The sequence below is a fragment of the Meles meles genome, chromosome 21 (assembly GCF_922984935.1).
Source record: "Meles meles chromosome 21, mMelMel3.1 paternal haplotype, whole genome shotgun sequence".
In the NCBI taxonomy this organism is placed as follows: domain Eukaryota; kingdom Metazoa; phylum Chordata; class Mammalia; order Carnivora; family Mustelidae; genus Meles; species Meles meles.
Genome location: NC_060086.1, coordinates 20,213,994 through 20,326,458, shown reverse-complemented (window position 1 = coordinate 20,326,458; position 112,465 = coordinate 20,213,994). Strand labels below are relative to the sequence as shown.

The 112,465-nt window shown below is 48.7% G+C and overlaps 9 protein-coding genes across 21 annotated transcripts; 4 read left to right on the top strand and 5 right to left on the bottom strand.

Annotated features, from left to right (window-relative positions):
* Nucleotides 1–33,855: 33,855 nt before the first annotated feature.
* Nucleotides 33,856–36,797, bottom strand: CD2BP2 (CD2 cytoplasmic tail binding protein 2). 5 transcript variants are annotated; one of them, XM_045993048.1, is made up of 8 exons: nt 36,295–36,398; nt 35,841–35,957; nt 35,652–35,755; nt 35,283–35,418; nt 35,002–35,159; nt 34,445–34,886; nt 34,256–34,362; nt 33,856–34,160 (listed from the first exon to the last, which is right to left on the bottom strand). In XM_045993048.1, exons 3-8 carry the CDS (start codon nt 35,727–35,729, stop codon nt 34,050–34,052), a joined length of 1,032 nt encoding a protein of 343 aa, XP_045849004.1. In that variant the 5' UTR covers nt 35,730–35,755; nt 35,841–35,957; nt 36,295–36,398; the 3' UTR covers nt 33,856–34,049. The 5 variants fall into 5 exon arrangements, with proteins under 5 accessions (XP_045849004.1, XP_045849006.1, XP_045849003.1 ...); XM_045993050.1 differs by lacking the exons at nt 35,841–35,957; nt 36,295–36,398 and adding an exon at nt 36,773–36,797; XM_045993047.1 differs by lacking the exon at nt 35,841–35,957 and having other exon boundaries at nt 36,295–36,419.
* On the top strand, nt 36,471–37,954 carry LOC123933658 (sesquipedalian-1-like). Of its 3 annotated transcripts, none has more exons than XM_045993052.1 (2): nt 36,471–36,505; nt 37,266–37,954. In XM_045993052.1, exon 2 carries the CDS (start codon nt 37,290–37,292, stop codon nt 37,905–37,907), a length of 618 nt encoding a protein of 205 aa, XP_045849008.1. In that variant the 5' UTR covers nt 36,471–36,505; nt 37,266–37,289; the 3' UTR covers nt 37,908–37,954. The 3 variants fall into 3 exon arrangements, with proteins under 3 accessions (XP_045849008.1, XP_045849009.1, XP_045849007.1); XM_045993053.1 differs by lacking the exon at nt 36,471–36,505 and adding an exon at nt 36,705–36,833; XM_045993051.1 differs by lacking the exon at nt 36,471–36,505 and adding an exon at nt 36,911–37,044.
* Nucleotides 37,955–38,066: 112 nt separating this feature from the next.
* On the bottom strand, nt 38,067–48,770 carry TBC1D10B (TBC1 domain family member 10B). The gene is made up of 9 exons (XM_045993045.1): nt 47,554–48,770; nt 44,341–44,440; nt 43,939–44,046; nt 43,743–43,849; nt 40,661–40,775; nt 40,468–40,533; nt 40,111–40,300; nt 39,612–39,766; nt 38,067–39,510 (listed from the first exon to the last, which is right to left on the bottom strand). The coding sequence occupies exons 1-9, from the start codon at nt 48,504–48,506 to the stop codon at nt 38,812–38,814; spliced, it is 2,493 nt and encodes an 830-aa protein (XP_045849001.1). The 5' UTR covers nt 48,507–48,770; the 3' UTR covers nt 38,067–38,811.
* An 80-nt stretch (nt 48,771–48,850) lies between these two features.
* Nucleotides 48,851–55,041, top strand: MYLPF (myosin light chain, phosphorylatable, fast skeletal muscle). Of its 5 annotated transcripts, none has more exons than XM_045993056.1 (8): nt 48,987–49,184; nt 52,404–52,442; nt 53,325–53,420; nt 53,670–53,745; nt 53,927–54,031; nt 54,138–54,216; nt 54,739–54,787; nt 54,878–55,041. In XM_045993056.1, exons 2-8 carry the CDS (start codon nt 52,440–52,442, stop codon nt 54,980–54,982), a joined length of 513 nt encoding a protein of 170 aa, XP_045849012.1. In that variant the 5' UTR covers nt 48,987–49,184; nt 52,404–52,439; the 3' UTR covers nt 54,983–55,041. The 5 variants fall into 5 exon arrangements, with proteins under 5 accessions (XP_045849011.1, XP_045849012.1, XP_045849015.1 ...); XM_045993058.1 differs by lacking the exon at nt 48,987–49,184 and adding an exon at nt 49,271–49,318 and having other exon boundaries at nt 52,408–52,442; XM_045993057.1 differs by lacking the exon at nt 48,987–49,184 and adding an exon at nt 49,271–49,318.
* A 331-nt stretch (nt 55,042–55,372) lies between these two features.
* On the bottom strand, nt 55,373–68,191 carry SEPTIN1 (septin 1). The gene is made up of 12 exons (XM_045992939.1): nt 68,119–68,191; nt 59,318–59,427; nt 59,049–59,139; nt 58,850–58,936; nt 58,499–58,622; nt 58,055–58,189; nt 57,842–57,959; nt 56,868–56,969; nt 56,628–56,727; nt 56,244–56,409; nt 55,912–56,002; nt 55,373–55,807 (listed from the first exon to the last, which is right to left on the bottom strand). Exons 1-12 carry the CDS (start codon nt 68,189–68,191, stop codon nt 55,721–55,723), a joined length of 1,284 nt encoding a protein of 427 aa, XP_045848895.1. The 3' UTR covers nt 55,373–55,720.
* Nucleotides 67,867–72,110, top strand: ZNF48 (zinc finger protein 48). Its single transcript, XM_045994253.1, has 3 exons — nt 67,867–68,064; nt 68,232–68,325; nt 69,487–72,110. Exons 2-3 carry the CDS (start codon nt 68,247–68,249, stop codon nt 71,286–71,288), a joined length of 1,881 nt encoding a protein of 626 aa, XP_045850209.1. The 5' UTR covers nt 67,867–68,064; nt 68,232–68,246; the 3' UTR covers nt 71,289–72,110.
* Nucleotides 72,111–76,956: 4,846 nt separating this feature from the next.
* On the top strand, nt 76,957–85,574 carry ZNF771 (zinc finger protein 771). 2 transcript variants are annotated; one of them, XM_045994319.1, is made up of 3 exons: nt 76,957–77,177; nt 77,822–77,971; nt 84,494–85,574. In XM_045994319.1, the coding sequence occupies exons 2-3, from the start codon at nt 77,831–77,833 to the stop codon at nt 85,307–85,309; spliced, it is 957 nt and encodes a 318-aa protein (XP_045850275.1). In that variant the 5' UTR covers nt 76,957–77,177; nt 77,822–77,830; the 3' UTR covers nt 85,310–85,574. The 2 variants fall into 2 exon arrangements, with proteins under 2 accessions (XP_045850275.1, XP_045850274.1); XM_045994318.1 differs by lacking the exon at nt 76,957–77,177 and adding an exon at nt 77,406–77,477.
* Nucleotides 85,575–87,403: 1,829 nt separating this feature from the next.
* On the bottom strand, nt 87,404–91,240 carry DCTPP1 (dCTP pyrophosphatase 1). Of its 2 annotated transcripts, none has more exons than XM_045992452.1 (3): nt 91,086–91,240; nt 90,247–90,357; nt 87,404–87,896 (listed from the first exon to the last, which is right to left on the bottom strand). In XM_045992452.1, exons 1-3 carry the CDS (start codon nt 91,184–91,186, stop codon nt 87,596–87,598), a joined length of 513 nt encoding a protein of 170 aa, XP_045848408.1. In that variant the 5' UTR covers nt 91,187–91,240; the 3' UTR covers nt 87,404–87,595. The 2 variants fall into 2 exon arrangements, with proteins under 2 accessions (XP_045848408.1, XP_045848410.1); XM_045992454.1 differs by lacking the exon at nt 91,086–91,240 and adding an exon at nt 90,882–91,079.
* Nucleotides 91,241–99,635: 8,395 nt separating this feature from the next.
* Nucleotides 99,636–101,912, bottom strand: SEPHS2 (selenophosphate synthetase 2). The gene has a single exon (XM_045994298.1). The coding sequence runs from the start codon at nt 101,743–101,745 to the stop codon at nt 100,396–100,398; it is 1,350 nt and encodes a 449-aa protein (XP_045850254.1). The 5' UTR covers nt 101,746–101,912; the 3' UTR covers nt 99,636–100,395.
* Nucleotides 101,913–112,465: the final 10,553 nt, after the last annotated feature.

Below are 112,465 nucleotides of genomic sequence, written 5' to 3'. Positions count from 1 at the left end.
GGGTGAAGCGGGATAGGGATGAGGGTCAGAGCTGGGGTGATGCGGAGGCATGCTTGACAACAACGGGGTGCGGAGGAGGAGATGGGAGGGGAGGGTGGTTTCCTTTGCATCTGTGGTCCCCAAGCTGTCAGGCCCAAAGCCAGGGTAGCACCGTTTCCTGCCCCGAGAGTTCCCAGGAAGTACCAGGGTGGGGGGCAGCGAAAGCCTTTGTAGACTGGCAATCCCTGATGGGCTCAAGAAGCTGGTGGGGGGGATGTCACTACCATGGCCCCCAGTCTGTGGGGTGCTTAGCTAGACCAAGGTGGTTACTAAGCTCTCATTAGGTTACAATTTTATTTTTATGGAAGACTAATAAAGATATAGGACTCTATATGGAAAACAGTCTGGAAAAATATCTATTGGGGCATTAATCTAGTTTCTTTTGATAAGTGTGAATAGGCTTCTTTATTTTCTTCTTTGGATGGCTGCTGTTTTCTGAATTTCCTTTAAATTTTTTTCTCCTCCTCTTTTTTTTTTGGGTATGTATGTATATATATATGTGTGTGTGTATATATATATTTCTTTTTTCTTTCTTTTTATTTTTAAAAAATATTTTATTTATAGGTGGCTGGGTGGTTCAGCTGGTTAAGCGTCTGTCTTCGGCTCAGGTGATCCCAAGGTTCTGGGATCAAGTCCCACATTGGCTCCCTGCTCTGCAGAATGTCTGCTTCTCCCTCTGTCCCTCCCCCAACTCGTTTTCTCAATCCCTCTTTCTCTCACTCTTTCTCTCGCAGAAATAATTAAAATCTATAAAAAATATACACATCTTATTTATTTATTTGAGAGAGAGAATGTGCATGTGCGTGCAAGAGGAGGAACAGAGGGTGAGGGAGAGAATCCCAAGCAGACTCCATGCTGAGCACAGTGCCTAATGCAGGGCTTGGTCTTACCACCTTGAGATCATGACCTGAGCCAAAGTCAAAATTCTGATGTTCAACCAACTGTGCCACCCGGGTAGCCCTCTTTTTAATTTAATTTAATTTAATTTTTTTCTCTTCTGACTTTTAAATGATTTTTTTTAAAGATTCTATTTATTTATTTATTTATTTATTTATTTATTTATTTATTTATTTGAAAGAGAGAGAGAGAGTGAGCATAAGCAGGGGAAGAAACAGAGGGAGAGGGAGCTCCCTGCTGAGCCTGATGCTGGGCTCCATTCCAGGACCCTGGGATCTTGACCTGAGCTGAAGGCAGACCTTTAACCAACTGAGCCACCCAGGCGCCCCTACTCTCTTCTGTTGTGCAAGCTTTGACTTTCTGTGTATGTCTGGTTTTGCTTTGTTTTGTTTTGTTTTGCCTTTCCTCTTAAAAAACCAAAACCAATTTTCGTATTCTAAAGGCGATAGTATATGTATGTGATAAATGATTGAACAGGCTCCTCTCAGGGCCCGGGGTTATACCCTGCTCTCAAGCTAAAGAGTTAGTCTGACGCAGATACATGAGATCCCTGGGTCTGGGACAGAGGAATCTATTACTCACAGCAGAGCAAACAGCAGGGGCATAATATTTGCATCAGTTCTCCTTTCCCTCAAGTCCCAAGGGGGTGACACAGAGAAGCTTGCCCTGCAGCTGAGGAACATGGAGCTGGGGGCATTTGCCTCTACCTGAGCAGGTGGAAAGTTAGCCTTCATCCCTCAGAGTTACTCACCACAAACACAGCCCTGAGAAGTTGCTGGGAGGTAGATTGGCCGGACCTGGTGGTCTGGGCGTGCTCTCGGGAGGGCACAGGGGTGCTCAGGGCTGCAGGGGATTGCCTCTCCTGACAGTCAGGATGGAATAAGAGGAAAACCTCCAAACTCTGCCGCGGGAGGAGCCTTCATAACAAAGTCGTGTTTTGTGCCTGTGTTTACGCAAACATATATGCTTGTCATCTGTCATAGTAAATCTTTGGTACATCCTGTTCTGTACTTACTGAACAAAAGAAAGAAGAAAAGAAGAAAGAAAGAGAAAAAGGAAGGAAAGAAACCATTCCATTGTCAGACACTTAGGTTATTTCGACATCTTGCTGTGGTGAACAGAAAAGTACAAATAATTGGCTGGAAAGTAATTGAAGGTTAGATTTTTTTTTTAAATTCTAAAAAGTCAACAAAATTATTTGTAAGACTACACAAAGATTCTCAATTTCCCAATCTTCAAAAAATTACTAAGGTTGGGGGTGGGGAACCTGGCTGGTTCACAGAGGGGTATGGGGCTCTTGATCCCGGGGTTGGGGGTTCGAGCTCTGCATTGAGCATAGAGATTACTTAAATAAATAAAATAAAATAAAAAGAAAGAAAGGGGAAAAAACCAAAAAGCTCAGTGGAAAAGACATTTAAAAATCATTTAAAAATAAGAAAATTACTGAAGCCAAAGGCATTAAAAAAAATTTTTTTTTTAAAGATTTCATTTATTTGGGGCATCTGGTTGGCTCAGTGGGTTAAAGCCTCTCCTTCAGCTCAGGTCATGATCCCAGGGTCCTGGGATCGAGCCCCTTGTCAGGCTCTCTGCTCAGCGGGGAGCCTGCTTCCTCCTCTCTCTCTGCCTGCCTCTCTGCCTACTTGTGATCTCTGTCTGTCAAATAAATAAATAAAATCTTAAAAAAAAACAAAACAGTTAAAAAAAAAGATTTCATTTATTTATTTGAGAGAGTGAGAGAGAGGTGAGAGGAGAGAAGGTCAGAGGGAGAAGCAGACTCTCCGCAGAGCTGGGAGCCCGATGTGGGACTCCGTCCCAGGATTCTGGGATCATGACTTGAGCCGAAGGCAGTGACGCAACCAACTGAGCCACCCAGGCGCCCTAAAGCGAAAAGTATTTTCGGCAAAATGTCATTCCAGCCAGATTACCACTGACAAAGTTGTGTGGGGCTCCATGTGGGGTGGCGGTTCTGGGCAGAGCAGAAAGGAGGATGGATCCAGGCTCCAGCCTGAATGCTCAAGAAATAGGGCCTATCCCCACAAGCAGTAGACAGTGGGGTGGAGGGAGAGACAATGGGAATCCGAACATGTCATGTTCACGGCCCTCAAGACATCCCAGGAGAGCAATACTGAGCAAACAGGGAGCAGCTGTTGGCCGGGGACAGAACCAAAGGTCCTCTGGGCAGGGTTCTAGCTGCTCCTCACCGCAAGCCCATTTTACAAATGAGGGGCCACGGACAGAGAGATTATATAGCCTGACCCAGAACAGGCCCAGCTCAGTGTCAAGCACTTCCTATTGACAGAAACTTCACTCCTCACAACCTCTCTGTAAGGTACATATCATTACCCTCACCTCCCAGGTGAAGAAAGTGAGAAACAAAACAGCTCAGAGACTTTTCAAGGCTCAGACAACCAGCAAGTGCTAGAGGTGAGCTTCAAAGCCAGGTTAGGGCACCTGGGTGGCTCAGTTGGTTAAGCGTCTGCCTTGGCAAAGGTCACGATCCTGGGATCCTGGGATGGAGCCCCGCATCAGGTTCCAGACTCCTCAAGGAGCCTGCTTCTCCCTCTCCTTCTGCTGCTCCCCCTGCTCATGATCTCTCTCAAATAAATGAATAAAATCTTAAAAAAAAAAAAAAACATAAACAGGTTGGTCTAAGGGCTCAAGGCCCAAGATAAAGATCACCCAGGTAATACCAGGGTCGGGTACTTAATTACTACGCTGCATTTAGAGACATGAACTCAATTAATGGAAGGAACATGAACTTTAAAAAGGACCAGGGGCACCTGGGTGGCTCAGGGGGTTAAAGCCTCTGCTTTTGGCTCAGGTCGTGGTCCAGGGGTCCTGGGATTGAGCCCTGCATCTCATTGCATCACATCGGGCTCTCTGCTCAGCAGGGAGCCTGCTTCCTCCTCTCTCTGCCTGCCTCTCTGCCTACTTGTGATCTCTGTCTGTCAAATAAATAAATAAAATCTTAAAAAATAATAATAATAATTAGGGGCCTTTAACAAAAGTGCTGGGTGGGGTCATCACGGGTCCCTGAATTCAAGAACAAAGAAGACCCAGAAGGGGCTTCTGAGAACCACAAAGTTTTAAAGATGTACCCAAATGCCATACTGAAAATTCCATCACCAAACTGTCATTTGCTTAGGCATACAGCAGGGGACATGTTAAAAAATAAAATAAAATATAAAATAAACCGGTAGTAAAGCCATGCAGAAGGCAGATGGGTGTTCACTGTTTTATCCTTGCAGCTTTTCTGAGTTTGAACGTTTTCAAAATAAAACAACTTAGAAAGATCCAGAATCTGGCTACTCTTGCTCACCTGCCCTGCTGCCTCCCTGGGCCAATCTCGTCGCTGCTTCAAACCCTGAGACCGCTCCCACCCGACTCCAGTCCTCAGAATGGTCAACGAGACCACTGCCTCCCTCTCCGGCCAGGATTCCCTCTGCCCCTGCCACCCATTCTTGCTTCTGAAGAATGTCCGCCTTGGGGTCTTGGGACAGTAGTGGCCCCGCTTGGAAGGCTCTTTACTCAGGTAGCTGGACGGCTCCCTTTCTCACAAGTTTTGGCTCAAATGTTACCTTCTCCGGATGGCTTCACCCTGTTTAAAATTCCACACCCTCCCTCCATCCCACCCCTCCTTTCTCTCTGCCACACTCCACACCTTGTCATTTGCTCTATCTACTTTCTTTCTTTTTTTTTTTTTTGAAGATTTTATTTATTTATTTGACAGACAGAGATCACAAGTAGGCAGAGAGCAGGCAGAGAGAGGGGGTGGGGAGGCAGGCTCCCCGCTGAGCAGAGAGCCTGAATCGGGGCTTGACCGTGGGATCATGACCTGAGCCAAAGGCAAAGGCTTCATGGAAGGCAGAGGTGCCCCGCTGTATCTACCTTCTTATCTTGTTTCTGCCTTTCTGCCCCCAGGACGTAAGCTTCGTGACTGGACAAGCCTGTCCTGTACCAGGGGCCCCTGGAAAGTGCTTCCTACACAGCAGGTGCTCCGGGATAGGGGATGGGCAGTTGCCTGGTTAAGAGAAAGAGAGGGCATCCAGCAGGCCAGAGAGAGCTGGGCGAGGAAGGGGTGGAGGGGTGGGAGCTCCGGGAACCCCAGCACCCACCCGGACTTCCTGGAGGCCATCCCGGGTGGTCGAAGGCTTTGGAACTTTGGAGCACTGCAAGCCACTTGTGTTCTATGAAGATATCTGCACCCCACCCCCACCTCCACCCACCGTTCCTCACCAGGGTCTGGACTTGCAGCTCTGACCTTGAGCAGGTCCTTGAAGAGCCATTTCCTGCCAGACACCGCAGCAGATAGGAGTTGGCGCAGGGCAGCCTCTCCTCCCCTGCTTTGACGTGGGGTGCCAGGAAAGCCACAGGAGAGGGGACCGGGGCACCTGAGCTGTGTCACCTCCTCTCTGTGTGGCCTAGGCTCAGTCAATTCATCCCTCTGCCTCAGTTTCCTCATCTGTAAAATAGGGATAATAATGCTATTTTTCCAAAATTTGGGGGCGGATTAGATTAAGTTAGTGAGAACTTAGTGTCTAATAGCTCATGTAATAAGAACCGAATTGATAAGTCCGATTCTGATCTTCCAGGTGGGCGGGGTCCAGGGAGCCAGGATGTGGTCTTGTTTTGGGGCCCTGAGGCCCTTTTTTTGCATCCATAACCCTGTCCAGGGACAGGACAGGCAGGCAGCCCTTGTTCTCCGGGGAATTTCCATCTGGCCAGAGATGTCTATGTACTAATTTATTCACTGGACAAAATTGGTTGGTATTTTTAAATCAAAGTAATGATATTATAAATACAGAGGATTTATCACCAATGATCAGTCTCCTCCCCAAGTCACGGTCAGGGAAAAAAAATTTTTTTTTTTAATGTTTTTAACTTATTCTAGTCTCAGTTCTTCCAATGGATCCATATCCCTAAACAGGCTGCTAATTCAGCTAGTTCTTACCATACCCCCATTCTGCCTGCCATAATCTACCAGCTTCCAGCTCAGTGGCTGAACATTTGACCCACTGGCCCTGGCCCACTTCCCAGGTCAACTACATCCTTTTTTCAGGCCCTTTGCATCTGTAACTAAAGTTGTGTTATTTTATTTTATTATTTTTAAATATTTTATTTATTTATTTGACAGAGAGACACAGCAAGAGGGAACACAAGCAGGGGGAGTGGGAGAAGGAGAAGAAGGCTTCTCATGGAGCAGGGAGCCTGATGCGGGGCTCGATCCCAGGACCCTGGGACCATGACCTGAGATGAAGGCAGACACTTAACGACTGAGCCACCAGGTGCCTCTAAAGTTGTGTTATTTTAGATAGTAGCGCTGTCTGTGGCCATCTAGTTAAGCTCCACTGCACAGTGGTTAAGGAAGTGGACTCTGGGGCCAGAGTTTCTGAGCCAGACCCAGGCTCAGGCACCAGCTGAGAGTGTGTGATCCTGGGCATCGATGTGGCCTTCCTGTGTCTGCCGTGCTCATTCATGAGAAGAGGTTGCCCGGGGCAGTATCTGCCAGGCAGCCCTGTCCTGTGGGCTGTCCACGTGGGCAGTGGCTGGAACAGTGCCAGTGCTATACACGTGGGCTGTAATGAAGCCGCCATCGTCACTTCGCAGCTTCCCTTCCCTTAGCTCTCTTCCGTCCAAGATCTGTTATGTGTACGTTTGCTTTTATAGGGCTCAGGATAGACCGTACTCGGGTTCTCTTCTGGCATTGTCTGGAGCTGTCCTACCCAAAACGGCAGTGACTAGCCACATGGGGCTATTTTAATTTAGATCAGTGAAAATTAAATAAGATCTTAAAATTCAGTTCCTCTGTTGCAAGTAACTTGCTACATTTCAAGTACTTGAAAACCACATGTGGCCAGTGGTTACCTGACTGGATACAACCCAGTAACTTATTTACAACCCAGTAACATATTTGCTGCATCTCACTGGCTGGTCCAGAATTGCAGTCTAACAATAAAAAAACCATTAATTGTCTTTCCTTTTAAAGGTTATATGATTTGGGAAGCATCTGAGTGGCTCAGTCGGTTAAGCATCTGCCTTTGGCTCAGGTCATGATCTCAGGGTCCTGGGATCGAGCCCCGCATCGGGCTCTCTGCTCAGCAGGGAGCCTGCTTCCCCCTCTCTCTGCCTGCCTCTCTGCCCACTTGTGATCTCTATTTGTCAAATAAATAAATAAAATCTTTAAAAAAATTATTTATTTTCTAGTAGGATCTGAACACTTGATTTTACTGAGGAATAGTTTGGTGCTAATCCAAGAGTTTTTCTCAAAAATAAAAAGGGTGGGGGCACCCTTTTTATTATTTTTAAATTATTTATTATTATATTATTTATATATTTATTATTTATAATATATAATATAATATTTTTAAAATTATTTCTCACAAATAAAAAGGGCGGGTGGCTCAGTGGGTTAAAGCCTCTGCCTTCGGCTCAGGTCATGATCCCAGGGTCCTGGGATTGAGCCCCGAGTCGTCATCCGGCTCTCTGCTCAGTGGGGAGCCTGCCTCCCTCTCTCTCTGCCTGCCTCTCTGCCTACGTTGTGATCTCTCTCTCTGTCAAGTAAATGAGTAAAATCTTAAAAAAAAATAAAAAAGGGTGGGGAGGGGGACTTGAAAATCCAGTCTCTAAGTTAGAATGCCCCACTCCAGTTCTGAAAGCCCCAGTTAGTGTTTTAGTGGCTCACTCTGAAGGATGAAAGGACTTTGAAGAAATACCAGACATTCAAAGAAGCCTGGCAAAGTGGAAAGAAAGCACCAAAATGAAACTATACCATCAACCATTCTGTCTCTCTCTCAGCTAAAGAACCCCAATTTGTTCAAAGATGTACCCTCCATGCATATCGAGAATAGTGAGCCCTCCTTCAGCCCCCGGGAAAGCCTGGTTAGGGGCACCTAGCTGGCTCGGTCAGTGGAGTGTGTCACTCTTGATCTTGGGGTTGTAGGATTGATCTTCATGTTGGGTGTAGAGATTACTAACAGAGAGAGAGAGAGAGAGAGAGAGAGAGGAAGAAAGAAGGAAGGAAAAGAAAGAAAGAAAGAAAGTTTGCTTAATTTAAAGGAACTACCTTAACCCTTGCCCATGATTAGAAAGGGAAATGTGACCCAGTTATAGCCAGTGAAATGAAGAAAGGGAGGCTTCTTGGAAAGTTCTTTACTTTTATTATTTTTATTTTTTAAAAGATTTTATTTGTTTATTTGAGAGAGAGACAGAGAGAGAGAGAGAGCATGAATGGGGGAGTGGGAGAAGGAGAAGCCGACTCCGAACTGAGCAGGGATCCCGATGCAGGGCTCTATCCCGGGACCCTGGGATCATGACCAGAGCCGAAGGAAGATGTTTAACAGACTGAGCCACCCAGGCACCCCAGTTCTTTGCTTTTAAAAGAAAACAAGGGCCACTGATTTCCCTCTCCCACTAGAGATGATTAAAGACACACCCAACAACTCTGGAAAGAACCAGCCCTTAGATGGTGATGTGAGTGGCAGAGTAGGGAGACAAAGAGCATGGGATCCCCGAGGCATTGTAAAAGCTGGATCGGCAGGCCCTGAATACCACCTGTGCCCTTCTGTGGTCTTCCTCGAAGCTAGTTCTTTAGTTACTCGTAGTTAAGAGCACTGAGGCACCTGGGTGGCTCATTTGGCTGGGTGTCTCACTCCTGATCTCGGCTCGGGCCTTGATCCACAGTCATTGTAAGTTTAAGCCCCATATTGGGCTCCACACTGGGTGTGGAACCTACTTAAAAAAACAAAAAAGGATGTAGTAAAGATTTATTAAACGTATATAACAAACTGAAAAATAATCATTGAGGAAACAGTAGGAGTTATATAAAGAAAATGGAAGGAAGGAAGGTCTCATATTCTTGGAGAAATTGAGAAGATATTGCTTCCTTAAAATAAGAACAGGATGCTATTAAAGAGAAAGAGCATGCAAGATTGAATTCTTAGAAATTAAAACTGTGATACTGAATTAATAAAAGTATTAGAATATAAAATCAAGAAACTATCCCCCCAAATAGGACCCTTCAAAGGTGGAAAGTGGGGGAGAAAATATGAAAGACAATATATAAGACAAAATTATTTCAGACAAAGCTATGTGTTATAACAAAGAGGTGGCCAAAAGAACAAAGTAGATTGTTTGTCTTTAATGTAAACAAGTCCAAGTTAAGTGGTGGTGCTGGTGAGGCAGCTCTGTATCTCACATCACTCAGGGACCAGATCACTTCCTCCTCACTTTTGTGCCATCCACTGGTGCTTAGATAAATCTACTGTCTTGAGTTTTAACTGGCAGGAAGAAAAGAGAGTATGCAGGAGGCATGCCTTGCCCACCTTCTTAGATGTATGCCTAGAAGTCTTTCTTTCTTTCTTTCTTTTTTAAGATTTTATTTATTTATTTGACAGAGAGAGATCACAAGTAGGCAGAGAGAGGAAGGGAAGCAGGCTCCCAGCGGAGCAGAGAGCCCGATGCGGGGCTCGATCCCAGGAACCTGGGATCATGACCTGAGCCGAAGGCAGAGGCTTTAACCCACTGAGCCACCCAGGCGCCCCAGCTAGAAGTCTTTCTTTTTTAAGATTTATTTATTTAAGTAATCTCTATACCCAACATGGGGCTTGAACTCATGACCCTGAGATCAAGAGTCACATGCTCTACTAAGCCAGCCAGGTGCCCCTGTTTGCCTGAAAGTCTCAAACATCAATTTCAAAACATTCTGTTGTTGAAAACGTAGTCAGATGATCATGCCTAACTTCAAGAAAGGCTGAGAAATGAGGTATAGCCACGTTAGCAGTGGGAGAGGGGATGATTGGATTTTGGTAGAAAATGAGTAGTGCTCACCACAGAGAGACAGAAGATCAGTTCAAGAGGCTAGAAGGCTAGAGCTAACCACACCAGGAGGAGACCACCAAAAAAAAAAAAAAAAAAAAAAAAAAAAAAAAAGGAAGAGAAATAACATCAGACACTCACTCAGCTGAGAAACATGTACTTTCAGACAGATTCCAATAAAAGACTCCTTGGCTAAATTTATTCCTATGTATTTTATTTTATTTATTTTTAAAGAAGAATTGGTAGAAAGTCATTTATTTATTTGAGAGACAGAGAAAGGGCATGCTGAGGGGCAAAGGGAGAGGGAAAGAGATAATCTTTTTTTTTTTTAGATTTTATTTATTTATTTATAGATTTTATTTATTTATTTGACAGACAGAGATCACAAGTAGGCAGAGAGCAGGCAGAGAAAGAGGGGAAGCAGACTCCCTGCTAAGCAGAGAGCCCGATGCGGGGCTCAATCCCAGGACCCTGGGATCCCAGGACCCTGGGATCATGACCTGAGCCAAAGGCAGAGGCTTCAACCCACTGAGCCACCCAGGCGCCCCAAAAGATAATCTTTAAGCAGGTTCCACACCCAGTGTGGAACCCAACATGGGCTCTATCTCATGACCCGGAGATCATGACCCGAGCCGAAATCAAGAGTCGAAGACGCATAACTGACTGAGCTACCCAGTTGCCCCTTCTTATATATTTTAAAATTTTTGATGCAATTTGTTCTTTTTTAAAAATTTTTTATTTTTTAAAGATTTTATTCATTTATTCGACAGAGAGAGATCACAAGCAGCCAGAGAGGCAGGCAGAGAGAGAAGGGGAAGCAGGCTCCCTGCCGAGCAGAGAGCCCGATGTGGGGCTCGATCCCAGGACCCCGAGATCACGACCGGAGCCAAAGGCAGAGGCCTAACCCACTGAGCCACCCAGGCGCCCCTCTTTTTTTTTTTTTAAGATTTTATTTATTTATTTGACAGACAGAGAACACAAGTAGGCAGAGAGGCAGGCAGAGAGAGAGGCAGAAGAAGGCTCCCTGCCAAGCAGAAAACCCGATGTCGGGCTCGATCCCAGGACCCCGAGATCATGACCCAAACTGAAGTCAGAGGCTTTCACTCACTGAACCACCCAGGCACCCCACAATTTGTTCTTTTTGATGGAGATTGAAACATTTACTCATGCCCAGACACTTCACAATTCCCAAAGATGCCAATTATGACTTCCCTCTTTCCGAAGGCATAGAAGGCACCTGAGCCCAAAAAACACAGGATGAAATCAGAAATGAAAAAAGAGACATTACAATGGATAATACAGAAGTACAAAGGATCTTGAGAGACTACAATGAACAATTACATGCCAACAAATTGGACAACCTAGAAGAAAGGGATAAATTCCTAGAAACCTACAACCTACCAAGACTGAACTGTGAAGAAATAAAATATCTGACAGACTGATCACCGGAGGGAAATTGAATCAGTGACCAAAAATCTCCCAACAAACAAAAGTCCTGGACCAGATACTTTCACTCATGAATTCTACCAAACATTTAAAGAAGAATTAATACAAATTGTTCTCAAACTCTTACAAAAATAGAAGAGGAGGGACTACCTCCGAACTCATTTTATAGGGTGAGCGTTACCATGATACCAAAATCAGACAAAGAGATTACAAGAAAAGAAAATTATAGACCAATATCCCTGATGAACATAGACACAAAAACTCACAACAAAATATTAGCAAACTGAATTCAACAATACATTAAAAGGTTCATATGCCATCATTAAGTGGTATTTATCCCAGAGATGCAAGGATGATTCAACATCCGCGAATCAATCAATATGATCCCACATTAACAAAATGAAGAGTAACAACTATATGATCATTTCAATAAATGCAGAAAATGCATTTGACAAAATTCAACATTCATGATTAAAAAAACTCTCAACAAAGTGAACATAGAACATAGTATCTCAACATCATAAAGGCCATATATGGCAAGCCCACAGCTAACATCATACTCAATGGTAAAAAGCTGAAAGCTTTTCCTCTAAGGTCAAGAACAAGGTAAGAATGTCCATTTTCACCACTTTTATTTAACATACTATCAGAAATTCTAGATGGAGAAATTAGGGGAAAAAAGACATCTAAATAAAAATAAAATAAGTAAAAAATTAAAAAGGCATTTAAATCTGAAAGGAAGAAATAAAACTTTCTATTAGCAGATGTCATGATATTATATATAGAAAATACTAAGACCACCAAAAAACTGTTAGAACTAATAAATGAATTCAGTAAATTTGCAGGATACAAAATCTACATATGAAAGTCAATTGCATTTCTTTTTTTTTTAAAGATTTATTTATTTATTTATTTGACAGAGAGAGATCACAAGTAGGCAGAGAGGCAGGCGGGGGGTGGGGGGTGGGGGGGTGGAGCAGGCTCCCCGCTGAGCAGAGAGCTCGATGCGGGGCTCTATCCCAGGACTCCGGGATCATGACCTGAGCTGAAGGCAGAGGCTTTAACCCACTGAGCCACCCAGGTGCTCCGCCAATTGTGTTTCTATACACTAACAGTAAATTATCAGAATGAGAAATTAAGAGAATAATTTATAATTGCATCAAAAAGAGTAAAATGCATAGGAATTAATTTAACCAGTAGATAAAAGACCTCTACACTGAAAACTATAAGACAATGATGAAAGAAATCGAAGAGGACACAAATAAATGGGAAAAAAAAAAGTCCATGCTCATGAATTGGAAGAATTAATATTGTTAAAATGTCCATACCAACCAACATGATCTACAGACTCAATAATCAATTTGATCACATAGAAAAATTCCAATGGCCTTTTCACAGAAATAGGACAAACAATTCTAAAATTTGTATGGAACCACAAAAGACCCCAAAAAGCCAAAGCAATCTTGAGAAAGAACAAAGTTGGAGGCATCATCCCATCATGATTCCTATTTCAAACTATATTGTAAAACTGTAGTAATCAAGTATGATAATAGCATATTAGTATAAATAAAGACACACAGACCAACTGAACAGAATAGAGAGCCTAGAAGTAAACCCACACATATATGGTCAGTTAACTCATGACGAAGAATCCAGACTGTACAAATGAAGAAAGGTCTCTTCAATAAATGGTATAGGGGAAACTGGGCAGCAATTAAAAAGAAAGAAAACAGACCGTGATCTTACACCATACACAAAAAATCTACTCAAAATGGATGAAAGATTTGGACATAACACCTGAAATCATAAAGCTCTTAGAAGAAAACATAGAGGGTAAACTTGATATGGATCTTAGCGAAGATTTTTTTTTTGAAGATTTTTTTTTTATTTGACTACAAAAGCAAAAATAAACAAGTGGGATGACGTCAAAAAGCAGAACCTAAAAGCTTCTGAATGGCAAAGGAACCACTGGCAAAATGAAAAAGCAACCTACCCAGTGGGATAAAATTTTTGCAAATCACATATCTGATAAAGGATTAATACCCCAAATATATAAAGAACTCATACAACTCAATAGCAAAAAACAAAACAAAAACAATTTGATTAAAGATGGGCAGAGGAGGGGCGGTGCATGGATGGCTTGGTGAGTTAAACATCTGCCTTTGGCTTGGGTCATGATCCCGGGGTCCTGGGATTGAGCTCTGCATTGGGCTCTCTGCTAGCGGGGAAACTGCTTCTTCCTCTCCCCACTGCTAGTGCTCTATCTCTCATTCTTGTTCTCTCTCAAGTAAATAAATAAAATCTTTTTTTTTTTTTTAATGGGCACAGGAGGGGCGCCTGGCTGGCTCAGTCAGTAGAGCGTGCAACTCTTGATCTCAGGGTGGTGAGTTTGAGCTCCAGGTTGGGTGTGGAGCCTACTTTAAAAAAACGGGCAGAGGATTTGAATAAACATTTTCCTGAAAAAGACATACAGATGGCCAACAGATTCATGAAAAAGTGCTCAACATCACGAATCATCAGGGAAATGCAAATCAAAACCACAATTAGATCTATGAAATATGACCTTACACCTGTTAGAGTGGCTATCGTAAAAAAGAAAGAAAGAAAGAAAGCGAGAGAGAAAGGAAAAAGAAAGGAAGGAAGGAAGGAAGGCAAGAAAGGAAGAAAGAAGAGAAGGAGAGGGAGAGGGAGGAGGAGGAGAAGAAGAAGAAAGGAAGGAAGGGAAAGAAAGGATGAACAAAAGAAAGAAAGAAAGAGAAAAAGAAAGGGAGGGAGGGAGAGAGAAAGAAGGAAAGAAAAAGTGTTGGTAAGGATGTGGAGAATAGAAAATGCTGTGTGCCATTTGTGGGAATGTAAATTGGTGACACCACTATGGAAAACAGTACAGAGATTTCTCAAACACTTAAAAATAGAAATATCATGATTTAGCAACTCTACTTCTGGTATTTATCTGAAGGAAATGAAGACATTAATTTGAAAAGATATCCACACTACCATGTTTATTGCAGGACTGTTTATAACAGGCAAGGCATGGAAGCAGCCTAAGCGTCCATCAGTGGGTGAAATGGAAAATACACATACACGCTCAGACCCACACACATGCTGGAATATTATTCAGCCATCAAAAAGAATGAAATCTTGCCGTCTGTGACAACATGGATGGACCTTGAGAGCATTATGCTAGGTGAAATAAGTCCAAGAAAGACAAATACTGTCTTGGTCTCACTTGGTCTCCCTCACTCTTATTTTGGACTCTAGAACAAGACAAAACCAAAAAATGAATTCCTTGATACAGAGAATAGATTGGTGCCGGTCAGAGGGGAGGAGAGGAGGGAGTTGCGCAAAATGGGGGAAGGGGGTCAAGGGTATAACCTTCCATGTGTGAAATAAATAAGCTCTGGGATGTAATATAGAGTTTGATGGCTATAATTCATAATTCTCTGCTGTTTATTTGAAAGTTGGTTGGAGAGTAGATACTAGTTCTCATCACAAGAAAAAAAAATATAACTGTCACAATATATTTTCAGTAGACTTATTGTGGTGATCTGCAATATTAATACACTATATTGATACAAATACATTATACTATATACCTCAAACTGATACAATGTTGTATGTCAATTTTGTCTCTATTAAAAAAAAAAGAACATAGATGATGAGGTAAAATAAAAATGAGAGAAAAAAAATCTGAGCCTAATAAAGGGCTATTAGAGGGACCAACTTCACATTTCACTTGGAGCTTCCTGGGGCTAACCCCGGAAGGGACAATTTACATGAAGAGATCCCTTAGTCAAAAAGGAGAAACATGGTAGTTAGTTCCTCTGAGGAGTCCAGAATTCACTTCTAAAATTAGTTTTCATGAGAGACCTTACCTCATGCCAGTTGATGTCATGGCTGTAATGGCGGGTGGACAATGTGTCAGTCATGAGAGAGGGTCTGGGGCTTGGAGTTGGACAAACAGGCTTGAAGGTGACTCTGCCAGTCATTAACTGTGTGTTCCTGGGCACATTTCATTTCTGGGTCTTAGTTTTCCTGACCACCCCCACTTTCTTGGAGATGTGGGGAGGGGCAGAGTGAGAGAGAGAGAGAGAATCCCAAGCAGGCTCTACACTGAGCATAGAGCCCCACTTGGGGCTCGATCTCACGACCCTGAGATCATGACCTGAGCTGAAATCAAGAGTTGGACGCTTAACTGACTGAGCCACCCAGGAAGGGCTCTCCTTCCTGCTCTTTAAAATGGATGGTGATGTCACCATGTTCTTTAGTCACTCTCTCTCTCAAGTAAATAAATAAAATCTTTTTTTTTTTTTTTTTTTAAGGGCACAGGAGGGGCGCCTGGCTGGCTCAGTCAGTAGAGCGTGCAACTTGTGATCTCAGGGTGGTGAGTTTGAGCTCCATGTTGGGTGTGGAAACTACTAAAAAAAAAAAAAACAGGCGGAAGATTTGAATACACATTTTTCTGAAAAAGACGTACATTACAGATGGGCGACAGATTCATGAAAAAGTGCTCAACAGGGGCGCCTGGGTGGCTCAGTGAGTTAGAGCCTCTGCCTTAGGCTCAGGTCATGATCCCAGGGTCCTGGGATCGAGCCCCGCGTCGGGCTCTCTGCTCCGCAGGGAGCCTGCTTCCTCCTCTCTGTCTGCCTGCTTCTCTGCCTAGTTGTGATTTCTCTCTGTCAAATAAATAAAATATTAAAAAAAAAAGTGCTCAACATCACAAATCGTCAGGAAATGCAAATCGAAACCACAATGAGATCTATGAAATCAGTCCTTACAACTGTTAGAGTGGCTATTAGAAGGAAAGAAAGTGAGAAAGAAAGAAGAAAGAGTCACATAATCTGTTCATTTTTTCCACAAACATTTGTTGCACACTAACCACGTGTCAGGCATAGGCTATAATAATGAACCAAATCAAGCACCAGTCACCAGTCCTCCTAAAGGTCACCTTCTCCTGAGGTGAGACAGACTCCAGAAAAGTACATAATGTTAAGTATCGTGGAGGGTAACCAAGCAGGATGGGGTGACAGGAATTGCCCCCTCCTCCAGGAAGGCCTCTCTGAGAAGGTGCTGTCTGAGCAGAGACCTGCAGGAAGTGAGGCAGCCCACCGCTGCGATCCCTGCGGAAGGGAATTCCAGGGCAGGAGAAAACCAAGTCAAAGGCCTTTTTTATTTTTTATTTATTTCTTCTAAGGTTCTTTTTTTTTCCCCCCCTAAAGGTTTATTTAGGGACACCTGGGTGGCTCTGCCTTTGGTCATGGTCCCCACATCCTGGGATGGAGCCCCGCATCAGCTCCCTCTCCAGCTCCCCTGTGCTTGTGTTCCCTCTCTTGCCGTCTCTGTCATAAATAAAATCTTTAAAAAAATAAAAAATAAATAAAGGTTTATTTATTATTTTAGAGGGGGAGGGGGAAGGGCAGAGGGATAGGGAGGGAGCCGATCTCAAGGAGACTCGCCACGGGCATGGAACCAGAGGGGCTCCATCCCAGGACCCTGAGAGCATGACTAAAAATCAAGAGTCGGACGCTTAACTGACTGAGCCACCCACGCGCCCCAAGGCCCTTGTTAAAAATGGGTTACTCTTGGTGTTCTCTGAGAACCCCAAGGAGGCCGGTGGCTTGAGCAGAGCACACCACAGGTGTGGGAGGGGAGGTCAGAGAGGAAACAGGGCCATGTCCTGTGAGGGGATCTTAAGGACTTCTGCTCTGGGTCAAAGGACCGCTGTTGATGGGCTCTGTCTTTGAAACGGCCCCTTCTGGCTGCTGCAGGGAATCTGGGGGGAACATAGAGGGGAGGGTGGGAGCAGGCAGACTGGTAAGGACGCTCCTGGACCTCGCCAGGACGGAGACCACTGGGTCCGAACCAGGATGACGGGAGACACGGAGAGAAGTGTGCAGTTGTGAAACGTCTTTTGAGGTGGAACCAACAGGGTTGTTGAATAGATTGGATGTGGGTGTGCAAGAGAGGAGATCAAGGATACCACCAAGGCCTGACAGACTGTAGGGATGGAATTGCATTTTCTGATATGGGAAGGCTGGGGTGGAGTGGGTTTGGGGAGGAAGATAAAGAGTTTATCTGGGGATTACTTAAGGCTGGGAAGCCCTAGTAGACAGCCATGTCGGGATATCAAGTGAGCAGTTCTGAAGCTCACAGAGGAGGTCTTCATTGAAGACGTAAATTTGGGGACATCAACATTTGGATGGTGAGGTTTGTTTTTTTTTTTTTTTTTTTTTTAAGATTTTGTGTATTTATTTGACAGAGAGCAAGACAGAGAGAACACACAAGCAGGGGAAACGGCAGGCAGAGGGAGAAGCAGACTCCCACTGAGCAGGGAGCCCGATATGGGGCTTGATCCCGGGACCCTTGGATCATGACCTGAGCCAAAGACAGATGCCCAATGACTGAGTCACCCACGTGTCCCTGGATGGTATTTAAAGCCATAAGTCTAGACAGGTTCACCTCAAGAGTGAGTGTGAAGAGAAGAGGTCCAGCACTGACATGTGAGATGGGTACTGCTTCAAGTACAGAGAGGACCATAGGGGCTCAGAGAGGTTAAGTAACTTGCCTCAGGACACACAGCTAGTAAGGGGTAGAAGCCTTGGGGTTTGTTGGGCTGAGCTGGTTGTGATCCACCTTCCACCCCCCAGATCCATCCTCTGCTCTGCTCCATGCCTTGAAGGTTCCTTTGCACTCTGGCTTCCCCTGGGCTTGGCTAAAGGGAGGATGGGTTGGAGAGCAGAGGGAAAGGCAGAGCAAAGGCAGGCAGGACCTTTCTTCCTTGCTCCCTTCCTAATGTGGGTCGCACCTCTGGCAGTGGCTTCATCTCCACACCCTTGTCTAGCATCTTTCAGGCGGCCCCTTGTGATAGTGGGACTTATCATAAGAACTATATATTTGGAAAAAAAAAAAACACTATATATTTGGTCTCTGTCCCCGTTTCTGGCACAGAGTTCTCCACCTCATACACACACACACACATACACACACATGCACACACACTCTGGAATTGGTGATCAGGATTTTAGCCCTCCTTCATAACATAGCTTTCCCTAGTTTCAGTGACAATATTCCGTCCCCTTCCCCAACACTCCTGTCCCTTGTTGCTGGCCCCTGAGTGCTTCTGCATTCCTTGTGGGTTCTTTCAACCATCCCCACCTCTACATGGAGTCCCTATAGTAAAGTCTCTAGAATTGGTTTGTGTGTGTGTGTATTTTTAAAGATTTTATTTATTCATTTTGCAGAGAGGGGGAGAGAGCACAAACAATGGGAAGGAGCAGAGGGAGAGGGAGAAGCAGACCCCACACTGAAGTCGGAGTCCTAGGCAGGGCTCAATCATCAGACTCTGAGATCAGAACCTGAGCCAAAACCAAGAGTCAGATGCTTAACCAATGGGAAAAGCCAGGAGTCTGGGCATTGCTTTTTCTTTTCTTTTCTTAAAGATTTTAATATTTATTTGAGAGAGAGAAAGCGAGTGAGCACAAGCAGGGGGAGGGTCAGAGGAAGAAACAAACTCCCCGCTGAGCAGGGAGCCCCCAAGGGGTTCGATTCCAGGACCCTCAGATCATGACCTGAGCTGAAGGCAGACGCTTAACTCACTGAGCCACCGAGATGCCCCTGCTTTTTCAATATAAGCCTTGGAAAGCTATTTGAATTCTTTTTTCTTAAAAAGATTTTATTTATTTATTTGACAGAGGGAGAGGGAGAGAGCACAAGTAGGGAGAGGGGCAGGCAGAGGCAGGGGGAGAAGCAGGCTCCCCGCTGAGCAGAAAGCCTGACTCAGGGCTTGATCCTAGATCCCTGGGACAATGACCCAAGCCGAAGGCAGATGATACCTAACCAACTGAGCCACCCAGGCACCCTGGTATTTGAATTCTTAAACTATGTGCAGTATTATCTCGATAGAAAAATAAACCATAATTTTAAAATAAAAAAAGACTTGGGGCGCCTGGGTGGCTCAGTGGGTTAAAGCCTCTGCCTTCAGCTCAGGTCATGATCCCAGGGTCCTGGGATAGAGCCCCACATTGGGCTCTCTGCTCAGCGGGAAGCCTGCTTCACCGCCACCCCCCCCACAGCCTGCTTCTCTGTCTACTTGTGATCTCTCTCCCTCTGTCAAATGAATAAATAAAATCTTTAAAAAATTAAAAATAAAAAGAAACTTTCAAAAGGAGGAGTTTGCTGTTGAAAACAACTACTTTAAGAAGTTAGTTTGGAAAACAGTATGGGGGTTCCTCAAAAAATTAAAAATACAATCCTATATGATCCAATAATCCCACTCCTGGTTATTTATACAAAGAAAATGAAAACATTAATTTGAAAATATATATGCACCCCTATGTTTATTGTAGCATTATTTACAATAAGCCAAGATATGGGATCAACCCAAATGTCCATTGATAGATGAAGAAAACATGGTATAGATAGGCAATGGAATATTACTCAGCCATCAAAAGGAATGATATCTTGCCATTTGCAACCACACGGATGGATCTAGAGTATATTACACTAAGTGAAAGAAGTCAGTCAGAGAAAGACAAATACGATTTTACTCCTATGTAGAATTTAAGAAACAAAAACAAATGAACAAAGAAAAAAAAGACAAACAAAAACAGACTCTTAAATACAGAGAACAAACTGATGGTCTCCAGAGGAGAGGTGGGGGGAGGGGGAATGCAGGAAATAAGGGACGCGGACTAAGAGTACACTGTCCCCAGACATCCCTCTGGTATGGTGGGTATGCCAGTCACTCTGGCCACTCCTTCAGGAAAGTCCTCGGGGCATGGACAGGCCCCGCCAATGGAACGTGTGACTCTTGATCTCGGGGTTGTGAGTTCGAGCCCCACGTTGGGTGTAGAGATTCCTTAAAAAGAAAATCTTAAAAACAAAAAACAACCCCCCCAAAACCCAAAAAACAAAAACCAAAAACCAACTCCAGAAAGTCCCATTTTCCAGGTAGTAACAGGTTTATACCTGGATAATAGCACCCCTCAGCCCGTGTTCTAACGTGTAGAGCATGTATACACACACCCATGCGTGTAACACATAACACCTTTGTCATCAGGTAATTAATATGTACATCACGAATACATCATGTATATAAAAGTTAGCAGAGAGTCTAAGTGCACATTACAGTGCTTAATAAACTGGCAAGTCTGGTCTTCTCCAGTGCACTCCCGGGTGATGTCATGTATCCAGCCTCCTCATGGATCCTGGATTAGCTGGCAGCGGTAGGATCACAGGGAGCCCATGGCTGCGATTAAAAGCCAGGCTCTTGGGGAGCCTGGGTGGCTCAGTGGGTTAAAGCCTCTGCCTTTGGCTCAGGTCATGATCTCAGGGTCCTGGGATCAAGCCCCACATTGGGCTCTCTGCTCCGCAGGGAGCCTGCTTCCTCCTCTCTCTCTCTCTGCAGGGAGCCTGCTTCCTCCTCTCTCTCTCTCTCTGCCTGCCTCTCTGCCTAGTTGTGATTTCTCTCTGTCAAATATTTAAAAAAAAAAAAAAAAAAAAAGCCAGGCTCTTTCCTCCACCCTGCTCTCCCTTGCCTGCCTCTGCCCCACGTGGCTAGGGTGCTCAAGAACACAGAGAATAGCGCCCTCTGCTGACCTCCATGGAGAACTTTGGGTACATTCGTGGAAAACCAGAGGCTGCCCACTACCGTCTCTCTACAACTATTGATGTTGGGGCACAAGATGGAGTTGGGGCACAGCATAGTGTAACCAAAAAGCTGGACTGGGGCTTCTGATCAGAATGAAGAAACAGGGGCCAGATATACCTGATGGGAAGAACAGAGGCAAAAGAAAAATATTCCATTTCCTTACAACCTACTGTCCATTGACAAGTCTCTGGGACAGGCACGGGGAACTTCCTCTAGGAACTCAACATCCTTGATGTTAATACCTTGCTAAGGGCAAAAGGCAACATTGGCTTAACATTAGATAACATTAGCATTAACATTAGTCTAACATTAACATTAGACCTCCAGGATCCTGTAAAGTCTCTTTTAACATGTAAAAAATTCCTTTGGAAATTTCTTTTATCTCTACTGCCCAAGATACATGTTAGCAATCATCTTCCAAGCATATGACCCACCAGTAAACATCTGAAGGGTCTCATGACTAAGATTTTACTAGACAGTCATAAATGACCTTTTTCTAACAACAGCTATCCCCTCAAGGTCCTGGAAACCTTGCTTCCAAATTCCTTAGCAACTTCTAACCCCCTCCCAACCTGAAAGTCTATAATCAGTCCTTCCTCACAACCCCCGCGGAGCTCTTTCTGCCCACAGGTCCTGTCCCCGTGCTTTAATAAAACCACCTTTTAAAAAATGTTTTATTTTTTTAAATTTTATTTTATTTTTTCAGTGTTCCAAGATTCATTGTCTATTTTTTTAAAGATTATTTATTTATTTATTTGACAGAGAGAGATCACAGGTAGGCAGAGAGGCAGGCAGAGGTGGGGTGAGGGGGAAGCAGGCTCCCTGCCAAGCAGAGAGCCTGATGTGTGGCTAGATCCCACGACTCTGAGATCATGTCCTGAGCTGAAGACAGAGGCTTAACCCACTAAGCCAGGCGCCCCAAGATTCATTGTTTATGCACCACACCCAGTGCTCCATGCACACGTGCCCTCAATAACAACCACTAGGCTCCCTGCTGTCCCCCTCTGTCCCTCCCCCACTCCCTCCCCTCCAAAACCCTCAGTTTGTTTCTCAGATTCTACAGTTGCTCATGGTTCTTCTCCCCCTCCGATTTCCCCCAGCCCACTTCCGCTGTCCTTCACCCAATGTCCTTTGTTATTGCTTATGCCCCACAAGTAAGTGAAACCATGTGATAACTGACTCTCTCTGCTTGACTTATTTCACTCGGCATAATCTCCTCCAGCCCCGTCCATGTTGATGCAAAATTTGGGTGTTCATCCTTTCTGATGGAGGCATAATACTCCATTGTATATATGGACCACATCTTCTTTAAAACCACCTTTTCTGCACCAAAGACGCCTTAAGAATTCTCTCTTGACCCTTTTCTCCCAAACCCCCACATTTTCACATCTCAAACAAGAAAAAGAACTTCCGGTCCCTGGACAACAGGCAGTGCAGGATGGAGAGCCGTATGGCTTCCTTGGCTTCCTGCCTGGAGAGAATTTCCAGCCTGTAGCCCAGGAAGAGAGAACTCAAACAGACTCAAACAGACTCCAGCAGTCTCCCTGGGGTGAGGGGACCAAGTTCCACAGGGAGAATCCCCAGGGCAGAGAGAGAACGCTAGGCCCGGGCAGAGGTTGCCACACACCTTCAGGTGAGCACCAAGGGGGTTAAACAATCCCCAGGGTTTGCACGGGGTGGAAAGAACGCGTGGTCCCACCAGCCAGAGTGAAAAGATCACCAAACGCACAGGTGTCTAGTAGAGGACTCAGAAGGTCATTGCCGCAGCAATGGGGCCAAATTCACCCTAGACGGAAGCTATTCTGGTCCGGTCTAACATGTAAAGGCAAACCTTGAAAGGATCACACTGTTTCCAAGGCATTAAGACCCTCCAAACTTTTTGGACGAGGAACAGAACTATTTCCCAGAACAGAGTTCAAAATATTTATTTTTTTTTTAAGATTTTATTTTTATTTATTTATTTGACAGAGAGAGATCACAAGTAGGCAGAGAGGCAGGCAGAGAGAGAGGAGGAAGCAGGCTCCCTGCTGAGCAGAGAGCCTGATGCGGGAGTCAATCCCAGGACCCTGAGATCATGACCTGAGCTGAAGGCAGCAGCCTAAACCACTGAGCCACCCAGGCGCCCCAAGTTCAAAATATTTAAAGGAGGACATTTCCACCTATGGCTGAGTGAGGAGGTCTGCAAATCCTCTCGCCAGAAGCAGCTCTAATGCTGCACAAGGCAAACCAAACAGCCCGTTCAGGGCTCTGAGATCCACCAAAGGCCGACCACAATCTGAGAAGCGAACCGTCTTGAAACACACTCGACTTTGAGTTAGAACAGGAGTCTCGCTTTCCAGCGTGGGAGGTGCAGAGGCTCTGCCAAGGTTGTGGGGGGGGGTGGGCTTTGAGGACTGGAAGCTTCCCTGCTGCAGGGGGTTTCTTTGATTTGGACTCGTGGACGATGGCCACGCCCCATGATGTCGCCGGAGGAAGCAGCCTTCTCAGTGGCAAGTGAGTGGGGGACAGCCCACGGAGCTCTTATCCTGACTTGGGATTGTGGTGGAGGCAAGCATGCTCCCTGCTGAGGCTGTGTGCATTTGCAGGGCTAACCCAGGGGCTGCGTGCGCGGGGGTGGGGGAGGAAAGCTGGGGTCAACTTGAAAATGGCCCGAACTTTGTACTCTCCCACCCACATACAGATCATTGTCAGAGGACAGAATCCTCACTGGCTCAAGGTGGGTGGCTCAGTGGGTTAAGCGTCTGCCTTTGGCTCAGGTCACGATCCCAGAGTCGTAAGATCAACCCCCCTATTAGGCTCCCAGCTCAGCCTGGAGTCTGTTTCTCCCTCTTGCTGTGCTGCTCCCCCTGCTTGTGCTCTCTCTTTCTGTCAAATGAATAAATAAAACCTTAAAAAAAAAATAATTAGCTGATCACGAAGCTACACAGACACAGGGGCATTCTTAGGAATCCAAGCTTAAAAATAAAAACAAGAATTATTTTAAACGGGGCAGAGACAGCAGTGGCCACCCACCCTAGGGAAGCAGATTCACAGATTTGGCCCTGGCAAATTATTAAACAAAGAAACAAACAAAAGCCAATGACAACAACAGCCTGTAGAGGGCATCAGAATCCAGTCTAAAGTCAGGAAAAGCAAGTACTCTGTAGATACAGTCTCTGATGGTCCCCAGATGTTGTAGTTAGCAAAGACTTTGGAACAGTTATTATAAAATATGCTCAAAGAACTAAAATAAAAAGACTCAAAGGAAAGTGTGACAACAAAATAAATAGTCTTGATAAGGGGCTAGAAAAAAATTTTTTTTGAGAGAGAGTGGGGGAGGAGCAGAGGGAGAGGGGGACAAGCAGACTCAATGTGTGGGGAGCCCAAAGCAGGGCTCGATCTCATAACCATAACGGAGGCGATGACCTGAGCTGAAATCAAGAGTTGGTCGCTTAACTGACTGAGCCACCCAGACGCCCCAGAATTTTTTTTTTTTTAAAGGAATGAAGGACTGATAGGTGCTACATTATGGGTGAGCCTTCAAAACATGCTAATTGAAAGAATCTGGATGCATACGGAAAAATACTGGGTTTGGGTTTGTTTGTTTTTTTTTTAAGGGAGGGAGGGGAGGAGCCGAGGGAGAGAGAATGTTAAGCAGGTTCCACGCCCAGCGTGGAGCCCAACATGGGGCTTGATCTCACGACCCTAAGATTATGACTTGATCCAAAATCATGAGTGGGCTGCTTAACCAACTGAGCCACCCAGGTGCCCCCAAAAGCAAAAATATTGTATGACTCCACTTATATGAGGTACCTAGAATATGCAAATTCATACACAGAGACAGAAATAAAACAGAGGTTATCAGAAGCTGGGGGAAGGGAGGAATGGGATGTTGTTTAATAGAGTTTTTGTTGAGAAATGAATCGTACATGTACTTAATGCTATTGAATTATACACTTAAAGAATGGTTACAAGGTAGGGGGGGCCTGTCTGACTCAGTCATTGTAGTGTGCATCTCTTGATCTCAGGGTTGTAAGATAAAGCCCCACGTTGGATGTAGAGGTTACTGAAAAAGAAAATCTTTTTTAAAAAATGGTTAAAATGACAATAAAAAAATAAATAAATTCCAGAGTTGAAAAGTACAGTAATAACTGAAATTTAAAATTCAGTAGAGGCGCATCTTACTGGATCAGTGAGTAGAGCACATGACTCTTGATCTCGGGGTTGTAAGTTTGAGTCCCATGTTGGGTATTGAGATTATTTAAAAAATAAAATCTTAAAAAAAAATTCACTAGAGTGGCTCAACCACAGATTTGAGCTGACAGATGACCGAATCAATGAACATGAAGATGGGTCGATAGAAACTATCCAACCTGAAGAGGGGGAAAGGGAAGAAAAAATGAGTCCTTACTCAGAAATCTGTGGAACGACATCAGGTATACCAGCATAAGAATAATAGGAGTCCCAGTAGGAAAGGAAAAGAGAGAGCAGAAAAAGATACTTGAGGAAAAAATTGTATAGCTTCCAAGTTGTGTTCCACTAGAGTTCCACTTACTGGGAGGGTAGCACACCCCATTTTCATGGGACCTGAAACTCCTGAGCTTGAGATCCTTCCAGACCCCATCCTATGTACTTCTTCATCTGGCTGTTCATCTGGTTATCTGTATTCTTTTTTTTTTCTAAAGATTTTATTTATTTATTCGACAGACAGAGATCACAAGTAGGCAGAGAGGCAGGCAGAGAGAGAGAGGAAGGGAAGCAGGCTCACCACTGAGCAGAGAGCCCAATGTGGGGCTCAATCCCAGGACCCCGAGATCATGACCTGAGCCAAAGGCAGAGGCTTAACCCACTGAGCCATCCAGGTGCCCCGGTTATCTGTATTCTTTATAATACCCTTTATAATAAAGCAGTAACATAAATTAAGACTTAAAGCCACGAAGGTACTTGTCCAGATTCACACAACTCGTAAGTGGTGGAGCTGGAATTGAAACCTGGAACTCTGTGACTAGGAAACCAAAATCTTAACCATTTTGTCACAGAATACATCATCACAAAAACTCATAGAGTACTTTATCAGGGAAAAGGAAAAAAAAAGAGAAACAATGGCCAAAAACTTTCCAAATTTGTTGAAAAAATATTCTACACATTCAAGAAGTGCAGTGAATGCCACATAGGAACAATATGAAGAGCTTCACAGTCAGACACATCATTGTCGAACCACTGAAAGAGAAAACAATAAAAGCAGCAATGAAAATGACTCATTATGTGTAAAGAAGCATCGATACTAATCTACACGAACTTCTTCTCTGAAACAATGGAAATCAGTAGAATGACATATTCAAAGGGCAACAGACCAAAAATGAAATTAAGAAAGTCACTCCAAGAACGATTTTGTGCCAGTAAATTTCAATTGTATAGATGAAATGGACAGATTCCTTCAAAACAGCAAACTGCCAAAGCTAACTCAAGAAGAAATAGAAAACTTAAATAGCTCCACATATAATCAATGAAATTGAATTTGTAGTTAAATCTTCCCCTAAAATTAATTGGAGCTCTGTGCCTAAAATAAAAGCATTATTTTTTTTTAAGATTTTATTTATTTATTTGACAGAGAGAGATCACAAGTAGGCAGAGAGGCAGGCAGAGAGAGTGAGAGGGAAGCAGGCTCCCCGCTGAGCAGAGAGCCCGATGCGGGACTCGATCCCAGGACCCTGAGATCATGACCTGAGCCGAAGGCAGCGGCTTAAACCACTGAGCCACCGAGGCGCCCTAAAAGCATTATTTTTGGAACAGGCACAGACCTCTAGGCACTGAGAGGAAACCTGCCTAGAGGTCTGTGCCTGTTCCAAAAATAATGCTTTTATTTTTCTCTTTCATTCCCAGAAATACTCTTTCATCATACAATGTTTTTTGTTGTTGTTATTTTACAGGAACCAACTTTCAAAATATTTGGAAACAGAAAGGATTCTCTCTCAAGTTTCTCATCATTGCTTTGCTGGTGAACTTGATAAAACCTATTGAATTCTTTTACATTTCCCATATACTGGAGATAATAAATGGAACTATTCAGGAGAAAAAATTTCTACAAAGAAAATTCCAGGTACAGATGGTTCCATTGGTAAATGTAGTAATTCTACATAGATTTAACATTATTCACATCAAACTCCAAAAACATTTTTTGAGAAATTGACAAGCTGATTCTAAAATCTGCATAGAAATGCCAAAAGACCTAGACTAGCCAAAACAATTGGAGGAAAAAAGTTAGAGGATGTTCATTACTTGATGGACTCACTATAAAGCTAGTTATCAAGACAGTACAGTATTGGAGGGCACCTGGCTGGCTCAGTCAGAAGAACATGCAATTCTTGATCTTAGGGCCATGAGTTTGAGCCCCATGTTGGGCTTACAGATTTTTTTTAATTAAGGGGAAAAACGACTGTATGGTATTAGTATAGAGATAACCATCGAAATCAATGGAATAGGGGTGCATGGGTATCTCAGTCAGTTGAACATCTGATTTTTGATCTCAGCTCAGGTCTTGATCTCAGGGTTGTGAGTTCAAGCCCTGTGTGTGGAGCCTACATTAAAAAAAAGAGAGAGAAAGGGAGAGAGAGCATGCACCTAGGTGGCTCAGTCAAAAGTCTGCCTTCAGCTTAGGTCATGATCCGAGGGTCCTGGGATCGAGCTCTGCATCAGGCTCCCTGCTCAGCAGGGAACTACTTCTCCTTCTCTCTCTCTACATCTTCACCCTTGCTTATGTTCTCTCTCTCAAATAAATAAATAAAATCTTTAAAAAATTCCAATCAATGGAATAAAATCTGTAATCCGGAAATAGATGAACATATATGTGTTCAGTTGATGTTTTGCAAAGGTGGCAAGGCAATTTTTCAACAGCAGAAAGGATAATCTTTCCTACAAAAAGTACAGACACAACTGGCTACCTATAAGCAAAAAAAAAAAAAAAAAGTGTATACAAAAGTTAACATAAATGGGGGCGCCTCGGTGGCTCAGTGGGTTAAGCCTCTGCCTTTGGCTCAGGTCATGATCTCAGGGTCCTGGGATCCAGCCCTGCATCAAGCCCCACATCGGGCTCTCTGCCCAGCAGGGATCCTGCTTCCCCCAGCCCCGCTCTCTGCCTGCCTCTTTGCCTACTTGTGATCTCCCCGTCAAATAAATAAATAAAATCTTTAAAAATTAATTTTTAAAAAAAGTTGACATGAATGGATCGTAGACCTGATGTCAAAGCTGAAACTATAAGACTTAATGAAGAAACGAAATTTGGGGGATTCGAGTTTGATGAAGATTTCTTGAATAGGACACAAAAAGCCACAAACTATAAGAGAGAACAATAAAAAACTGAACTTCATCAAAATTTAAAACTTTGACCCTTCAAAAGATATTGATTAAAAACTAGTTTAAAGAGGTGCCTGGGTGGCTCAGTAGTGAAGCCTCTGCCTTCAGCTCAGGGCCTGATCCCAGAGTCCTAGGATTGGCCCCTGCATCAGGCTCCCTGCTCAGCAGGAAGCCTGCTTCTCCCTCTGACCTTCTCCCCTCTCATGCTCTCTTTAAAAAAAAAAAAAAAGGTTTTATTTATTTATTTGATAGAGAGAGATCACAAGTAGGCAGTGAGTCAGGCAGAGAGAGAGGGAGAAGCAGGCTCCCTGCTGAGCAGAGAGCCTGATACGGGGCTCGATCTCAGGACCCTGAGATCATGACCTGAGCCAAAGGCAGAGGCTTAATCCACTGAGCCACCCAGGCACCCAAATAAATAAAATCTTTAAAAAAAAATAAAATCCTTAAAAAGGAAAAAAAGAAACAGGCATTTCACCAAATATTCTGGCTGGACTTTAGGATCCCACAGACCCGGGTTCACATGCTGGTTTTACCGCTTTCAGGCTGTGTGATGTTAGTCACTTTGCTTTACCTCTATGAGCCTCATTTTTCTCATCAGCAAAATGGAGGAAACTTGTAACTAAGTAGTAGGTAGTCAAGAAAATTAAACCTAATACTTCGAACTTATTTAAATACTTAAGAAATGCCAGATGCCCTTTTCTTCTCTTCCAAATACAGATAGGTTTAGTGATCAAATTTCAAGCCTGGGAAAAGCCGACATTGTGTTTAAGCAAGCCGAAGAGGTTGAGACAGAGAAATGTGTCCAAAACAGAGCACTGGAGCTGCCTGGGGCTGCAGGGCAGAGATCCACGGTCCGTGGAGACTGGAAACCAAAAGCAAGAACCATAGCATCAGGACAGGAAAACGAGAGGCTGCCCAAGCAATCTCAGGCAGCACAAGCATCTGCTGTGGGTTGTACGGGTTTGTCGCAGGCTGTGTTTACGCAGGTGGGGAGGCCCAAGCCAGCCTCCTGGAGAACAGGGGACCTGGTAGGGACAGGGTAGCAGCAGCCTCCACTGGGCCGGAGGGAGATGTGTGCTGGGATGGCCCCTTGGAGGGGGCTAAAGCCGTCTGGGGGGGCCGCAGCACCTCCCATGCAAAAGCATACCCTTGAACCTGGGGAATAGCCCAAAAGGACCAAGGGGCAGACCTGGCCTCCAGGTGCAGTTCAGAAGTGGCTACTGACTGGAAGAAACATCTACCCTTGGGCCTCGTGTAGAACGTTTGCTTCCAAATCCACCCTGGGGTTGAGTGTCTAGAGGGGCTGGGCATCTCTAGGACTTTAGCTGGGTTCTTGGGAGAAGCAGAATGGAAGGCCAGCTGCTTGGGCCCAGGCCTGCCACTGCCTGGGAACCTGGCATTCAGTGACCCTGCCTGCCGAGGAGGCTTCAAGCCAGCCAGGTGCGTCTGGAAGGGGTGACAGATGGATCAAAGGCATTGAGCGCCCCCCCCCCCAACTCCATGGGCTTTGTGGAGCCTGACTCTTTGCTTATTTTAACTCCTTTTTGCCATCCTCTGTGGTCTTTGTCTCCCTCAAGACCCCACAGATGCCCAGGACAGACCATGACACCCTAAGCCCAGACTCGCCTTCTCCCACTCCTGCTAATCTTCTGGAAAATAACCTACCAAAGACAAAAGGCTGCATTTCAGAGGTTCTTATGTCATCAATACAGTGATGACATCTGCGGGTTTGAACTTGAGTCCCCCTGGAAATTTTGCCCATGACCTTACTGGCCCCTCAGGCTTGTTCCCTGAGACTCTTGGATCTAGATACCTGTACACTGCCAGGTCATAGCTCACCTCTTCGGGGACAACAAATAAATAACTCCATTAGCCCCAAGTTTCTGGTCTTGCTCAAGAGGGGAGGGTCCCACACAGGACCAGGAAAGACTTGGCTTGTTCCCTATTCATTCGCCAGGACTGATCTCCAGTCTTAAGCTAACTGATGGAAACAAACCAGGAAAAACTGTTCCGGGTATGGCGTCAGGCATCTATGCTATTGGGTCCAGTGGATGAAAGGATGACCAACCTGGGGGATGGGGAGTGGGTTAGGAAGTCTTGTAGGGAAAGGAGGCTTTGGACCTGATACAACACACATATATTAATTAGTCTTTCCCAGATAAAAGAAGAGAAAAAGTCATCCCTGCACAGGCCTGGAGAAATGAAATGGCCTTGTTCTGGGAGGAGGCTGGAGCTTGGAGTCAGGGGAGGGAAGGGAGAAGGAAAGCAAAGGCAGATGTGGAGCTGGAGGGTTGGCTCAATCCGGGCCCTGGGGACCTTCTCAATCAACTTCAAGCTGTTGAAATTTATCTTGAGGGAAACGGAGCCAATACAAGTTTTCAGTAAAAGGGGAGGGACTTCACCTCCACGGTCTTCCTTCCCAAAACCCACAGCCCATATCTCAGCATGAGAAAATACCAGACAGGAAAAGCCCACATTTGAGAAATATTTTACAAAATACCTAGTCAAGTCTTCTCAGAACTGTCCAAGTCAGCAAAAACAAATCTGAGAAACTGTCAGACCAGAGTTCAAGGAGACATGACAATTGCATGTGAGGGAGAATCCCAGAAGAGATTCTGAAACAGACAAGGGGCAGTAGGGGAAAATGAGTAAAATCCAAACAAAGTGTGAGGTTTAGTTAATGGTAATATAGATACATCCATACGGGGGGATAGTATTCAATAATAAAAAAGCATAGAGTACTGTTATGTGTTACACAAATGATTCTCGAAAACTGGCCAAGTAGAAGTAGACACAGAAGACACGAGACCACATGTTTAGGAGTCCATTTGTATGAAATGGCCACAAGAGGCAACTCTACAGAGACAGGAAGACTAGTGGTTGTGGGGGGAGGGGGGTGGCTGGAGGATGAGGAGGGTGAAGAGGAAGGGGGAGGGACTGCTGATGGGTGGGGTTTCTTCTAGGGTCCACAAAAATATTCTAAATTTGGATTGTAGAGATGTCTTACAACCCTAAGGATATACTGAAAAAAAAAAAACCCACTTAGTTGTACACTTTAAGTGGGTGTGTTACATCTCAACAAAGTGGTTGGTCAAAGTAATAATGTTGGTTCTTTACAACAAAGTTACCAGTGAAAGAGGTTAATGAGGGAAACCAGCTGAGCTCACTGTACTATTCTGTACGTTTTCTGTAAATCTACACCACCACTGTGTTGTATAGAAGGCTTAAGAAAAATTATGTATGCACATATCTACCGCAGATGTGTACACACTGTTTAAAGAAGGGCAAGGGAGGGGCACCTGGGTGGCTCAGTGGGTTGGGCCTCTGCCATAGGCTCAGGGTCCTGAGATCGAGCCTACCATCGCGCTCTCTGCTCAGCTGGGAGCCTGCTTCTCCCTCTTTCTCTGCCTACTTCTGATCTCTTTCTCTGTCAAATAAATAAATAAAATCTTTTAAAAAAAAAGAAAAAAGAAGGGCAAGGGAGTTAAGCGTGGATAAGGGCTTGAAACAGGGACATGGCCACAGGGAGAGAACTTAGGGATGTTCATGGGAGGGGAAGGACATTTAGCTAGATGGGGAATGTGGTTTCTGGTTAGGGCTGTAACAAGCACAAATTCAGTGGTTTGAAAGTAAAACTTTTATTAGGATTCTAGAGATCAGAAATCCACAGTTTTCACCGGGTTCAGACCCACAGGAGGGCTGCCTTTTGTGGTGGCTCTGGGGAGACTTTTCATGCCTTTGCCTGCTTCCACAGCCACGCATTCCTTGGCATATGGCCCAGTCTTCCATGTTCAAATCCAGCAGCTCTCTTTAACGCCTTCACCTCCCTCTCTTTAACCCTCCCAACTCCCTTTGCTTTGTAGGACCCTTGTGATGACATTGGGCCCACCGACCTCAATAATCCAGAGTAACCCGCCCCCCAACTGAGTCACCGATTTAATCACCTGCAAAGTCTCTTTTGCCACAAAAAGTCCCATATTCAGATTCTCTTGAGGATATGAACATCTTTGGGGGACCACTGTTCTGCCTACATAGCATCATCCAGGAGGTTGGGGCACCTGGGTGGCTCAGTGGGTTAAGCGTCTGACTCTTCATTTCCGCTCAGGTCATGAGCTCAGGGTGCTGAGATCAAATCAAGTCCCACGTCGGGCTCTGCATCAGGTTCTGCACTGGGCATGGAACCTGCTGAAGATTCTCTTTCTCCTCTTTACCCCTCCCTGCCCAGCTCGCTCTCTCAAAAACAAACAAGAACAGAACAAAACAAAAACCAAAAAACCAACCCCTCAAACCAATGGTGAACACTGTGAGGGGAAGACAGGGTGAGCTCTAGATAGGCGGAGCCTGAGGTGCCAGTGGTCTGTCCAGAGCACCATGCCCTTGGCCTTCATCTCTTCACCAAACACTAAGCACCTCTTGCAAGTGTCACTGGGGTTATAAAGGAGACCGGTGTTTTATTGCTTTCTACTTCTGAATGTCTCTGAAATCAAGACGCATCTTTTAATCAATGACATCTTATAAAGGTAACTGGCAGGGGTTTCTTTCTTAAGGACAGAGAAAGACATACTATAGGCGAAGACATCTTGGGGTCAGTGAACACCAAGTCTGGGCCAGCACTAGCGTGGACCCTGTTGTTACAGGAGCTGGAGCCCTCACTTGAGCCCCGAGTATCCCCAGCCTGTCCTCATCTTCCTGCTTCCCAGCCTGGCCCCTTCCACCCGGGGCTCTGGTGCTCAGTACGCCTGCGCCGGATGCCAGCAGCAGCCTGACCACATGTGCTCAGCTCTGCCGCCACCGCAGGATCCGCGAAGCTGCCCCTTCCTTGTTCTAGGCAAACCGAGCCACGGGGGTCTGGTGCTTCTCCACCTGTCCGCACACTGGAATTCCCTGGGAGCTTTCAAAAGCCCCGACCACCAAGCTACTACCTAGACCAACTCATTTAGAATCTGAGGAGTAATCTTACAGCTCCCATGAGACTCCAATGGACAGGGAAGGTTCAACCTCACCTGGTGCAAGAAGAGGCACAAGACAGCACCGGTGAGAGGCCGGGGTGTTAGGTCCAATTACACCGGCTTATCTCCCTCCTGACCCCACGCCCTGGAATCTCAATTTCTGAAGAGATCAACCCCCTAGTTAGCTCAGTTCCCTGAAGGCACTAGCGCCATACCAGGCACACTTGTGGGAGGCCAGGAAATGGAAACTTCAGGGCCTCAAAAGTGCCACGAAAGGTCTGGGAAAGAAGCCCAGTGAGTCTGGGCCAGCCGCCTGCTTTGCTCTGAGCTCTACGGAGGCACTGGTCTTTTTTGTGTCCGATCAAGTGTTGGCCCAGGTGGCAGAGTTTGCCCTTCCCCTAAGGAGCTTGAGTCCCCTGGGGGGCCAGTGTGTACCAGGCTTCCTACTCATCCCCGACAAATGTCCTAGCCCTTGGAGGCCTAAAACTTCACTTCTGGTGCTCTACCTTATACCGGCTGCAAAGACAGACTCTGAGGTTCTAAAAGCCAAAGGCCGAAGACCAGCAAAAGAGGAAGCCTGCTCCGAAAATACTGGAAAACAGCATGTGAACAAAGGGATTTTTTCCATGGTGAGCAGAGCCCACTCTGCCCCAGGAGTGGTAAACAAAGGTGAGGTGGTTCAAGTGACCAGAAATTCCCAAGACGGAACTCAGGAAACAGTCATGAGGCGGGTCCAAAGGGGCTACGAAGGGCCTTGGCTTCCGGTCATCAGCACAGCCAAGGCCCTAAAGTACAACTAAAGGCTTTTATTGGGAAAGGAAAATTGACTGAAAAGTGGCCCCCAAATCCACACTGCCTGAGGCAGCTGGGGCCTCCTCCAGAGAGTCCAGGAAAGAAGGGGACACCAAACTGGGCCCTTGGCCAGCTCAGGTATAGAGGTCAAAGTCAATGCGTTTGGAGTTGTAGAACTGTCCACCGGGAGGGTCCAGCTTCCGGCAATAAACACCATCTGCAAAGTAGCCTTCGTTCACCCAGGTCTGCAGGAAAAGAGAGCAGAGCTGAGAAAGTCCTGATATGGGTGGTGGGGGCGGGGGGAGGGAGCAGCGGCAGAAGGAAGTAGGAAGGGGCTTACCTGCATCTGGGTGCTGGTGAAGGGTCCGTACAGCTCAGCATCCCCTGTGTTCTCCCACTTATATTCCCACATCACGTCCACCAGACCATCTCCTGGCAACTCTGCTTCTAAAATAACAGGCAGGGTCGTCTGGGCCTCAGGTGCCCTGCTCCCTGCCCCCATCATCCCTCCTCCACCTTCCAATCTTACCTCCCTTCTGGGTAGGAGTTGGAGTCTCTAGCTCCCCCTCTGCCACTTCTTCAGCAAACATGTCCAGAGAGGGTGGGGGTGTGGGCTCAGTGGGTCCCTGAGTCCGGGATCCCAATCCTTTCAGCCGCATGGCTAACCGTTCCCTTGTCTCCTGATATACACCAAGGTTGCCCCGGGCCACCATCTGGTCAGCCAACCCAGAAAGCCGATCCAAGCGCTGGGGGGAACTAGGCCGCCCAGCCCCCTTGCTCCCCCCTTTGCCTCCTCCTCCTCCGCGGGCCCCCAGACGCCTCAGTGCTCCAGCCACTGTCTCTCTTGGCAACAGCAGCTCCAGAATGCCCTCCAGGAGAGCCTGGGCACTCATTGGTGTCTGGCCCAGGCCGTCCTCCTCCTCTGAGTCTGACGGCGGGCGCTGATCAGGTGGTCGCTCCCTGATCTTCACCTAGGATATGAAAACGGGGGGCGGGGGGGTGTTATCTCCAACAAACCCTGAGCAGGGCCTAAGCCCAGCACTTTCTGCCTCTAGACCCCCAACCATGTCACCCCCTGGGCCACACCCAGTCAATGTTGTCCAGCCAGCTGTCTCGGATCTGAGCATCCCGGTTCAGGAAGTAGTTGCCATCGGCATCAAAGTGGCCTTCCTCCATCTCTTCCTGCAGGTTGAAGGGTGTGATCCGCACACCTCCCTCACTGGGAAGTGTGGCTGCTTCCTGACCTGCACCGAAAACACAGGTGTCCCACAATGAGCAAGCAAAAAAACAAAGAAGCCTTCCCTGCCCTACACCCCCGGAAGCCCTATCTGTTCCTCCGGGGGCATCAATTCTTGGGTTTAGCTCACCTTCCACATCCTCTGAAGCCAGGATGTCATATTTGCTGGGCCCCTCATCATCCTCCTCCTCCTCATCGCTGTCCAAAGAGTGCTTGTCTTTGAAGCGGCTCCCAGGACCCCCTGCCCCAGTCACAGGATCCACCAGCTGTGAGGAGGAGCCAGCCAGTTGAGAGAGGCAGGTTACTGGCTTTCCCCAAAATACTCTAGGTAGGTTTTTCTTCAAAGCCTCAAACTGAAAATTCTCCAAACCCATTTCCCAGAGAACAATGGAAAAGCTAGCCCTTTCTATGCGTTCTTTGTCCCCTTTTCTCTTCTAGCTTCTAGTTCCTTTTCCCTCCCCTCACGCCTCCCCACGTTGCAGGAGTCTGGCCCCCTCACCTTCTTCTTGGAGACACTGATTTCATCGTCATCATCCTCATCTCCGACGCCTTGGAAGGTCACTTTCCTCTTTGGCATGACTGCACAGGGAAGCCTTCCCCAAGCTGAGCCGAGGTGAAAGGATGCAGATTAAGGGAACTAGGAGAGGCTGCTCACCGCCGAAGGGCCCCCAGCACAACAAATAATCACCTGGTACGCATTAGATCCAGCTTGGGAGGAGAGGGAGCCCAGAATCAGGGACCGAAAGAGAAGTTGGCAGCCAGGAGGCCCCCGGGACTTGGATTGGTCCAAAAGAGTTGCTGGAGACTGGCCAGAGAAGCGGACGCGCGGAGGGGTTTCCCACGGGCAACCCCCGCCCTTGACGAAAGGAGAGAGGCTCCCCCTACCTGCACCCCCCATTCCTGGCCCTCGCAGTCCTGGGTGCGACGGGGCTCCGCGGGCTGACCCGCTCCTACACCTCCAGCTCTCTCAGAGCCCGCGGGGCCCGGGCGGACCCAGGACCTGGCGTCCGGGCCGCCGCCCTCCTCCCGGCGCCGAACTCCCAACTCCGCGGGGTAACCCCCAACTGTCCGGGGCTAACCATACAAATCAAAGGGGCGGCAGAATCGTGGGGATTCGAGGAGCCCCACCTGCGCGCGCTCACCTAAGGATCCACGGAAGGCGGAGGGGAAAGAAAAAGAGAACGGCTTTCACCAGGGATACGTCCGGGGCACCGGCCGCCATCACCCGGAAGAGAACTGCGAAGGCGCCCGAGGAAACCGGAAGTGGCTTCACCCGGGTTTGAGGACTAGTGGAGAAACGGGCGGAAGTGTGCCCAGAGCGGGGAAGACCACTCCGCCCTTCCCCAGAGTGACGTGAGCAGCATGGGGCGACAATGGCGAGGATGGGGGACGTATGAGCGCCTAGACCCTGATCAGACGAGAGGGATGGCCGGATGCGGTTTCGACTCCCTCCTACAGCAGTTAGAGGCTCTGGGGAGAAAGTGGGGGCGCACTCTGCTTAAAGGGGCGCCCAGGACCATGATGGGAGGACCGAAATGGGACAGTGGGTTTCCGCCCGTTTCCCTTTCCAGGGTTGAGTCACCCTTCCCCAGGGTTGGCCAAGAGCATTGCGCCCCTCACCATCTCTTTAGGAATCCTGCCTTTCCTCTCAAGGTCCAGCGCTGTCCACTCCCACTCCCAGGTTCGGCCTTGCTCTTCTCCCTGAGGCGGCCCCGGACGGCTCTGGGGGTATTTACGGAACTCCGCTCTCTTTAGGACCCAGGGGAACTCATAAACCCCACGCCTATCCCCCGGACTGGTTCCTGCCTTCCGAGGTGGGAAGTCACCGGATAGGTGACGGTAATACCTGTGCCCAGTACTCAGGCCAGAAGTCTCTTGTGCCCTGATCTCAGGTAGGCCTGGAAAAGGGCAACAGTGCCTCTCTCAAACCATAGCCGCAGGTAGATAGGGGCCCAGGCCAGCGGCCCCTGCCCAGTCTGTAAACTGGCCCAAGGGGCAGAGCTGGAGGTGGGAGGTGTGGGTCCCAGTGCGTGGGGGCAAGACCTCTACCTCTTGAGTACAGAGTCTTAAATCTCACTGGGCTAGGACCACCTCTCTTCTTTGCTGCCCCCAGGGTTTACTCTCAGATTGGATTACCATGAAACTGCACCAGAAGTCCGTGCTCAGTTTCTTCCGTGGATGCAGAACACAGGCTCCAGACCGGGAGGGCATTTTGCTAAAGAAGGGAGCCCGAAATACCAGCTATCAACGCCGCTGGTTCATCCTCCGGGGGAACCTCCTCTTCTACCTGGAGAACCAAGCGGACCACACACCCCTAGGCCTCATTCTCTTGGAAAACTGCCAGGTGGAGCCACGCCTAGGGGCCACAGAACCCTATGCCTTTACCATCCTGACCCCCAGGGTTGAGGGCACAGGTGGGCGGGCCTACAAGCTGGCAGCAGAAAACCAGGAAGAGCTGGGAGCCTGGCTGTGGGCGCTGGCTGGGGCGAGCTGCAGGCAGCTGGTGGTGCTCCTACCCACCCTGGAGGCCCAGTACCGGGAGCTCTGCCAGGCAGCTGGCCAAGAACCCAGCTCACCCCCAGAGGGCTGTGGCTTCCTAGCCACCCTCAGTATCCCCTCCAGCTTCCAGGAGTTGCACGAGCACTTTGGGAAGGAGATCCGGGTGCTGCAGGTGGTACGTCGAAGACCCCAGGCCAGTAACAATGGAAGCAACAGATCCCAGGCAGAGGAGGAGCCGGAGCTCAACAGTTGTTGAGGGACTGAAAGATGGACCAAAGGCCAAGAGGTAGCTACTTGCCAAGACCAGCCAACTGCTTCAGTAGACACCCAGATCCTGGCCTACTCCACTGTTTCCCACCCCCTGTCCAGTCCTTACTCTGGCCCCCATCATCAAATAACAAAGCAGGAGACAAGCCCAGGTACAACAGCAGGTTCTTTTCTGATTCCTCAAAGCGCCGCACAGGGTGGGAGCAGAGACAGAAGAGAATGTAAACATTGGGTTCCACCCCCTGGAGCTCAAGGGAAGACCCCTTCCCCAGATAGGGGCTGGAGGGGAAACAAGGTGAAAGGTGGGGATCCTGGTGGAGACAAAGCAGGAGAAGCCTGAGAATACACAGGAAGGTGGGTGAAGAGGAAAGAGAGCAAGGAGGATGGCAGGAAGGGAGAGGGGGGACATTTCCTGTTCCAGCGCATGTCCCTTTAAATAAATGAGTGCAAGAACACTGTGGAAGGAGAACTAAAGGACAGAAGATAGAGCGAACACACCCACCCTGGACCCACCAGGTCCTCTGTACATAATTACAACAGAGATGTCCAGAAGTAGAGCGAGGAGAGCCTTGGCCCCCTAGCAGGAAGAGGGGGAGACCGGCACAGCTGAAGAAGGGAAAAAGGAACCCAGCTCCACTCACGGATAAGGGGAGCAACTGGTATAAGAATCTGAAAACTGCTGATTCCCACTGCCAAGTCACCTCTGAGGTGACAAACGGCCAATCAGGACTGCACCTGGGACGGACCCCAGAGGGAATTGGGGCAGGAGTGAGAGACCCCAGCTGGGCCCAACTGGAGGTGAGGGGCTCCAGACTTGTTCGTGGCTGCCCCAGGCCGGGCCTGCTCTTGACTAAGGAAGAGGGAGGCCATGCAGTCCAGCCCCAAGACAGAGGTCAGAAGTAAGCATCCTGCCGGGCCTCAGATGCCGAGGACCTGTCCCCACCATCCTGGGGGGCCGGGGGCCCATCCGCCTTTCGACGCAGTGAGAGCTTCTTGCCTTGGGCCTTCTTTTCCTGCTTCTGTCGTTCCTTCTCCTGCTTCTGTTGCTCCTTCTCCTGCTCTTTTTCCCACTTCTGCCGCTCCTTCTCTTGCCTCTGTTGCTCCTTCTCCTGCTCTTTTTCCCACTTCTGGCGCTCCTTCTCCTGCTTCTCCCGTTCTTTCTCCTGTTTCTGCCGCTCCCTTTCACGTTCCTTTTCCTGTTTCTGCCGCTCCTTCTCCTGCTTTCGAGTCTCCTTGCTGGGACCCAGTGGGGTGCTGTTGCCAGTAGGCGAAGGAAGGGATGGATGCAGTCCCTCAGCGGTGACCACAGGCCCTGGGGCAGGCCCAGCACTGGCCCTGCGGGCAGGAGGGGGTGGAGAGGGGGCCCCCCCAGCTGCCCGAGAACCTCGGCTCTTGAGGCCAGGGAGGCTAAGAAGGCTGGAGGAGGGGCCCAGGGGTGGCTGCTGTCGCCGCCGCTCCTCATGGATAGCCCGGGAGCCATGTAGTCGCCGAGAGGGCCGATACTGCAGCTCCCCCCGGGTTTCCCGCCACTTCTTGAGCTGGGCCGTGTTCTCTCGCTCAATCAGTGCTTCTGTCACTGGGAGGGTGGTCACCTAGACCGAGAAGGACTGGGTAGCGGGATGCAGGGGAAGGGGAAGGGGAAGGCGGGGACAGGCAGAAGCAGGTGCCGTGGCCTTGGGCCGCCGTGGCCTACCTCGTGCACCAGGAAGTCCTCCTGCATGCACTGCTGGGGCAGGTTGCGCAGCTGCTCCATGGTCTCGTACATGCCCTGGCAGGAGCGCAGCTTCTCCACTGAGCCCAGCGTGTGCCTCAGCAGCACCAGGGCCACCCGGAAGATGATCTTGACGCCTGGGAGGGCAGAAAAAAGACAGCACAAGCGATCAGGGCTGGAATTGCAGCCCTTCCCATTTAGAAGGGACCTGCAGGCCCTATGCCCAGCTTACTGCCGTCCTCACAGATGAGGAAATGGAGGCCCCACGGAGGGAAGGGAGCTGCCTTGGGTTTCAGGTCCCCAGGAGGGAGAGTAGGCTTCGGGCTGATGGCAGAGCCAAGACTGGGCCCCAGTTTCTCCGGCCCCCACACCGCGTACAGGGAAGCCGAGGCCCCTACGTACCTCCCAGCAGCACGCCCCTCTCTGGCAGCCACTGTGGAAACCCCAGGCCCCGCCGTGGGCTGAACGGGTGCAGAAGTACCTTCACAGAAGAACATGTCCCAAACGCGCAGCACGGACGCCCAGGGCAGGGTGCGGGCGAAGATGCACATGAACCACTCGGTCATGTAGAGCACGGGGTCGATGCGCTGCCGCCGCAGGTGCCGATGTGCCAGCGGGGAGGCCCGGCGCAACAGCGCGAAAAAGATCTCTCCGTCCAGCTGAATGGCCTCCTGCCGGCGGGAGAAGCCATGAGAGGGGGTCTACGGGACCCCCACGGGGTAGCCCCGTCCCTGGGAGGGGATCCTCACTTCAGTGGGAGAGGCGCAGAGCGGAGGGACAAAAGGGCAGGACAAAGACCTCCCCGCAGCCTGGGGCGCCCCAGCCTTCGCATACTCACCAGCCCTGCGCTGTAGTAGCCGGGGAGGTACTTGTCGCAGATCTGTACCAGGCACCAGAAAGCTTGCTGAGGAGGGCAAGAGCAAGCGGGGAAGGGATGGGACCTGAGAAACGGGGAGTAGAGTGCTCCCCCATCACCGCCGCAGGTCCAGGTCCTCCCGGGCCCTCCCCTCCCAGGACCAGGGTATGCTGACCTCCGCAGGCATATGCATGAGCAGCACGGCAGCCACAGGGGCCTGGGCCTGGCAGTAGCCCTCATCGGGCCGGTAGATCGTGTAGGCCTTCAGGATTCGGTACAGGTCCTGCTGCCTGTTGGTATTAGGGAAGACAATTAGGGCAACCACAGGAGTTGGGGGCTCTCTGCCCCAAACTAAGCCTGCTCCCCTCAGCCAGCCCCATTCCAGACCCTGCCTAGACCCGCTTCCATATTAACCTCAGAGCTTTGCCACCACATGCCTCCACTGACGTTCCTAGTGCTACTCATCGAGATGAAGCCAAAGACTCTGAACATAACCAAAGCATTCCAGGCTCCAGCCTCCCACCCTGCTGCACACCCCACATGCTCCTACCCGTTCCCCCGCACAGGCTGTGCTCTCTCTCCCTTCTTCATCTGCCACCATCCGGTAGACCTTCAAGGTCACCTTCTTCGGGAAGCTTCCACTGCCCGCAGCATCAGCCCTCCTGTCACACTGTCTGAATGCTTTTAGCACCCCAGGGCAGGGCCCGCCTCATCTGCCTCACTGGACTGAATCAGGTTCCCCACCACTGTGGCCAGTGGGCCCTGGTTCTTGGTGAAGGCCTGGGAAGCCAGCTGTGCCTCAAACCTTTCTCTTGTCTCTGCAACCAAAAGGATAAAGTCTCTGCCCTAGACCCTGCTCCTCTTTCTTGAAGGTGTGCCATCACTGCGTCTGGGAATCCCATTCTGTCAGCCCCACAAAGGAAAAGAGGCCTTCATCAGTTCCAGTGGCTCATCACCAAATCTCAACACTACCTCCTGAATGTCATTCGTGCCTGTTCCTTCAGCCTCCACAGCCATTCCGTAGCATAAACCCTCCTTTCTTACCCAGAAAAACATAAAAATGACCTCTTCTATCCCAAAATTTAGTCACTGAAGTGTGATCTTCATCTGTGCTTTGTTTGCATACCTCCCCGCTGTTTTTCACTTAGTATTTTTTCTCCGCTTTGCAATGGCATCCATGAAATGACAGGCTGGACGCACTTGTTATTTTATCTAATACCTATTCAAATAAACACGAAATGCCCTCAAGCTCCCATGCTTCACTCACCTACCTACCTGCATGTGTCCCTGTTTTCTCCCCTGTGGCTCTGGGTGAAATGTCTGTAATCCTGGCCAAACACAGCCTTTCCACTTGGGCACCACATCCCATCCACTCTCACCTACGCGGGCCATCACCCCAGCAAGCTCCCACCTCTCCTGCACCATCAGATTTTTCTCTCCCTATGAGAGCATTCCCATTGGCATACCAACATCTGTTATTTCCTCTTGCTTTAAAAAAATGTCTCTTGGCCACCCCCTGCCCCATCCAAACACCACATCATTTCACTCCTACCTACTGAGCAAAACTTCAGGGTACAGACTCGCTGTCATCAAGCTCTCTCCTCCCATTCTCTAGTCAGGCTTTAACCCACTGCCCCACACAAAACGGCTCTTATCAAGGTCACCAATGACCTCCACTGTGCTGAGTCCCAAGGTCAATCTGCAGACTTGACTTTACTTGACCCATCAGCAGGATTTCATACAGTTGGTCCTGAAGCCCCTCTTCAATTTGCTTCCAGAAATCACACTGCCCTGGTTTTCCTTCTACTGTTTCTAGTCTCCCTTGTTGATTAGTTCTCATCTTCCCATTCCTGAAAATGCTGGAGCTGCAGGGCTCAGTCTTTGAGCTTCCTTTTATATCTACACTTGCTGCTCTGATGATCTCATCCAGTCCTATGGTGAGATTTAGTCCCATCTAGAAGCTGACAACTCTCAATCTCCAGCTTACCTTCACTTTAAACTTCTCCCCAAGTCCCAGATTTGGATATAGCAGACATCCATCCAACTTACTTGGCATCTCCATCTGGACATCCAATCAGCATTTCAAGCCTCATATTCCATAACTGAGCTCCTGACATACCCCTCAAACTTTTCACCCATTTTTCCCATCCACATCAATATGTAACAATTCCATTTTTCTTGTTTCTCAGGCCCAAAACCTTCGAGTCAGCCTTAATTGTACTCTCTCGCTCGCTCCCTCTTCCCTGCTCTCGCTCGCTCCCTCTTACTCCGCATCCAATCCACTGGCAAATCCTTTTGGCTCTACCTTCAGAATATACCCAGAACCCAACTACTTCTCCTCATAGTTCCACGGCTACCATTCTGGTCTATCTATCATGATCTCGCTCCTGGATTACAAAAATGGCCTCCTAACAGGTCTCTCTGCTTCTGTCCTTGTCTCCTTATAGTCTATTCTCAGCACAGCAGTCAGAATGATCCTTTTAAAACACAGATCAGATCACTTGTAACTCCATCTCCATTCTCATTCTCTATTCCCCTGTCTTGTTTTAACTCCTCTTTCATACTTACCACCATTTCACATGCAACATACTTTTTCTTTGGCTTACTTATGTATTGTCTATCCCCACTAAAATGTAGTAAGCCGCAGAAGGGCAGGAGTTTTTGTGTCTTGTTAACTGCTGTCATCTGTGGCTAGACCAGTGTCTGGCAGATAGCAGGAGTTAAGTATCTGCTGTAAAGATGAACCAACTAAAGAAGAAAGTCCACCTGAGAACCACTTAATACCACCTTGCATATTACTAAGGACTGATATACACATCTCGGGGAAGCCTAGCCTATAGAACAAAAGTACAAGTGCCTGGGAAGTTTTTAAGGGCCTTTGGTGACCTGGCCCTAAACTGCTTCTCCAGCCTCAGCTCTACCCAACTGCACATCCCAGACAGAGCTTACATAAACCCCCGGCCAAGAAAAACCTGCCCCCGCTCTGCTCTCATCTATCCTTCAAAACCCAGTTCAAATGCGACTGCTTCGGTAAGTTGTTGTGCCCTCCTGTCCGCCCCCTCCAGCAGTCCCCCAAGATTCCAAGTCAGAATCTTCCTCCCAGGACGTTTCCTTCAATATGGCTTGACACTCAGCCCATTAAGCACCACTCTCCTACAAGCCCTGTAGAGCAAGAACTGCTTTCAACCCAGCCCTGTATCCACCTGGAGCCCTCTACCAAGGTTTGCTAACTGACCCACGTGGCCAGGCCATCTTACCCATGTCCCCCTCGAGCAGCAAACATCTCATGGAAAGGGAACTGGCGGTGCAGGTCCTTCTCAATCACATCCAGCCACTTGGGGTCCCCAGGCGCCCGTTCCAGCTCCTGCAATGGGACAGCAGGGATGATCTCAGGATCTGGGGGGACTGATGATACCCTTCACACCATGTCACATCCCCATACCCTGGACACACCTCAAACTTGCCAGGGTTCTGCTCCAGGAGTTCCTTGCTATTGGACAGGTACTGCCAGGCCTTGGCTCTGAGGGAAGAGGGGATACCCTTCCGGCAGCGCAGCTTCACCTAAGAGAACGGCGGGCAGGGCAGCAGCTCCAGGGGCTGGCAAAGCCTCCAGAATTTCCCCAGCAGTCCTCAGGCTTCCTGGCACACCCCTCACACATCCCATTGGCTGGACTCCACTGGACCTGGCCTGGCCTTCTATCTTCAAAGCTGCTCCTGCCCCCAGGCCCAAGTACCACCTGCCCCCAATGTGGTCTAGAGAGCAAGAACTAACATGGCTTCCCCGGAGCACATGAGCCCTCCCTGCCCCCTCCCCAACCTGCCCCATTGGCCTGCCCACCACTCAGCCTTCCAAACCTTCTGGAAACGCCGTGACAGCCACTTATCCCAGTTACTGAACATCTCCAGCCATTTGAGCTCCCGCTGCCGAGCCACATCTACAGGAATGGAGCTCTCTCTGCAGGATGAAGGGAGCATGGAAGGGGTCAGAAGCAGTAGTGTAAAACATGTGACTGTTGGCCACCTCCCCAGTTTCAAATGAGAGACTGGATGCAAAAGCATTTTGTGAGCTACCAAGCCATCAGGACATCTGGCCACTTAGCCATCCAAGAGCCTTGCTCACCACACTGAAAAGACTTCTCTTTGGAAGGAATCTCTATACAAAGGTAGAGCTCTCATGGTGGATCTCTATACATGCTGGGTGTGTTCAAATCCTGCTTATGGCACATACAAGTTTGGGGGGTAGGGTACAGAATACTTAAAAACCACACTTTGCACGAGACCTGGGTCCAAGTTTTAGCTTTACCACTCATTCATTGTGTGACCTTGGGCAAGTCACTGAATTCTGAGCCTCAATTTTGGCATTTGTAAGATGGAGAGGTCATAGGAGGTAGCAAATAGCAAGTGCTCAGTAACAACAATAATTATCCACAAAATAAAATACAGAACAAATACATTTCTCTGCTCCTCAGAAGCAACTATCTGAGTTTCCTCCTATCAGACTCTTGAGATCTCCTTGGCCATCTACAATCCTCTCTACCTTCTCCTTCCTGCAATCACCCTCGATTCCCAAGCACATGAAGTTTTCCCTCCACGGTTTGCCCACTGTTCTGTCACAGCCTCACACTCAAGATGCCCCATGAGTCTTGAAACAGTTACTTGTAGGAGCCAGCACTAGGAGGTGAGTGGAATGGAAGAAAGAGCTTGAGTTTCCAGACAGACCTGAGCTCAAATCCCAGTTCCGTCCATTAGAAGTTGGGGAATCTTGGCAAGTGATAACCTGAGTCTCTTCCTCTTCTATTAAAAAGGGATGTCACCACCTACATCACATAGTTATGAAAGGATTACTGAGAAACTATATAAAGGACTGGTAAATGGAAGGGCTCATTAAATTTTAGTTTCTTTTGTCTTAGGAGCCCCTTAAACACCTCTCATTAATTTCCATCAAAAGTCAGTTCCAAACTCTGCTAAGGATCAGAGGAATAAGATAATATCTTTCCTGCCCTCAAGAAGATCACAAGCTTGCAAGGGAGATAATTGTCATGTGGTATGGGAAAGGCAATGATAAAAATTGCACAGAAGAGACACCGACTGGAGTAGGAGCAATGGATATCAGAAAAGGCTTCCTGGAGGAGGAGACATCGAGTTATAAGCCATGAAGGACTAAACAGAACATACTAAGGCAAGAAGGGGGAGAAAAGCATTCCTGGCAGGTGGGAAAGCCTGAGTAGGAAGGGGGAAAGACTACAATCCATCTGTGCAACAGGACCACAGGACTAAGTACATGGTGAGAAATGGTGAGAGAGAAGACCAGAAAGGCTGGCAAAGCCAGATACTAAGGAGCCTATCTGCAAAATAAAGCACTTGGGACTTTATCCTGTGTCCAGTGGGGAGCCACTACAAGCTTTTAGGGTAACATGTGCCTCAGTCAGTCTTGCCTCAGAAGTATATTCCTCCAGCACAGATGATAGATTTTAGAGGGACAAAATTACAAAGCATAGAAATAGCAACCAGCACGGTGCCTAGCACACAAGGGGGGCACACTAAAATCCAATTCAATCCAAGTTCCCTACGGCAGCATAGTACTGACAAGAAGCCCATCACACAGATCCAGATGTGAGTGGGGGTAATTCACTCAACTACTTCCATCCCGTTTCTTCACCTATAAATTGGGTACAACAGAGCCTCCTCTGTGGATGGGAAAGCACCAAGGTCAAACTTCGGTGCCTTCCTAAGACCATGAATGTTCGTGCTCAAAGATTTTCTATTTTTGTTGGATTATAAAACATGCTTAGGGACGCCCGAGTGGCTCAGTTGGTTAAGCGGCTGCCTTCGGCTCAGGTCATGATCCCAGCGTCCTGGGATCGAGTCCCACATTGGGCTCCTTGCTCAGCAGGGAGCCTGCTTCACCCTCTGCCTCTGCCTGCAACTCTGTCTGCCTATGCTTGCTCTCTCTCTCTCTAATAAATAAATAAAATCTTTAAAAAAAAATGCTTAGATTATCCTCCCAAGTGCTTCCCCCAACCCCAGGCAGGTGCCCCTCACCCCAACACGCACATACACAGCTAAATCCTATTCATTCTTGAGCATTCGGACCAGCCTCAGCGGACTTCTGAGTGGGTCCCTTCCCTAGATGCTCAGAAAATCCTGTGATGATCTCTAGGCTAAACCTAACATATATTGAAACCAACTCTTTAAGTATTTGTTTCTCCCTCTAGATGATGAGCGCCTTGAAACAATTATTTTATCCCTAGTACCCAGCACAGGTCTGGCACCTGGGTGTTCAGGTGATGTTGGAGGCTGAACTGACCAGCAGGTGAAAGGGCTACAGGAACAATGCGCAGGATCCAGAGAGAGGGAAGGAAGAAGTCAGAGGCAATCACACTCCTACATCAGGAGTGACTCAGGCCCCTGGAGGGAACTAGGAAAGAGTAAGCCGGGCTGGGGAGATGAGGAAATGGGGAAGAGGCCTCCCCCAACCCCTTTCCTTAAGTAAGAACATAAGACTGCCCTTCTCTGTTCTGCAGAAGAGCCTTGCCTTCAGGGTCTCCCCTCCATCCACGACTTCCCCATTGCACGGCCCCATCAGACCTAGGGCTATGGGGGAGGGGAGATGCCTGCATCCCTCCTTCCCCCTCAGGGACCAAAGATCTCTACCACAACCCCTGCCCAGCCAACCTTCCAGAATATCTGGCCCATAGCTGGAGTTTCGCATCAAGGACCTAGGACGACCTTAGGTATTGTGTCATTCAACCTTTCACTTTAGAGAAGGAAACCGAGGCACGGAAATAGGGAAGACACCAGCTCAACAGCACAGGACACACTAAAAGCACAGCTCCAACCCAGAACTCCTGACACCTGGTCTGAAACTCTAACATGCAAGTGCCATCAAAACCTCAGGATGCTCTAGGCTTGAGAAGGAACACGGAGTATCTCACTCCTCTGCTGGAGCCACTCCCCTGGAGCCTCAGGGAGGCTGGGCTGACAGAGTCTGGACAAGGTGTATCATCTCCTCCTCCCCAACCTCTGCTTCCCTGAAGCAGTCCCACTGGATGCCCACTGGGTACTCACAGACTGCCCGAATACTGGCTGCCCCCAAGGAAGCCATACTTGTCCGTCTTGCGCAGGGCCAGCCCGTTTATCTCCGAATCTGAGCCCATGGAGCTCACATCATCTGCCAAGGACTCCAAGGTCCCAGACATGAGGCTCACAGAGTCCAAGTAGCTCAGAGTGTCCGGGGCCTGCCCTCGAGGCCCAGAGATGCCCGGTCCCAGGCTGGACGTGGAGCCTAGGTCCTGAGAGTTTTCAGCAGGCTCCGGAGCCGGGGTGACCGTCACGACAGCTACCAGAGCCTCACCCGTCCCTGAAGGGCCCGGGCCAGGCCCTGAGGGGTCCTCTGGAGCCTGTGCAGTTGATGCTGATGTTGCTCCTGCAGCTCCATGTCCACTTGTCACCTGTCCTGCTGTCACTGCTGCAACCCGCGCAGTCACTCCTGAGGCAACTGTGGTTCCCGGCTTGGGGGCAAGCGGGGGTTTGGCGATCAGAGCCCCAGGAGCCGTTCTGGAAGGGGTCCTGGTGGGGGTCCCAGTGGGGGTACCTGGTCCAGGGACGGGGGAGGGTCTAGCCTCCTCCGTCTTCAGAGAGTCAGCCCCCGGGCCCAAAGCCATGGACATCTCGGTTCCTGCCACCGCCGCGGGCACCGGGGGTTCTGAGCCAGGGGAAACCTGCGCCCTCGCGGCTTCGGGTGAGGCCTCCAGCGTCAGCACCACCACTGTGCTGCTCGTGACGGTCGAGGCCGGGGCCGGAGCCGGGGCCGACGTCTGGGGGGTCTCCGGTGCCCAGGCGGGCTGCGCCTCCCCGGGGGACACCAGGGTGACTGGGGCCGAAGTGGCCGTGGTCACTGGCGGCCCCGGGGCCACCACCACGATGGGTCCGGCCCGGGAGCCGCGGGGCGGCGGCGAGGGGGCCGCGGGGGCGCCATGACGGCGCGGCGGGGCCACCAGGGGCGCCGGGCCCGTCTCCATGGCCGCGGGCCTACCCTCACATCCCCTCGCCGGGGCGGCCGCAGAAGGCGCCGCCCCTCAGGCCGCTCCGCGCCGCCCGCCAAGGAAGGGGAGAAGGGTAAGGGCGCGGCCCCGCACGCGTCGGGGACAGGGGCGGCGCGCGGGCCGCGGCCTGGCGCGCGGAGGCGTGGCAGGGGTCCCGGGGCGCCAGGCGCGGGGGTCCCGCTCGCGCCCTCTCACCCCTTGCGCTCTCTCGCTGCCGCCCCCTCCCTCCTGCTTCAGGCGAGCGGCCGACCTCGCGCCTGCGCACATGCCCCAGTGCCGGCTAAACGGCCAGCGTTTCAGCGTTTCACGCCTGCGCGCGGGCAGTCCCATCGCGCTCCTTTTTTCTCCCGCCTCGTCGGAGTGTTTGGACGAATAATAGGAAAGAGGGAACTGGGTTTCTGCCAATGGTTGGAAGGGTAGGTGGGGTTGGCGGTGGGAAGGGGCTGGGTAATTTGGAAAGAGGAAATGGAGAAGGGGGAGGGCTATAAGACCAATGAGAGGGCGAGCGAAGGCAGGAGGAGGCGGAACCAAAGAGATAACCAATAGAAAAGCGGGAAGCTGAACCTTCTGGCCAATAAAAATGGCTGGAGGGTGAGTGACCGCGGAAGGAGGCGGGTGCTGCGCGAGAAGAGGCGAGCCCGGCCATTGGAAACAGTAAAAAGGGAGCCAATGAAAAGGGGGAGTAGGAGGAGGGCAAGTTGACAGACAGCGGTGTCTCTTTGGGCGGTGACAGACAGCAACCGCGGTCAATAGGAAGAGCTGTGGAATTCTTTAGGTCTCCCAAGAAGGTCAGGAAGGAATGACAGCTGTGGGGGGCGGGCCAGGTTTGCTATTAATTTGCCTCGTCAGCCAATGAGCGTATTCCCTCACTTTAGCAACAGAGAGGGAAGATAGACGGCTGTCTCAGCCAATGGCAGCATCCAAAGGGGAGGGGAGCTGCCAGCAGGCGGTGCCAGCCCAGGGATGTCGGTGACAACCGGAGACAAGCGCAGGAGGAGGTGACAGTTGGGGACAGCGCCGAGAGCAGGCGGGGACCACGGACATTAGAGCAGCCCTTAGCCAATAAGAGGGCCGTGCTGCTTTGCTTGAGTCCTTTTTGGGCTGCCATTCTCTTTCTCTCTCAAGTAAGCAAGGTGGGGCTTGAGCTTACCCTGAGATGGAGAGCCGCAAGCCCTACAGACTAAGCCAGCCAAGCGCCCCCGGGGGTCCCATTCTCCATCCAGAGCCGCCTCACTCTGGTGGTGTGTGAGATCCCATCAGAGATCCAGTGCCCTGATCAAGTACTCTCAACCTTCACTTTGTCTCTAATTTTCATCTAGGCCCGCAACCAGCCTCAACATTCAAAGCCCAGACAACTATAACCAGAGCCCCCAAATCCTCTAAGCGTCCCATCTCCCTGGATCCTCCATTTCCTATGGGAATCCTAAGCCCTGAGTTCCTCTCCTCAGCACCCCCCCCAATCTATCTCAGCTCCTCCCCAGAATCCAGGCTCTTATTCCTTGGACCTCATCCTCTCAACGCCCCCGACCCCATTCTAGTGCGTATCCTAGACCCCAAACCATGAACTCCTATATCTGTGTTCTTATTCTTTGGGTGATCTAGGGCCCATCAACTCCTCTCCCATCACTGCCACACCTCTCTATACTCTCATTTTCTGCTGAGAAAGCAGACCCCAATCTCATGAGCCCCCAGGCTACCATACATCACAAACACAGAGGCCTGACTTTAGGAGTCCCTCTTCTCTCTGACCCCATCCCTTTGAGCCTCAGGGTTAGAGGGCCCCAATTTCCATAAAAAGTCTACCTCCTGAAATTTCAGTCAGTCCTAGGTCCCAATGTCCCAGGTCCCAAGGAGGCTTGGTTTCTGAGTTCTCTTAAGCTACTCACTCCCAGCTCAGACCCAGATCCTGTGTATTTCCATTCAGTGTCTGAGTTAGATATACAGCTCCTGATCTCCTTCTCCTCAATTTCCTCACTTTCCGTTTGACCCAAGCTACATGAGCACTTTCCCCCTTCCCCTCTTTAGAGTTTATCTCCCCTCGTAGAACCCAGGATTAAGTGGGCTCCTCCCTGAGCCTAGACCCTCATGGTAACCGTATAAGGTGAGACAGCTGTCGATTGAAGCAGGGAGGAGCCAGTGTAGGAGGCCAAGGGCAGCTGCTAAGTTTAGGGTGGCTCCTTCTCTTTTCTTAGAGCAACAGGTGGCTGAGCCCCAGTGCCCAGAAAAGAAAATGTCTTAGAGACATTGGCATGAGCCTGGAGGAGGGCAAAGGGAGGAGGCACCTTCCTCAGGACATCGGGTCCTAGAGGGAGCAAGAGAAGGAGGAGATGGGTGTACTTGCCAACCTTGGCCTCCTGGGGCTTCCTCAGCCACTATTTCCCTGGGAGAGGGTACCTCAAAGTCACACAGTCAGCCAAGGTGGTTCTTGCCTGGAAGGGAGAAAGGAGCCACTGGCCATCCCAGCCACCTGGGAGGAGGTGACCAACTAGTGTCCCTCTTGGTACTTTGACCTCCCCCTCCTCCAAGTTCCAAAGTTCAGAATAGGATCCAAAGAAATGATTATAGATGCACGTTAGATTATGTTTTCCTGTTTCAAACTTTTCCAAGGTTCCCAAGGTCTCAATCCTCAGCCCTCTCGGTCTCCAGCTTGCACCCTCTGCTCCAGTCCCAACACCATTCTGGCAACCTGATTTTTCACTCCTCCAGGGCGTTGTCCATCTGTGCTCTCCGCTTAGTATGCCTGCCCTTCCACTTTGACCTGACTCACTTCTCCCGGCCTTCATAAAGTCATCCCCATACTCCCACACAGAGGCCCTGTACTTCTGCACTCCTAATCAGCTATTATGTCATTTTCTCCCTTTATCTTGTCTCCACAGCTAGGCTGTAAGTGCACCAAGGCAAAGCTTAAGTATTAATTGTAATGATTATATTTCATGAAATTGTTTCCAAATAGTGTTCCCAGTCACAGGTTCTGTGGGATGGGGAAAACAGGGCCCCGGGAGCTGAAGCACAAAGCCCAAGATCACAGTGCAGGCTTTCTGCTCTGGGCAGTCTAGCCTCTTTCTCCCGGGTCATTCCATACTAGGCATCTTTTCTTGAAACATCCTCCCTGCCTCCACCAGAGGGGATATAGAAGACCTTCTTGATTCTTCAGCTTCCCCAGACAGTTGTCTCCCTTTCAATTTTACCAGCACCCCACATACATACATACACTTGACTGTGAACTCCCACAATGGGAATGGAAGCTGTGCTTGCCAAGGGGCACCCATGAAGCACAGCCCAGTGCCTGGCATACTGTAAGTCCTCAGTAATTTTACTGGCTTTCAATCTGGATGGGGCGTCTGGCTGGCTCAGTTGGTTAGAGCATGCAATTCTTGATTTCTGGGTTGTAAGTTTGAGCCCCACGCTGGGTGAAGAGATGACCTAAAAATAAAAATCTTTTTTAAAAAATACAAATACATGGAAACAGAAAAATGTTAATTTCAAAACAAGGAGTGTTTTTAAAATAAATAAATAAATAAGGACCCATCCCACTCAGGGGTACAGGGGCCTGGTCGATCTTTCTCCCAGTACTGTACCTCACTTTGGTTCCTTTCTGAACTCTGGCACATTCGAGCCTCCTTTTGGGAAAGAGAACATCCTTTCCTGCCCAGGTCCTAGTGAGACATGCATCCCAAGACCCACTCCCTCCTCCCTTCCTGGGCTCCAGCTGCTGCTGGCCCTCCAAGAAAGGAGAGGCCCTGAGCTGGGCTATTTTAGTAACTGGGGTGGGCACCCACAAGGCTAAGGTTACCCTGGTATGTTGAGGGCTCCCTGGGGCAGGACTATATAACCCCAGAGGGACCGGCACAGGCTGACTCTTCTCCTTTCCAGCCAGAGCCACAACCTTGCCCCCAGGAGACTGAAGACATGGTAAGAATCCCCCAGCCCCTACCCAGATCCCTCTGACCTCAAGACAGCCTCACTTTTTAAAAGAAAGTAGCCAATTCCCAGTCCAGTAAGAGGAAACAGGTGAATCCTCTCTTTCTTGGCATTGCTAATGAGGAACATACAGAACGATTGCCTAAATCTGCCTAAGTCTGCCAAGGATCATCTGCCCAGACTCTCCACTCACAGGAGACCCATCCCTCTCAATGCATGCTCCATAGCTTCCTGCACTCCCCCTTCCTAAAACCCTCTGGGATCAGTCAGGCAAAGATTCCAACTCCCATTTTATAAATGACAGAGCAGAGATTCAGACAGGGTGAGTGAGTAGATCAGGGTCATACAGCGAGTCTGGGACTCAGAGGAGGCAAGCTCAGGGCACTGAGAAGGGGATTTGTTGAGGAAGGATGGAGTGACCAACTAGTGTCCCTCTTGGTACTTTGACCTCCCCCTCCTCCAAGTTCCAAAGTTCAGAATAGGATCCAAAGAAATGATTATAGATGCACGTTAGATTATGTTTTCCTGTTTCAAACTTTTCCAAGGTTCCCAAGGTCTCAATCCTCAGCCCTCTCGGTCTCCAGCTTGCACCCTCTGCTCCAGTCCCAACACCATTCTGGCAACCTGATTTTTCACTCCTCCAGGGCGTTGTCCATCTGTTGGGAAGGATGGAGGCTAGGAATGTGGGGTTGCACCAAAGCATGTCCCCTCAGCAAAGAGGTCATAAGAAGGGGAAAGCCTAAAACCAGCAGCGTTGCTTTAAAAAAATGACTCAACTCAAAGTACCCTGAATCTAGTCAATTGCCTCCAAAGAGGAGGAGGCATTAGCTCATGGACCCCTTTGCCCATTCCTCACCCCCACCCCAACCCCAGGCACCCAAGAAGGCCAAGAGAAGGGCAGTGGCAGAGGGCGGAAGCTCCAACGTCTTCTCCATGTTTGACCAGACTCAGATCCAGGAGTTCAAGGAGGTGAGTAAGGGGAGAAGGGAGACTGAAGACTGACCAAAGGTACCCCCTACCGCCCCTCCCCCCAATACCGCCTCTCTGGAATGTGCACCTGTTTGGGGGGAGGGGAAGGGCTTAGAACTCCTTGCTCCCCTCCCCATTTGGCATGCAAGGGAACAGCTGGCTGGGGACCAGAATCTGATCTGCCTGGGGTAAAGATGCTGAAGCCTGGCCACGGGGGACCTAACCTCTCCTTGCCCCTGCCTTCCACAGGCCTTCACGGTAATCGACCAGAACCGGGATGGCATTATCGACAAGGAAGATCTGCGGGACACCTTCGCAGCTATGGGTGAGCCCCTTATCCTACCCATAAAGATTCAAGGCTTCCGAGTACTGGGAATTCAGAAGCCTTGGCTCCATGCTGGGCCTCAGTCCACCCAGACGAAAAATGGGTGGGATGATCTGAATTTATGGGAAGAATCAACCCTTGGCCATGGAACCCCACTCCAGCTTCCCCCACCCTGCTCCAGGGCGCCTCAATGTGAAGAATGAGGAGCTAGATGCCATGATGAAGGAAGCCAGTGGTCCCATCAACTTCACCGTCTTCCTGACCATGTTTGGAGAGAAGCTCAAAGGTGAATGAGGTGTCAGGGCTCTGAGCCCCCAGCTGCCTCTCCCCAGACCTTTCAGGGACAGACCCTTCAGCGACTCTTCAGCTTCATGTGCCTTCTGATCCTCCAGGTGCCGACCCTGAGGATGTGATCACTGGAGCCTTCAAGGTCCTGGACCCTGAGGGGAAGGGCACCATCAAGAAGCAGTTGTAAGTGACCCCTCCAGCTGCTCTCGCACACAAAGCCTCCTTAAATTTTTTTAAGGTTTTTTTTTTTTTTTTTTAAAGATGTTATTTGTTTGAGAGAGAGAACCTGGGGGCAGTGGGGATAGGGAGAAAGGGAGAAGCATGCTACCTGCTGAGCTGGGCTCCCATCCCAGGATCCCAGGATCCCAGGATCCCAGGATCATGACCTGGGCCGAAGGCAACCGCTTAACAGACTTATCCCAGGTGCCCAAGACTCCTTAAATTCTTACCAAATGTTACGTATGATGGAGGGGCTAAGGGAAGAATTAGGACTGTGGAAATGGGCAATAGGATTACATTTTCACAGCACATATAGGAGGGGAAGAGCAAAAACTGGGAGGCCAGACTCTTTGGAAGACCAGTGAGGGATCTAGAGTGACTTCAGTTTTCAAGCTGATACTGGGAATGGCAACCAGATGAGGTGGGAGGGAGTGGAAAGGAACCAGGAAGCCCAATCTCAACTCCCCATATGTCACCTCTCTCCAGCCTGGAGGAATTGCTTACCACGCAGTGTGATCGCTTCTCCCAGGAAGAGGTGAGCAGGGGAGGGGGCCTGGGAGAAGCAGAGGGAAGGGGGAGGGCAGCATACAGAACCCGTAGGAGACGCTCCTGCATCTTTCCCCAGATCAGGAACATGTGGGCAGCCTTCCCCCCCGACGTGGGAGGCAACGTAGACTACAAGAACATCTGCTACGTCATCACGCACGGTGACGCCAAGGACCAGGAGTAGGGGACCCTCTTAGGCCTCTGCTGGCCAACGCCTTGCAGCCACCCCCATCCCGACTCTAATAAAACTAAACTGGTCTGTTTCTTAGCGGTGGCGCCTTCAGTGCGTTTGTGGGAGAGGGACTCCTGTGGGACAGCGGGGCTGAAATACCCCCCCGGCAGGAAGCCAGCGCCCAACAAATGAATGATTCATGACCCAGAGGTCTGGGTGGGGCGGTTCCGTTCCACCCGTTCCACCCGCCACTTACTCCCGCTGGGAAAGGAAGACTCGCGTGGCCTCAGGGAAACTGGTTTTATTATTTATTATTTAATATTTACCGATTTATTTATTAGAGAAAGCGCGCGAGCAAGGCGGGGGGGGGCGGTGCAGAGGGAGGGAGAGAGAGAGAAAATATCTAGCAGACTCCCCGCTGAACAGGGAGCCCAGGGCTGCTAGATCCCAGACCCTGAGATCGTGACCTGAGCCGAAATCAAGAGTCCCACACTTGAACAGACTGAGCCACCCCATCCCTGAAATTGCTTTTATTGAAGTCACAACTTGATTGAAAAGCCGCGTGGTGGGGGCCAGGGGCGGGGCTGGAAGCTGGGGCGGGGACAAAGGCGGGGCTACAGACTGGGGACTGGGCAAATCTGTTAGCCCGCGAGCCGCCTGCCGGGGCGGGCCTCTCGGGCTGGGGCTCCAGGATTGGTCAGGAGACCGACTGAAGGCGGAGCCGAGGTAAAGCAGGGCGGGGCGGGGTCCTCAGAGAGAATCCGACTGCTCTCCCTGAGTCTGGCTCTGCTGCATCTGGGCCTGCATCTTCTCCAGCATCTCTTGCATGCGGCGCAGCTGTACGGGGGCAAGATTGTAGGCGTGGGGTCGGGGAGGCGAGAGGGACTTCGAAGAGGACTTGGGGCCTTGGGGGGAGGAGGGGGAGAGAGATCCTAGCTCACCTCTTCGTCTTTCTCGCGGATCAACTTCTCGGTGTCTGCCAGAGGCAGCATGGGCAGCGGGATCTCTGTGGCGCTCTGGCGGGAGAGCTTACTAGGGGGCGGGGGGAAAAGGGACAGGGAATCAAGAGCGGGACACTCCGTTGTGGGTCGCAGAAGCGGGGCGGGGCGTGGGGTGAGGTTGGGGTCTAGGAGGCAGGGCCCTGTCTTTTCAATTGCCGTAAGAGAAGTGGGCGGGGAAAGATTCTGGGAGAGTGGTCTGGATGCCGAAGGCCGGGTCCGGGACTGTGAGGGCCGGAACTTGGGAGCCCCTGGGACTCAGGTCGGACTCTCACCTCCGACTGGCCCGATCACGAGCCCCAGGCCGGGCCAGGCTCTGGAGGCAGCGGGCCCGGTAGCCCTCGTAGAGCAGATCGTGGGTCACCTCCTTCAGGTCCTGCAGGTGGGTCTGCACCAGCATCCGTCGCAGGTTCAGGAAGTCGCAGTGATGTGGGTTCTCCACTGCGGGGCGGACCGGCGAGCGTCAGGAAGCTTTGAGTCCAGCCCTATTGGCCGGGTCGGGTCTGCCCCGAGTCCTGCCCCTGGTCTAGGTGAGGGTTTGAAGTCCCAGGACCCCTCTTTTAGCTCTTAGGACTCCCGACTTCATGTGTTGGGTGCGGTTGACGAAGAGCCGTTCTGGGCTAACTGTTGGCCTCAGAAGGCGTGCCCACCTTACTCACCCTCCACAGTACCCCAGGAGTAGCGGCGTCCCCTCACTGGACGGGTTCCGCCATCCCTCACAACCTCACAGGAACCAACCACTGCGAAAGGGATGCTTTCCTGGAAGGCAAGAGTCAGGGATCACCGTTGGAACACCCCCAACCCCACCCTGCACCCCCCCCCCCCCCGAAACCTTGTCAGCCTCCACCTCCACATCCGCCTCCCTCGCTTCTTTGCGCCTTCCTCCTTTGCCTCTGCACCTTCATTTCTGCATCCTGCCTCTTGAAGTCTTCATCCTCATCAGAGTCACAGTCAGGGAACTGGTAGATGTTGATCTCCTCCTCTTTCAGCTGGTCCCGGATCTAAGAGCAGACATGCACAGACGGTGAGAAACAGAGAGGCTGTGAGCTGCAGACATTGCATGGCTGGACCCAGTGAGATGCAGGTTCCCGGTGGTCAGGGACAGAGAGGAAGACATGAAAGAGATGGTAACATACAGGATGCCCCAAACCAAAATCTCAGAGTGGCGCCTGGCAGGCTCAGTCAGTAGAGCATGTGACTCTTAATCTCAGGGTCATGAGTCTGAGCCCCACATTGGGTGTAGAGATGACTTAAAATCTTGGGGCGCTTGGTTGGCTCAGTGGGTTAAGCATCCAGCTTGCTTTCAGCTCACGCCTTCATCTCAGGGTTGTGAGTTCAAGCTCCATGTTGGGCTCCACGCTCGGCGTGGAGCCTACTTAAAAAATAAATAAAAATCAAAAATAAAGAAATAAAGAAATAATCTTAAAAGTAAATCTCAGACAACGAGAGAGATATAGATGGTGAAAAAGAGACAAGACACCCTAACAGGGATGACTGAGGCCTGGAAAGATTGTAAGATGAGGGAGACACCAAAGGCCCTGGAGAGAGAGGCCTAAGCAGAAAGAGTGGGAGGGGCCTCTGAAGTCACAAGGCAGGTCATCCTCCCAGGGCTGGAGGGATGTCAGGAGTCATTAAGTCTTTGCGGCCACCCTCAAATAGGCCTTAGCCAAGTATCCAGTCTGGGGATTGTATTCTGGGCCTCCAGGGACATGGCTCCTTCAGCCTTCCTTGGAAACTTTCTCCCACAGTGTAGCTTGACCCATTAGGCTTCCCAAAGGCAATCCCAAGATCAAAGAAGTCAAAGCCAAGCTCAGATGTGATAATGACTTCTGGCTTCACATTGGACCAAAGCAACCAGAGGTCACCAGACTACCTTCTGCTTGAGAGCCTGGGTTTCCTTCGGCATCAGGGCATCCGCTTTGCCAATGACCGGGATGATGTTGACCTTTTCGTGCACTGCCCGGAGGAAGGCCACATCAAGGGGCCGGAGCCTGCATGGAGTGATTGGTCAGGGCTCAGCCTTAGGCCACAGAAACCCTCCCTGCCCCTCCCCAAATACCCCCACCCCCCAGGGTGTCCCCCAGACCCTCGGCCAAAGGGGGAGATGAAGTAGAGGCAGCAGTGGACACGGGAATCCTGAATGTTCTTCCGGTTCAGGCCGCTCTCATCCCTCAGATACTGCTCGAATTGCTCCTCGATGTAGCGCACCACAGGCTGCCAGCTGGGGTGTGGGGCGAGGGAGTACAGTCAGAGAAGAGCGGCTGCAGGGCAAGGGAGGGGCAAGGCCAGCCAGGACTATGGGGGTGGGAACGAGTGTCTTGGACTCCAACCAAAGACATCAGGAGAGATCGGCAGGGTGTAGTCAGATGTTGGGAAGCACCCGGCACTCTGGGCCACGTGGCCCCCAGAAGCAGGCCCCACCTTTTGGGGAGGGCAGGGGCAGAGCAGATCAGCCCTGGAACTGAGCCCTTGTCTTCACAGAGAAGCCACATCAGGCAGCTTAGTCCCCGCTCCTTCCCCTGCTCCTCACCAGTCTGAGCAATCCACCGAGTCCCCGAAGCCAGGTGTGTCCACCACAGTCAGCTTCACCTTAATACCCCCCTCCTCGATCTCCACACCCCGGCGCTCAATGGTCAGCGTTTGTGTCAAGCGAGCTGTGGGGGCGGGGAGAGGCCAGGGAGCTGGGTAAGGGTCTGAGCCGGGACTGATTTCCCTTCTCAGAGTCACAGTTGTCCCACCCATTTTTCAGGTGAGTCTCAGAGAAAAGCAACAAGCTGCCCAAGTTCCCCAGAAAGTCAGGGGAAGAGCCAAATGAAAAGAAAGAGAGCACAGCCTGGGGAAGGGAGAGACAGAGTCCCTGGAGAGAACGGGTGGGTCTTACCACTGGCCTCTGGCAGTTGCCGGTCCTCGTAGAGATTGGTGAGAAACAGGCTGTTGATGAGGGTGGATTTTCCCAGGCCTGACTCCCCTGTAGACAAGACAGACCCTCCCACCTGGTCAGGGGAAGAGACAGCCAGGGTCTCTGGAGGAAGCCCACTCCCAGCCCCCACCACTGGTCCCCTGTCCAAAACCCATCAGACCTGCTACCATGAGTGTGAAGTCAAAACCCTTCTTGACGGACTTGCGGTGCAGCTGGTTGGGGAGGGCGGCGAAACCCACATACTCCTTGTCCTGTTGGTGCGAGGGCAGACAGTATGAGGCTGCTGGGAGCGGCAGGCAGGGCCCTCAGGATAACCTCCTGCCCTTGCGGGAGAGAAGTCAGCCTACTGTGGGTTGACCTGAGTCTGGCTACTCTGGGGGTTGGGGGCTGAAGGCAGAGATGCCTGTATTCTGGGGCAGAAGGACTCACCATGACCCTGCTAGCTGTCGCTGCACCTGTTGTCTCTCCCCACTTCCTCTGGTGGGGCAGGAAGTTGAGTGTGGCAAATAAGGGGGCGGGCAGTGTAGGAAGCTGAGATGCTCGAACGGGTGGGGAGAGCCAAGACCAAGAATATCTGGAGTTCTCACTTCCTGGATCCCTTTGGCTATCCCCCCATGGGAAGCTTCGGCACCTCAATTCTCTGCACACCCTTATTCCGAGCCCCTACTATAGCCCCATCACCCTGGTGGGAGGGAGGGTTGTAGGCAGAGAGGAAGGAAGCAGACTGGTATCTCTAACAAGTGAGATGAAGGCTTTGACTGGAATGATTAAAAAAAAAGTTCCCAGGGTCTCAGTGGACCAAAAGTCATAATAGGATTAGAGATGGAAGGGGCCATCAATTTCCTTACCAGCTTGAGTAACTGATTCTTTTTCTTTTTTTCATGCAATTGATTTTTTTTTTTAAGATTTTATTTATTCATTTGGGAGAGAGAGAGAGCACTCTACACACGAATAGGGGAGGAGGGGAAAGGAGAGGGGCAGAGGGAGAGAGAGAAGCAGACCCCCAGCTAAGCAGGGAGCTCACCCAGAGGCTTGATCTCAGGACCCTAAGATCATGACACAAGCTAAAGGCACTTAACCACTGAGCCCCTCAGGCACCCCTTTGTGCAACTGATTCTTTTTTTTTCTTTTTTTTTTAAGATTTAATTTTTTATTTGACAGAGAGAGAGATCACAAGTAGGCAGAGAGGCCGGCAGAGAGAGAGGAGGAAGCAGGCTCCCTGCAGAGCAGAGAGCCCGATGCGGGGCTCCATCCCAGGACCCTGAGATCATGACCCGAGCCGAAGGCAGCGGCTCAATCCACTGAGCCACTCAGGCGCCCCAACTTTTATTTTTTTAAGATTTTTTAATTATTTATTTGACACACAGAGAGAGAGAGAGATCACAAGTAGGCAGAGAGTCAGGCAGAGAGTGGGGGTGGGGAGCAGGCTCCCCGCTGAGCAGAGAGCCCGATACGGGGCTTGATCCCAGGACCCTGAGACCATGACCTGAGCCGAAGGCAGAGGCTTAACCCACTGAGCCACCCAGACCCCCCTGTGCAACTGATTCTTAAAAGGACTTCAAGTCTTTGGATAGCACTGCCAGAGAGACCTTCCATTAGAATCCTGTCCAAGGCAGTCCCCTGATGTAACTCCTTCAGGGCCTTCCCAGTAACTTCAGAATTAAGTCTGAGTTCTGGCCTGGCAGCCAGAGCTTTCCACATCTGACCTCCTCAACCACCCCTCACTCCTCCTTGGAGAGTGCCCACATCCTTCACTCTGTCCACATTGAGCTTTTCCTTCTGCTCTTCCAGATCTTTCAAGGGTTTGATTCCAAGATCTCTTCTTGCTCCTCTAGGAAATCTTGCCCAATTATGCCAGGAACAGTCATTTTCCCTCCTCCAAACTCTCTTAACACCTTCCACAGACCTCTCCCCAGTGCTTGCATTTGCTTATCTGGCTATCTTTTCTACTGACTGAGCTTTCTGAGGTCACGGACCATGTCCTCTTCATTTCTACATCCTCAGCGTCTTGCCCTGGGCCTGCCACAAAGCAGGTGTGGGAAAGTAATATCCTAGATGAATGTGTGCATGAAGTAATGAGTGAATGAAGTTGATCATGGCCCAAGGCTAGCAAAGCATGTAAAAGGAGCCATGCTTTGGAGGCAGAAAGCTCTGCAAACCTCAGTTCTCCCACTTATTATGGGACCTTGGGCGAGTCACTGCCTCTCTAAACTCCATTTTTCCTGGTAAAATGAAATACACACATTTCCATTTGGTTTTAAGGACTCCCGAGTAGTTTTGGATGCCATGAGCTTTGGAGTCCGATTAGCTGTGTACACGAGCCCTGTATGAACTGTAGGCTTTAGCCTTTATGAACTGAGTCATCTTTCTGAGCCTCTACAGCTAGTCTCCGCCTAGGGCCTCAAAGGCCTGACTTGAGCTCGATCATGTCTACTGCTCCAACCTCATTTTCTTTCTCCACTCCTTGTGTTTCTATTTATTATTTCCCTGTTACCCGCTGTTGTGGACTCAATTATGTGTCTCCCCTGGTGCCCCAGTCCCAAATTCATGTGCTGGAGCTCTAACCCTCAGTGTGACTTGGAAAGAGGGCCTTTAAGAAGGTAATTGAGGGGGCGCCTGGGTGGGTCAGTTGTTAAGTGTCTGCCTTTAGCTCAGGTCATGATTCCAGGGTCCTGGGATCGAGTCCTGCATCTGGCTCCCTGCTCAACGGGAAGGCTGCTTCTCTCTCTCCCACTCCCCCTGCTTGTGTTCCCTCTCTCGCTTTCTCTGTCAAATAAATAAATAAATTAAATTAAATTTTAAAAAAAGAAGAAGAAGAAGGTAATTGAGGTTAAATGAAGTTGTAAGGACCCCTGATCCCATAGATCTGGTTTCCTTATAAGAAGAGACACCTGTGATCTCTGCATAGGCGCAGAGGAAAGGCCACATGACCACATAAAGCCACTGTGAGAAGCTGGCTCTTTGCCAGCCAAGGAGGCCAGAAACCAGCTCTGCTGCTGCTGGGAGTTGAGACTTCCAGTCTCCAGAACTATGAGAAAAATCAACGTCTGTCGTTTAAGACTCCCAGCTTGTGCTTTTTTGTTATGGCAGCTGGAGCAGACTGGTACACATCATAGCTCATTCCTATCCCTCGCCCTAAGGCAACCACCCTAATGTGCTTCGTGTGTAGTTTTTTGGTTTGTGTACATTTCGAAAAAATGTGTAGTAACATTACATGTTTACACAAATGGTCTTATATATACATATGTATACATACACACACATATATATGAATACATATTTGTTAACTTTTTCATTCAGCACTATCTTTTTAAAACTTTTTAAAGCTTTTTAAAAAAGTAATCTGTACACCCAATGTGGGGCTTGAACTCATGACCCCAAGATCAAGATTGCAGCTGTTCTGATTGAGCTAGCCAGGCACCCCCTTCTGCACTATTTTTTAAGATCCATCCATGTTGCCATGTCTATATCCGTCCTTACTCAAATTTATTTTTATCACTGTCCCCTTCGTGTAACCTTGGACATCAAGTCCAGGACCTCTCCGGGTCTTACTTTCCTTATCCATCAAATGGAGGATTAGAATCTCCTGCCACATTAAACTCAGAAGTTGTTCAAGGGTCAGAGGATTTTTTAAAAAGATTTTATTTATTTATTAGACAGAGACACAGCGAGAGAAGGAACACAAGCAGGGGAGTGGGAAAGGGAAAAGCAGGCTCTCCGGGGAGCAGGGAGCCCAATGCTGGGCTAGATCCCAGGGTCCTGGGATCATGACCTGAGCCAAAGGCAGATGCTTAATGACTGAACCACCCAGGTCCCCCCGCGCCCCCACCCCCACCATCAGAGGATTAAGAGATGTACGATCTTGCTGTGTGATCTTGGGCATCCTTTACTTCTCTGTGACTTCAATTCTTTATCTGTTAAATGTTAAATTAATAATTGTACCTCTTAGGGTCACAATGGGGATTATATGGTCTAATGAACATAACGCTCTTAGTTCAGTATCCAGCATTTGAGATAAGCTCCTACAGAATGCTAGTTACCGCGAGCATGACTTGTGCAGAGGGCTATGACAGTGTCACCATCCCAAACTTAGTGACTGCTCCTTGCCGAGGATCCAAACAGGGACTCAGCATTGTGGCCCTCTGGGGAGATGGAGACAGCCACCCGTAAGCGTGCCACAGAGCGCGGGTGCTAAAAATGTCATGCAACAAGGAGATAAACAGAGGACTTGGAGAAGCCAAGGGAAGGGATAATTATAACCCTCCTCACTCCACCACAGCCCTTCCTCCTGCATTTCTTATCAAGCTGAGCAGGCCTAAGGTCTTAATTAAAACTCGGAGCTCCTCCCCTTTGGGGGGCACAAGTACGATGGACCCTTGACCAGCACTGGTTTAAGCTGTGCAGGCGGGGGCACTTATATGAAGATTTTTTTCCCCCATAAATATGTCCCTATAAAGGTATTTTCTCTTATGATTTTCTTTCTTTATTTATTTCTTCCTTTCTTTATTTAAAGAGCTTATTTATTTATTTGACAGAGAGACACAGCGAGAGAGGGAACACAAGCAGGGGGAGTGGGAGAGGGAGAAGCAGACTCCCTGGGGAGCAGGGAGCCCGACGTAGGGCTCCATCCCAGGACCCCAGGACCATCACCCGAGCCAAAGCATAACCAACTGAACCACCCAGGCGCCCCATTATTAATTTATTTTTAAAGAGATTTCATTTACAGGGGCGCCTGGGTGGCTCAGTCGTTAAGTATCTGCCTTTGGCTCAGGTTATGATCCCGGGATCCAGCTGGGACAGGGCTGCTTCCATAATTTGGCTATTGTAGATAATGCTGCTATGAAAGTCAGGGTGCATGTATCCCTTTCAACTAATGTTGTTGTATTCTTTGGGTAAATACCTGGTAATGCGATTGCTAGGTTGTAGGGTAGCTCTATTTTTGACCTCTTGAGGAACCTCCATACTGTTTTCCACAGTGGTGGCACCAGTTTGCCTTCCCACCAACAGTGCACGAGGGTTCCCTCTTCTCTACATCCTCGGCAAGACCTGTTTCTTGTATAGTTGATTTCAGTCATTCTGACAGGTGTGAGGGGAAGTCTCGTTGTAGTTTGTTTGTTTGTTTGAGATCTTATTTACTTATTTATGTGACAGAGATCATAAGTATGCAGAGAGAGAAAGGGGGAAGCAGGCTCCCTACTGAGCAGAGAGCCTGATCAAGCCCTGGGGCTCGATCCCAGGACCCTAGGATCATGGACCCTAGATCCCAGGGTCCTGAGACCATGACCTGCGCTGAAGGCAGAGGCTTTAACCCACTGAGCCACCCAGGCGCCCCTCATTGTAGTTTTGATTTGCATTTCCCTGATGATCAGGGATGTTGAGCATCTTTTCATGTATCTGTTGGTCACCTGCATTATCATTTCTACGTGTTATTACTTGGATTGACTCCGGTTTTTCTCAGTTGATGAACAATACTGGGCTGGGCTGGTCATGTTTGTGGAGCCATCATTGTGTACTTGTCCCACGGTTTCCTTAGGCTTTTCTGTAAGGGGAATTACTGAGTCAAAGGAAGTCACATATTTGAGGCATTTGTGCCTGTTAACAAATTGCCCTACAGAAAAGGCTCTTGGGGGCGCCTAGGTGGCTCATTGGGTTAAAGCCTCTGCCTTAGGCTCAGGTCATGATCCCAGGGTCCTGGGATTGAGCCCCAAGTCAGGCTCTCTGCTCAGGGGGGAGCCTGTTTCCTCCTCTCTGTCTGCCTGCCTGTCTGCCTACTTGTGATCTCTGTCTGTCAAATAAATAAATTTTTTAAAATATTAAAAAAAAAAAGAAAAAGTCTCTTGGCTTGTAGAGATAACATGAATTATGGGTGGCACAATATTCCATTTACGCACTTATTACTCCAGTGAATTATGCCCATTCATTCATGCAATAAGTTTTGGTGCCTGTTCAGAGAAAAATCCTACCTTGGGAGTCCTATGGGGTAATATATAGTAGACAGACATCTTCGCATTTAATCATCTGGATTAGTTCTTTTTCATCTTGTCACCAACCTTATATTCCCAGCAGGCATCTCTAGAGGGGCTTCTGCACCTTGGGACCCAAATTCAGGTTCAGACCCAATAACTCCACGCTTTCTCTTCCCAAAGTCTAAGGTAGCTCTGTGATGAGTATGGTGTGCGGCCGGCCACCCTTCAGGGGAAGGTTCCTCCAAGAGGGGCTAGCTCTCTGTCATTTGGTACCCTCTTACCTCTGTTTTCCAGCTCAAGTGCCTGGCACCTGTTGGGGCTCCAGGAAATGTTCGTGGAACAAATGAATAAACGTACTGTTCTTTTTTTTTTTTTTTTTTTTTTTTTAAATTTTTTTTTTTATTTCTTTGACAGAGAGAAATCACAACTAGGCAGAGAGGCAGGCAGAGAGAGAGGAGGAAGCAGGCTCCCCGCCAAGCAGAGAGCCCCATGTGGGGCTCGATCCCAGGACCCTGGGACCATGACCCGAGCTGAAGGCAGAGGCTTTAACCCACTGAGCCACCCAGGCGCCCCTAAACGTACTGTTCTATCTTCAGTTTCCACTGCTTTCCAATTATGTGAACTCAAGACACATTAAAACACAACTATTCTGTCTTCCTCTGGGAGAATAGGTCTTAACCATGTTTGGATCTCAAACTTCTAGCACATAGTAGGTTTTCAATTAGTGTGTAGGCAGGTGTTCATTTCATTCCCTCTGCCTGGAGTTCTTCATTCATCCCCCACTTCAACATGCTCTGGACTTTGCAGAAATCTGAGCTGTTCTGAAAGGTTTAGCTCAAAAATGCCAGTCTCTTTCTTGGTTGCTCCAGCCAAAAGAGTAAAAGCTAATATTTTTGGCTAAGCACTTTATACATATAACACATATGAATTTTTTAAAAAGATTTTACTTATTCATTTGACAGACAGAGATCACAAGTAGGCAGAGCAGCAGGCAGAGAGAGAGGGAGAAGCAGGCTCCCTGCTTAGCAGACAGCCCCATGCAGGGCTCTATCCCAGGACCCTGAGATCATGACCTGAGCAGAAGGCAGAGGCTTAACCCACTGAGCCACTCAGGCGCCCCAACACATATGAATTCTTAACCACTCAAATTAGCTATTATCATCCCCATTTTACAGGTTAGGAAACAGAAGAAAACTCCCCAAGGTCAAACAGTAGTAAATGACAAGGTCAGGAATCAGACTGCAGGAACGGCCTTAAAGACAGAGTCCACAGCCACTAACTCGACAGATCTTTCTGTGCTCCCCTCCCATCATATTTTTCTCATCAGGTTGGTAGAGAATCTGGCTCATCACCTGCACATCTCCATATTCTACTGGACCAAGAGCTTCCTGAGTATTTTCAGCGCTTAGACAGTGTCTAGATATTGGTTGGTGATCCCTAAGTATGTGCTGATTGATTTATGGTCCTGGTTTCTGTCAGTGTCTAACATCCATGCACACCAGGCACCCAGAGCTATGCAGACTCATTCCCACAGCTTAGAATTCTTCCAGCTCTCCCACACTATCTTGTACCAGTACATGGAACTCTCTCCTGCGCTCACAATTCTTTTTTTTTATGATTATTCATTTGAGAGAGATAGAGAGACACAGATGGAGAGAGAGAGAGAGCGCACAAGCAGGGGGAGAGGCAGAGGGAGAAGGAGAAGCAGACTCCCCCCTGAGCTGGGAACCCAACATGAGGCTTGATCCCAGGATGTGGAGATCACGACCTGAACCCAAGGCAGATGCTTCACCATCTGAGCCACCCAGATGCCCCTCACAATTCTTTTTCGTGATTGGTGTGCTTACCACATCGAACCATCCAAGGACAAATCTTACACGTGTTTAATCTCTTTATCGCAAACTCTTGGCTTAGCATTAAGATGCTAATTAAATGTGAATTAATATACAAACCTCAGTCACCCCTCCCTATCTCAGATCAACAAGGGACACTTCCAAGCACTCCCCTCTTCCCCCAAGGCAAGCTTGCTCAGAGCACAGCTACCTGGGAACACAGACCCAGCGATGGCAGCCGGCAGCGGGTGGCTGCACCAAGCTGGGAATCAGGGTTTAATGTTTTTAGGTTCTCCCTGGGTTTGGCCTTTGTAGGTCTGTTCACCTCTCCCCTAGTCTCCCCGTGGGCTCTTTCTTTGTGTCTCTATCTCTTTGTCTCTGCCTGTTTCACCGTCTTTTGTTCCTCTGCCTCTTGGCCTGCTTCTCTCCGCATTCCCTTCCTTTTCTTATAGTTCCTCCGACTGGGCTTCATAATTATCTCTCATGTTTCTACATCTCTTTGTCTCTGGTGGCCAGTCTCTTGCTCCAGTATTTTTAGGCCGTCGCAGTCTCTCGGTCTCTCTCTCTCTCTGCCTTTGTATCCTCTCTGACTCGGGGCTCTTAGGTTACGACTTTATGAGTCTCTTGCTCAGGGCCTCCGCTCCGCGACCCTCTCCCCATCATTTCTCTGGAGTCCCGCCTCTATCCTTTCGCTGCTGCTCGGGCCTCGGTCTCCCCCAGCCCAGCCCCCCTCCCCACTCCACCCCCGGCCCTAGGCCTCTCGGACCGGCCCCGCTTTGTTTCCTGTGTCTCGGCGCCCCGCCCCCGCCCCGTCTGGGGTCTCCGCCGCCCTCCGCCGCCCTTTGTTTGGAGTGGTCTCTCCCCCACCCCTTTCCCTGGGTCAGTCTTCGGATCTCTCTTTGTCTCTCCGGGCCGGGGTGGTTGGCGCAGTCCGCCAGCCCCGGAGGTCGGCGCCGGTAGCCAGACACAGCGATAATTAGGAAGCGTCTTCGACCCTCAACAGCCGGCTCCAGCCCAGGAGGTACATAGTTAATACCACCGAGTTCGGGCCACTGTTCTCGGCTTAGAGTAGCCCTGTCCGCGGCTCGCGGCCTCCCGCTGGCCACCGAGCTCCCGAGGACGCGGGCGGCTCCCACAGGCGCGCAGCTCCTCCCAGGTCCTAGAGCGGCTCGGTGAGGACCAGCGCTTCCGCTTCCCGTCCCCGCCCCCGGGACGCCTGGGTCCGAGCCCCCTCCCCATTTGGCGCGGAGCCCGCATCCCGGGCCGCCGGCGGCTCGGGCAGCGGAGCCCGGCAGTGGAGCTCGCGAGGGTGCTGGGGTGACATAGCCGGAGGCGGCCAGAAGGAGAAGGGGGCGCTGCGGGCCGGAAGGAGCAGCAGGTGCAGGGGCGGCCGGCGGCGCGGGTGGGGGTCACCGGGAACCGCGCCCCGCACCTCGGACCCGGCCGCTGCCCGGTGCTCGCGCTGGCCGGCAGAGGGCAGCGACAGGGCGCCGCGGGCCGCACATGGCTGTGTGACCGTGGGATTGTGTCTGTCCCCTTGCTCAGGGCGGTGTGCGGGCGATGGAGCGCGCGGTGGAGCCCTGGGGCCCGGATCTCCAGGGCGCAGAGGAGAGGGAGCAGCTGAGAAGCGCCCGCACAGGTGAGGGCCGGGGCGGGGCGGCAGAGGGCCAGCGGCAGGTAAAGGCCGGGTGGGGACTCTGGTGTTGGGCTGTGTCTGGCCGAGACCCAGAAAAATCGGACTTGAACTGTGCTTCCAGGGGGAGGGGGAGGGGAGCAAAAACCGAGGTTAAAGAGCCAACGTTTCTGAGCCCCTACTGTGCGTTAGACCGTGAGGGGCTCCATCTCAAGGACTCTCCCTGCTCCTCGACAATCATCACCAGCCTCACTGCCTCTGCCCTACTTCAGGCCTCGTTTTATCTCATCCTGACAATTGCAACAGCTTCCCCACATCCCTGTTCTCTTCAGTGATGCACTCAGCGGCCACATTGATCCAAGTCCAGATTTAATCCTGTTTCCCTTCTCAGAAACCTTCCCTAGCTCCCTTCTGCTTACTAATCAAAAGCCTAGTGTTCGATCTAGGCCTTACATGCTTAATCTAGTCCCAACATCCCTTTCCAGCTTTATCTTCCATTCCTCTCCATGGTTTGCTGTTTTCTATTGTTGTGAAAGCGTGGCCCTGTCTCCTTATTTCCTCTCTCTCCTGTGACAGCAGATACTCTGAGCCCACAATTATAATTATTTGTGCTTGATCATCTCTTTCCTACCAACCCTATGCATTTTGAGGGACAGGCGTGTGTCTGGGTTCTCTCAAGTACATGCAAGATGATTGAAGTAATAAATTACAGGATGGGCTAATATAGGAAGATATAATAGAAATAGCAAATACTAGTTTTTCCAAATAGAGACAGTATAACGTGGTTAATACAGGCTTGGGAATTAGACAGAACTGAGTTAGAAACGTGGCTTTGCTACTTTCTAACCTTTATAACCTTGAGCTAGTAACTTAAATTCTCTGAGTCTTCCTGTCTATGAAAACGGAGTAGTAACTGTATTATCTCATAGCATTGTTTGCAAGGATTCAGTGATGCCTAGTTCGGTGACTGGCACATGTTAAGGGCACACATTAAAGAAATTACCATTGTTAATGAAAGGCAGCAATAATATTTCAAAAGTTCAGAGGAGAGAGAGGGAGAGCATCCTTGTGACCGCAGATTGTCAACGAAGCCTTCCTGGGGAAATTGTTATCAAAGACAGGGGCTGAGCCAAAGGGCAGGGTCTATTGCTCCCTTTTCTTTCCCAGGTATAGGGAGTGAGAATGTGGAGATTTCTCAGCCGGATGAGTTTGAACATACCCCACAGGAGGATGACTTGGGGTTCAAGGAAGAGGAAGATTTGGCCCCAGGTCATGAAGTAGGAAATGCCTCTCTCAAACCTGAAGGCATCCAGACCTGGGATGACTTGTGGGTCCAGAGAGAGGGACCAGGAAAACCTCAGGCTCGGGACAGAGGTCCCCGGCTCCTGGGAGAGCCACGTTGGGGCCAGGCTAGTGATCGGGCTGCTGTGTGTGGTGAGTGTGGCAAGAGTTTTCGGCAGATGTCAGATCTGGTGAAGCACCAGCGGACCCATACAGGGGAGAAGCCCTACAAGTGTGGGGTCTGCGGCAAGGGCTTTGGGGATAGCTCTGCCCGTATAAAACATCAGCGAACTCATAGTGGTGAGAAGTCCTACAGAGCCCGACCACCAGCCCAAGGCCCCCCAAAGATTCCTCGGTCCAGGATCCCGGCTGGTGAACGCCCTACTATCTGCGGCGAGTGTGGCAAGAGCTTCCGGCAGAGTTCTGACCTGGTGAAACACCAGCGGACACATACGGGTGAGAAGCCCTACAAGTGTGGCATCTGTGGCAAGGGCTTTGGTGACAGTTCTGCTCGTATAAAGCACCAGCGGACACACCGGGGGGAGCAGCCTCCCCGGCCCGTGGTGCCCAGACGGCAGCCTTCTCGAGCAGCCACGGCAGCCACCCAGGGACCCAGGGCCCAGGACAAGCCATATATCTGCACTGATTGTGGCAAAAGATTTGTGCTCAGCTGCAGCCTTCTGAGCCACCAGCGCAGTCACCTGGGGCCCAAACCCTTTGGCTGTGACGTGTGTGGAAAGGAGTTTGCCCGGGGTTCAGACCTGGTGAAGCACCTGCGGGTGCACACAGGAGAGAAGCCCTACCTGTGTCCTGAGTGTGGCAAGGGCTTCGCTGACAGCTCTGCCCGGGTCAAACACCTCCGCACCCACAGTGGGGAGAGGCCTCATGCCTGCCCAGAATGTGACCGCACCTTCAGCCTCAGTTCCACCCTTCTCCGTCACCGCCTCACTCACATGGAGCCCCAGGACTTTAGCTTCCCAGGCTACCCCCTGGCCCCCCTGATCCCCAGCCCTCCCCCCAGCTCAAGCCCACCCCCACCTCCTCTTGGCACGAGCCCCCCGCTGACACCTCGAAGCCCTTCACACTCAGGTGATGGGCCGTTTGGCCTGCCTGGCTTGGAGCCAGAGCCCGGGGGCCCCCAAGCTGGGGAGCCCCCCCCACCACTGGCAGGGGACAAGCCCCACAAGTGCCCTGAGTGTGGCAAGGGCTTCCGCCGAAGCTCGGACCTGGTGAAACACCATCGCGTGCACACAGGGGAGAAACCCTACCTCTGTCCCGAGTGCGGCAAGGGTTTTGCTGACAGCTCAGCCCGAGTCAAGCACCTCCGTACCCACCGTGGTGAACGGGCTCGGCCACACCCACCATCCACTCTCCTGAGGCCACACAACCCCCCTGGCCCTGCCCCCACAGCCCCTCGACCCCGAGCCAGAGCCCAGCCCTCCGGACCCAGCCAGCCCCATGTGTGTGGCTTCTGTGGGAAAGAATTCCCCCGGAGTTCAGATCTGGTCAAACACAGGCGAACACACACTGGGGAGAAGCCATATAAGTGCGCAGAGTGTGGCAAAGGTTTTGGGGACAGTTCTGCCCGCATCAAGCACCAGCGTGGGCACTTGGTTCTGAGGCCCTTTGGGACAGGGGATGGTCGGGCAAGGCCCCTCAAGGAGGAGCCACCAACAGGACTGGAATGATGGGGTCCAGGGAAGATGGAAGCCCAGGAGACCAAAGGGAGGGTGTCTGCTGCTTAAGCAGAGACTAAAGGGCCGGGGAGGTGGTGGGAGGGAGAGGAGGGGAAGAAGTCGGAGAAAGGAGTGAATAGATAGAAATAGAGATTGGAGACAATGACCTTGAAGCTCAGGAAACTGTCCTGGCTGGGCTCAGTCAGGACCTTAACGGTATGGTCTGTACCCCCAGCTTCTAGAACACTGCCTCATATTCTGAATAGTGTAGGCACTCAATACTTATTGGATGAATAAACCGGCCTTAGCCTGAGGGCCCTAAAAAACTAAATTCTGCTGCCTCTTAACCTGTTAAGAATTGATCCCACCCAACTTTGCCTCTAGGAGACCAGCACCCTGGCCAGCACCAAACAGGGTTGTTTTGACTTTAGGAGCCACAGCAGTGAGACTTCAGGAGTTTGGGGGTGGTAGAGAGGCAGGGGGCATCTTGAACCTTCTGATGAGAAGAGTATTGCTATGTGGATTGCAGTATGCAGTCTCAGGCCACTAGACATAGTCTTAGCCAGGAAGGGTACTGTTGGACAGCCCAGACCTTCCTGCCCTGGAGAACCCCAACCAGCCCTAACGTGTGGACACTGGCTGAATAGACCAGAAACAGCAGGAGGAGCAGTCATACACTCAATGCCAAGCCCAGGTCCTGGTGGACGGCAGCAGAGACAGAGTGGCTGGGTGAGGGCAGGACTGGAGTGAGGAGAGGCCAGGGAAGCTCCAAGGCAGGATGGTCACATCTCCGTGTATCTCCTCGCCAATAAACTTTCTTGTCTGAAGCTTGGACTCTGCTTGTGTATGTGTATGTGTACTTCACCACGCGTGAAGCCATGGGTAACCTTGTGAGGGTCCCTTGCCCTCTTCGAGCCGGTCAAATAAAGAAGTTGGAATAGTCAGCCGCTTTCCAGCTGGTTGGAAAAAACGGCCATCAGGGCTGTCAGCTGATGCCCCAGACCTGAGTTCTGGCTGTCCACAGGAGCCACCTACGTCACAACATCGAGCACGACCCCTAAAAGGAAAAACACTCGGCGCCCGGGGGAGGGGGGGGGAGAGTAGATCGGTGAGCGCCGTTGCTATGGCGACAGGTGGGGGAGGGAGAAATGTGGTTGTCTGTCTAGTTCAGGCACGGAGGTCCCCCACACTGAGGCTCTGCCTACTGGGAAGCCCCGCCTCCCTGAGACCCATTTTTTTTTTTTTTTTTTTTTTTTTGGCGAGAAGCAGGTCATTTGACTGCTTAGTCCAAAGGGAGGGCAAAGGGGATGCCTCTTCATCCCCCGGAAAAAGCAACCATATTTTCCCAGCGACCCCTGCGTCATCAAGAGCAAGACTCCCAATTCCGAGCTTTTTCCGAGGAGGGCGCCAGTAGGGAAGAAGGGAAAGAGGAACCGACCTGATTGGCCAGTGACAAAAAAAGACGAGGGCCGTTCACCCATATAAGAAATGAAGTGCGAGACCGCTCCGCAACTTCGCGGGTTGGGCGTCTGGGCTCGTCTCCGCCGGGTATTCGTCCGGGGACAGAGGCTCTCGCGAGAACTTAATCACGGGCCCGGCTTCCCTAGAAACCAATGAAAGCCGCTTACTGCGCCTTTCCTCGCGAGCTTCCCACCTCTGCCAAGTTGTTCTACACACTCGAAATGCTGCGTTCAGGCCTGGGGTCCTTGGGGGCTTCGGTCCTTAGGGGCACACGCACCCATAGGCCTCAACGGAGGCCTTTGGGGGCGTCTGGAAGATCGCCCCTGCTGGTTTCCGTGTTTCCCCACCCTACCAGTGTCCTGCAGTGATCTTTGTAAAATTACATCTGTTTGTGTCGCTCCCTATTAAAAACCCTGCCGTAGCTCCATACGTCTCCTCTGGAAAATGTAACTCCTTGGCATTCAGGTTGGCATTCAAGGTCTTCCATTTGTGTGGTTTCAGCCCTGTGCTTCCTAAATATTGCTTCCTTTACTTGGAATGCTCATTCCCTCCGCCACCCCACCCCCGACCTGTTCAGCTTTCCAAGTCAGACCACTTCAAGCATTGCTTTCTCCCCGAAGCCTTCCTTGAACCTCCAGCCTGAGTTAGAATCTACTTCTCCTGAGCACTTGAAACAAGGAGAACTTCTTGAGGATGACTACCAACTGTGTGCTGGGTGTGGGGGTTCCGACGATGAGTAACAGTCTCTGGCCTCAGTTTCTATGCAGAAGACAGACTTTGGCCAAATAATTACAAGTGTAGAAAGGACTATGCAGGAAGAACAGCTACGGAAGACAGTCCTACCTGATTCCAGGGCCTCTCCAAAGAAGTGGCAGCTATGTTTAGCTCTACGGATTGACTTGGAGTAAGCTAAGAAAAGAGGAGTGAGGGATGGTATAGGAGCTGGAGTCTTCTAGGCGGAGAGAAGAGGTTGCTTCCAAGTCCTTGGGCATTCAAGAACTGAAGCAAAGTTCTAATGGATCTGAACTCAAACAGTGAAATGTCCCAGCAGGAGCCTGGAACACAATAGTCCTCACTAAATACTTTGGTGCGCAGTGTTCTTGGAATATGATATGGTCTTCACAAGAGTTTACAGTCCCACAAGCTGCTACCTCCTTGTCAATATGGCAAACTCCCACTCATCTTTGAAGGTCCTTCACATTCATCTCCTCAGAGAAGCCTGCCCCGGATAACAACTCCCTTCTCAAGGGGTTATTATTATTCACTCATCTTAATATCTGCCAGAACATTTATAGACCTACTGCTTTTCCTTTCATACATATATACTTATATTTATTCATATAAAATATATTTTTTAATTACAATCTTTTTTGCTAGACTATGAGATTCTCAAGAACAGCAACTGAATCTGAGTTCAGGTATATACTTGTGCATGTTTGTAGAACAAGTGGACAGAAGTCTTTTTCTTCTTTTCCAAGCATCTATTTCAAAGCTCTCCTCTGGCAGGACACCCTTCCAGGGGTGACTTTTCACTGTTCCTGGCTGAATGTTCTCACTGATTGAATCAGGGCAAGCAGGTCTTGCCTTTTGCTAGAACTGGGGTTCCAGGCATAACCTGGCCCCTTCCCACATCTCCTCCATCTCTCATGTTATTTTTCCCCTTGCTAACTCCCTTGGCTCCAGCCACACAAACCTCCTTTCTGTTCCTCAAATATGCCAAGCTTATTCTCACCTTAGGCCTTTGCAGGTTTTTTTCTTTTTTTCTTTTTTTTTAATTTTTAAAGACTTTATTTATTTATTTGGCAGAGAGAGAGAGAGATAGATCACAAGTAGGCAGAGAGGCAGGCAGAGAGAGAGGAGGAAGCAGGCTCCCCACTGAGCAGAGAGCCCAGTGTGGGGCTTGATCCCAGACTCTGAGACCATGACCTGAGTGGAAGGCAGAGGCTTAACCCACTGAGCCACCCAGACGCCCCATGGCCTTTGCAGTTTTGTCTAGAACACTTTTCCTCCAGATTTTCAAATGCCTAATCCTTTCTCATCATTCAAGATTCATATCAAGTATTATTTCCTGAGATGTCTTCCCTACCCACATGAAAGAAGCCCCCAAGGGGTGCCTGGGTGGCTCAGTTGGTTAACCATCTGACTTCTGATTTCAATTCAGAACATGATCTCACGGTCTCGAGATCGAGCCCAGCATCGGGCTCCGTGCTCAGCAGAGGGTCTGCTTCAGCTTCTCTCCTTTTCCCTCTGTCCCGCCTTCCCCTGCCTCTATCTCTCTCCCTCTCCTAAATAAATAAATAAGAGAGCCCCAACCATACCCACTCTATTGCATCAACTTGCCCTATTAATTACATTATCTGCAATTATCTTGTTGATTTACTTGTTTACATTTTACACTCTTAAAAGTGCTGTAGCAGCCAAGCTTTTTGTCTGTTTTGTTCACTACTCCATCTAGGCATCTCCAATACCTAGGATGGTACCAAGCACATAGCAGGGCCCACACAACCAGAGTGGAGATCTTGAGTGTGAGCATCCAGCATCTGCCCCTTTTTCCTTGCTCTGAGGAAGAGCAAAAGTTTGACCAGATGTAATCCCAACATCCAAATTATGCCCTGACCTTTGAAGACTGAGACTCAGGTTTGAGAACTGGCTCTGCCACCAATTTCTTCATGTAATTTCATGTCTGAAAGATAATTTGGTGCAACAGAAAGATCATGAGCTTTGGAATCTGCTACTTACCAGCTTTGTGACTTCAAGCAAATTACTTAAGTTCCCTAAGCTTTGGTTCATTTGTCAGAGGTAGACAATATTATTATTATTTTTTAAAGATTCCATTTAGGGGCACCTGGGTGGCTCAGTGGGTTAAGGCCTCTGCCTTTGGCTCAGGTCATGATCCCAGGGTCCTGGGATCCAGCCCTGCATCGGGATCTCTGCTTGGCGGGGAGCCTTCCTTTCTCTGTACCTGCCTCTCTGCCTACTTGTGATCTCTGTCTGTCAAATAAATAAATAAAATCTTAAAAAAAAGATTCCATTTATTTACTTGACAGACACAGAGAGAGCACAAGCAGGGGGAACAGCAAAGGGAGAGGGAGAAGCAGGCTCCCCACTGAGCAGGGGAGCCGGATGCAGGACACTATCTCAGAACCCTGGGATCACGACCCGAGTGGAAGGTAGAGGCATAACCATCTGAGCCACCCAGGGCCCCGGGAGATATTATTGATCTCCACAGGGCTGTTATAAATAGACATAAGGATCGCAAGCACTTACTGAATGTTATTACTCTTTCCTTTCTGAATCTTAGATGCCCCATTCATAAAATGGGAGAATTCAGTATCTTTTTCAAGAGAAGTGGAAAATACAGATCTTTATACAAAATATCCCAATTTTTAAGTGTGGGAAATTAAAATGTGTAAAAGACCACTATTTTTTAAAAATGAAACTTTTAAAAATATGTATAAAACTCCTGATTTATTTATTTTTATTATTATTTTTTTTTTTTTTGTCAGAGAGAATGAGCACAGGCAGAGTGGCGGGCAGAGGCAGAAGGAGAAGCAGGCTCCCTGCTTAGCAAGCAGCCCGATGTGGGACTGGGTCCCAGGACGCTGGGATCATGACCTGAACCGAAGGCCCCTGCTTAACCAACTGAGCCACCCAGGCGTCCCTCCCGATCTCTTTTGAAAAAAGATTTTATTTATTTATCTGACATAGAGAGAGATCACAAGTAGGCAGAGAGGCAGGCAGAGAGAGAGGGAGAAGCAGGCTCCCTGCTGAGCAGAGGGCCTGATGCAGGGCATGATTCCAGGATCCTGGGATCATGACCTGAGCCAAGGGCAGAGGCTTAACCCACTGAGCCACCTAGGCGCCCCTAAAACGAATTTTTAAAAGTAAAAATAACCTGAAGGCCAAACAAGATACTTCTGTGGACTGGATCTGAGCTACTGGATTTGGGCTACTAATTTTCCACTTAGCCTATCAGTTGTCAGGAATGCTATGACAACCTTTACTGTGTAACTTAAGCAAATCCGTTTTATCTCCCTCAAGTTCTATTAGCTCACCTGTAAAATGGACCCAGCCTTACGAGGATCAAAGATCAGGTGTGTAAAACGTTTAGCATAATGCTGGCGCGTAGTAGGCACAACCACCCAGTAAGTAGCAGCAGTAGCTTGGGTGGCTATTGATTTGGGAAGTACATATTCAAAAGGGGCAAAACATCCCATAGGCAACGAGACCGGCAAGGCGACGCCAGGAAAGGAGAAAAAATGGGAGAGGAAAAAAGAGGGAAGGGAAGAGGTGAGCAGGCAACAGGGTCCGCCCTCCAGGCGGGGCGCCAGCGAGAGGCCCAGGCCGGGGCGGGAGCGCACGTGGCCTATTTTGGGTGGAGCAGAAGCGCCTGGCCGCAGCGGAGACCTCCGAAGCGACCACAGGAGACGAGCCTTGAAGGTAGGTTACATCTGGCCTACGAGGATCTTGGACGCCGGGATGGGGCGGTCCGGGGGTTCCTGGGAGTTGGGGTACAGCGGGGGGCGCCAGATCTGGGCTCGCCACCCTCTTGGGGCAGTTCTGGCCGGACGCCTGGGTCCTCTGGGCCCCTCCCCTTCGGGGGCGGAGTTAGGCGATCTGACCAATGAGCGGCCGTTCTCGAGGCCCCGCCCCGCCCCGCCCCCGGAGCCGCGGCCTCGCAGAGTGCCCAACCGCCCGGCGCCCTGGCCAGGGGCTGCGCGAGCGCGGAATCTGCGGCTGGTGAGTGCGCACCCCCCCCAGGGTCTCCGCCCCGATCCCGCCCCCAGCCCGTGCCCTGGAGCTCTGGACCGCCGGCCGGGGCGCTGGGGAGTGACTCAGCGCGGGGAGGGTGGCGACTTGCAGGGGCTGGAGATTCGAACTATTCAGGGCCTTGAATGCCGGGATGAGTGGGGAGAACGAGTGTCTTCGGAGCTGGTCCTGGGGTGGAGGGAAGAGGACAGTGCAGGGCGGGCGAAGCCAAGGCTCCACTGCCTTGCTGGGGTCAGGGCCATGGGGCGGGGGGCAGGGTGGTGGTGGAGGCGGGGGTGCAAGTCCTGAGCTTTTGACCCAGCGCCTCGCCCTAGGACGCCAAGATGCCTGGTGAACAGCAGACAGAGGAAGAGGAAGAGGAAGAGATGCAAGAGGAGATGGTGCTGCTGGTGAAGGGTGAGGAAGATGAGGGTGAGGAGAAGTACGAGGTGGTGAAACTCAAGATCCCCATGGACAGCAAGGAGGTACGTGTCCCACCCCTGGGGGCTTGGTACCCCTTAAATCTGGTCAGGCCCAGCTTTCCTCAGAGAAACCAGTGATCCAGCCCCTACTTCCCTCTGAGTCTAAGACGAAGAATCTCAGGGTTGGTGGCCCATCCTTCTCCCCTACTGTCCCTAATGCCATCATACAGATGTCACACGTACTGTGCTAGCTGTCCTTGGTTCCCCGTGGAGCTTGATATCTAGCGGGATGGGACTGATGAATAACCACGCAGCTACAGTCCCGTGTGATGGGTGCAGGCACAGGAGGCATGGAAGCCCAGAGCTGGGAACTGCACGCTTCGGGGTAGGGGGATTGGTGGTTAGGTAGGCAACAACAACAGTACTAAGTGGCCCTCAGTAGCATTTGCTATGCACCAGACACTGTTCTAAGTACTGCAAATCTGGAACGTAGGTAGTATTTGTTCCCTTTTACAGGTGAGGAAACAGGCCCTGGAAACTGGACCATTTGGTGACTGGCCCAAGGTCTCAAAGTCAGTAAAGGGGTGGCTTAGCTGAGACCAGTGGGGATCTGAGATTTAGAAGGAATGGCCCTATTCATCCCTCAGGGAAGTGGGTGGGGCACTGGGAGAAGTGAAGGCGGTGGTTCAGTCATGCCGGAGCAGGGATGACAGTAAGGTGGTTGGCAGGCTGGGTGGGACCTTTCCTCTGGGTTTTATCCTGAGGGTTTTGAAGGTTTAAAAAGAGGAGTTTTAAGGAGATCTGAATATGAGTTAGATTTCCCTGTGGGAGATCCTAAATGCTACCAGGCATGTTTTCACCTCCCAGAACCTTGTAAGACTCTCACCCCCCTGCCAGAGGAGCCCTGTGTCCATCTGAAGGACTCCTGTTGGGCGGGGTATCTGGGCCGAGGCTCCCTCCGATTTCTTCCTGCAAGGGGCCAGTTCTCTGGGAAAGACGGTTCTGCTGCCCCCTAGTGGGTATGTTGGGCCCTAGGGGAAGGGGGCTGGCTGCTTTGGCAACCAATTCCAGTCAAAATAACTGTTGAATTCCGTTTTCCTGAGGCCTCCTTGGCCTGTCATCCTAGCGCATCCTGCCTCTTCTGGCTCTGTGGATCCCCTGATCTCGCCTTTGGCCTATAAGTTAAGAACCCAGACTTCAGGGGCACGTGGCTGGCTCGGTCGGTAAAACACGTGACTTTTAATCTTGGGTTTGAGCCCCAGGGTGGGTGTGAAGATTACTTAAAAAAATAAAATGTTAAAAAAAAAAGAAGAACCCAGACTTCAGAGCTTAGGTAGACTTCCAACTCCATCACCTCCCAGCCGTGTGGCCTTGGATAAGTTTCTTCCCCTCTTTGTGGCTCAGTTTCCTCTTTGTAAAAGGGAAACCATAACAACATCGACTCCTTGAGGCTGTGAGGACTAAATGAGTTAGTACTTGAGAAGAGTTAGAACCGTGTCTGGTGCATAATAAACACTATGTAAAAATTTGCTGCTGATAGTCCTTCTTCTCCCTGCGGTTCAGGATCTTGCACGAGGTCATCCTTCTGGAGATTTTTCAACTTGTTTTTATCAAAGAACCTTCTGGGCTGAACCTCAGGGCTGGGAGTGAACAGAGAAACCAGACTGAAGGCCTAGACAGAGGACTGGGGGCAGACAATGGGGGAGGCCTCATGGAGGTAACTTTTGACTTGGTGTTTGAAGACACCGTGGTGATCTGGCCAGTGCAGGAGGAGAAAGGGCATTCCAGGAGGAGGAATAGCAAATGCAGAGGTTCAGCGGAGAAGGCCAGAGAAGTCGGGGGAGCCAGTGAGTAAAATGGCGTTGGAAGCCAGCATAGGAATTTAGAGCATCAAATTGGGGGAGGGACATGACTGGGTTTTCTATTTAGAAGAATCACTGGCTGCTATGGGGAAGACCAGGCCAGGGAACGCTGACAGCGTTGGAGTGTGGACTGTGATAGCAGTGGAGAAAAGATGGAGAGAAGGGGGTATTTGGGACCCCCGACTGGACTGGCTGGAGGTGAGGAGGAGGAGGTGGGGAGTAGGCATGTCTAGTCATCAAAGGTAGGGAGGGTTAGACTCCCAAGGGTATCATGTAGCGATGAAAAGCATTGGTTCAAATCCTAATTCTGTCATTTACCAGCTTGGCCTTAGCTTTCTCCTCTGTAAAAAGGGGTAATGAAAGTTAAGGTCCTCAAATACCAGCCCAAGAAGTATCATCTGGGTTACTGGGTCTGGGGAAGGAGGTTGGAATTGAAGATGGCACAAAAACATCCGACCAGTATTTGGCATTGTGCCCACAGCATAGCTCATTAACTTGCTGCGTGGTCTTCCTGAGACTCAGTTTCCAAAAATGGTGATCTTGAAAGCTCTTTCCAAGGCTGACATTCTGTGACTTCTTGCTATCACACAGTCCCGTAACCACTCATTGTCCAGAATAGACCTTAATTATGCCACACTCAGGGCCTGGAGAACCCTCTCACTGCCTATCAAAATCTAGTCTGTCTTTAAGGAGTAGAAGAGATTTTCTCAGAGGGCCCTAAGCACATCCAATCCTGCCTCTTTTTGCTTAAACCCTTGAGTGGTTTCTGGTTTCCTGCAGGCTAAAGTCTCAGCTCCTAAGCCTGGCATTCAAAGCTCCTCACCCTCTGACCCCCCATCCTGGCTATCTCTAATCACTCAGTCCCCATCCTATGCCCTGACTTCAAACACACCTGACCCTTTCTCATCTCTAAGACTTTGCCCATGTGGTCTTTCAGCCTGTAAAGCCCTCTTCCCCTTTTCCACTTGCTTTCTCCAGCAGTAGACCTTGTCTCTTCTAGATCAGGTTTCTTCACTTTTAACATGCATGCAAATCACCTGGTGATGTTGTTAAAAATGAAGGTTTTGATTCTACAGGTTTGGGGTCTGCCTTGAGATTCTGCATTTCTAGCAAGTTCCTAGGTGATGCTGATGTTGCTGACCTGTGGACCACAATTCCTGTAGCTAGGAGCAAGAGAATAGGGTCATTATTTTATGCTTTGTACCAAGAAGGGGAGATCCTGACTGCTAAAAGAGCCTAGGGCAGGGAGTCAAGCTGTGTAGGTGATCTCCAACTTGTCAGTGAGAGAGAATTGCATCATGGCTAAGAGAATAGGTATTTTGGACAAGGACAGACTCTCAGTGCTAACCTTGGCTCTGCCATTGATGAGTGGTAGGGCCTTGGGTAATCGCTTTATTGGTGGGTCTTATTTCCTTGTTCAAAAATGGAGCAAATAGTACCTAACCCAAAGGATTGTGAGAGTTTAAAACGAGAACATGGATGAAAAGCCCTTAGCACAGTTCGTGGCACATAGTGAATCATCAGTGATGGCAGCTGTTGTTCTTAATTTAGGAAAGTAATGGCTAGGGGGAAACAGACATGTTTGCCCTGATTTAAAGAACAAACAAACAAACAAAAAAACCCTAAGCAAACAAACAAAAACATAAGCAGGAAGACAAAATCACAAACTTCAAATACTTGGATTTTCCTATTATGATATAACATTGATTATATACTCATAGTACCTCTCATTATAGTGCAAATACCATCCTAATGTTGAAGTCTACTAGCTGTAGAATTTAAGACACAGAAGGGCCTTTAATGATCCCCTAGCCAGGTATTTGCCAAGCTTCAGTGACGTGTACATTGCCCACCTGTTGTGCTCCTTTATTTAATGCTTTTCATCAGATAGATTCACATCATTTTGTTAAATAAACCTGCCTTCGTCTACACAGTCACGTTGATGGAATTGTGGATTTCATGTGATCTATTGTTTTTCTAATGTCCATGAAAATAGAGACATAATGATTATAAGAAGACAGTTTCCCTAAGTAACACCTAGAGTCCTCTTGCCTCTTCAGGTTTGCATGCTTCAAGTGGGGAAATTTTTATCTCCCCTAGCCTACCTTGCCTTCCTTGGGACACTGAGGCAGGGAAAGGGAGTGACCTGCCTGGAGTCTTAATGAGGTCGACCCTGCCTGTCTCACCAAGATTCTTCCTGGAGGGTTCCTGGCTGGCTCAGTTGGTAGAGCATGTGACTCTTGATCTCATGTGTTTGAGGGTCATGTGTTAGAGCCCCACGTTGAGTGTAGAGATTACTTAAAAAAAAAAAAAAAAAATCTCCCTGGAGGCATCCAAGGCCCGTCTTCTTGAAGCTAGAGATACAAAGGCTACTCATGTGAAGAATTCCTTTCTCATAACGCAGTGAACCCAGCATAAGGAAGCCCGCAGGCTCATCAAAGTCATCTTACAGAAGGGTGCCAAAGAAAAATGAGCCAGAAAAATGTAAATATAATAAGAAAAATCCTCGCACAGTGGCTGACATGTTGAAATAAAGCCAATGAATGTCAAAACCAGGGCAAGATTGGAAAGTATGACCTTGAATTCAGACTGTGCCAAGCCTGCTGTGGGGAGTTTCTTGATTTAAAGTATCAAGTTGTATTTTAACCTTGAATCCCTCTTGGAGAGCACCAGGGACTTGGAGTCCAGCCTCTGTCTCATCTTGGCTGTTCTAGGTGGGGAAGTAGTGTAGCCTACTGGGTAAGGGTGCTTGCTCTAGAGGCACGCAAGACTCCCACGACTCCCCCTGGCTTTTGAATCTAACTCAGTGAGCCTTTGTTTTCTCAACTATCAAAAGATAACACCCTATTCAAGGGGGTGACGGGAAGCTCTAATACGATAAGGTACATAAAATAGCATTGTCAAAGCCTTAAGAGGTAATGTTATCACTGTTATCATTATGCATACTGTTTAAACGAGAGTTCCCATGGCTGGTCACTAATTTCCCCAACTGCCTTATTTTCCAGTTTCTGAGTTGGTTATAGAAAAGCTGCCTTTTTACAAAGGATCTCGAAAGACTTGAAGTTGCCCTCCTTGCAACTTCAGAAAGAAAAGAGCCTTACTGTTCCTTGTCACTCACCCTCTCTTAACAATTTCCTTATCTCTAAAATGAGAACAGTACTAACTGCTTTGTGGAGACTGAATATGGGGAGAAGCAACACTTTCTTGTCCTTAATCCGTGCCAGACATTTCATTTGGTTTTGAATTAATGTGCCTGTCTGGTTCACAGTAGGTGTTCAGTATATCACTTTTGCTGGGACGAGCATTCTCTTTTCTGAGAAGGGAGCAATGTGCCCCCAATATTTCTCTTCACTCTGCTGTTGGTACAAAATGTTTTCTCTTCCCCTGCTTCTTACAAAGCATTTCTTTTCTTTTTTTGATTTTATCTCTAAAGGCTCAGACCTCATGAAACTGGCTCATTTTCAAAATTTTCCATTTCAGGCCTTGCTTTCTTCACCACTTAAAAAATGATAGGTGCTTATTCTGAAAAGTTTATTAAAGAGCCTGGACTCTGTCCCTGCCTGGCTTCTAAGACAATGCCCTCCTGGCTCTCCTGCCTCACTGACTGCTGGCTGCCCATCTTGCTCCCCGAGGTTCTCTCTTCCCATTCCTGGGGGATCTCATCCAGACTCAGCTTTAAAGACCATTGATAGGTTGACAGCTTCTCAATTAACATCCCTAAGCACAGGCTTCTTTCAGCTCCAGATGTGTCCAGAATTGCAGATATGCTCTGAAGTAAATTTCATCTTTCATCTACCACCTTGCTTCTCCCACTGCCTTCATCTCTGAAGACGGCCATTTTACCTTTGCAATGGCCAAACTCAAAATCCTTGGAGTCATTTTGACTCCTCTCTTTCATTACACCACCTATCCAATCTATTATCCAATCTGTTGTCTCAAACTGCGAAATATATCCAGAAGCAGACCACCTTCACTTCCCACCTGTCACCTCCGTCTGAGCCACTGTCTTCTCTTCAGAGATGGCTGCGGTACAGGTAGCTTCCTCACTGGGCTCCTGCTTCTGCCCTCTCCCCTCCTTTCTGTTCTCTACTCCAGCAACCCGAGGGTGACTTTTAAAATGAGTTTGGTGTGTTCAGATCCCTGTTCCAAACCACCTGACATCTCTATTGGCTTCCCATCTCATTCATATTACTTGGCCCTAAGCTAAGAGATCCCCTCCAAGACCACCTCTTTCATCATTCTCCCCCTCAAGCATTCTGCCTTAGGCACATTTTCATGCCATTCCTGGAACTCAACAGGCAGACTCCCCGCAGGGCCTTGCTGGTCCCTCTGTACAGTAAAGTTTCTTAACAATCCTATTTAAATGTGCAGCGCCCTCCTCCCTGCCTGAATACCAGCACTCTGTCCATTTTTCCTGAAGCAGATTTTAAAACTTTAATGTTGAATCCCCATTGCATAAACAGAGCCTGGCACATTGTACGCGGTCAATAAATATATGTTGAATTAATAACGAATTGCTAGAATGACACTAGGCCTTGTGTACGTGTGTTAACGTACTGTCTCATTTAAAGTGTACAACCGCCCCGAGGCGGGCGCCGCCGCTTTTTCTATTTTACAGACGGGGACTGAGAGGCTGCAGCTCGCGGACACTCCGGCCTTCGGTTCCCGAGCCCGGAGCCCGGCAGTCGGGGCTGACGTGTCCCCTCTTCCCCTCTCCCCGCAGGTCCGGACGAGCGAGGCGCCCGCGCCGTCGGCCGACCCGGCGCGCCCACACGCGTGCCCGGACTGCGGCCGCGCCTTCGCGCGCCGCTCCACGCTGGCCAAGCACGCACGCACGCACACGGGCGAGCGGCCCTTCGCGTGCACCGAGTGCGGCCGGCGCTTCTCGCAGAAGTCGGCGCTGACCAAACACGGCCGCACGCACACGGGCGAGCGGCCCTACGAGTGCCCCGAGTGCGACAAGCGCTTTTCAGCTGCCTCGAACCTGCGGCAGCACCGGCGGCGCCACACGGGCGAGAAGCCGTACGCATGCGCGCACTGCGGCCGCCGCTTCGCGCAGAGCTCCAACTACGCACAGCATCTGCGCGTGCACACGGGCGAGAAGCCGTACGCGTGCCCGGACTGCGGACGCGCCTTCGGTGGCAGCTCGTGCCTGGCGCGCCACCGACGCACGCACACGGGCGAGAGGCCGTACGCATGCGCCGACTGCGGCACGCGCTTCGCGCAGAGTTCTGCGCTGGCCAAGCACCGCCGCGTGCACACGGGCGAGAAGCCGCACCGCTGCGCTGTGTGCGGCCGCCGCTTCGGCCACCGCTCCAACCTGGCGGAGCATGCGCGTACGCATACGGGCGAGCGGCCCTACCCGTGCGCGGAGTGCGGCCGGCGCTTCCGTCTCAGTTCACACTTCATCCGCCACCGTCGCGCGCACATGCGGCGCCGTCTCTATATCTGCGCGGGCTGCGGCCGGGACTTCAAGCTTCCCCCTGGCGCTACGGCCGCCACGGCCACCGAGCGCTGCCCAGAGTGTGAGGGCAGCTGAGCCGCCGTTCTTGTCGCCGCAGGGCTGCGAGCATCCGGCTTAGGGGAGGGGGCGGACACGTGGGGACCCCTACCTGGGGCTGCATTAAGCAGGACTTCCCCAGCTCACCACCCAGGGGCTGGGAAAGGGTGGGATGGCAGGCCTGGCTGCCTTGCAACTGGGAGGCAGGGAGAATCCCCTCACTGGGACCCCTGGAAACAGTGCCCACTCCCCCATCACTACAACCCCTTGACCCTTGTTAGTGAATAAAGTATTATATCATTGCCCCACCGTGCCTGTGAGTGAGGTGGGGGTGCGAGGGAGGAGGAAAGCTGGTATTTTACCCAGGCTTAAATGACTTGACTAATGGAGCTAAGTGGGGCTATAGGCCCGACTTTTTCTGCGGGGCGTCCTCATAACTTCAGGTCTGGAAGGCTCCAAAATACAGCACATTGTGGTCAAACAGCCGCTGCTTTGTTCGGTGAGCAGTAATGAACTTCAGTCTAGTAGTGGGGGAACAGGAATCGAAGTGGCGGCCACTGTTACACCCCAATCTGGGCACGCTGAGTGTGAGGTAAACGCAGGGGAGTCAGGTGACTAGAAATAAAACTTGGGGATATCGGGTCTGGAGTGCACAATATCGCCTCTGGAGGAGGGTACCCAAGGAGTCTGACAGAACAGCCAGAGAAAGAAAACGGAAGTGTCCTGTCTGGGAAATGTGGAGGAAAAGTGTTTCACGGAGGGAGTGGTCAGCTCTGTTACACGCTGTATCTGTAGTTCAGGGAAAGTGGTGAGAGGAGGGGGGTGGTGAAAGCCATCTTTGGGCTAGAGTATAAATAGGAGAATGAGGAAGCCGGGTGAATGGGTGTAGACAACCCATTTTAAGAGGCTTGGCTGTGAAAAGCAAGAGGGAAATGGCTGGAGGTTTGTTGGGTTTGTTTTGTTAAGAGGCAGGAAACTCAAGTCTGCTTTACATATATGCTGTTGGCCAACCTGGTAGAAAGGACGAGAAGTTGGTTATATAGAAGAGAGGGGAAATAACTCATGGAAAGTATACACGATAAGAGACCAGTAAGGATAAGCTTCCTGCTGTCACTAGTAGGGAGGGGAAAGGTGGGTTTAGGAATACAAAGCTGAAGCAGTTCTAATCCGGACTGTGTTTTACCTGGAAAGTAAGAGGTCACTGGTTAAAAGGGAGTGAGGTCGTTAGTAATAGCAATGAGACCAGTAAAGAGGAATGCCTCATTTTACTGATGTGAAAATAGACTCATAGGGGTGGCAAAAGTAGTTTGAGGGTTTTTTTCCCAGCATCACTCCACAGTAGAGTGGAGGCCATGGGTATCCCCAAAAGGGAAGTGATGTGCCTGAGGTCTCACATGGGGTAAATCATACACACCCCACACTATCTTTGTCCAAGTGGAAATTGGCCTTGAGAGGATAGGGGAGGAGGCAAGAGGCCCTCTCCAAGATGAGAGGAATCTCTGTTCTCTACATCAGACTCTTGACCCCAATTTGTGATGAGGCCTAGGGAGAGGGGCATTAGGCATTCACAGCGTTGGGGTCCTGATAGACAAGGATGGGTTTTAGGTCCAGGCCCCTCTTAACTGTTGACATTTCCTGCTTAGGGGCCCCTGAAAGTCATGAGTTGAAAAAGTAAACAGAGAACCACAAACTTAGAAAGTCACTCCTATGTGCCAGGCACTGTCCTAAGTGCTACATTTAAAAATAACTTAGACCTTACACCCCTATAAAGTAGATACCATTATTTTCATTTTAGATGAGGAAACCAAGGCGCAGAAAGATGAAGTAATTTGATGAACATCATCCAGCTCATAAGTATCAATGTACAGCATTTGAACCCAGACAGCCTGGCTCCAGAATCTGGGCCCTTATCCAACACTACATACAGATTCCAATCCCCTGTACAGGTCCAGAAGGGGTAAGGGAATTGCACGACACCACACCAGGATCTTGCTGGAAATCGGATCTCTCTGCCCTGTACGTGGGAGGTACCCTAGAGAAACATGGCAGCTGGGCTCAGAGACATCCCTGGTGCCCCTCTCTAGTACCTGCTGAGATAGAGCCTCCGCAGTCACTCCAGGAAGAATCTAGAAGTTGCTAACCAAAACTTTTAATGAGAGTGAAAAAAATAACAGGAGGCTGTCTTCTGGAGGTTTTTGGGCCACAAGCCTTAGGAAGTCCACAGGCCCCTGATCCATTAGGAAAGGACTAGAACAAAGTTCCATGGCCAGGCCACACTCTGCTTCTCAGATGCCATGCTGGGTTGCAAGTCCTGTGCCCATGTTTCTAGGTTGAGGCCCGGCCTGTGGACTCATGGTCACGGTCTGCAGGCCCCACAGCTTGGTCTTCAGAGGTGGCCCCATGGGGCAAGTCTGTATACTTGAGGGCAGAGCCGCGGGACAGATGTGCTGGGTAGCGCCGGCGGTTGAGGTCCATCTTGGAGAGCACCGCTCGGGGCAGATCCACATGGCAGCGGGCTGCTAACGCTACCAGGTAGATGAGGACATCACTAAGCTCCTCCTGAAGGGCTGCCCGTTCCCTGGGAGGCCAGGCTTGGGGGCCAGGCTCTTCATCAGGCTTCCACTGACTGGGGGCAGAAAACAGAGATAGGCACAAACACAGACGCTAGCTAAGATGATGGGCTCCGCCTCTCTTAGGAGCATCCCAGTCCTTGCAGCAATGCATTCCTACCTCTTAGGAAGTTCTTCCAACTCAACCCACCTGGGCCCTAGGCAGAGTCAGGGTGGGAAGAAGACCCCCGCAGGTAATTCATCCAGACCTCTGTGTCCCAACCTGAGCCAAGGACCGGTCAAGAGAACATTTCACTTGTTAAGACCCAATTCTACTTCTCCCCAGCCCTAGCCACTGTGACTCCAGACTAAGCCCCAGAACTGGACCACTGTGAAAGCTGGCTAACTCACCTTCTACTCTTGCCCAGTACCACCTTTTAAACCCACAAATTACATTTTGTCCCTCCGCTGCTGTAATTCCCCCAACTGTACTTAGAATAAAATCCAAACCCCCGACCGTGCTGTACAGGTCCACATGAGCTCTCTCTTCCAAAGTCATTATCCACCCCCTCCCCCTTTCTCCCCACCGAAAGCCACTCTGGCTTATTCTGTCTGGCAAACGGGTCAAACTGTCACAGGGCCTTTGCACGTAACTGCTCCCTCTGCTTTAAATGCTCTTCTCCCTGCTCCCCCCAGATCCTTCCCATGGCTGTTCCTTCCGGTTCTTCAGGTCTCAGCACAGATGTCCCCTCCTCAGAAAAGCCTTCTCCTTCTGTTACTTCCTTTCTCATCACCTTGTGTTATTTTCCTCATAGAATTTATCACAATTCCTGACCTTTTAAAATTAGTTGAGGGGTGCCTGGGTGGCTTAGTCAGTTAAGTGTGGACTCTTGATTTCAGCTCAGGTCATGATCACAGGGTTGGGAGATCAAGCCCTGTGTTAAGCTCTGTATTGGTTGTGAATTCTCTCTCCCATGGGGCACCTGGGTGGTTCAGTGGGTTAAAGCCTCTACCTTTGGCTCAGGTCATGATCCCAGGATCCTGGGATCAAGCCTCACATTGGGCTCTCTGCTCAGCGGGGAGTCTGCTTCCCCCTCTCTCTCTCTGCCTGCCTCTCTGCCTACTTGTGATCTCTGTCTGTCAAATAAATAAATAAAATCTTTGTAAAAAAAATTCTCTCTCCCCCTCTCCCTCTGCCCTTCCCCTGCTCACTTTCTCTAATAAATCTAGAAAAACAAAATAAAAATTAGTTTATTTATTGTTAGTCTCCTTGTACTGTGAAGGCAAGAACCATGCCTTTTTTTCCCCCTGAAGATTTTATTTTTTTATTTTTTTTTAAATTTTTTTTTTAAAAGATTTTATTTATTTATTTGACAGATAGAGATCACAAGTAGGCAGAGAGGCAGGCAGAGAGAGAGAGAGAGAGGAGGAAGCAGGCTCCCTGCCAAGCAGAGAGCCCGATGCGGGGCTCGATCCCAGGACCCTGGGATCATGACCTGAGCGAAAGGCAGAGGCTTTAACCCACTGAGCCACCCAGGCGCCCCGAAGATTTTATTTTTAAGTCATCTCTACACCCACAGTGGGGCTCGAACTCACAACCCTGGGATCAAGAGTTGCATGTTCCACTGACTGGGCCAGCCAGGCACCCCAGGAACCATGTCCATCTTGTTCAGGGCTTCATTCTAGAAGCCCCAGCACATCACTGATGCTCATTCATCTGTAACGAATGAATGGCTTGCCCTCACACATATCTCTGTGCTCTCATGTCTCCATCCCCAAAGTGAATGCCCTGGTTTAGGCCTGCCTTACCACCTCTTGCCTGATCTGTATCAGCCTCCTCATGGGTTTTCCCTGCCCCAATTCTCTTGGTGACCCAATTCACCCTGCAGAAAGGGATCTTTCTACCAGTCAAATCTGGTCAGGTCTTCTGTCCCAACTCCATCACCTCCTAACTCCAGCTGTGTCACTCTGAGTTCGTTTTGGCTCCCCTCTCTTCCACAGCCATCACTCGTTCTGTAGCTATCTACTGTGGTACCCCAGGCATGTGGGACATGGCAGGCAACAAAACAGATACAATATCCTTGCCCTTCCTTGAAAAGCTTACCCCAAAGGACTTTCAGAATCTCCCTGAATTTAACTTACCCTTTCCCACTTGGCCAATGACTCTCAAGGCTGGAATGCATGGGAAGTCTTCCAAAAAATACCCTCCTTTCCACCCCAGAGGCTGCCACCATCCTTTATGACCTGGACCTGCCTTGCTGTTTTCACACCTTTCTTTCGCAGAAGATTGGATGCCCCAAGAGGGCAGGGGCAGATAAGTCATCCCTATCCCCAGGTACAGAGCCCAGCATGGATATTTAATGATCAGATAAATGTTTCCCTCCCCCATAACACACAGACTATTCCAAGAAGACTTCATTTACTCACAAGAGTTCTGCCAGCTCCCCCACTTCCCCCACCAAGGCCAGTAGGAGGTTCCGAGGCTGGTGGAACTGGCCCCAGTCTCGTTCAGCAGCAAACTCAGCATGGAGGCGGCGGCTGGAATAGAAGAAAGAAGTGGAAATCCTGGTCTTGGGTTAGAGAACCCAAGAGAAGACCCAGAGCCCAGGCGGGCATCTCAGTGATATGTAATGGGAGCATAAGTATCAGGGGTTCTGCAACGAATTCCTTGGATGGCCTTAAGCAATCCTTCTTCTCTTTGGGACCTGGACTTCTCATCTGTAAAGAGGGTGTGCACTACACAGGGCCTCAACTCTACGGAAAACTCACAATACCCTCTCTTCCATTACTCCAACTTCTACTGCTGCTTCTGCAGTTCCCTCCACCTGGAATATTCCTCTCCCTGCACATCGAAATCCTACCGATTTTACAAAGTGCAGCTCCAGGGACACTTCCCCCAAGAAGCCCTCCTTGACTTCCTCCAGCAAAAATAATATCACCCACTTTTCAGCACTGGCATTTGCCCTCGTCCTACCACCCACTCCTGGAGGGCAGAGGCCGGGCAGAAGCAGCATGGGAAGCAGCAGCCGAATTTCCCCAGGGCTGGTTCTAATATTACTCACCGGGCGTCACCATTTCCCCTGCCACTTGTGTGCATCACTATGTCCAATTTGCAGATAAGGAGGTTACATGACTCTCCAGAGATCAGCCGGCCGGGCCGGGACCCCAGCAGAGCCGCTAGCCTTCTTCCAGACCACGTGGAGAGACCCTCCCCAATAGGCGGGAGAAAAGGGGCGACCTCCCCAGGCTGGGTAGGGACGGCTTACATGTCCTCGAGCGTGGGCTCCGGACTGAAGCTGAAGGGGCCGTTAGCAGCAGTGTCGTCTCCCTCCGTGCCCCCAAGCGCGTCCCCATTCGCCCGAGACATACCGCCCACCACGCAGCACTCGGGATGCACACTGAACCACACCGCGCCAAGCTCGAACCCGCCTCCAGGGCTCCTGACCAATCACAGGGGTTCACGACTGCTTCCGGGGTGGAGCGCAGGAAAGGCCAATTAATTATGTGGACTTTACTGCAGCCCGCCCTTGACGCCCACGGCCTTGGATTCTTCCGTCTTGGCGGAGCATCTTAAAGGTATAGAGACCAGATTCGGCCACCAAAAGACAATCGACACAGGGCGAAGAGGGCGCAGGCGCGTCTCTTCTTTTGTGGGCGCCAGATGGCGCCAAAGAGAAATGACGGAGCAGGGAAGAGAGTGGGGCCCTCTGAAACCCCAGAAATGGAGAGTTCAAGCAAGAAAGGGAAATTTATTATAAGGATACAAAAATGTCTCCAGGGTTTAGGAACTAGGGTGACCATTCTAAGCATTTTACCTATTTAATTCTCACAACAGTGATGATAGGTAGTATCGTCGTCTTCCTCATTTTACAGGTAAGGAAACGGAGAGATTGAGTAATTTAACTCAACAGCTAATAAGGCGGTGCCAGGTTTCCATTCTAGGTAATTTGGTTTCAGAATATGTGTTATTAACTCCTACATTATAATGCCTCAGATGATGATAAATACTATGGGAAAAAATTATTTAAATACTTAAAAGTGGGGCAACGTTAGATTGCATGGTACAGGGAAGATGGGGGCAAGCATTGTTGGTTACCAGCTCAACTGCCTTTTCCCCTCCTGCATTCTTGCACAAGAGTGAGTTTATTCTGATGTCCACCCTCCTCTCCTTGATTGATCATGTGGCCCCATTGCCTAGCCTGATCAGTCTATGGGAGAGTATATGGCCTAGTTCTTGACAATGAGAAGTTGGGAAGTCTGTTGGAGACTTCTGGGAAAGATTCTGAGTTCTTTTGTTAAAAAAGCACAGGATGTTTCTACCTTTAGATATTAGTATGTGACGGAATCTTTGTGGGGAGGGCTAGCCCACAAACTGGGATTGGTTGATAGAAAGTTAGAAAGGACCTGGATCCTTGATAACATCGTTGGGATGCTTATTTTCCAGAAAGGTCCTAATTTTTAAGACTTTGGTTATATAAGAAAATACATCTCTTTATTGGTCAAACCACTTTTAGTTGGGTTTTCTGTTACTTGGCTTTGAGAAAGTGACATTTAATCTGAGCAAAAATCAAGGGGTATAGAGATCTAGGTAGAGGGAGCACCAGTGCTTAAAGCAGGAAAGTCTTGGCATGTTCTAAAGACAAAAAGAATTCCAGTGTGTTGGGAATGTAATGAGCAAGGGGGAGAGTGGTTGGATGTGATATTAGGGAAGTGACAAGAGGCAAGATCAGATTGATCAACCATAGATTTTATTTCATATTTTATTTTGGATTTTAAGTATTATGGAGACCCTTTGGAGGGTGCTGGCAGGGGAGTTATATGATCATATTTTGTGTTTATGAGCCCTCTGGCTGCTGTGTTAAGAAGGAATTGGAGGAGGGCCAAGGTAGAAGCAAGGAAAGGAGTTACTGCAGTTGTCCAAGGAAAAGATGATGTTGACTCTGGGCCAGACTGATGGTGAATGAAGATGGAGAGAAGTGGATGTACTGGGGAGATATTTTTGGAGGTAGATCTATAGGCTTTGTTGATTTTTAATAGAAGTGTGGGAGAAAGGATAGAATCAAGTATGGCTTACAAGTTGTTTTTTTTGTTTGTTTTTTGGCTTACAAGTTTTGAGTGTTGAGCAACATGGTGAATGGGAGTGACACATACGGGATGAGGAAAGTGAGGTTCAGGATTGAACACACATGGCATCAGGAGTTTGGTTTAGTACAAAGCTAACTGAAGCTACATATCAATTTGGCAGGTGGATTTATGAGACAAAGGTTTAGAGGAAAGATGAGAGCTAGAGATTCACAATGGGTAGTTTCAGTCATCAGGCAGTACTTAAAGTCGTGGACTTGGAGAAGAATGACTACTACAAGAATCTAGATAGACAAAACTAAGACTAGACTAAGATTAGATTAATGTTTAGTAGTTCAGCAAAAGAGAAGAGGCAGGTGAAATGACATGAAAATTGAGAGTGTGGTTTCATAGATGCTGAGAGGAAAGTGTTGCAAAATGAGTGGACATCTGACTTGGATGCTACTGAGCTGCAGGATAAGAAGAGGGCACAGAAGTTGCTGCTGGATTAGGCAACATGGAAGTTGGATATGGGAATTGGGAGAAAAGAGGGAGTCCTGGGTAACTCCTGGGTTTCTGGCTTGAGTAAATGGATGGATAATTTTGTCATTTGCTGAAATGAAGACGCAGAAGACCCAAGAGTTGGGGTGGAAGGGAAGATAATGAATTCAGTTTAGGGTCTGTTGAGTCTAAGATGGCTCTAGAACATCTAGATGATGTCTTACAGGCAGATGGACATACAGGTCTGAAGTTCAGAACATTGAGATGCCTCTCAATCTGGGAACTGAAAGTACTTTCCATAGCACCTACCCTGATGTTTGCTAACTTCTCCACACAAGAATCCAAGGTCTTTTACTGGAATGCAAAACACAGCTTTCTCAGGAGTCCTCTGCAACCCAGATTTTTGAAGTCAGGAACCAGGACTTGTAGAGCTCACAGGTCAGATGGTCCTTAGTGATTGAAAGGAAGGAGGAGACACTCTCTGTGGACCTGCCTCTGCCTTCCTCCTTGGGGCTTCTGACTGGTTTGTTAAGCTTTTGTCAAGCATCCCGCAGAACATCCCAGTTTTTTGTTCCATGGCATTGTTCTTGGAAGACCAAGCAAACCCAGCTCCAGCACAGCACATTGTTGGAGGGGTGGGGAAGACCCTCATGTGGGAGAGGGAACAGACCTGAACTTACAATTGGCCCCATGATCTGGACCTGTCATGCAGACTTTTTCTGTACCCTCATCCCCACATCCATTCACTTTTCTGCATTCTCCTCAGACACATTTTAGCAACCCAACCTCCCTGCTTTTGTACGGGCCTCAATGTGCTTGGTCTTGGCTTTGGTTCACATTTGTGATTAGCCTTTACAAGCGTATCCCTTTAGGGACTGGTGCCCTAGTCTTTTCGACCAAAGGTGTTTTCCCAGTTATTTCCCAACTATTATTCCCTAATAAATGTTTAATGACAGGATGGGCAGGCTGGGAAAAGCAAACATAAGCATGTACACACTGTCCTTCTGCTACTCAAGAGTTTGGATGCCTTCACCACTGCAGCCAGCCATGAGCAACTGATCCCAGGGCAGCTTTTGAGAAACCCTGGAGTGGGGGAGGTTGCAGTGATTGGAGAACAAAGTAGCAGAGACCCATAAGCCAGATGGGTGGTGTTGGGGTAGGGGAACCTGGCAAACTAAGGGTCAGGTGATTGGGAACCCAAGCACAAATGTCCTTGGGAAGATTGTTTCTTTTCTCTGAGTCACAGTTTCCCTATCTATGCAATGGGGCTCTGGCCTAGGTGGCCTCCAGCGACCCTTCAGGTGTGTGCTGGGAGGGCTGGGACAATGTGTATTTAGTTTGTATCACAGTGCTGTTCTTATTGGAGGTAGAGCCATTGACCTTGTTGGTTTTGAACTGGGGGATGGCAGAAATGATGCGCTATAATTAAAAATATTTGTTCTAAGTATTTCAGGGGGAGTCATGACAGAGGCTTTGAGAAATCTCTAGTTTAGCCCATTCAGGCTGGGGAGTCCCTAACCTCTTTAGGAGCCCTTCTTAGGGCACCTGGCTGGCTCAGTCAGTGGAGCATGTGACTCCCGATCTCAGGGTCAGAAGTTCAAGCCCCACTTTGTGTGTAGAGCTTACTTAAGAAAGAGAAAGAGAGAAGTCCTTCCCCAGTCTATGTATCCAGTCTTATTTTCCTAAACCCATGCTGAAATCCAGCCAGATGATCCCCACTCTCCTCCTCCCTAATTTTGCTCATATATGGAATGCCCACTGCCCCTTCTCTGCATATCCAAACCCAAATTCTACTCATTCTGCAGAGGCCTGCTTTGAAGCCACCTCCTCTGGGAAGCTTTCCTAAACTTCCTCCAAAATATTTGACCTTCTATAGTACTTAATCCACTCTAGTCCATATGGCACTTACCATTCTTGGTCTTGATTTTGGGATGATGGGTGTCTCCTTTTAGACTGAGTCTCCTGAGGAACAGAAGCAGTGTCAGGCTTTTGTTTCTCCAGGGCCTGATACTTGAATAGATCTAATAAATACTAATTTATAACAGCATGTCTCATGGGATTCCCTCCACGACTTCTCTGCAGTAGGTGGGTATGGCTGTGCCTGTTTTACAGATAAAGAAACTGAGGCCCAGAGACTTATCTGAGATCACCCAGAAAGGTGAACCCGCAGTGTTCCTCAACAAGTGAAAGAAATCTCCCTACCCCCACAAGAGTGTGAAAGAGGCAGCTCAATATTTTGGGTATGTGCTTAAGTGACCTTGCTACTGCCTTTTCTTCTGTCCTTCTGTCCTGTCTCTTCATCTTCTTTCTCTTCCTTTATCTTCAACGTCCTCTCCTTTTTCTTTTCTGCCTTTGGCTTCTTTTTCCTTTTCTTTCTCTTTTCTTCCATCACCTTCCTTACTTCTATCTGTGATTCTGTTCTGATTCCTACCTGAGGTCCTGTCCCCTCCACCACCTGCTGCCTCTGTTTTGCTGCCCAGCTTCTCCCCAAGGAAAAGATGGGTGCCTATCTTGCTGTCAACCCCTAACCCTTTCTAGGTTGACTAAGAGGACTCAGGCCAGGGACGCTTCCCTCATTTTCTTCTCCTTTTGTACGGTCCACTCCAACCCATTAGAGAGCTGTGTATGTGGACAAACAGAACTGAGGTCTAAATTTCTTCTCCAAAGCCTTGAGAGATTGGTGATACCAGCCTCCACCGCTAGGAGACATCAAGAGCAAGGAAAGTGTGGATATTGAGGGTGCTAGGGTCCCCAATGTGTATCCTACTTACTCACTCTCTCACTCATTTATTCAATATATCCTGAGTCCTGACTATGGACTAGATAGTGTTCTAGGTACTGGGGGTAGGGAACATCCCCTGCCATCTTGGAGCTTACACACTAGCAGAAAGGGACACTTAGAAAGTGAACTAACACATTCTCAAGGTAATTACAGATTAGGGTTAGAGCTGTGAAGCCAATAAATGATGTGAAGAGTTGGAGATTTGGTAGGTGTTAGCTGATGTCAGAGAAGTTTTTATGAGGTTTAATTTTAGCTGAGACAGGATTGAGGGTGAGCCTGCCAGGTAGAGAGCCTGAGGTGAGACTCCAGATAAAGGGAACTGCGGAGTACAAAGGTTATCTGTTTGTTTGGAGCTCACAAGAAGGCTAATGGGCTAGAGTTTAGTGAGAGAGGGAAGGCGAGTGCCGTGAAATGAGGTTGGACATATGTAGCAGGGATTGTATGGAAAGTGATTTCAGAGCTTTGAGTAGGAGAAAAGCTGATTGAATTTTTAAAATTGATTTATTGTTGTAGTTAGATAGTATTTACAACTATGTAAATATTCATTGCTGAATACTATATATGATTACATTTCATTTGTCACACAAGGTTTTATTTTTTGTTGGAGTTGTTAATTGCCTCATTTTTTTTCATTTGCTAGTTTTCTATTTAATTGTCACTAGTTCTTTTTACATCTTCCATTAACCTTCCAATGTAATTTTTCACAAAATCAAAAGTATCAGTGCTCAAACAGGCCCATTTTCCTTTCCTGGGAGCCTTCAGGCTCCTCTTCCTGAGTGATGTGCCTGTTCCAGGCTGCTCGCTCTCTAGACATGCTGTAGAGCTGTTACCTTGAAACCTCCCTTCACCTTCTTCTGTGCCGGCTTGGGTTTCCTGAACCTCATTTTCCTCTTTCCCAGTTTGCCCCCTTATTTTCCTAGAGCACATTGTCTAGTAGTTTCTTGAGAAAGAGTGTGTGGGATGAAACCACTTATACTTTGCATGTCTAAAAATATCTTTATTCTGCTTATTTGTAAGATGTGGCTGGGTATGGAATTATACAGAGAAAATAATTTACCCTCAGTATTTTGAAGGGATTACCTCATTGTCTTTTAGCTTCCCTTTTCCTGTTGAGAAATCTGATACCATTCTTATTGCCAGACCTTTCTACATACTCTTCTCCTCCTCCAGATGGTTTGAGGAGAGCATAATTGGGGCATCTGGCTGGCTCAGTCAGTGGAGCATACAACTCTTTTTTTTTTTTAAGATTTTATTTATTCATTTGACAGGGAGAGAGATCACAAGTAGGCAGAGAGGCAGGCAGAGAGAGAGGAGGAAGCGAGCTCTCCGCTGAGCAGAGAGCTCGATGCGGAGCTCAGTCCCAGGACCCGGAGATCATGACCCTAGCTGAAGGCAGAGGCTTACTCCACTGAGCTACCCAGGCGCCCAAGGAGCATGCAACTCTTGATCTCACCATTGTAAATATGAGTCCCACACTGGGTGTGGAGTTTATTTAAAAATAAAATCTTTAAAAAAGAAGAACAGACTCTGGACTCACACTGCCTAGCAGTTGGCCTGTGCAATTTTGGATAAATTTCTTAATCTCTTTGCACCTCAGCTTCCTCATTTGCAAAATGGGGTTGTTGGCAGTTCAAATGAATATATATATATATGAATATATATATGAATATATATATGAATATATATATGAATATATATATGAATATATATATGAATATATATGAATATATATATGAATATATATATGAATATATATATGAATATATATGAATATATATGAATATATATATGAATATATATATGAATATATATATGAATATATATGAATATATATATGAATATATATATGAATATATATGAATATATATATGAATATATATATGAATATATATATGAATATATATATGAATATATATGAATATATATATGAATATATATATGAATATATATATGAATATATATATATGAATATATATATATATATATAGCACTTCTCTTCATCACTGGTATTTTATAATTTAATAAAAATTAATGTATGTCATTTTTCATTCACTATGCTGGGAAGTGAGGAGATATGTGATATTTATAACTTTTTAAATTTTAGAAAATTTTCTTGTGTCTTTGGAATTCCTCCTAGATGTTGAACCTCCGGGCTTTCCTCTAATTTCCATACTTTTTTCTTCTTCTGCTGTGCATCTTTTTGTTGTTGTTCTACTTTCTGATAAATTTCTTCAACTTTATCTCCTAAGTATTGTACTGAATTTTGAAAACTTTAGCTAAATTTTATATTCTAAATGCTTTGTTCTCATTATCTTTTTATGAACACTTTATCTTCTTTACCTCTTTTTTTCTTCTTCTACTCCCTATTTTATCTCTTTACTGAGTTTTTGTTTTCTTTGACTTCTTTTCAAGTTAGAGGCTTACCTCAAATGTCTGGTGATCCTTGACCACTTATATTTAAGAATGGGGCATGGAGGGGCGCCTGCGTGGCTCAGTGGGTTAAAGCCTCTGCCTTTGGCTCAGGTCATGATCCCAGGGTCCTGGGATCGAGCCCTGCATCAGGCTCTGTTCAGCAAGGAGCCTGCTTCCCCCTCTCTCTATCTGCTTGCCTCTCTGCCTACTTCTGATCTCTGTCTGTCAAATAAATGTAACCTTAAAAAAAAAAATGGGGCATTGAAAAGAATGTGCTTGAGTGAAACTTTTCAACTGGGAGGCTTCCTGGTACAGGGATTTTCGTGGGGGCTCACCAAATGTTTATATAAGTCTTTTTTTTCTGGGCACATTCTTTTTCTCCAGAGGAGCAAAGGCAGTATAAGCTTCCCAGACAGTGTTTTTAAGGGGGAAAAGCAGGCTGGGGCAGTCTCTTTCAGCCTTTATTCTTATTTTTGGTCAGGCCCCCCGTCCTTCACTGTGGTGTCCCCAGCTTTGTAGTATTTTTAAAATTCATTTTCCAGAAAGTAAACCTCCCTTTACCTACAGAGGTAAGAGGCAGTCATCTGGTTATGTGACATAGGGGAGAGGTTTATGAACTTCAAAGATCTAATTATAATTACCCTGTATAGAAGCTTTCAAACAGTATCTGTCTTTATCCCCACCCTTGACCTGTTACCTCCAAAGCACATCTCCTTGCTTCCTGTTAGTATTCCCCAACTCTGAAGGCATTTACTTTGGCTTCCTCTATTCTGCTAAGTCAGTTACCCTTCTTCCACCTACTTTAAATCTTCCAAGAAGTGTTGGGCCCTTTCTTTTCCTCTCCCATCCGCTAGCCCTTGGGTTTTATGCCTGTTTTGAGTCCTTTGCTACCAACACAGGGAGAGGGGTGCAAACCTAAATCTAGGTGTTAAATCCTCTGGTCCAGAATCAGGGAAAACATTTGTGCTCTCCACTTGCCAGATTCTAAATGTATCAATTGGTTCATTTTATAAGACTAAAAGAGTCAGAATTCCAAGAATCCAAACATTAGCCACAAGAATTTTTCCACAAAGTCCTTTTTATTTATTTCGCTAGAAATTACTTTATTGATTAAATCACCAGGAATTTTCAACACAAGATTGAACATCTTAATGACCACCAAGGTTTGGGCTCTGGGGCTTGTTCTGCCTCTCCCAGTCCTTACAGGGGTTTAGAGAGAGAGACGTCATTAACAGAGACCAAATGAGATGGTCGCAGGTCCTCCCTTCCCAGTCATTGGACAAGCTGCTCAATTCTTGTCCAGAGCAGGAAAGAGCCAGTACTTCAGAAAAATCTAATAAAGAATTTGACAACGCAATGTAAGATCTCTCAACAATTTAGATTTATCATCAGTATTGGTCCAAACTTATTTGCTTCTGATCTAAATCATTTTGTAATTTACTTTTTTTTTTTTTTGGTGTTTATGTAATTCTAACAAATAACCTCACTCCCTGTGCAGACATGAATCAACCCAGTGCCAAGAAAAAAAAAATCCCTCAAACCAGAATAGCTTTATCTTGCTCTTGGACAGAAGTAACAGAGGTTTTTCTGCTTTTCTTCCACATATGAGATGAACAAACCTCCCCCTGAAGTCCAAAATGTTATTTCTGGCCTTGGAATGTGCAGCTTATGATGGGCTGATTCAAATCACTTCGAAAGGGCCACTGGAACTACTATGCAGGCGGCCTTCTTTGGAAATTTCTTCTTAAAATAAAGTTCTGAGAATCGTTCATGATGGTGTACAAAGGCTCTAATGTCCAAACAACTTCTGCTATTCCATCTCATGAACTAGGCTCAGAGGAGGCATTGGAATTGTCAGGAGCGAGAGCAGTAGCAGTGGCCCCACGAGGTAGGACCTCAATAACTCGAGGCTTGTCAATGATCCGGGCTGTCCGGTTTCCCTTTTCCACAATACCGACGATCCATGCTTGGTGACCCTCTCCATACTTGGAAGATTTGATCTCAGAACAAAAGCGAGCTGCCTGTTCTCTTGGCAGACAAATCAGTAATCCCCCAGAGGTTTCCGCTGAGGTTCCTTGAAGGAGCCCAAAGCGCCCACTGGCCTTGCTGATGGCGGCCATCTTGGCAATAATCGGCAGATTATGAATTACAAACGACACCTCATTTCTCTGTTGTTTTGCAAGGTTCTGAGAGTGTCCTAGAATGCCAAAGCCTGTGATATCTGTGGCTGCGTGTGCATTAAACGTGTGCATTAAGCCAGCAGCAGTTCTGTTTAGGGTCGCCATATTGAACATGGCTTCCTGATAAGCCAGCTCTACCTCTTCTCTAGAGACCACCATATTTATTTTATTCCATCTCTCAGGATTATCTAGCCATTGGTGGGCATTGACAGCAACTTGGGTTCCTAAGGGTTTGGTTAACACGAGCACATCCCCCACAACTGCACTGTCGGGCATGATGAATTCATTGGGCTGACATACCACGGTGGCGACCCCACCGACGATAATCCAAGGGTTTACCACCGTTTGTCCACCAGTTACTGCAGTCCCTCCTTCCTCAGCAGCATCGCGAAAGCCTTTGATCATGAGTGGTGTGATCTTTTCTCGTTCCTCCTCGGTCATACTCTGGCTGACGCTGAGTAACATCAACATGTTGTCACATTCGGTGATGCCCATGGCGTAGAGGTCACTCAGCACGTTGGCACACGCTATGCGCCCCATCATGTAGGGATCTTCCACCAAGGGGTAAAAGAAGTCCGTGGTCTGCACCAGTGATAGGCCCCCGTGCCTCAGCGGTATAACGCACGAGTCCATCCCAATGCCCAGGGCTGGAAAGGTGGGGTTGGGTTCGGCCCCAGCCGCCAGGCCGCCTTCCTGGGCCGGCTCTTCATGGCCTCCCACTAGGCCCAGCCCCAGCGCGGGCCGCACGTCGGGCCGCGTCAGTCCCGCCAGGAGTTTGAGCAGTGTCTCCTGGGGGACCTTGCAGCCTCAGCCCTTCATGCCGGAGAAGCCCGTCAGCCGCCAGCTCGGGCTGAGGCCCAGCGCCTGGGGCTCGAAGGGCCGGTAGCTCGAGAAGCCCCGGCCCAGGGACAAGCCCGCGGGGCCCGAGCCTTCCGCGGCCGCCGCCACCACCACCTCTCCGCCGGCGCCCGTCACCGCGGCTTCCGCCATTGCGCCTGCCGGTCAGGGAGGGAAAAGAGGAGAGGAGACCTCCCTTCTATTTTCTACTCCAGTTACCACCGACTAACAGATATTACCGCAGAGAGTCCCCCCGGCACGACTCGCGCCGCCGAACTCACGCCGCGCCGCGCGCTCTTGGCCTTCCTGAGGGAGGGGCCGCCGGCTCCCTTACTTATAGTCCTTGTGATTGACAGCCGTGCCATCCAATGACGACTCCGCTCCCGAGAGGCGGGCTTCCTTCCGTCTAGCAGATAAATTACAAATCAACCAGCAGTTTGCGAAATCGGTCCCGGTGACTTTACCTGCCTGCGCTGCGCTTCGCTCCCCCAGTTGTAATTTAAACGCTCTCCTGGGAGTGGCTGACGGAACTTTGCTCCCCTAGAGACAGTTTACCAAGGGCAGCATTTTCGAAGATGAGGAAGATCGGTCACTTGGCAGATCTCACGCAGGTCAGAATGGTCCGAGGGTCATTTGACAGTGCTCGTGACCAGTCCGGGATAGGAAAACAGCCCAGGGAAAAATTCGGGAAGAATAATGAGAAATTAGATAGGAAGTTACTACCATTAAGCAAGCAAACACTAGCAACAAAATAATGAAATGTTAAAATGGGCTTCAAAGAATTTTGAGATTCAGGGGCGCCTGGCCGGTTCAGTCGGAAGAACACGTGACTCTTGATCTCCGGGTCTGAGTTCCAGCCCCACATTGGAGGGTCAAAATTACACTTAAAGAATAAGATCTTAAAGTCTTCTAAGACTCTTAAGTCCACCACTAACTGTGAGTCACTTTCCCTCTCTGGCATCAGTTGACTTCTGGACAACAAAGTGGCTTATCTTTTTCTATTCTAAAGTTTCTATAGATCTTTAAGTTAGTATATATGATAATCGGTAATGTATCCATTAAGAGCAATTTGCCAATATCTGTTAAGAACACAACTTCACATAATACCTTTGACTCAGCAGTTCCCATTCTAGGACTTTATCCTACAGATGTACTCAAGAGCTGTGAGTGGGAAATGATAGAGTTCTTTTATTTTGTTTTGTTATTTCTGTGCTGCTTGTAATATTAACATACTGGAAAGAACTTAAATGTTTATCAATTGTGATTAAAATAAATCGTGATACATTTATATAATAGACTACCCAAGCAACTCAAACAGAATGAGAAAACATCAATGTAATTATATTGATAATAGTTACAATTCTAAGAGGTATCTTTTTAAATGCTTTAGTATATTGACTTAGTTCTTACAAAAACCTTTGAGTTAGGATTCTTTCCACGTTTTACAGATAAAGAATATAATGCACAGAGAGATTAAATGACCCACTCAAGGTCATAGCCAGTTTAGAATGGAGCTGGATATGAATCCAAGCAAACCTGTTCCAAAGACCACCAGGTTATATCGTCTATGATGTTTGTTAAGAGAAACAAGTAAACTTCTGAGCAGTATTTATAGGATACTATTATTTGTTGTAAAAGTGGGAAATGTATGCAATGGCATATTCCTGGGAGGAGAATCACCAGAAACTGGTGAATTGATTGCCTCTGGGGAGGGAATGAGGTGGTTGGGGATGGGAGATTCTTCACTGAATTATCTTCCTGTTCCATTAACATTTGGATCTTAAATTTTTTTTAAATTTTAAAAAAGATTTTACTTATGTATTTGTCAGAGAGAGAGAGAGCGCGCGCACACAAGCAGGGGGAGCAGCAGGCAGAGGGAGATGCAGGCTCCCTGCTGAACAAGGAGCCTGATGCGGGACTCTATCTTAGGACTCAGGGATTATGCCCTGAGCCAAAGACAGATGCTTAACCAATTTAGCCACCCAGACATCCCTTAAAGTTTGTTTTTTTTAAATATTTAAGTGTATTACATACTTAAAACAACAACAACAACAACAGCAACCTGCCTATGAGACTATAAATTCGTACAACCATTCTGTAAAAGAGTTTGGCTTGTGCTCGCTTCGGCAGCACATATACTAAAAAAAAAAAAGAGTTTGGCTTTAACTGATTAAATCAGACATGTGCAAACCGACTCCCCATCAGTTCTAGCCATAAAACATGCCCTAGAGAAACTCCTGCAAAGGTGCCCCAGGAGACACGTGCAAGAATGTAGGAGCTCTGGAGATTGATTACACAACAATGTGAAGAATGAACACTACTGAACTATACACTTAAAAAAGGTAAGATGGTAAATTTTACATTATGTGTATTTTACCACAATTAAAAATGTGAAAACATAGGAGATACTTATAGCTCTTCTCGTAAGTCATTACATTTAGTTTTTATTATTCTTCAGTACCGTATGAAGGCATGGAGTAAACTGGAAGAAACTCAAACATTAAAATTAGGCTGAGTTGCAGTCTTAGCTCTACTAATGACCTTGGGCAAATTGTCTAATCTCTAGGAACCCCACTTTCACTACCTATAAAATAGTCCTTGGGGCGCCTGGGTGGCTCAGTGGGTTAAAGCCTTTGCCTTTGACTCAGGTCATGATCTCAGGTCCTAGGATTGAGCCCCACATCTGGCTCTCTGCTCAGCAGGGAGCCTGCTTCTTCCTCTCTCTGCCTGCCTCTCTGCCTGCTTGTGATCCCTCTCTGTCAAATAATAAATAAAATCTTTAAAAAAATAGTCCTTTCACCTAAAGATAATGATAGACACCAGATGGAGTGTTTATGAGAATTAAATTTTTAAAATATGTGTGAAGCACCTAACATGGTTCCTGGCTATTGATAAGCTTACCATAAATGACAGAACCTAGTATTGTACACCGCTGTTGATGTGGATGTAGTAGGGGCTGGAATTTAAATTCACAAAACTTATAACATCTTGGAATTTTTTTAAAAAATAAAAACAAGTCCCTTTGTCTTCCTAAAGAAAAAGAAGACTGGAAGACCAGAACACTGGAAGCAACCGTGTGTCTGTTAACAGGGAACGCATAAACAAATCATCCTATAACTACCCAATGGGATATTGTTTATCTGTGAAAATGAATAATAGGTCTAGACATCATCAATATGGATAATCTCAAAGATAAAATGTTGGGAGCAAGAAGCCCGTTGCAGAAGAATCCATAAACTAAGATGCCGTTTATACAAAGTTTAACACCAGGCAAAACAATTATATATTGATAACAGATGCAAAATGATTTTTTAAAAAAAGTTTTTTAGAGTAAGAGAATTGGGATCGGGAGGGAGACAAACCATAAGAGACTCTTAATCTCACAAAACAAACTGAGGATTGCCGGGGTGGGGGGTAGGGAGAGGGTGGTTGGGTTATGTAAGGTACGTGCTATGGTGAGTGCTGTGAAGTGTGTAAACCTGGCGATTCACAGAACTGTACCCCTGGGGCTAATACTACATTATATGTTAAAATTTTAAAAATTAAAAAAGAGAGTAAGAGAGTGGATGATTAACAAAATTTGGCATAGGGATTTTCTCTGGGGAAGGGGGCCTAAGGTTCCGTTTTCTGTTCTTGGTCTGGGCTGTAGTTACATGATGTCCTTTAAACCATGCATATCTATTTTTCCCATGCTCTTTTTGTAAATTGCTTGTCAACATTTTTTAAAAAAGGAAAAGGTGCTACATTTCAGAATTAAAAATGCTAAAGGGAAAACGAAATAATGAAAAAACAAGAGATGTGGAAGCAAGAGACCTCTGGATTTTTTCTGAAGGTTGGATTAGCTGTCAGTGATCTGCCTACCCTTGAAGAAGAGATACAACCTTTGTACATGTTAGTTTCCCCTTCTGTAAAATGAGGGTCATCTCTGCTTAGGATCTGGTATAACGATCATATGAAAATCTCCACTATGAAACCTTCTTTGTAAAATATTCCTTATAGGGGGCGGCTGGGTGGCTCAGTGGATTAAAGCCTCTGCCTTTGGCTCAGGTCATGATCCCAGGGTCCTGGGATCGAGCCCCACATCAGGCTCCCTGCTTGGCGGGGAGCCTGCTTCCCCCTTTCTCTCTGCCTACTTGTGATCTCTCTCTCTGTGTCAAATAAATAAAATCTTCAAAAAAAATATATAATGTTCATAATATTGTACCTGTGACGGATCTTCCTATCACTAAGGGAAAAATGAAAACGCTTTGCTTACATCTGTAGTCACCTCACCTGGGTTAAAAAGTGATTAGATCAGGTGCCCCTGTTTATATGCTCTCTTCATTCTTTGGACTTTTTCCTCTTGGCATTTATGAAAGTTTGGAATTTTTTAAAAGATTTTATTTATTTATTTGACAGAGAGGGAGAGAGAGCAAGCAAAAGAGCACAAGCAGGGGGAGCTGCAGAGGGAGAGGGAGAAGCAGATTCCCTGCTAGCAGGGAGCCCGATTCTGGGCTCAGTCCCAGAACCCGGAGATCATGACCTGAGCTGAAGGCAGATGCTTAACCAACTGAGCCACCCAGGTGCCCCTCTTTTTTTTTTTTTTTAAAGATTTATTTATTTATTTGAGAGAGAGAGAGAGAGCAGAAGTAGAGGGGAGGGCAGAGGGAGAGAGAGAAGCAGACTCCCCACTGAGCAGGGAGCCCGATGGGCTGGATCCCAGGACCCTGAGATCATGACCTAAGGCAGCCACTTAACCAACTGGGTCACCCAGGTGCCCCTGAAATTCTGTATTCATGCAATTATGCCACGACTGTCTGTCCCACTGGTCTGTAAGCTGCATGGTGCCAGGGCTGCCCTGTTGTGTCCACCCTGGCTTCCTTGGCACTTTACATGGCAATGACATTCGATGAACAAATACATCACTTCATGCAACACAATGTGCTGAGCTCATATGATGAGCTTGCACTTCTTCATCTCCTCGTTAATGCTCATAGCAGCCCCAGGGAACTGAATTATTAACTCCATTTTAGAGATGAGGAAACTGAGGTCTCTAATAGGTCAGGAGTCCTGCCCAGGGTCACCTAGTGAAAATACAAACCTAGGTCTGTTTGACCTGAAGGCTTGTGCTCTATCCCTTGTCCTGGGCACTCCCCACCTTGAGAATACTAACAGCCCCCATTCGTGCACCTCAAGGAATCAGGACTCTTTGGAGGGAAGGTGTCTTTTCTTTTCTTTTTAAGATTTTATTTATTTGTCAGAGAGTGAGTGAGCACAAGCAGGGAAAGCAGCAGGCAGAGGGAGAAGCAGGCTCCCCGCAGAGCAAGGAGCCTGAGTCAGGGCTCGAGACCAGAACCCTGGGATCATGACCTGAGCTGCAGGCAGTTGCTTAACTAACTGAGCCACCCAGGAGCCCCTGGAGGGAAGGTTTCATCCCTATAGTTCCCTAATGCTTCTATTTGGAAGCAATGTTCACGCAGGCCAAGAAAGTTATGAATCTGCCTTGGTCAGGGACCAACTCACTAGGCTCAGGAACAAGTTCATGTGCTATTGTGCAAATGATCCACATGGGGCCTCTCGAGGTTGATCCTTGTGACTATATCATGAGCATTTGAAAGCATTCCTTTTATCTTGTTCTTGTTTTTCACTGAGAGAGCCACTGAGCCACGTTTATGGCTTGGGTTAAAATTTATGGGTCAGAGATTGCAAGAGTACAAACCTGGAGGTGGGAAAGCAGACAAAGGAGAGAGAGGTTTTAAAGAATAAGAGGGTTTGAATACAAGCCTTTTGTTTGGTTTTCACATACAACAAAAGCCCTGGGGCTAATGCTAGTTAGTTTTTTTTCTCATTATGATAATTTCCAGTTATAACACTACACTTTAAGGTTCAGTACACTTTATGTTTTTATTTTTTTAAGATTTTATTTTTAAGTCATCTCTACACCCAATGTGGAGCTCAAACTCACAACCCCAAGGTCAGGCGCTGTATGCTCTATTGACTGAGTCATTCAGGTGCCCCAGGTTCAGCACACTTTAAAGAATTTTTAAATTGTGTTGAACTATACACTCAGTATATTTCTTCTATATCGAAAATACTTCAGTGGGTTTAGTAGACTTTTTCTTTTTCTTTCTTTTTTTTTTTTTGGTTTAGTGCACTTAAAAAACATTTTATTTTATTTTTATTTTTTAATTTTTCTAAGGTCTTTATTTTTAAGTAATCTCTACACTCAAGGTGGGGCTCGAACTTACAACCCTGAAATCAAGAGTTGCATACTCTGTTGACTAAGCCAGAAAAGTTATTACACAATCATTATGCTGTCATTGGAGAAAAATCACAAAATGCAGCTTAGTAAAAAGGAATAAAGTTAAATAACTTGAAATCCCTCCTCCCAGAGAGAAGTGCTCGCAACATTTAGTAGAGTGAATTTTAGACATTTTCCTTCAAGATGTGAGGGTAGCCACTACCTCACACTGAACTCCAGGGGGCGCCCTGTCACCCCTCCAGGCCAAGTGGGACTGTGTGCTGTCTTGCATATACTTCTTAACTTTGTAAAACAAAGATGGGATCATTCGTAGTATTTCTAGTAAGAATGGATGAAAATGGATGAAATGGATGAAAATAATCTGTCATTAATAAATATCAACACTCCTGCTGGGATCATTCATAAATACTTATTGAAAACTTTTTTTTAAAAGATTTTATGTATTTGACAGAGAGCACAAGCTGGGAGGGGCAAAGGAGGAGGGAGAAAGAATCTGAAGCAGACTCTGTGCTGAATGTGGAGCCTGACGTGGGGTTTGATCACATGACCCTGAGATCATGACCTGAGCTGAAACCAGGAGTTGGACATTTTTTTTTAAAAAGATTTTATTTATTTATTTGACAGAGAGAGATCACAAGTAGGCAGAGAGGCAGGCAGAGAGAGAGGGGGGAAGGAAGCAGGCTCCTTGCTGAGCAGAGAGCCCGATGCGGGGCTCGATCCCAGGACCCTGGGATCATGACCTGAGCCGAAGGCAGAGGCTTTAACCCACTGAGCCACCCAGGCGCCCCGGAGTTGGACATTTTATGGACTGAACTACCCAGCTGCCCCCTATTTATTGAAAACTTTGATGCACTAGATATTGAAGCTGTAACAGTGAATTCCAGGCAGAAGTCCCTGTCCTCATGGAGCTGACATACTAATGGAAAGAGATTGCAGTAAGTAAGATCAATTATTAGTTAGAAATAGATATTGAGGAGGGAAAAATGATGTCTGAAGAGAGGGAGGATAGGAAATCTGGTATGTGAATGTGACTGTGAAGTAAAGATCTGAATAAAGGGAAGCATGCAGATATCTGGGAAAGAGTGTTTCAGGCAGAGGATGGCAAGTGCAAAGGCCCTGAGGCAGGAATATACCTGGGGCATTCTAGGAGCAACAAGGCAACCAGGATGACCGGTACACATTGAGTGGAGAGAGCTGAGCTGAAGGGAATGAGGTCATACATGTGCATCACAGGATTGGTGAAGATGGCACAGGATATAGCTCCTTACAGGTCTTTTAGGACTGATGTAATCTGACTTTTACTCTGCAGTAAAACCCCAGAGATCAAAATATTCCCCACTGGTCTCAGCCCCCACCACCCTGACCCAACATCTAGGTCAGTGTCCCCATCGCCGGCCCCCGACCTTGAGACTGACCCAGGCCAGGCACAGCCTCAGTTCCCAATCCCACCTACCCTGGGCTTGTCCTGTGGGGCTGCCAGCAATAGGCTGTACCTTGGGAAACTTCCGAACTGACACCTATGTTCACCGCCCCTCACACTGTTAACCATCTTCCATCACCTTATAGGGCAGGAAGTTTCATCTTTGCCTTTGGGGTAAATGTGAGAAGCCATACTAAGTTACTGCTTGCCATAATAACAAGAGAGACACAGGACAGAAAGAGACTCAGAGTGATGTCAGAACTCAGAGAATGGAAGGTTTGGAGAGGTAGGAATGGAAGGTTTGGAAGATTAAGAGTGAGAAGGTGATTTGGAAGGTGCTGAGGAGGGGACTCATGGGATAACCTGGCAAAACAGCATTCTTGGGAGAAAAACACCCATGGCAAAGGCCCCAAGATGAGCAAGCCTCGTGTGTTGGGTGGAGGCCAGTGTGGCTGGTGACAAGTGGGTGAGGGAGAGAGGAGGAGGCGGTGACGTCACAGTGGCAAAGAAGGGCCGGATGTACAGGGCCCCCGGACTATGGTATGGCCTTTGGCTTTGGCTCCGGGTAAGATGGGAGCCATGGGATGGTTTAGGCCAGAAGGGTGACATGGTCACTCTGGCTGGGGTGAGAGTGGACTGGTTTGGCAAAGTGGATGCAGAGAGACAGTGAGGAGGCTCCTGCAAAAATCCAAGGGAGAGACGATGGTGACTTGGTTACATCGGAGATAATGATAAGTGGTCATATTTTGGGAATTCTGGAACCAACAGATTTCCTGATGGATTAGATGGAAGGTCAGATCCCTCAAGGTTGGGATGCCTGGGTGGCTCAGTCAGTAAAGCATCTGCCTTCAGCTCAGGTCATGATCCCAGAGTCCAGGATTGAGCCCCCCATTGGGCTCCCTGCCCAGCAGGGAACCTGCTTCTTCTTCTCCTATGCCTCCCCTGCTTGTCTACACCCTTTCTCTCTCTCTCTCTCTCTCTCTCTCTCTCTCTCTTTCTCTCTCTTGCATGTACTCGTTCTCTCAAATAAATAGTAAAATATTTTTTAAAAAAGATCCAGTGGGGGCGCCTGGGTGGCTCAGTGGTTTAAGCTGCTGCCTTCGGCTCGGGTCATGATCTCAGGATCCTGGGATCGAGCCCCACATCGGGCTCTCTGCTTGGCAGGGAGCCTGCTTCCCTCTCACTCTCTCTGCCTGCCTCTCTGCCTAGTTGTGATTTCTCTCTGTCAAATAAATAAATAAAATCTTTAAAAAAAAAAAAAAAGATCCAGTGGGCCATGTGAAGGAATTTTGTAACTTTTTTCTTAAGAGAAAGGGGAAGTCACAGGATTGGTTGTGTTTTTTTACATTTTTTTATTAAATTTTAAAATTTTTTTATAAACATATAATGTATTTTTATCCCCAGGGGTACAGGTCTGTGAATTGCCAGGTTTACACACTTCACAGCACTCACCATAGCACATACCCTCCCCAATGTCCATAACCCCACTCCCCCTCTCCCAACCCCCCCTCCCCCCAGCAACCCTCAGTTTGTTTTGTAAGATTAAGAGTCACTTATGGAAAAAAAAAAAAAAAAAAAAAGAGTCACTTATGGTTTGTCTCCCTCCCGATCCTATCTTGTTTCATTTATTCTTTTCCTACCCCCAAACCCCCCACATTGCATCTCCACTTCCTCATATCAGGGAGATCATATGATAGTTGTCTTTCTCCGATTGACTTATTTCGCTCAGGACTGGTTTTAAGCAGGGAGGTGGCATGGTTGGATTTGTGATTTTGAAAGATCACTCTTCCTGCTGTATCAAGAACAGACAGGAAGGGAATGCTGGGGCAGAGGATGGTGGTGACTTGGACTAGGGTAGAGTAGGGTATGGGATGGACAGAACACAGCACAATTCTCTCTGCCTCTGGGCCTTTGCACCAGTCACTCTTAATTACCCAACAACCCTTCATGCCCAAGAAATGCTATTATCCTCAAGACTTCAGGAAATCCCTCCCCTGTGACCCCATAACCCTGAAATTTCCTTGTTTTAGCAATTATCACACTAGATTTTCTCTGACATCTGTGAGGTCCTCATACCTAGGACCACACCTCACTGGATTCCAGGAGCTCAACGTCCAGCATGGGCTCTGGTGCAGAGAAGGCCTTAGAGAACTTTGTTGAATGAATAAATGGAAAGAATGTGAATAAGGTGAGAGATTGACGCCCTGATATTTGGAGCTCACCTCTGTGCTCTCTCTCTCAAATAAATAAATAAAATCTTAATAAAAAAAGATGTAACACACACCAGTAATTTGCTTTTCTTCTCCTTACATCAGCATGACAATCTTTCTGTGCTAGTACATGTCAATCTACCATATTTTGCTAAAGGCTGAGTAGTATTTCATAAAATGGGTTTACTTAACTGGTATAACCAACTTCTTATTATTGTTAGATAGTCAATTTATTTTTTCCTTTTATATTTTTTAAAAGATTTTATTTGGGCCTCTGGGTGGCTCAGTTGTTGGGCATCTGCCTTTGGCTCAGGTCATGATCCCAGGGTCCTGGGTTCCAGCCCTTGCGTTGGGCTCCCGGCTCAGCGGGAAGCCTGCTTCTTCCACTCCCCCGCTTGTGTTCCCTCTCTTGCTGTGTCTCTCTGTGTCAAAATAAATAAAACCTTTTAAAAAAAGATTTTATTTATTTATTTGACACAGAGAGAGATAGAACAAGCAGGGGGAGTAGCAGGCAGAGGGAGAGGGAGAAGCAGACTCTCCACTGAGCAGGGAGCCCTATGCGGGGCTTGATCCCAGGATCCTAGGGTAATAACTTGAGCCAAAGGCAGACGCTTAACCGACTGAGCCACCCACATGTCCCTATTTTTCCCTTTTTTAATTAAAGTATTTCCTTGAGGGGTGCCTGGGTGGCTCAGTCAGTTAAGCGTCTGCCTTTAACTCAGGTCATGATCTCTCAGGGTCCTGGATCGAGCCTCACATTAGGCTCTCTGCTCAGTGGGGAGTCTACTTCCCCCTCTCTGTCTGCCTGCCTCTCTGCCTACTTGTGGTCTCTGTCTGTCAAATAAATAAAATCTTTTAAAAAAAAAGTATTTCCTTGAATATCCTTGTTGCATTTCAAGGCACCAGATTTTAGGAGGATCGCTTAAACAGGTGATCCTCCTGGGGTGGTCAGAGGTCTTGAGACTTTGTCTTACAGGGAATATTAGATATAATTGTTCAGCC

What these genes read in the sequence shown, in the direction of transcription:
- CD2BP2 (XM_045993046.1), bottom strand. An exon ending in TCAGTGTCTCCAAGAAGAAG is followed by an intron (nt 35,419 to 35,651) that starts GTGAGGGGGCCA and finishes TCCTCCTCACAG; the next exon opens with CTGGTGGATCCTGTGACTGG. An exon ending in GGCTGGACAACATTGACTGG is followed by an intron (nt 34,887 to 35,001) that starts GTGTGGCCCAGG and finishes TTCATATCCTAG; the next exon opens with GTGAAGATCAGGGAGCGACC.
- LOC123933658 (XM_045993052.1), top strand. Translation starts at nt 37,290, where the DNA reads ATGAAACTGCACCAGAAGTCCGTGCTCAGTTTCTTCCGTGGATGCAGA.
- TBC1D10B (XM_045993045.1), bottom strand. Translation starts at nt 48,506, where the DNA reads ATGGAGACGGGCCCGGCGCCCCTGGTGGCCCCGCCGCGCCGTCATGGC. An exon ending in AGCCAGTATTCGGGCAGTCT is followed by an intron (nt 44,441 to 47,553) that starts GTGAGTACCCAG and finishes TTCATCCTGCAG; the next exon opens with AGAGAGCTCCATTCCTGTAG. An exon ending in AGAACCCTGGCAAGTTTGAG is followed by an intron (nt 43,850 to 43,938) that starts GTGTGTCCAGGG and finishes GTCCCATTGCAG; the next exon opens with GAGCTGGAACGGGCGCCTGG.
- MYLPF (XM_045993055.1), top strand. An exon ending in AGATCCAGGAGTTCAAGGAG is followed by an intron (nt 53,421 to 53,669) that starts GTGAGTAAGGGG and finishes TGCCTTCCACAG; the next exon opens with GCCTTCACGGTAATCGACCA. An exon ending in GGCACCATCAAGAAGCAGTT is followed by an intron (nt 54,217 to 54,738) that starts GTAAGTGACCCC and finishes ACCTCTCTCCAG; the next exon opens with CCTGGAGGAATTGCTTACCA.
- SEPTIN1 (XM_045992939.1), bottom strand. Translation starts at nt 68,191, where the DNA reads ATGTGCGGCCCGCGGCGCCCTGTCGCTGCCCTCTGCCGGCCAGCGCGA. An exon ending in GGCAGGATGCAGAAATGAAG is followed by an intron (nt 56,728 to 56,867) that starts GTGCAGAGGCAA and finishes CTTGCCTTCCAG; the next exon opens with GAAAGCATCCCTTTCGCAGT. An exon ending in CTCCTGGGGTACTGTGGAGG is followed by an intron (nt 56,410 to 56,627) that starts GTGAGTAAGGTG and finishes TCCGCCCCGCAG; the next exon opens with TGGAGAACCCACATCACTGC.
- ZNF48 (XM_045994253.1), top strand. Translation starts at nt 68,247, where the DNA reads ATGGAGCGCGCGGTGGAGCCCTGGGGCCCGGATCTCCAGGGCGCAGAG. An exon ending in GCTGAGAAGCGCCCGCACAG is followed by an intron (nt 68,326 to 69,486) that starts GTGAGGGCCGGG and finishes TTTCTTTCCCAG; the next exon opens with GTATAGGGAGTGAGAATGTG.
- ZNF771 (XM_045994319.1), top strand. Translation starts at nt 77,831, where the DNA reads ATGCCTGGTGAACAGCAGACAGAGGAAGAGGAAGAGGAAGAGATGCAA. An exon ending in TCCCCATGGACAGCAAGGAG is followed by an intron (nt 77,972 to 84,493) that starts GTACGTGTCCCA and finishes CTCTCCCCGCAG; the next exon opens with GTCCGGACGAGCGAGGCGCC.
- DCTPP1 (XM_045992452.1), bottom strand. Translation starts at nt 91,186, where the DNA reads ATGTCTCGGGCGAATGGGGACGCGCTTGGGGGCACGGAGGGAGACGAC. An exon ending in GAGCCCACGCTCGAGGACAT is followed by an intron (nt 90,358 to 91,085) that starts GTAAGCCGTCCC and finishes CTTCTATTCCAG; the next exon opens with CCGCCGCCTCCATGCTGAGT. An exon ending in GGGGAGCTGGCAGAACTCTT is followed by an intron (nt 87,897 to 90,246) that starts GTGAGTAAATGA and finishes TTCTGCCCCCAG; the next exon opens with TCAGTGGAAGCCTGATGAAG.